The sequence below is a fragment of the Suncus etruscus genome, chromosome 7, assembly GCF_024139225.1.
Source record: "Suncus etruscus isolate mSunEtr1 chromosome 7, mSunEtr1.pri.cur, whole genome shotgun sequence".
Classification (NCBI taxonomy): domain Eukaryota; kingdom Metazoa; phylum Chordata; class Mammalia; order Eulipotyphla; family Soricidae; genus Suncus; species Suncus etruscus.
The window spans coordinates 71,201,270-71,318,612 of record NC_064854.1 but is presented as its reverse complement, the minus strand read 5'-3'; the positions used below and the strand labels follow the sequence as shown (position 1 = coordinate 71,318,612).

At 36.0% G+C, this 117,343-nt stretch overlaps 1 protein-coding gene and 2 non-coding genes across 3 annotated transcripts; 1 reads left to right on the top strand and 2 right to left on the bottom strand.

The window, feature by feature from the left end:
• Positions 1-8,647: 8,647 nt before the first annotated feature.
• On the bottom strand, positions 8,648-108,969 carry LMBRD1 (LMBR1 domain containing 1). Its single transcript, XM_049776870.1, has 16 exons — positions 108,736-108,969; positions 103,979-104,155; positions 92,541-92,601; positions 75,327-75,424; positions 73,865-73,932; positions 67,349-67,437; positions 66,039-66,112; positions 44,018-44,143; positions 41,740-41,892; positions 35,156-35,220; positions 34,215-34,317; positions 32,688-32,792; positions 30,416-30,565; positions 26,575-26,653; positions 11,263-11,354; positions 8,648-9,108 (listed from the first exon to the last, which is right to left on the bottom strand). The coding sequence occupies exons 1-16, from the start codon at positions 108,808-108,810 to the stop codon at positions 8,992-8,994; spliced, it is 1,632 nt and encodes a 543-aa protein (XP_049632827.1). The 5' UTR covers positions 108,811-108,969; the 3' UTR covers positions 8,648-8,991.
• LOC126015270 (U6 spliceosomal RNA) lies at positions 63,312-63,419 on the top strand. Its single transcript, XR_007498153.1, has one exon. It is a non-coding gene; the product is annotated as a U6 spliceosomal RNA (small nuclear RNA).
• LOC126014540 (U6 spliceosomal RNA) lies at positions 103,295-103,398 on the bottom strand. The gene has a single exon (XR_007497583.1). It is a non-coding gene; the product is annotated as a U6 spliceosomal RNA (small nuclear RNA).
• Positions 108,970-117,343: the final 8,374 nt, after the last annotated feature.

Sequence of the window (117,343 nt, the reverse complement as noted above, 5' to 3'; positions counted from 1 at the left end):
AGTCTTTGGTATCACATATGGTTCCTTCAGAACCACAAGGATTAATCTCTGAGGAGAGAGTCAGAAATAAACTGAGTATGTTGGGTGTAGTCCCCAAACAACAAACCAAAGAGCTAAAAGCCTTGAGTATTGTTGTGTATGTTGTATAACTAAAAAATCCTTTCATGGGGTACTGAGGCTACAGAAAGTAGCTTGTGAAATTCTCTGGAAATTTTTATAGAATCAAGTTACTGGTTCTAAAAATAATTTTATTTTATACTTAAACCTCTATGTTTCAGAAGTGTGGTTGAACAGTTGAAGATTTTCCAAAAATATTTAGTTGATGTGACTTTTATAAGAAAAAATTTATTTTTGATTAAAAACTTAGGAAAGATTTTAAAGTGGGAAAAAGTGATCTCCTACATCTGAACAGCCTAGATGAAGGTAAAATTTTACAACTGTACGATATAAAGTAATCAGTTGAAAGACAGCACTGATTGTGATTTAGAAAAGATGAGAAATCATTTTACTGAGTGGAAAAGTAGAGTCATGCTGGGAAATGTGTAGTCCATAGTTAACATTTCTTCTTTTCCTGTCAAATCAAAGGAAAGAGAAAGGTAGTTTTGAAACAGAGAATCAAAAAATCCTCTGAGGAAATTAGTTTAACAACTAACTAGTGAGCTTGATAACAGATAACAGTCAGTCACCATGTGGAGAAGGGCTCCTGAGGGACGTTCATCTCTGATAGCATGAAACTGTATTTTTACACAAAAAATTGATACCTGCAACACCATATATAAAAAAATTAGAGGCTCAGTTTTGAAAGCTTTGGGAAAAAACGAAGAATTAAGATTGAGAAAAATATAAAGCTAAATAAGTTAATTTTTTTTAAATGTGGTCACATATTTGCCCTACTTGAAATATATTAATTTTAATTGTAACTTTCAGAAAAATATTGAATGAAAAAGTTCCTTGGACAGAGACTACTTTTTCAAATTGTTTTTATTTTTAATTATGAGAACAAAGATGCAAAGAGGACAAGGTAAAGTTAAGTGGAAAGACAATCACCCATAAACAGAATTCTCAGTAGTCCCATTGCTGATATCTTAACTTTGAACTTTCAGCCAAAGAACATTAAGAAAAATAAAACAGAACCCATGTACATTTACACTGTCCCTCAAGTCCCAGATTGTAGTACATAATATTTCTTAGCAGCACACAAAGTAATCTAAAGCCATAAAACTTATGTAACTCCTTAAACATTGAAGACAAAGTACTTTTTTACATTTCCATGCACATGCATATTAGTTTAAGTTAACCTCAAAAGTTTAAGTGGGTTGTTTTTCTTAAAGATTAGAGTCAAAGGAGCACAGTAAAAACGCTGTTGGAGTGGCAGTTATTGTTTGCATAGGCCCATAAAAATATGAGGAACATGGAAAGGAAAATCCTTGGCCTAAATACAAGGAGACCCTACCCCTGAAGTTTCTTGGCATAAGACCAACTCTAGGCTCCAGGCAAACTAGTTTGTCCAATCTAGGTCATTGTCTGTAGTGCCAATACACTTTTATTTTTCACACAGTCTCTGTTGTTGGTATCATGTTTATGTATTAAAGATCCTGGAATCTAAATGCAGTCAGGATGGTGCAAAGTGTCCTCCCGTTTCATCTCACAATTAAAGAGCAATGCAGAGAACCCTGTCCTGTAAGCAGGTCGTTGTTGTCAAGTCTTCTGAATGTTAAGGGAAGTCTCTTTTGAGCAGGTCGATGTCAGAGCCATGGTAGTGTCTTCCCTGGTAGAGGATTGCTTCCAGGTGTTATTATAAAAAACCTTGGATGTTTTGTAGATAGCTTCCCTGGTTTGGGGGTGAATGGAGGATGCCCATTCTGACAGAGACCACTTTTATAGAGTCCATGTTCACTGTTTTATATTGTTTCCACTACTGTTCACAGTCAATTAAAAAAAATATCATTTAGTGAGCAAAGAAAGAAATGTGTTTTGGTTTAAACTATGCCTTTGGCAGATTTACCCATTTGAACTGTAGCACGGAATTCACCAAACTCAAAGGCATTTTTTTTTTAAATATCTTTAAACACCTTGATTACAAACATGAGTATGATTGGGTTTCAGTCATGTAAGGAACCCCCCACCCCTTCACCAGTGCAACATTACCATCACCAATGTCCTAAATCTCCCTCCTTCCCAGCCCACCCCCGCCTGTACACTAGACAGGCTTTCCACTTCCCTCGTTCATTCTCATTGTTAGGATAGTTCTCAATGTAGTTATTTCTCTAACTACACTCATGTCTCTTTGTGGTGAGCTTCATGAAGTGAGCTGGAACTTCCAGTGATTGGCACACATCACAAAGGATGAGAACAAGCAGTGTTGGCAGGGACGTGGAGAGAAAGGAACTCTATCCACTGCTGGTGGGAATGCCGCCTAGTCCAACCTTTATGGAAAGTGATACGAAGATTCCTCCAAAAACTGGAAACTGAGCTCCCATACAATCCAGCTATACACTCCTAGGGATATACCCTAGGAACACAAAAATACAAAAATCCCTTCCTTACACCTATATTCATTGCAGCACTATTTACCATAGCAAGACTCTGGAAACAACCAAGATGCCCTTCTACAGATGAATGTCTAAAGAAACTGTGGTACATATACACAATGGAGTATTATGCAGCCATCAGGAGAGATGAAGTCATAAATTTTCCCATACATGGTTGTACATGGATTCTATTATGCTGAGTGAAATAAGTCAGAGGTAGAAAGACACAGAATGGTCTCACTCATCTATGGGTTTTAAGAAAAATAAGACACTCTTGCAATAATTTTCAGAGGCATTCTTTATCTTTATTTAAATACCTTGATTATAAATGATTGTAGTCGGTTTTCAGTCATATAAAGAACACCCCCATTCACCAGTGAAACATTCCCACAACAATGTCCCAAATCTCCCTCCTCCCCACCCTACCCCCGCCTGTACTCTAGACAGGCTTTCCACTTCTCTCATTCATTCACATTGTTATGATAGTTCTCAGTATAGTTATTTCTCTAACTTCACTCACCACTCATTGTGGTAAGTGAGCTTCATGGCAAGAGCTGGACTTTCCAGCCCTCCTCTCTTTGTCTCTGAGAATTATTGCAAAAAATGTTTTATTTTTCTTAAAACCCAGAAATAAGTGAGACTATTCTGTATCTCTCTCTCCCTCTGATTTATTTCACTCAGCATAATAGTTTCCATGTACATCATATATAGAAAAATTTCATGACTTCATCTCTCCTGATGGCTGCATAATATTCCATTGTGTATATGTACCACAGAGTATTTCCTTGCTATTATCCTTATAATTGTAGCTGGTTACAAAATATGGGTGAAACATCCAAATTAATTTAGGTTCTAAATCCTGTGCATTTCGAAGGCTATAGATAATATCGTTTGAATATCTACTTTGTCCTGGGTGCAGTGAACCTGTCAATGAAATACTGATAGAAATTGGTTAGACTTACTTTATTATTATCATTGGTGTTTAATCATTCAATAAATTATTATATTCAGGCCAAGATATATTTTCTAGTAATAGATTAATCTATTATAGTTATGAGTTAGTAGTGGTTACTAGGGTGGATTAGTCTGAAGGAATTTCTTCATACCACAGATAAAAACAGAATAGCAAAGACGAAGCATTTTTCTAAATTCACCCAGTTTTTAAGCAACTCCGGTTGGATTTCAACCCAAATTTATTTTCTTTCTATATTTACCACATTGTGAATGAAGTTTATTGGAGGTATACAATAGAAGCTTGCATAGTAAACTGCAAATTCTAGCCTCTAAAATCACTGTAATGTTTCTTCAATTTTACTTTTTAAAATACTTTGCAATAATGGTATATGTATAATTTTCTTATTCACCACTAAAGAAAAGTTTTACAAGTATCATGTTGAAATTCACAATGTTCCCTTGAGGAATTGAAAAGAATTCTCTCCTCACCCTTTACATTAATCAGAAAAATACAAACCTAGAAGACAAATACTGAAAGCTTTTCAAAGTAACCTTGCAAGAAAGCAATGTGAAGGTAAAACACAATGGCTTGTGTATTACAATCAAGTCATCAAACTACAATGACTGCTTCTAAGCTTATATACCGTATTTGCCGGCATATAAGACGACCCTCCAACCCATAAAAAACTTCCTAAAAGTCTTAAAAGTAAGTTACTTATTAAAAATAAGAGGGGTGTGGATCACTCATCCCTGAAGCTGGAACAAGTTTCAGCATGCCGTATACCAGCATATAATATGACTCCCAACTTTTAGGAAGTTTTTCACGGGTTGAAGCAGGGGTCCTCAAACTTTTTAAACAGGGAGCCAGTTCACTGTCCCTCAGACCATTGGAGGGTCTGATTATAGTAAAAACAAAACTTATGAACGAATTCTTATGCACACTGCATATATCTTATTTTGCAATGAAGAAACAAAAGATACAAATACAATATGTGGCCCGCGGGCCAGTTTGAGGACCACTGGAAGGGTCGTCTTATACGCAGGCAAATACGGTAACTGGAATATTTTATCCTTGTGTTTTATTATTTAAAGTTCTAAAGCAGGGGTCTCAAACTCGCGGCCCGTGGGTCGTACAATTTGTGGCTCTGCCCTAGAGGAATCTTTTTTTGTTTTGTTTTGATTTAGTTGTTTGGGTCAGACCCCCAATATTCAAGGCTTACTATTGACTTTGCACTCAAGGATCACCCCGACTTTGCCTCCTGCGGCCCCCAGGTAAATTGAGTTTGAGACCCCTGTAAAGTATAATTTAAAGAAAATAAGATTTCTAAGTGGCAAAAATTAATACTGATAATTTACATACAAAAGGTTTTTTTTATCAGTCTTAAAACTATTTATTCCCAATGGTATTACATATTTTGAGCTTCCTAAATGCAATTAAAAGTTGAGGCATAGACTATTTCTAAAATATAAGACGTTTAGATTCCTGCTGATTAAAGTGAATTATCCAACTAAAAAACACCATATAAGTAACAATAGCTAATAAATATTAAATTTAATATAAAGTAGACACTTATACTAGATACTTTGTAATTTGGTGCCTAAAAATCAAAAGATTAGCATTACTATTTTTAAAACAATTATTGTAATTTAGGTAACATCATTACAATATTGCTAGCATTTATGCTTTAGATGTGTTGCAAGTCAACCCCTGAAGAGGTTGACTGATGGAGGGATGGAGGATGAGGTCTTTCCCCTCCAACTTGGATCACGCGTCTGCCACCCCATCCAGCCAACGGTTCTGAGGTGAAGCGGCAGGTAAAAGGCTAGCAAAGAGTCAGGCTTGTGAAAATTTAGCTTTATTCAGAGGACAAGACTAAAGCCCAAAACCTCAGCATCAGTTCCAGCCAAAAGCCTCTCGCCTTCCACAGACCCTTGTTTTTATCCCCCAGAATCATTTACTTCTGGTTCACCTCTTCACTTCTCCTGTCTCCCTAACATGTCCCTATGGTAATTTTAGTTTTTTAATTCAATGCTAAGATTTCTCATCCTTAGATACTGTATTTTCTTGTTTTGCTTTACCCTGTATTTTTCTTCCTGTGACTTATTTCACTTAACATGATATGCTTCAGTTTATTCATGTTGCAGAAAAATGCAAGATGTCATCTCATCTTTTAATTTTTTTTCATGTTTGGAAGATAAGTGCCCCAAAGTGGAATCACTGGATTATATAAAAGTTCTTTTCTAGCTTTTTTGAGAAGCTTTCATGTTGTCTTTTATAGAAGAACCAGACAAAAAGGGGGAATGAAAAAAAAAAAGAACGAGACAGCACATTCCCATCAACAGAGAATTTAGAGTTCCTTTTTAAACTACATCCCCAGTAACCTTTGTCTTTTAGATGTCATTCTTATTGCTATCAGGTGATCTCATCTGATATGTATTTCCTTGATAACAAGGTAGTACTTTTTTCATATGCCTATCGGCCATCTATATGTCCTCTTCAGGGAACTGTCTATTTCCTTTCCCCATTTTTGATGGGGTTATCAGTTAATACATTACTGAGTTTTTGGAATGCTTTATATAACTGGGATGTTAGCCTTTTACCTGATATAAAAACTATTTTTCTTCAGGGATGGGAGGTTGAGTCATATGCAGTGGTACTCAAAGACTACCATTGTCATTATTTGTGTTGAGGTCATACCTAGGAGTCCTCAAGAAGTCATTTGTGATGACAGAAAGCAAACTTGAGTATACTACAATGTAAGATAAGCATTGTAACTGCTGTTAACTATCTCTCTAATTCTACCCTATGAAAACTTAAATTTATTATAATTCCATTTGTTTCTGGATTATATATGCCAAGTGAGTCAATGAATTGAGTACATCCCTCTCAGGTCCTGGAGAGGTCTGCCTATGTTTTTCTCAATGTACTTTAGGATTTTGGTTTAATCCTGAGATCTTCAATCCCACTTTGAATTAATGCGAGTGGCTTAAGGTGTAGCTTTTCTATTCCCTTTTATATTTTTTTATACTTCTAGAAACCGATTATGAATAAGATTTCTAAGAAGAAAAAAAATATATATGGCCAGCAAATATATAAAGCTAACAGCTTGGCTTAATAACAATGAAAAACAAATTAAAACATTTCTAGAAGCAATAAAATATATTTCTAATATTTGAGATAAATGATAGTACTTCTAACCTTCTAGGCAGGAAAATAAATCTAGATTCTTAATCAAAAGGCAGATTATATATGGTTAAGCCATGAAAAAAGACATAAAGCTACTGATAAGTAAGTTCTGTCAACTGAAGGCTGCCCTCAAGTACAGAGTTATTTTAGATAACAGGGCCAAAACTGAAAAACAGATTTGTGTTCAGGGATTTGCAGATGAGACAAACAAGAGAGCAGAAAATCACCACCATATTTGGGGGTGGGGGTTGGACATGTGGTCCTGAAAACCAGGATCAAATAAAAAGATTCAAGCAGGGGTGAGGAGGAAGCAACTGAGGAGATAATACTAAAACTTAAATTTAAAATATAAAACAGTTGGATTCGCTAGTTTCTTTTCTTGATATGAAAAGTTTTCCTTTTCACTGTGTCTTCACAAGGCATTTTCATTATGCACAAATGTTCCAAATGTCTCTTCTCACAGAGATGCAAGATAAAACTGGATTTAAACCTAATGGACTATTTGACCATAATCATCTCTTTAAATACCATATTACGTAATCAGTTATATTCTCAGCTATTTGGGGGTAGGATTCCATAATAAATGTTTCAGAGGCACACAATTATGTAAGTTCATGATTTTAAGAATATAGAAGGGGATGGAGCCTAAGCGGTAGTTGCAAGGGGTAGGTCATTTGCCTTGTATGTGCTGACCCAGGATGGACAGCGGTTCAATTCCCCCACCATCCCTGTAGTCCCATATGGTCCCCCAAGTCAGGAGCAATTTTCTAGCGCATAGCCAGGAGTAACCCGAGTGTCACTGGGTGTAGCCCAAAAACCAAAACAACAACAACAACAACAAAGGAAGGTGAGGAAGTAGAAACCAACATGAACTAATTAAATCAGGTAAACACAGTGATAATAAATAAACAAATTTGTATTGGTACCATTTGTCCAGAATTATTAAATAAATAAAACAAAGAAGGAATCTTGGCATGTCTAGAAGGGAAGGTCAATATTTAACATGTTATAAGAAGATATTTCTAGTGACAAGTAACTTAAGGGCCAAGAGACAGTATAGTGATTAGGGACATGCCTGGCATGTTCTCGACCTGGGTTCCATTCCTGGCCGCACACTGTTCCCTGAGCATTGAGTATCACAGATAAGCCCTAATGGCTGGACATCTCCACTGTTCTGCCTGAGAAGCAGTATCTCATCCTTTAGGATTTAAGTTGAACCAGTAGTCCAGTTTTCCAAGAATCATTGATCCAGAGCTAGTGAGTATTGTCTGAAAGACCAATCAATCCCCCCCCCCCCACTAAAAGAAAATAACTTAAGTTTGAAAGTTAGGAAAGATAATGTAGATGAATGTATGAATGAAAGTATGTGAAATTATCAAGAAATGTAAAAAAGTTTATTAAAAATAAAATTATTGTGTAACATTCCCTATATCTTCATCCAATTATCAGTAAAAAAAATTCACTCTAAAGTTAAAACAAGAAACCATAGAACATATATTAGTAAAATTACATTTACAGGACTAGTCTTAAAGTATCCCTATTTATGCTAGAATACAAAATTTGAAGTTAGTTATAATAACAATATTTTAAATAGCGAAGATGTGGGAAAATTTTATAATACATTTCTGAACAACTTAATACATCTTGGATTGTCTGAGAGCACCAACTAATTTGGAATCTGTTCCTTAAATCTTTGTAGTTACACTAATAAAATGATGTAAAAAAGAAGTTGTCTGTAGGAATATTTATTTATTTATTTTGGATTTGGGCCACACTTGGTAACACTCAGGGGTTACTCCTGGCTATGCACTCAGATATTGCTCCTGGCTTAGGAGAATATTTATTAACACTATTGTGAATACTATTTTCAAGAATTTATCACTTATATAGTGACTACTGTGAAGTTTATCTAAATACAAATTATGAATATGATAAACAGCTACATTCATTATTAATTTCCACATAACTCCAGAAATGCGAAGTCACAGATATAAGTGATTTATTTGGCTTTTGGAAAGTAACAAAGAGATTATTAAGTTCCAAAGATTTTTAACACTATTATATATTAAAGGAAAAATGTCTACAAACATTCCCTCACAAGCTGGTAGTTTTATATTTACACAGTATTATTATAGCAATTTTAAGTGTTAACCTATGACAAATACTGTTAATTCTGAAAACATGAAAAATAGCTTTTTTTTTAATAGTCATGCTCTCTTGTTTGACGAAAGCTAGTTGTTTCATTCTAATGAAATTTAATACTTTAAAAATGCATAATAGATATTCAGTCTGCTTTAAAAAAAACTTTTAAGAAGGTGATCAGGTAGAATAGACAGAAGGCTCATCATCACTTAAATCTGACTCATCTTCATTTACTCCTTCAATGACTGATTTCTTTCCCTTACAGCAGGATACAATTAATCCAATCAAGAAGACCTGTAAATTAGATACACTGTAAGTTATTTCTTAAATGCAAGTAATATGTAAAGTAATAAACTTAAAACCCAATGGTATATTAGTGATAAATACAGCATGGTACTGGAATAGAGACAGACTTTCAGACCAGTGTCAAACAGAACATCTAAAGACAAAACCCCAAATATATGGTCGATTAATCTCTTTTTTTTTGGTTTTTGGGCCACACCCTGTGACGCTCAGGGGTTACTCCTGGCTATGTGCTCAGAAGTCGCTACTGGCTTGGGGGACCATATAGGACGCTGGGGGATCGAACTGCGGTCCATCCAAGGCTAGCGCAGGCAAGGCAGGCACCTTACCTATAGCACCACAGCCCGGCCCCATGATCGATTAATCTTTGACAAAGGAGCTGAGAACATAAAATGGAATAAAGACAGATAAAAATAAAAATAAATAAAAACAGATAATAGTTAATAAATGTTGTTGGAACAATTAGCTAATCGCATGTGGGGCCAGAGCAATAGTGTAGTGGTAGGGTGTTTGCCTTGCACACGGCTGATACAGGATGGACCTCAGTTTGATCCCCGGCATCCTCCAGGCCCGGAGCAATTTCTGAGAGCATAGCCAGGAGTAACACCTGAGCGTCACTGGGTGTGGCCTAAATACCGCCCCCCCCCAAAAGATAACCACATGTAAAAAATTAAAACTGGATTCATATCTCACACCTCACACAAAAGTCAATTCAAAGTGGATCAAAGACATTGAGATCAGACCTGAATCTATAAAGTACATTAAAGAAAACAAAGGCAAAATGCACCAAGACCTAGTCTTCACAGGAGTCAAAGATATGATGCCATTGACAAGGACTATAAAATAAAAACTGAATAAGTGGGATACAATGAATTTATTTATATTTTAAATGAATACATCAAACTAAAAAGTTTCTATATGGCAAGAGAACAACAGCTAAAACTATAAGACAGCTGACTGAGTGGGATGAAATATTTTCACTTAACACATCAAATAAAGGCTTGATATCTATGATATCAAAAGTACTCACAAAGGCTACCTGGTAAAATCTAAAAAAAACCCATTAAAAATGGGGAGAAGAAATATATATAAACTCTGAGGAAGATCAACAAGTGGCCAAGAGAAACATGAAAAAAATGCTCATCATCAGCTATCATTAAGGAAATCCAATGCAAGAGGACAAAGCAATATCATCTCGTAACTGTACAGTTAGCAGATATAAAAAAATATTGGAACAATGTGTATTAGTGGAGATGTGGTGAAAAAGGAACTCTCATCCCCTGCTGGTGGAAATTCTGCCTGGTCCAACTCCCATGGAAACAGTATGGAGGGTTCTCAGAAAACTGAGAAGCAAACTACCATATGACCCAGCAATCCTGCTTTTGGGTATCTTCCCCTGGATATAAAACATTCATTAAATGTTTAAGAATAACTAAGAGTTGGTATAATAACTAAGAGTTGGAATCAACCTAGATGTCCAACAAAAGATGAGTGGATCATGAAGATGTGTCACATATACACAATGAAATACTAATTGAGTATAAGGAAGGTGCTATCATGCAATTCACTGCAACATGAATAGAACTGGAAGATATTATGTCAAATAAAGTAGACCAAAAGAAGAATAAATACTTTGTATTTATCATTTATATGTGGTATTTAGAACAATTATGTGAAGAAATGAAATGGCTTAAATGGAGTTGTCAAGAACACTCTAGGCCTCAGAATACAGTGAGGAGAAGGAAAGTAAGTAGAGGAGGATAAAGACACATATGAAATGACAGAGAACAAGAGTTAAGGGGTCTTAGATGCATTGGTGGTGTTAAGAAAGGGTAGAACTAAATATTCAAGCCAGAGTCAACAACAATAAAATCATGAGACCCAAACTTTAGAACTAAACTTAAAAAGATGCCTGTTAAGATGGCAGGCTAGTGTTGAGTGGTGGTGGCATAGGATGGAGTCTAAAATACTGGTGGAGGGAGGTTTATACTGATAATGGGATTTGTCCTGAAACATTGTATGTCTACAAACTATGAATAACTTTTGTAAATCAGTTTGGTTTCAATAAAAATAAAACAATTGTATTACTTTGCTATAAATAGACTATACGAAAGATCAAATTATCCCTGGAATATGAACACTTACCACAAGGAAGGCCCAGTTGCCAAAATAGTATGCAGCACTAAAGAACCAAAACTTGTGAAGGAACAGGTATGTCCGGGTAACAGTGCATTGATCTATAAAAGCAAATTCAGGACTAGAGTGAAACAGAATAAGGTCTCTTTTAATAACCGTTAATATCATTTCTAATATTAATGTAATACCAACATCTAGTAGTGTATTAATATTAGACATCAATATTAATAGGTATCAATATAAATATATAATTAGTTATAATTGATTAATCTATGTGTATATTAACACATTTAATTAAGTGTATATTGTGTATATTAATATTGATGTCAATTAATATAGCATATCAATATATCTAACATATCTAATATATTGCATATCTAATATTATACCTAGTATTGACAGACCATTAATACTGTATCTATAGGTTCTTAATTAAAACAACCAACATTCTATAACCAGTAACTCTTAAAGACAGAAGTTTAAAAACAGAATTTAGGTAGGGCTGGGGAAATAGCAGAAAGGGCTGGATTGTCTGCTTTTACATGTAGGATGCCTGAACCCAATTGCTTTCCTAAGTGACCTCAGAGCAGTAATATTAGGGTTGCTAAATACTGCCAGGTATAGCCTTAAAACCAAAAATAGTATTTAGATCCTTCTACAGAATCTATTCTTTCAACTGCTTTCATGTTAAATTGCCAGTAGGGACCACACACAAAGAGGTGTTCTTTGGGGCTGGCAGCTACTCCAACAATGGTAGGCTGGCAGCGACTATTCACCCAGTGAAGTTGGGATGCTGTGAGGATTCCAGGGCTCAAACTTGACCTTGTGCTCTAGCATTTGAGCAATATCCTTGTTCCCAACTAACATTATAAATGAATCCTACCAATGTAAGCTCTTTTTCGAAAGCATTAAAAACAAAGGTAGTAATGGGTAGCAATTTATTGGAACTAGAACATTCATTTTATAATCCAGAGTGTCATGCCTAGAACAAAAATAACATTTTTTGATAAACATAAGAATAATCACGAGCAAAACAATCAGATATGGCTAGGATTAAGCTGTACTTTTTAAGAATTCAATTCTTAAAGTAGGGCCAAATTTTAAGGTTTTTCTGAACTTTCTTTTTTCAGGGCTGGGGGAGAATAAAGAAAGGGTTTGGGCCACATCTTTTGTTTCTCAAGGGCTACTCCTGTCTGTGCTCGAAGGCCCTTATATGGTGTTGAGGATTAAAGTAGGGTCATATTCATAATCCCTGTGTAGTACTGTCTCTCTGGACCCTGTTTAGAACGTTTTTGTTTTGGGGGGCCAGACCTGGCTCTGGAACTCATAATAATCCTGACTCTGTGCTCAGAGATCATTCCTAAAGGGATTCAGGGTGACCAAAGGAGGAACTGGAGACTGAATCTGGATTAGCAGAGTACAAGGCAAGTGCCCTACCTACCATTCTATAGAAATCTTAAGCATCTTAAATCTGGAGACTCAACACTTTTCTCAGTTTGTTAAGTTCACTGTTATTATTTCTTCCAATAGAAATTCTGCCCCCTTTTTTCTTATTCTGGAAGCTCAATAATGTGAATTTGCACATGGAACAATTTCCAGAATAGCATATAGGTTGGGACACAAAACAGTGTCAAAATATTAATAAAAATTTCTTTTACTATATACTTAGAACATATTGCAAAAAAAGAACAGACAAAACAATAACAGAATGCTGAGTAAATATTGGGCCAAAATGGAAATAAAGAGGAAGTCAAAATACTTCTAAAAAAAAACTCCCTCAAGAATGAAGGCCAGTAACAAGGAAATAGAAAAAGTAGTAGTGGGGCTGGAGAGATAGCTCAGCAGACCGAGTCTGCCTCGCACATAGCCAACCCCATGTTTGATCCTCAGCATTCCATAAGATTTTCTGATCCCCACTACAGGACCTGAGTGCAAAGCCAGGAAAAGCCCTCTGTACCCAAATTAGCCCAAAATGAAAAAAAGAAAAAGAAAAAGGTATACTACAACAGAAATTCATAGTAATGCAAGCTTACATCAAGACACAAGAAAAGTATCAATTTAACAGCAGATTAACCTAAAAGAAGTACAAAATAACAAATAAAACCTAAAGTTACTAAAATTAAGAAATTATATTTTAATGTACAATTAAAACTAGGATATAACAAGTAGACGTCAGAAAGATAATATAATCAATGAAACCAAGAGTTTTTTTTTAAATAAATGATAAAATAGATAAGCACTTTATTTAGGTTTACAAAGAAAGAGAAAACTTCATTAATATATAGGATCATAAATGATTTTTTGGGGGTCACACCCAGTAGCGCTTAGGGGTTACTCCTGGCTCTATGCTCAGAAATCACCCCTGGCAGGTATGGGGGACCATATGGGATGCCGGGATTCGAACCACCATCCTTCTGCATGAAAGGCAAACGCCTTACCTCCATGCTATCTCTCCGACCCCTTATAGGATTATAAATGAAAAGAAGTAGTAACAGACACATAAAAAATATAGACGATCATAAAAATCTCTACAAAAAAATTTTAGGCTACCAAGAAGAAATGATCAAATTCTCATAATCCTTCAACTTCCATTGCAATTCTATTTGTAAGCAATGCACTACAAAGAAGACAAAAATTCTTACAAAATATAAAGTGAATCCCCACCCTGAAGACTGGCCCATTATCTGAACTTGAGATGAGTATTCTCAACTTCCTCCCTCCCATCTCCTCAGAGAACCCCACATTCTTTCTCAAAAACATATCTTTCACTTTATTCTTCCTTATAATTCTCTAAGTTTATTTCAATGCAAAAAAACTATTTTACTTTACTTCACTAAATATAAACACATGCAAACATCCAAACAAAGTACTTTTGAATAAACAGAACAATTAGAATTAAAAACAAAACAAAGAATAGAGCAATTAAAGTGAAATCACAGCACAGGAAACTAAGATATCATACAAGAAATACCGAAGATACAAAAAAATGGGCAGATAATTTGCATTCACTAAAATAACAGAATACAAAATATAGAATATAATATAAAATATAGAAAATATATAGAATATAAAAATAAAAAGCATCTGGTCAAAGCATTATACATAAAGTTTACAACACATATCAAAATTCCAATAGTATTCTTTAAGGAAATAAAATAATGTTTCTAAATTCCTATGGAACCATGAAAGATCCTAGCAATCCTAACACAAAAGAACAGAACATTAAGTGCCCTGACTTTAAACTATACTCAGAGATATCAAACACAGTATGTACTGGACTCATGATCAAAATATAAATCAATGAAACAGAATTGAGAGCACAGAAATAATTCACCTATATATGAAGAATTTATTGAAGATAAGAGATAAAAATAATATAAGAAATTTTCTTCCACATATGACAGGAAAATTGGATATTGACATGCAGAAGAATGAAAATAGATTTTTACTATTTTACTTAAAAGTTAATTAACACTCGGGCTGGAGCAATACCACAGCAGTATGGCGTTTGTCTTGCTGACCCAGGACGGACCTAGGTTCGATCCCGGTAGTCCCATAAGGTACCCCAAGTCAGGAGCAATTACTCAGCGCGTAGCCAGGAGTATGAGTATCACTGGGTGTGGCCCCAAATCAAACAAACAAAAAAAGTTAATGCCTGATATTAGAGATAAATCCTAAAATGTATTTAAGAAAATAAAGGACAGACATTATGATATTGGTTTGTCTTCGGGGTTGCCTTTAGTGATTATGACACCAGTGGCAAAAGAAGCAAACAAAAACAATAAAACCAAAACTGTATTGAAGAACAATAGTATTATGTCAAAATATAAAGTTATAATTAAAATTATTTTATTAATTTTATTTTATTAATCTTATATACTAATTTTATATAATTAAAATTATTTTAGTAATAAGAGAAAATATAAAAAATAATAGGAGAAATATTAGGAGATAATATTAATACATCACAATATAGAAAGGAATATAATATATAAAATGTAATATTAAATTTTATATACATGTTTCATAATATATATCACAAAACTTAACAAGAAAACAAACTATCCCATCAAAAATGGGTTAGAAATCTGAACATATATGCTACAAAAGGAAATATCTAGATGACCAATAGACAGATTAAAGAATGGAGATAAAACTTATAAGGACAATGAAACATCACATCACAACTCTGAGAATGGCCTACATCCTAAAGACCAGAAATAAGTTTGAGAAATAGGAACTCTCATTCACTGCTGACAGAAACATGAATTGGTGCAGCTGATCAGTATGGGAAAATATCAAAGTATTACAAATGGATCTACATAAGATCCAACAATTTCACTCCACTATATGTATCTCAAGGACACAAAAACATTAATTTCAAAAGATCTAAGAATACCTATGTTCATTGCAGCAGTATATATATACTATAGTGAAATTACAGGAACAGTCCAAATGCACATAGACAGATGAATGGATACAAAAGTTTGTTTGTGTGTATGTTTGTGTGAGCATATGAATAACACTCAAAAATAAAAAACATGAAATCACTACAGGAACAGTCTAAGTGCCCACAGACAGATGAATGGATACAGAAGAGTGTGTGTAAATATTAATATTACTCAGACATAAAACAAAATCATTACAGGAACAGTCCAAGGTTTGTGTGTGTGTCCAAGGTGTGTGTATATATGTGTGTGTTGTAAATATTAATGATATTACTCAGACATAAAACACAAAATCATTACAGGAACAGTCCGAGACCCCAAAAACAAATGAATGGATACAAAGTGTGTATGTGTGTAGGAATATTACCCATATTACTCAGATATAAGAAAACATGAAAATTTTAGAACATTGATGGAACTAGAGGGAGTCATCGTAAGCAAAATTACAAGAGAATTATCAGATGACATATCATTCATATGTCATGTGCATAGAAGAAAAGCATAGAACTAGAAAAAAAGAAAGCCCACCAATGCATTCAGAGCACAGATCTGTTACTATTAGAGGGAGAAGAATTCAAATAACTGTAGTTTAGAGATATTTGTACTTTGTTGGTGGTTGTCATGTGATATCTACTTTAAATATATGAAATTTGGGACATTGGTGATGGGAATGTTGCACTGGTGATGGGTGGTGTTCTTTCCATGACTGAAACCCAAATACAATCATGTATGCAATCAAGGTGTTTAAATAAAATATATTTAAAAAATAAATATAAGAAATTATACTATAACACAGTCTTATAAATTATGTTACCTTTTTAAAAAAGCAAAATTCTGTACTGCAACACAACATACCACAAACAATATTCAACTTGATAAAGTGCCTGTACTCCAGATCCTGACAGTCTTGCTGTCAAAATATTTTTTGCTTATTTTTCCGACTTAGAGACATGTAAATCTATCTTTTGCTTATAAATAAGAATATCATTATATATTTTCACAGATTAGTTGGAAAAATCAAATATGTAGAAATCTCATGGAAAAAATATTTTCTTTTTCTTTTCTTTTCTTTTCTTTTCTTTTCTTTTTTTTTTTTTTTTTTTTTTTTTTTTGGGTCACTCGGGGGTTAGTCCTGGCTCTGTGCTCAGAAATCACTCCTGGCAGGTATGGGGTACTATACGGGATGCCGGGATTAGAGCCACCATCCATCCTGGATAGGTTGCGTGCAAGGCAAACACCTACTGCGGTGTTATCTCTCTAGGCCCCTTATTTTCTTTTTTCAAAGTATAAACAAAAGAACAGAATATTCTAGAGCTACTCGTGTGGTAGCAAGAATAAAAAAGTCATCTTATAATTTTGGAGTATGTCCAACATAATAAAAAAAAACAGTAAGGAAAACTGCTTGCACATTAGTATCATGACTATTTAGTATATAATATAAATAATATTATAATATATGATATCTATAAAATATAAATATAAATAATATATGATATAATATTATATGTAATAATATAATATATAATATATTACATAATAATAATATTACTCAGACATAAAACAAAATCATTACAGGAACAGTCCAAATATATATTATGTAATAATATATTATATATAATTATATATAATATGTAGTATATAATATGTTCATTGTTTTTCTGTGTCTAGAGTATATATATGTATATATATAGAATATCACTATTTTTCTGTGCCTAGAAAATATATATACAGTAGTTTTGGTGAATAAGAGGACCCTTCAACCCCTGAAAAACTTCCTAAAATCTTAAAAGTAAGTTACTTCTTAAAAGTAAGAGGGGGAAGGATCACTCATCCCTGAATCTAGAATAAGTTTCAGCATGCCATATACAGGCATATAAAATGACTCCCGACTTTTAGGAAGTTTTCATGGATTGAAGGGTCGTCTTTTTTTTTTTTTGTTTGTTTGTTTTTGTTTTTGGGCCACACCCGGTAACGGTCAGAGGTTACTCCTGGCTATGCGCTCAGAAGTTGCTCCTGGCTTGGGGGTCCATATGGGACACCGGGGGATCGAACCGCAGTCCGTCCAAGGCTAGCGCAGGCAAGGCAGGCACCTTACCTTTTGCGCCACCGCCCGGCCCTGAAGGGTCGTCTTATACGCCAGAAAATATGGTAGAGTATATATATATATATATATATATATATATATATATATATATATATATATATAGAGAGAGAGAGAGAGAGAGAGAGAGAGAGAGAGAGAGAGAGAGAGAGAGAGGGTATATAATATGTTCATTATTTTTCTGTGTCTAGAGTCAAAAGATACATAAATGCAATTGAGTTGGAAAGGAGACTTGGGACAAATAGGTCTTAGAGTCCTTCGGAGAGAGAGGCGTATACTGGTGATGGGTATGATGTTAAATTATGTGTGCAAGAACAAAATCTCAATTGACATTAAAAAATATCCACAAAATGAAGAGTGAAATTCAAATGAGTTAAATCAAGAATAATGATACACCACTAATCATAAAATATCTTTAAAATAATCTAAATGTTTCAAAAATGGGAAGAGAAGTATGCTAAAGTATATGTAACAAATGCCTCTTTACAATTATTTTCAAGAACAGTATCTTTCTTCCTTGGTAAAACTATTATATGGGCTTTACTGTACAAGTATATACTTTTTGTTGGTTTGTTTTTGGTCATGCCGTTTTGTTTTTAGCAGCACTTAGGTTACTCCTGGCTCTGCACTTAGAAATCACTCCTAGCAAGCTCAGGGGGCCATATGGGATGCAAGAGTCAAACCAGAGTCGGCCACAGGCAAGGCAAATGCCCTACCTGCTGTGCTATCACTCCGGCCCCTTTATACTTATTTTTAAATAATCACTGTCTTATAAATATTTCTAAAAAGCTTCAAATAAACACAACTTCAACTATCAATTTTCATGCTTAGGAATAACTTAGGAGTTCCTATTTGTCTAAATAAGAAGTTTCAGGGGCCGGGTGGTGGCGCTAAAGGTAAGGTGCCTGCCTTGCCTGCGCTAGCCTTGGACGGACCGCGGTTCGATCCCCCGGTGTCCCATATGGTCCCCCAAGCCAGGGGCAACTTCTGAGCGCATAGCCAGGAGTAACCCCTGAGCGTTACCAGGTGTGGCCCAAAAACCAAAAAAAAAAAAAAGAAGTTTCAGAAAATATCTTCTAATTTCCAAACATGATTAGAAGATAAGAGGCTAAGTGACAGAAATAAACAGAATAAAATCATTTACTCTCAGAGATGTAATAACACAATACTTAACTGGCTTATGCCCAATCAGTTATACTGTCCATGACAAAAATATGATGGGGCCAGAGCGGTGGTGCAAGTGGTAGGGCATTTGCCTGCACATGCTAACCGGTTCGATCCTCCGGTGTCCCATCTGGTTCCCCAAGTCAGGAGCGATTTCTGAGGGCATAGCCAGGGTAAGCCCTGAGCATCACTGGATGTGGCCCAAAAAGAAAAAAAAAATTTTTTTCTATTACATTATTTAACACACCTGTGATTTTCAAAAGTTTAGGATTTGACATAACCTTCTAAGAAATAATTTTGTGGGCTTATTTGCTATAGAAATATGGCTTTATATTACAAATAAAACATACACAGTGAGCATTTAACAGCTCTATAATTTTATTTTAGTATGTATATTTAAGGGTTTATGGCCACAGAAGACATTTGGTTAATAAGCCTCATATAAGTATTTTATATTAAACATAAACTATTACTTTATATGTGGAATTAAGTAATATTAATTAAACAGAGTGATAGAGGGATTCTCATTTCACCATATGCTATCTTCCAACTGTTCACAGAATCATAGTTATCTAGGAGAAAAATAAACACTCTTCTAAAGTCAAATGACTAAAAATTCTAAGTATTTTGAATTTAGTTTGAACTTCAAGCAAAGTTTAAAAAAGGTGACATTTTATTCAGGAACTGTGTTCTAAAGCTTCAGTGTTCAGGAGAATTCTGAGTTGTTATTAAAAGGGTATGTAAAAGTTCTAATTAAACTGAAGATTACATGCTAACAATGAGCAACTAAAAATAGGGATTCATTTAATTTTTTTATGGCATTAATTGTTTTCTGATGGTACTGCAGCCATTAAAAATATCTCCCTCGGGGGAGGGTGGAGGAAATTTCTCCCCTATGCATCCATAAACTATAGAGGCAGGGGCTGCACCCAGAAGATTCCACATGCCAGTTCTTCTGTTTCTCTTCAGCTGGTATGTTGGGGGCTCTGGGCAGGACAGCTAGCCATAGGAGTCCTAGGCTGACCACTTAGTCCAGGGGACTGAGATCCCCGACGCCAGAATGGTCTTCAGGGCCACGCCTGGTAAATCAGGCCCTGGGGGGAGGGTGGGGGAGAGAAATTCCTCCCCATATGCATCCACAAACTACAGAGGCAGGGGCTGCACCTAGAAGATTCCACATGCCAGTTCTGTTTCTCTTCAGCTGGTATGTAGGGGGCTCTGGGCAGTACAGCTAGCCATAGGCCCCCTGGGCTGACCACTTAGTCCAGGGGACTGAGATCCCCCCACGCCAGACTGGTCTTTAGGGCCACGCCTTATAAATCGGGCCCTGAGAGGGTGGGTGGGGAGAGAAATTCCACCCCTATGCATACTGGACCCCATTCAGAAGTTCTTTTCTTCCTAGTATTCATTTTCAAAAGCGCGGGGGCATAAATACGCCCGTGAGACATATATACTTTTTAACAACACCCAAAAATATTCTCAATTCTTGACATTTCTAGAAAAAAAAATTGAATTCCCTAGATTTGAAGGATAATATTCAAATAGGTCTCTAAAATCAGTGTATATGTAGACGTGACTTCCTATACAGTGGTCCTCTCTGTCTGCCAAGCCTAATCCATAAACAATTCATCTATACAATGTATATAGCCCCTCTGATATATTTTCCCTCCTCCACACCAGAGCCCCTTCTACTCCTTCATCTCCCAATCCGGATTCGTTATCTTCCCCTTAATTAACCCTCTTTACCCTCAGTTCTTTAATTTGTTAGGCACCAAGACCGACCTCTTGCCCCAACAGATTCTACCCTTCACACACCCCTACAAAGCTCATTATTACTCCAAAACTCTCTCACTCCCAACCATCAGTACCCCACATTTACCCATTTTTAACTTCAGTACTACAAAGTTCTAATCACACACCAAAGTCGTGCATTGGATTTAACAACCCCCAACTGTTTCAAAAGACATAAAATGGACACCTATGTCTTTTGAATATTTTATGTGTATTTTCTTTAAAAGCTATAACTCTTTCTAAATATTCTTTCACCGTGACGATTCTACCCAGTTTTTATCTTGTCTTTTCTTTGTGAGCTGTTCAATAAGGAATTTTGGTGGAAGAGTCCCTCAGTTTAATGCTTATTATTGAACCATGTCATCGGGATTGTTGGACTTGTTCTTACGGCCCCCACATGCGCCGATAACACCACGTGGCATTGTTCCTTGTTTGCATAGGCACATTAAAATGGGAAAATACTATACATACAAATAAGTTCTTATCTAATAGAAATTGGAACACACAAATCTCGTAGTGCAATGGGACCTTACACCCTGAACATTGATATAATGACCTGGCACAGGCCTCAGATGAATGGGCATCCTCCAATCACCCCTGAACCAGGGAAGCGATCTACGACAACACCTGGAAGCAATCCTCTACCAGGGAAGACCCTACCATGGCTCTGACATCGACCTGCTCAAAACAGACTTCTCTTAATACTCAGAAGACTTGACAACAACAACAACCTGCTTACAGGACAGGGTTCTCTGCATTGCCCTTTAATTGTGAGGTGAAACGAGAGGACGCTCTGCACCATCCTGGCTGCAATGTAGGATATGCAGATTCCAGGATCTTTAATACATAAACATGATACCAACAGAGACTGTGAAAAATAAAAGTGTATTGGCACTACAGACAATGAATGACCTGGATTGGACAAACTAGTTTGCCTGGAAACTAGAGTTGGTCTTATGCCAGGAAACTTCAGGGGTAGGGTCTCTATGTATTTAGGCCAAGGATTTTCCTTTCCATGTTCCTCATATTTTCGTGGGCCTATGCAAACAATAATTGCCACTCTAACAGCGTTTTTACTGTGCTTTTGTGACTCTAATCCTTAAGAAAAACAAGCCACTTAAACTACTGAGGTTAACTTAAACTACTATGCATGTGCATGGAAATGTAAAAAAGTACTTTGTCTTCAATGTTTAAGGAGTTACGTAAGTTTTATGGCTTTAGATTGCTTTGATTGCTAAGAAATATTATGTACTACAATCTGGGGACTTGAGGGACAAAGTAATTTTATGTGGGTTCTGTTTTATTTTTCTTAATGTTCTTTGGCTGAAAGTTCAAAGTTAAGATATCAGCAATGGGACTACTGAGAATTCTGTTTATGGGTGATTGTCCTTCCACTTAACTTTACCTTGTCCTCTTTCTTTGCATCTTTGTTCTCATAATTAAAAATAAAAAAATTAATAAAAATATTAAATTAGGAGCCAGAAAGATAGCATGGAGGTAAGGCGTTTGCCCTGCATGCAGAAGGTCAGTGGTTCAAATCCTGGAATCACATATGGTCCCCAGAGCCTGCCAGGAGTGATTTCTGAGTGTAGAGCCATGACTATCCCCTGAGCGCTGCCGGGTATGACCCAAAACTCAAAAAAAAAATTTCTAAATTAAAAAAGCCAAGCAGAGTATATAAGACACATAAATTCAATGCAGACCTTTGAATTAAATTATTAATGACTTCTCCACCTTTCACTTATCAAGCAGAAAAATAACAAAATGAACAATTAAACAGCAGCCACTCATTTAACATGAGTCTATTTTTGTCAATTCTAGTGTATGTTGATTATCACTATAGTTAACTGATAAAAAAGAACCTTTTGCTATAAAAATACTTAAAAAATGTAATGTCAATTTAACCACAATTAAGTCATCACACTGTACTTGATATCACTTTAGAAATATTATTAAACTATAAATCTAAACTATATTATTATTAAACTATAAATCTTAAACTATAAATCCTGAAAATATATACATTTACAGATGTTAAATTCACATGCCACAGAAACAAATTCTTAAGTATTTAATGACAAAACATTATCTTTTTCATTTAAAAAAGTAGCTTAAAGGTAGGTAAAAATATTAAATTATAGAAAGTCAAGATTTAGTTCTTCAGTCTGCTAGTTATACTGGTGGACTCTGGTGAATTAAGTTAAATTAACTTCTAAGTATCTTTTTTTTTTTTTTTTGGTTTTTGGACTACACCCAGTGGCACTCAGGAATTACTCCTGGCTCTGTACTCAGCAATCACCCCTGGCAGGCTTGGAAATCATCATTCACAATTAAACCCGGTCTGTTCTGGGTAGGCTGGTACAAAGGCAAACACCTTACCACTATGCTATATCTTTCTGGCTCCTAAGTATCTATTTCTTTTTTGATGTTGAGATAATGTCATTTCTGGTAGATAGAGATGGGTCAGATTGACCTTCTGAGGATTAAATTTAAGTAGAAATTTATGACAAAAAGAAAGAGTGGAAGGATCAATGTATTGGTATCAAAATAATAAGCAAGAACTTATAATAAAATAAGACATGCTATAAAATTACCTATAGTGGCCTTGTGTGGATTCCATAAAACTTACACCTAGGGGCCGGAGAGGTAGCATGGAGGTAAGGCATTTGCCTTTTATGCAAAAGGTCATTGGTTCCAATCCGGCATCCCATATGGTCTCCCAAGCCTGCCAGTTAGGATTTCTGAGTGTGGAGTCAGGAGTTAACCCTGAGCGCTGCTGGGTGTGACCCAAAAACCAAAAAAAAAAAAAAACCCCAAAAAACCCAACAACCTTACACCTAATTTTTATTACAATTTTATTATAACAAAAGTCATAATTTTATTATATTTTATTATAATTTATGTATAACTATATTTTTATTATATTATAATCTACTTATATTGTCTTAATTTAATTTTGTTTTGAAGCCACACCTGGTGACGTTAAGGGGTTACCCTGGCTATGAGCTCAGAAATAGCTCATAGTCCTGACTTGGAGGACCATATGAGATGCCTGGGGAATTGAACCTCGGTCTGTCCTAGGCTAGTGCATGTAAGGCAGATGCTCTACCACTTGTGCCATTGCTCCGGCCCCATTAATTTAATTTTTATCAACAAAAATTTAGAAACAAATTAGAACAACAGCAATTTAGAAAAAAATCACCCTAAAAACTACATTAAGAAACAGTCTAGATGTTAAGCAAAACCCAGGAAAAATGATCCTCTGCTTAACAATTTTCTGGTAATTAGCAACCTCTTTAGCAATGGACATAAAACATCAGGTTTTCTCACCTAGATTATACCAGCCAAAAAAAGATCAATAAAGTCCTCTTTTAGACTCAATGCCTACCCCCAAAAAAAGTGACAAAAAATTTGGGTTTCTGAACAGATTCCTCCCCTCTCAAGAAAATTCACTAACCCTGAGTCTTCAATGTTTTTAAATAGCAACATTTCCTAAGAAAAGTAATAAATTGTCCTTGAGAACATTATGTTAAGTGAAATAAGTCAAAGACGACAAACACTGTATGATTTCACTACTATGTGATTCTAAAACCAAGCTTATAGATGAAGAACAAACTGCCCCTTAAATGGGATAAAGAATAAGTTTAGGTCAAAAGACACAAAATTCTAGTCATACAACATACAAATCACGAAATGATAATATCCATAAGAAAATAGGTAACGTAAAAGTAAATACTTAGAAGTTAAAATATCCAACCATAACTTATAATTAATACTGAAATATTTAAAGGTGGTAAGATAAATCTTAAAAGTTCTCCGAGGGGCTGGAGAGACAGTACAAAGGAAAGGGAAATTGTCTTGCATACGGCCGACCCAGGTTCAACCCCCTGCATTCCTGTGTTATCAAGGAACCAAGAGGAATAATTCTTTTTTTTTTGTTTTTGTTTTTTGGCCACACCCATTTGATGCTCAGGATTACTCCTGGCTAAGCACCCAGAAATCGCCCTGGCTTGGGGGTACCATATGAGACGCCCGGGGATCGAACCGTAGTCTTTCCTTGGCTAGCGCTTGCAAGGCAGACACCTTACCTCTAGCGCCACCTCACTGGCCCCAGGAATAATTCTTAAGTGCAGAGCTCTGAACACTTTCTGAGCATCATGGGCATCAAAACAAAAAAAAACAACCAAAAGTTCTATTCACAGGAAAAAATCATACCCTTTCCCCGGTGATGATATTAATTAGATATACTGCAGTTATCACCTCATAATCTACACAAATATCAAATCTTTACATTAAACTCCGAAAACTAATGTTGCATCATTAAACATCAAATCAATAAAAGCTCAGAATGGGAAAAGAGCCATACGGGATACTTTTAAGTTCTGAAATATGGAACTCAACATATATTTTAAAATCTCCACTGAAAGTCATTTTCCTTCTCAGTTATTTTAAATATAATTTTAGGGTTTGGGGTTGGACAGTCACTGTCTAATCACATGGAGTCTAAGTTGGGACTACATGACATATGTTCAAAGTAGGAGATGCCCCTGTACTGTAAAATGTGTGAGCTCTTATCCCTAATAGATAAGAGCTTGTTTCTCTACGTAAAATTTCCCCTCTTTTAGTATGCCTTTCCTTTTCCCAAAAAAAAAAAAGGTGGGCCCGGAGAGACAGCACACCAGCGTTTGCCTTGCAAGCAGCCGATTCAGGACCAAAGGTGGTTAGTTCGAATCCTGGTGTCCCATATGGTCCCCCATGCCTGCCAGAAGCTATTTCTGAGCAGACAGCCAGGAGTAACCCCTGAGCATCGCTGGGTGTGGCCCAAAAACCAAAAAAAAAAAAAAAAAAAAAAAGGTGCTATCTTATATTGCTGGTGCATTTGGGGGTAAGTGTGTCAGGCTCCATCTTCTCTGGCCCTGGTTTTGACCTAAGCTTTAATTCCAGGCAAGACTTTTTCTTGTAGGTTTTTGTACCCAGCAAAACCAAAACACCAAAAAGGTGCAGTTAAGGAAGAGAAGTAAATAAAAACAGGACTATACATATATATATATGTGTATATATACATATGTATATATGATGCATATATATGCATATATACATATACATATGTATATGCATATAGATTAAAGGGAAAAATAAACAAAAATGAATTTAAAAAAGTAATTAAGGGAACCAAGTGTTACAGGAGACTACCTTGCATTTGGAGATAAACAGGTTAAGAGGTAGTATTATAAAGGTCTTAAACTTACAAAGAAAATATAGGCTTCCAATTGTCTTTTGGAATATTCTTGTGGGGGGTGGAAAAGACTCAAAGAGTTTTTGTTAAAATATACAGAGAATAATTAAATAGAATGAGCATGGAATATAATTACATGTTTTAATAGTTAACCATTATTTTAAAATCATTACCAAAATAAAATGTAGATGTATTAAAAGTTGTTCACTATCACAAACACTTTTGATCTCAATTCTAAAAACTATGTATTCTACCAACACTAGCTTTTCAAGAAAATTTTTCAAGAAAACTTTCAGTGATTGTAATTAGATTAATAACTGATAAATAACTACTTTGTGTTATTTCATGAATAACAGGTTTATAAAGTTCTTCATTCTAATGAAAATTATTTTATTACTCTCTTAAACAAGAGATACATTTGTTTTAGATACATTTAGATATTTTCTTACTGAAAGATCCTTTGCAACTATATTTTAAAATATACAGATAAAATTTAAACAATACATGTAGACGAAACATAAATGCAAACATTTTTAAAATAAAATGATATACTCTAAGGTAGCTGCTAAAAGTTGCTTTACCTTCTGGAGCATCAGCATCACACCTCTTTGACACAGAAGGAGTGGAATTACCTTTATGACCATCAAAGGTTATATTGCTCTAAATGATAAAACATGTGAATAGCATGTAAATATATGGACACTTTAAAACTTTTTATTTTATTTAAATATCATAGTTACAAGGTTGTTAATAATACAGTTTTTTTTTATAGTTGCAAAATAGTTCATGATTTTCACTTATCCCAATGTACAACACCCATGACCAGTGCACATTTCCCACCACCAATGTTCCAATTTTCCTCCAATCTCCCTCCTGCTTACCTCTGGAATAGAGATTTTTCTTTTCTTTTTCTCTCCTCTTCCCCTATCTTTTCCTCCCCTTTCAATCACCTCCCCTCTCCCTTCCCCACATTCCTCCCTCTCCCCTCCAGCTCTCCTTTCAGCACCTAGTTCTTGTCAAGCATAATCATTTTCAACTATAATTGTCATAATGGTCCTTTTTCTGCCTTAATTGCACTCCACCACTATTTGTGATTGGTCTTCCTGGCTCTTGTTTCTATTGCCTCTGGATATTTTTACCATACTTTAAAAATTTTAAATTTATTATCATATTTTTAATTTAATATATATTCCACAAATGATTGTAACTGTTTATCCTTCTCTCATAATCTCATTTTTCCTAACAGCTACATAATCACTGATTTATATGTATGCAATTGGGTAGCTTCCAGATTCTAGTTGTTATGAATAGTTCTGTAATGAACATACGAATGTAGAGGGTTTTTATGCATTATATTTTGGGCTCCTAGGGTTTATTGGTAGGAATAGTATTGCTGGGTCACGTGGAAGCTCAATTTCTAGTATTTTTGAGTAATATCCATAAATTTCCCCTAAACCATATATTTTATTAAAAAGTGAATACTTTCAACTTTATACTTTCCTGCTAAAACTATTTCTAGCTAATACATGGGAAGATATTTCTTATGCCAATTGAAATATAGGACTTCATAGTCCATCATGGAAAAAAAGTAGTGATTTTTATTTATGTTAAAGAATGATTTCCATTCAGTCACACACACAAAAAAAGAGTAAGGGGTGAGACACAGACAGTACAGTGAATAGGGCATTTGCTTTACACACAGTCCACCCAAGTTCAATTCCTGCATGATGGTCTCCCATGCCCTGCTAGCAGTGCTCCCTGAGCAGAGCCAGGAGTAAGCCCTGAGTGAGCACCACTGGGTATAATCTCTCTCATGCAAAAAAAAAAAAGTAAAATAGGGTGTTTAATTAACACAACTTACTGAACAGAAAGCATATAAGAACAGTAACAAAAGAAAAAGGGGAAAGAAGTGATAAATAACTTTTAATGATCTTGGCCAAGAACGCAGCTCAGCAATAGAGCATCAGCCTTGCTTGGGAGAACTTGGATTCAATCTGTAGCACCTCTGAGGGTAAACACAATATTCAATGGCTTTTTAATATTGTGAAACTCATATTCAGGCCATCTGTATATTCCATTACTATCTGTGCTGAATCCACCAATATTATTAGTTTTCAATGAACTATTAAATACCTAACAATATTATGAAATATTATAAAAAATACAAAACAAAACAAAAAAATCACTACTGAACAACAAATGTGTCAGAGAAGAAATCACAAGATCCTGAAAACAAATGAGAATGAATTATCAGAATTTGGGGACACAATAAGAGCAGTTTTAAAAAGAATGTGTATAACTTTGCAAGCATTCACCAGGAAGGTATAAAGGGCCTAAATATATAATTTAATGGCATAACTTAAAGAATTGGAAAATGACCAACAAAATGAGCTGAAAGCAGGCAGGAAAGAGGAAATAATAAAACTGACTACAGAAATTAATGAATTAGGCACCTGTCACAGGGGACATTATTCAAAGAAATAGATCAAACATTATTGAAATTCATATGAACAAAAGACCTGGAATAGCAAAAGCAATACTTGGGAAAAGAAAGATGGGAGGCAACACTTCCTTCAACTCTAATCTATACTAAAAGCAGTAGTTATTTAAACAGCATAGTACTAGAAATAAAGGCAGAACCTCAGATCAATGGAAGAGATCTGAATATTCTGAGATTGACTCTCAGGCATACTTTTAATTAAAGGGGAAAGAAAAACAAAGTAGACCAAGGAAAGCCTCTTCAATTAGTGTGATTGGGAAAAATGGTCAACCACATGCAAAAATGTGAATTCACACCTCTTTGGAACACCAGGTACAAAGGTCAAATCAAAATGGATTAAAGACCTTGACATCAGACTGAAACCATAAAGTTCATAGAGGAAAAATGTACGCAAAACACTTCTTGACACTGAAGCTAAAGGCCATCTACAGGATGAAACACTTGCCAAGCAGGAGGAAGCAAGATAAACAAAAGGGGATTATATTAAATTGAGAAGTTTCTGCACATCAATGTTGGCACAGATATGGGGAGAAAAGGACTTTTATTCACTGTTGGTGGGAATGATGACTGCTCCAGCCTTTTTAGAAAACAATATGGATACTCCAAAAAAAAAAAAAAAAGAAGAAATTGAGCTCCCATATTATTTAGTAATACCACTCCTAGCAATATATCCTAGAAATCCCAAAACATCACACAGAAAAAACCTTCTGCATTCCTATGTTCATCCCAGCACTATTTACAATAGCCAGAATCTGAAAACAACTCAGATGCAAGACAACATATGAATGGCTAAAGAAACTGTGGTTTATCTATCCAATAAAAAAGAAGTCATTAAATTTGCTTATACATGGATGGACATGGAGAATATTATGCTGATAGCAGAGTATGATAATCTCAATAATCTCATTCATTTCTCACTCGTACAGTGATCTCACTCATTTGTGAGATGTAAGAAAAATTAATGATAGTATGGTAATATCCAGAGACAATAGAGATGAGGGCTAGGAGAACCACATCATGGTAGGACAATTGCCACAAATAGTGGAAGCAGTGCAGTTATGTTAGAGAAGGATTGACCAGACAATGATAGTTGGAACTGATCATTCTGGACAATATGTGGAGGCTGAAAGGAGATAAAGTGATATGTATATATCCCTTCATTACAAAAGTACAAGCAGCGGTGTCTAAAATGAGGAAAAGGAAAAGTATGAGAAAGTGAGAAAAATAAAATGCATATGCAGAGGCAGGCAAGGGTGGGGAGGTAAACTGGTGTTCAGGATATTTGTACTGGTGAAGGATATTATACGTTCTATGACTAAAACTCAATCATGAACAATTTTGTAAGCAGTGTTTAAATAAAGAAAAATAAACAAAGTCTCAGAGGCTCAATGCCTCAACATCTCCTATAACGAGACAGATTCTATAACTATTATAATAAAATTATGTTTTTAACATTTTAATGTTAATTTTAACATATTTTAACTTGAGAATTATACACATAAAACCAGAATATAAACCCAATTTTAACAATAACAACTTAAATCTAACTAATTTCATAGTCTACCTTTATAAATTAAAGTTGTTTTCTTTAAAGATCACTATGTCTTTTTTAATAGAAAATTTTAGTAAAATGTTGAAGAGAAAGAAACTCTCCATATAGGAAGAAACTTAGTATAAAACAAAGTTTTTTTTTTATTTTTTTAGGGAGAAAGTTTGGGGCTTTACCTGGTGTTGCTAAGGAGTTCCTGCTAGCTTAAAGCTCTGGTTTTAATTCCTAGCTGTGTTTGGAAAACCACTGGTGACATACCAAACCAGTGTTTTCTGAATGCAAAGCAATATTCCAGCCTAAAGAGCTACCTTTCTGACCAAATGTTAAAATTGTTAAAATGTCAAAATAATTTTATCGTCAAATTTTAACTTACCTCTATTAAATAATTTTGACTTCCATACATAACATATTGAGGAGCAAGACTATAAATCATGTAGCTAGTATGAAGTACTATAAGCAGAAGTATCATGCAGAGAAATAAGAGTGCCTGGGGCCTGGTTCTACCTCTTCTGATTTTATATAACTAGAAAGAAAAAAAGAGTATCAATATTTCAATAACATATTTTTATTTATTTAGGGGCCACTCCTGGCTCTGTGCTCAGGAAACACCCCTGGCTTGGGAGACCATATAGAATGCCGGGGGATCAAACCACAGTCTGTCCTGGGTCAACAGCGTGCAAGGCAAACCCTTACCACTGCGCCATTGCTCCGACCCCAATAACATGTTTTATTTATAAGGCTCTAGATTTATTTGCATGCATGTTAGGTATAACAGTTAAGTCAGCTGTTTCTTTATTCAAATTGAACATGAAAAATTTTTAATCATTCCATAAAATTATAATGATAAAGTCAATTCTCTAAACCTTTATGCTTATCTCTAGGTCTTTTTATTATAATTATTTAATTGAAGTAACATTCATTTACACAATTGTATATTTTTATGGGTATAATTTAATGCATTTCCTAAATATATGTAACCATCACAAACACCACTAAAGTACCAATTTCTACCACGTGTCATATATGGACAAATAATCTATTATAAGCTTGACTTAAAAATAATATGCTACTGTCTATATCAGGGGTCTTCAAACTATAGCCACAAGCCACATATTGTATTTATTCTCATTTTGTTTCTTCACTTCTAAATAAGATATATGCAGTGTGCATAGAAATTTGTTCATAATTTTTGTTTTTACTATAATCTGGCCCTCCAACAGTCTGAAGGACAGTGAACTGGCCCCCTGTTTAAAAAGTTTGAGGACCCCTGGTCTATGTGGTCTGTTCCCAGAAATTAATCTTATTTTATTGCATAAGAATATTACACATTCAGAGGTAAGAATTCTTTATAACTAATTATATCTAAAGATTAAAGAGAATACATTTAAGCTATACATTTTAAAGATATATTTGAGGTTTTATAAATTTACTGCATAAGGACATGTGTTCAAAATAGTTTCTATGAAATGTCCATAATATCAACTATATTCTAATATATACTTAGTTTGTGATGATATATGATAATCTAGATATGTTCAAATGTGTATACAACTAAACGGACATTAAACATAATGCTACAAATACAAGAAACTGAGTGATTTGTTTCATTTTAATACCAGAACATACTTTTTTTAGCAACCAGGATGCCACCTCTCTGTTAATATAATACGATATATAGTAAAACAATTCTAATTGTCCATGGGACAACAGTGCAATAACCTAAAATAAACACTTTCATAGTTTCCTTCAATGCTAGTAGTAGTTTTCTGAAATACCAAACATAGAAAGAAAAACAGAAATTTGCTGGATACTTACAACTAAGTCTTGCTTTATTAGTACATATCTCATCCCTTTCCTAAACTCCTTTCTGTATAATTTGTAGAGATAAATAAACCTAATGGCCATACTAAAATCATTAATAAAATTTAAAAGGATTACAAAGATACTGTGATATTTTGAGATACTGAAGCAATACTACATTTAAAATTTTTCCATCACAAGAAGTCTTTCATTAGTTCAAGGCATTATTTAATTGGGTTTTCTTTTTTTTTACTCAGTTTGAAATTGTCTCTGCCTGATATTTAAAGATTCTTAACTTAAAATGAGTATGAATAAAACCCAACATAGGGAATATCACTCATATTTAATTAAGATGATGAAAATAACTTTTTCTCTAATCAAACAGCAATGGTTAACTCAAAATAGAAAGGGTCATATTTTCAACTCCAGTACATCTCTTTGCAGTGTAATATGTTTCCATGAAACTTGCATACTAAAACCTTTGATATATAACTTCTAGACCAGTATTTCTCTGTGACTGTTGATAACTAGGGATGAATGTCTTTTGTAAGTCAAGAGAGACTTCTTTACAAAATCCCTCTAAATACTAGCTAGTATCACCTTCTCATTAAAACCACAAAAATATGTCTCTAGACAGTGCAAAAATGTATATAGAGGAGATAAGATCATTACTGCTTAAGATAGACTAAAAAATTTTTATAGTTAACATAAAGTAAAACATTTACATTTCTATCACTTTAGTAATTAGATATTTAAAACATCTATATAAGAATCTAAGATTTAAATAGTAGAAATTATACATGAAATATGAAAAGTATCAGAAAAATATTATAAAGCATACTCACTCTAATCCAAAAGAACCATATGCCAATATTTCGAATCCCCGCCATTGAAGTAAAAATAAAGTACATGATAATAACAGTTATAAGAATATAATCAAGAGGAAAAACCTGAAAAAGATATAACTGCATTTAGTACATAAATAAGAGCTCTAGACATTATGAAATTAAGTGATATTTCATTGCCTATATTTAGCAAAACATGGCCCCCAAAAGTAAAAGTTTAGGCTCAGGGATAACTTAGAGGTAGAGTACCCACCTCACATGCATTAGGCCAGTAAGATCAAGAGTTCTATTTCTCAGGCTGGAGACAGTAAAACAGGTATGGCTCTTGCCTTGCCTGTCCTGTCTGATCTGAGCTCCCTTCTTCGCACACTTATGAAACCCTAGCACTGACAGGAATGATCCCTGAGCAGAGTGAGGAGGAAGCCCCACTGAAACACAGTTGGGTATAGCCCCAAAAGAAATAAAGCCAATCCTCCGGCATCATCCTACATGCTTGAGTAGAACTCCAGTAATTCTGTTTAGTGCCACAACAAAGGTGAAATTAGCAGTGAACTGCAATCAATGCAAACATTGTGTGTATAATAAGAAAAGTTTGTGAGCTCTGACAAGTATGCAACTAAAAGTGTTCAAGCAGTGCAACCAAATATGAAATCCTTAAGGAGCATCAAAACCAAGTATGTAAGCCCTACAACTAAGTGTATGTAATACGCTATGGGTACATCACAGAACAAACAACAAAGGGAAGAAAAAAATTAATTTAATGCAAGTATTTCTTGGAAAAGTTAACCTCAGGTTTATAATGTGTCCCTAATCAAGTTATGAACATAAATTCAATAACATATCAATATACAATTGTTGGAGTTACCAGTTTTCACCCTAATCAGGATATTTTTTCTTTGCATGTGCTTGTCCCACCTGGGTGGGAAGAACCTCTGGATTGGGGCCCTACTCCAAAGGGATCATCTCCACTCATGGGATCGTCCTCTTCTTCCTAATAAAGACCTCGGGTCAGAGAGACTGCCACAGTTTTGGTTACTCAGCTTTTCTATCTGTCTGCGGGTACCCTTTTGCCTGCTTGCAGTGAGCTTGTGGTAGAATTTCTTGAATCTATTTTATCTTCATAACCTATGTGGATTATTTCCTGTGTCAGCATTGCTTCTAGACCTGGTTCCCATATTACCCCAGATTGCAATATGAGGTTTCCTCTACATACAATATGTATGTTTAAAAAATATTAGGGTACAATAAGTATTAATAAGTACGTCAATATAACTTTAAAGGGTATGAGAATGGCTAAAATTTAAAAGAGCCGATTTTTGGGGCCTGAGAGTATAGTAGGTAGGGCACTTGCTTTCAAATAGCTGACGTGCATACAATCTCAGGCACCCCTTGTAGTTCCCTGAGCATTCCAGGAGTGACCCTTGATCATAGAGCCAGGAGTAAGCCTTGAGTACTATACTGGGTGTGGCCCAAACAATACAAAACAAAGCAAAGATAAATAAATATAAGTGCTAATTTTGTACTTACTGTTTGTAGTAATGGTAAAAGCATATTCAGTGGATTAGTCAGGTTAGCTCCAAAAATTATGAAGCCAGAATCTATGCCAGCTGAATGCAGAGCTTTATCCAAACTAAAAAAAAAGTTATAAAGTCTGATTTTAGTACCACATTTTCAGTTTATTTAAAAAGAATATTATAATATAAGCAAGAAAACTCAATTAAGTTAAAGAAAATCAGGGATAGTAAAATTAAACCTCATAGATCTTACAGATATACTCTGAAATAAAGACATACTATTTTATTTGCTTTGGGGCCATATTAGCAGTGTTTAGGAAAAATACCTGGCAATGCTTAAGGTACATGCATGGTGACAAACATTAAATTGTGTCAGTTGTATGTAAAGCAAGAGCCTTTCCTATTCTATTACCACTCCAGCCTACAAAACTGTCTTTTTTGTTTGTTTGTTTGTTTGTTTTGTTTTTTGTTTTCGGGTCACACCCGGCAGTGCTCAGGGGTTACTCCTGGCTCTATGTTCAGAAATCACTCCTGGCAAACTTGGGGGACAATATGGGATGCTGGGATTCGAACTACTGTCCTGCATGCAAGGCAAACGCCTACCTCCATGCTATCTCTCCGCCCCTGCGATACTGTCTATTATTAAAACATTAATGTTTAATAAAAATTTATAATTACTTTTAAAACACCTCAGGTAAAAATGATGAATAGACTTCTAGAGTTTCCTAAACTGGCTTATCCTTTTAAGGAAGCAATTCTCATATCTCTAATGTGGAAATCCAGCTTTTTAATTAAACAAATAGAAAATGCTGTACAGTTTTACCCAACGCTACTACAATTCCTTGCCAACTAGAAGCAGTTGTCCACTCTTGTGAAACACAAGGCTAACAGAATTCAGCATAAAAAATGTAAACATTATAGGAATGGTATAAATGCTTTAGAAAATATACTTACTTTGATAGGAAGAGAGAAATTACAAATAGCAATGCAACTAGGATAAAAAATATTCCCCAAATGATCTAAAAGAAAAAATAAATAGTTATGAATTGATATTCAAAGAATAAGAACATCATGGTCAGTTATGTGTTAAGCATAAGAGAAAGATCTAGCCAAAATGATCTAAAATATATTTTAATTTACTATATACTCCTAGGCATTTGTCAATTAAATTTTTATTCTGAGACTATTTGAGTTAGTATACTTATAAAGATAAGGCAATTAAAATTCCTCAATATCATGTAAACAAATGAAAAGTTTTGATAAGCCAAATAAAAGATTTAATCTTCAATTCCACTCAATTTAAGTCTCAAAGTTAACTGAAGTGCATTAAGACTAACAAACACAAAATTAAATTATATTAACTTGTTGTTATAAAGGGATCTTGGAATATCTTCAGTTAGAGTAATAAAATTTTCTAAGTATATATAAAAAGTATCACAATGTAGAAAATACTATGTAACTCATAATGTTCCTGAAATAGAGAATAACACTAAAGAGGTAAAATAAGAATTTGTAAAGAAATGTGTTAAATGATATACACATTCATTTTCCTATACATGTATGAACATGGAAACTATTATGCTGAGTGAAAGAACTCAGAGGGAAAGAGAGAAATACAGAATTATCTCACTCATCTATGGGTTTTAAGAAAAATAAAAAAACATTATTGTAATAATGACCAGAAATAATAGAGATGAAGGCTAGAAGGACGAGCTCATGATATGAAGCTCACCACAAAGAGAAGTGAGTGCAGTTAGAGAAATAATTACACTAACAACTACACGACAATGTTAATGAGTGAGAAAAGTAGAATGCCTATCTCAAATATAGGCAAGGGGTGCGAGAGGTGGGAGAGGGGGTATATTGGTGATGAGAACGTTGCACTGGTGAAGGGGGGTGTTCTTTATTGACTAAAACCCATCTACAATCATGTTTGTAACCATGGTGCTTAAATAAAAATATTATAAAAAATAGATATTTAAGCCAATAAAAATATAAAATAGGCTTAATAGCAAAAAATTTTACTGTGAACAAGTTTCCAAGAAATAAAATTTCAAAACAAAATAGATGAAACCTATCTATATTAGCAACTAGGCTCCTTTCTTCCCTGATTAAGTTCCCTTTGTTCCAAAGCCAAGTAGACGAAGGAGTAAATGAATCTAGTGGAAATAAAATATTTCCGAATAATCATAGATATCCTTGGGCTAGAATTGATAGAAATGAATAAAATAAGAAAGATTTCTCATCTTACTGAATATGATTACAGTATATTAAAAAAGTCTAAAAGGTTAGATCAGTAAAATAACAGATAACCCCATCAAGGCATAAAGACAAACTTTAAAGTACATTTTAATCCTGTACTCTACGGAATTCTTCATATCTGAATGTCTGCTTGAGGTTGGCAAGGTAAGATAAAAAAGACAATAATCATTCTTTGAAATAGATTTCACATATCAAGTCATTTATTTCTAAAATGTTTCATTGTTAAGTAAGTTTGGGTGACTTCTTTAAGCATAAAGCTGGCCATATTGGAGGAGAGGATGGGCCACATCCCTGCATGCTGAAGTCATGCTTGCTGACTCCAACACCCAGAATCATTGTTTCCCCAATGGCCCTGTCTCATCACTGACCCTCTACAATTCCTTTTGTGGACATCTATATGACCACACTTCAGATATGCTAGTGTGGGGGCTGATATCACTTGAGCATTTGGGAGAGTGAGGGTACCCTATCCATATTTCTTTCTTCCAGGAAGCCTGACAGTAACCTTGCCCACAATGCAGTCACCATGTTGGAATCGGGCCAGCTCCATAGACAGCAGCTAAGTACATGTCCCTTAGTTTCCAGGACATGCCCATATTACTATCAGTAATAGTGCCTTGAATTTTTGGACTTCAGTTGTTTGATGTTTCCTAAGGGAACAACCCAATTTAACATAATGGACAGCTAACAACAAGAGTTTACTAAACTTTCTGCCACTATATTCATGACTTCATTAGAGATAAAATATTTTTCACAAATGTGCTTATTACTGTATTTTTCTTCTTTTTTCTTCTCTTCCATTGAGTTTTTAATTTTTTTCAGTGATTTTGCTTTCACTTACCTGGAAACAAATGGATTATGATCAATTATGTCAAATATGTGACACATTTTCTTTAAATAAATAAATAAAATATTCAAACATACCAAGTGATACATTTTAGTACCAATTCAATTCTACAGAACTTTCAGAACAGTGAGTTCAGGAATATAGCTATAAGAGGTGTATATCTGCCATGCCCTGGGTCCTGAATTTGACCCCTAGCACTGCATGAACTCCCCAAAGCTGGACCTATGATAGCATCTGTCCATATTGTTGGGCTAGTCTTTTTTTGAGTATCTCTTGGGCTCCCTCCACCAAAATAAAAACAACAATTAAGCATTGCCAATGTATGATAAAAATTTTATTTTAATGCTTCTTCCCTTTAGAAAATTGGTTTCAGTTAGGTTTTCTTTCTTATATAGCTAAGGATTCACAGTGGATGGGCATAGACGTTTTACTAGTTTTTCCAGCTTTGATTCAAATATGCTAAAACCTTTTATTAAAGCCTGAATATACTAACAATGAATAATTTGAAAGAGATTAAGAAAATAGTCCATTATATAACATTAAAAAGTAAAATACTTAAAATAGGAAAGAAAACAATTGATACACTTCAAAATACTTGTTTAATTAAATGAAAGAAAACATGAAAAATGAAGACATTTGATATTCATGGACTAGTTAAAATGCCAATCCACTAAAATTGACCTAAAGTCAATGAACACTCTTTTATTCAGAAACATAAAAGAAACATTAAAATTCCTACAGAATGAGTACACCTCAAAAGTTACACGATCTTGAAAAAGAATCCCTATTACATATAACCAAAGCCCAACAAACAAACCTTTACATAATTGATCAAATAATTTTTGGTAAGGATAAATGAACATTCACTGGAAAGTAATTCAACAAATTGTATCATGGAAAGGATATTAATGTGTAAAAGAATATTTACAAGGGAGTCAGATCCTTTCCCTTCACCATATACAAATATTTATTCAAGAAAGATCAAAGACATAAATATAAGAACTAAAATATTAAATTCCTAAAAGAAAAATATAGGAAGAAATTTTAATGACATTATAATGTGCACAACAAAGGCATACTCAACACTCAACAGTAAAACTAAATTGCTTTTCATATAAATTAAAACATTTTTGTAACTCAAAGAACATAATAAATAAATAAAATATTACCCATAGAATCAAAAATAGTTGCAAATCATATAGCGGATTAATATTCACAATTTGGAAAACAGTCTTAACAGCATTACAAAACATAATAATTTTTCTTGGAGGTGGAACAGAGGAGTAGGCCACACCAATCAGTGCTCAGGGCTTACTCTTAGCTCTGTGCTCAGGAATTACAACTAGTACTACTGGGTAGACATATATGGTTCTAGGAATAAAACACAGGTCAACCATGTGCAAGACAAGAGCCCTACCTGCTGTATTATCCTTCGGCCCCTACAACTTAAATAATTCAAAAGGGACAGAGCATTTAATATTTGTATGAGGTATCACTTCAAAATAATTACACTTATTTTAAAAAATAACAAGATTGCCAGCACATGAAAAAACTATGATTTGTGCATCACTGACAGAAATGACACAGCTTTTGTCAAAAATAGTTCGTAGGTTTCTTATAAAATAAAGCAATTAAATACAACTCATTATATTTCTAAGTATCTGTGAGAAAGATTTGAAAACATACTTGTAAACCAATTATCACAGCAACATCATTTTTAGAAGCAAAAAGCTGAAAACGATCCAATTTTCACTAACAGATAAATGGACAATTAAAAAGTAGAAATTCTATATATCTATCTCTGAAATATGAATGATAAACACTGAATATAAATGCTCTAAATTAAATAAGTCAGAAAAGAGTAAAATCACATGGGATATTTAGAAAATTAAAATTCAGAAAACATAATAAAGGTCATTCGTGGAGATATTGGGTAGGGAAGATAATTTCAATCTAATGGAAGGAGTATTTTCTGTCTAAGATGACCAAAAAGTTCTAGAAATGGCTAGCAGTGATGGCACAGCAATCTGACTATACTAAATACTATTAAATTGTATCCTTATAAATAGCTAAAATAGATGTTTTATTACTTGTATTTAGCACAATATATGTTTTCTTGAAAACACAATAGAATAAATTTGTATTTTACTGAAGTATGAGTATGTAGTAAAAAATTTATCATTATAAAATCTCAAGTTGCATCGAAAAACAACACTACATACAGATACCTAAAGTCAATTAGTTAGAAAAGTTCAAAGTGTGCCTTTCTGTTAAGGGAAAGTTTTATGAAGCAGTTATAGTACCTCCATGCTTAGGACAAATTTCTGCACTCCATATAAACATGGTTTAAAAGAGGTATTTGAAAGAGTTGTTAACTTATTCTAATTGGATGCTTATTTTTATGTATCCATAACATAAAACTAATATTTTTTCTTAAGTTACAAGGAAGTATTTAAGAATCTTAAAATTCTATATGAAACTATAACAAAGCAATGTTTCTCAACTGTTTATATGAGACTATTGCATTTATGTATTACTTGTTTTCATTCCAATACCAAAAGATGTTATGGATAAGAAAACTGAGGTTTAGAGAGCTGGAGTAACAAGTATCTGCCTAATTGGTAGAAATGAACAATTATTCAAACCTAGAGATACTCTAAACTTTCAGGTTCCTGAAATGAAGTATGCATATTTTCTACCTTATGGCACGGTGAAATCACAAAACCAATATATATTTTAATGATGATCTATTCTTATGGACAACACAAAACAACTACAAATTAAGCCCAAATCCACTTTCTACCTTCATTTTGTCTAATGTTTTAACACCCTAATAATCATAGTTTTTGAATTACAACTTTTTTCATTCCTGTATACAAAATTATGGTGATGATTTATGCCAGCTATATGAGATACAAGAAACAAGAATCCCGTGGCATGTAGTAAAGCTATTTTTGTAGACTCAGGATCATTTTAAAATGCCTTAAAATTAATTTAACTTAGGTGCTTGAATATATGTATCTCTGCCAACAATTTAAGGGTGGCAAACAATGGAAAGAAAAGAAAAAATATTAATAGGGAGTAAAGAAAGAGAAAAAAAAAACCAATTATTTTTCCCTTCAGAGGATGCTGGTAAAAAAAACTATCCCACTTCTACAAATCCTGGGGTTCCTGGAGTGCACAGTCTTGTGACACTTCCAAATTCCACAATATTTGACGGTCCAGTAGGAGCACAGCAAAGCTAATTGGAAAGTAGCACAGCAGTAAACTAAGCTCAATAAGCAAAAATTACAATACAGAATGACAAGTCGCAACAAACAACTAAGTAAATTATCAATGACTTTAATCACCCCACTGTAAGATTTTTCAGAAACTGTCTTTTACTAAACTATATTTTGATAATTCCATTTAACATTTTTTTTTTAACCAGCCAATATAAGGTATTAATTTGTGCCCTACAGAGGGGGCAGATTTGGAGGGTGGGCAGGAAACTAGGACTACAGTAGAGGGAGTCTCATGGTGATGATGGGACTGGTACTGAAACACTGAATGCATGAAATAACTATTCCTTTTTTTTTTGGTTTTTGGGCCATACCCAGTGGCGCTCAAGGGTTACTCCTGTCTATGTGCTCAGAAATCACTCCTGGCTTGGGGAATCATATGGTTTGCTGGGGGATCAAACCATGATCCATCCTAGGCTAGCGCGAGCAAGGCAGATGTCTTAGGGCTTGTGCTACCACTCCTGCCCCGAAATAACTGTATTCTGAACAACTTTGTAAATAGTGTTTAAAGTTTTTAAGTATTTTTAAAAAATATAAAGCAAAAATACATAAGCAAACAAAACAATAATAAAAAGCAAAGTGCAGGTAGTACAGTGGTAGGGCGTTAGTTAGCCTTGCTTGTATGGCTGACCCAGAATGGACTCAGGTTTGATTCCCAGCATCCCATATTGTCCCCAAGACTGCCAGGAGAGATTTCTGCGTGCAGAGCAAGGAGTAACCCCTGTGCACTGTCAGGTGTGGCACAACCCACTACCCCCAAAAGCAGCAGCAAAGTGCAGACACTGAAAAAAAGACTACACTAAAGTATACTTTTATAAACATTAAATGAAAAAGTAAATTTTATTATTTTGTTATGCTCTGGAACCCTAATATGTATCCTAGAACTTCTATTAGTGGAAACACAAAAATTTACCAGATACACAATAGCTAATATATTATTTATATGTATATTAATTTAAATGTCTAAATAATTGCCATATTTGCATCGTACATGAATAAATGTAGAGAAGTTATTTATCTTGCCCAAGTTATGAACTAAAATCTGTGTTTGTAAAGGCACCACACTGGAAACCTCAAAAGAACTCAATTTATTAATTACTAATTTAAAATTGAAGAAAGCCAGCATAATTACTTTTAACTCCATTTACCTTCAGAGGACGCAAAGCACCACAAAATTTTGTCCAGCAGCTATTTTCAATGAATTCTAAGTGCCTGTCTCTCTTTTTAAGTGTCCGTAATCTGTCTTCAAATTGTTTTAAGGAACGTTTATCCCTTGCTGACAAAGGTCGACCATCTTTGCTCTGTGAATAAGATCAAAAAAAAGCTGCTTATTATTAAGACCTTAATAAGATACCTATCTGATTTTGTATCTCAAAAAACACAAGTTTTTTGTTTGGTTTGCTGCTTTTTGTTTTGGGGCCACTCCTGGTAGACAATGATGCAGGAGATAGGTCCCACATGCAAGTAAACACCCTACCACTGTGATATCACTTTGGCCCAGCACGTTTTTTTAACCCCTTTTATTTAAATGCCAGAGTTACAACGTTGTTCATTAAGTTTCAGTATTAGACTGTGTACACCCTTCCCACATTTCCCCTGCTCTGGGGGACATTTTACTGTTCTCTTCTCTCAGTTCCTCTCCCTTCTCCCAGTCCCTCTTTTTCCTCCCTCCCTCAATCCTTCCCCCTTTTAGAAACTGATTTGCACTACTGTTACAAAAGGCATAAGTACGTATCACTTTATCTCCCTTCAGGTTCAGCACTCAGTTCTAGTCTGAAGTAGACAACACAATTTTTTTAAGTTAGATGCTCTACAGACAAATTAACAAACTGAAGAAAACTGATGCCCTTTCCTATGGTCATCTCTTTTAACATGCATTTCTCATGCATGATGCACTTACACAATTGCTTATATAAAAATAAACTTATTGTTTTGTTCATAAAAGTTATAGATTCCATAAAGTTGCTGCACCTAACACTGACCAATTCTTTTACATGTACTCAAAGCTTCAGAATATAACTTGAAATAGTATTATATTAATTTATTTTATGAGGAAAAATAAGATTTATAGATAGGAAGGCTTCATTATTCCAAATATATTAAACAACTTTAAATCTGATGTATCAACCTTGCATTTCAGGGGAAAAAAACTAATCTAATAATAAATATTATGTTAGAATAAATTAGATTCTATTTGTTTTATAAAGCAAAATAGTTTTGTTGAGAGATGATACTAATTCTAAGGAGTATATAGAATTCTCCAAATAGAGAAAAAGAAAGAAGACCATAAGTAAATGAAATTGATGCCCTAAAGAAGGGCCCAAACAACTCCAGAAACGAGTTCTATAGGAGAGTTGCCCCTAGAGTTGGGCTGTGGCTGATCCAGAGTGTAGTGACTTCACACAGATTTTAAATTGCAAACACTAGATCCACTCTCTGGACCAAAGAATGAGCACTGGGGTGCTAAGAGTCCATTCCTGGGAAATAAATGGTCATGAATTTAAATCCTCAGTGTCATCTTAAGCAGTGTGATCATGGCAGATGTCTGAGATGTTCCCAGTGCTACAAGTCATTACTAAAGAACGTGATCTGAGAGAATATGAAACATGTATTATGAGTGGCATGACACGAAGGGAGAGGAACCTGGTGACCACTGTGTGAGCATCATAGCATCATTGCTTCAGGAGCAACAAAACTTGTATGTCTCAACTAAGACTGCTCATCCAAGCAAGTATATGAGCAAACAGTTCAAATAAAGTGAGCACCACAATTGAGTGTGCATGTGTAACAGTGCAACAGCAACACCCAGTTATCACAACTTAAAAAAATATGTGAGCACTATAGCCATCCATGCATGTGTAGTTACAACAACATCCACAGCAGAATCAATGTTGAAAGAAAAAATGGAGTGATGGAGACTAAAAATAACTGTTAGCTATTACCATTTTCTTAATTCACATATACTTTCATAAAAATAAATACCATTTTCTTATAATAGCATAAAATATATACTATCACGTGGTTTTTGTATCAGTATTGTTTAGTGGAACTCAGAAAAAACAGTGTTTTTCCTATGATTTGTAAACACTTATGTTATTTGATGGTAGAAAGAAAAGACTTTTATTATATTTTTAGAAGTACATTTTCTCAAACTGTGTCACCACATGTTAATATTTAGCTTATACAACAAGCACATAAACATGAACATAAATGATAGTAAAATCAAATGTCACACACAGAACAGTTATTTTGATAATGGGTAAACAGAACTTTTGTTTTGTAGTTGTTAGAATACTTGTTGGAATTTTTCACTACAGATGTCCTACAGTTCACAGAAGAAAAAATACATAAATCTTGTCAATAAATTCTAAGCACATCAGAAAGAGCTCAAAGACAAGGAAGTTTTGTATTAAATTTCCAACTCACTTTTGATTTAATTGTCTGGATATGCTGCTCCACTTCTTCAATATCTTCAGTGTTTTCTAAACGTTCATAAGCTGCACTTCTAGTACCTTTTATTAAATTTAAAGGTAGTGCTGACATTCCATAAGCCTAAAATAAAAACCAGAATGTTGTAATCATACTATTTTTCAAATAGACTATACAGAATATTCATATTATAATTCCCCTTTCAAGTAACTACAAAAAGAATAAGCAATTAAAGAGAGATAGCAATTAAAGGGAGATAGTCAATAAAGAACAAGATAAACGGGACTGAATAATGATTATATTGTGCCTTAATTCTTACTCCACATTTCTGACAAGCTATACATTTATATCTTTCTCAGATGAGGAAGCACCTATCCTTTAAAGGACAAGTTGCAAAACAGAATAATTTATTAAAGTAAAATAATGCACCTTCAGTGAAGGGGTACTGTAAATTTATAAAGATCAATTATAAAATTATTTTCTAATAATATATTTCCAAGTATATATAGTAAAACCAATTATTTTAATAAGCACATTATTTGATTAGCATACCAATAATGTACATATGTCATTTATCTGCAAATTTAAGTATTTATAATCAATATTTTATAAGTATGCCAATTTTTCCACAGTAATTTTTAACTATTAATTTGTATTAATAATCAAAAGTAATGAGCCAGAGATATTTCAATTTAGGTTCCATCCTTGGCATTCCAGATGGTTCCCACCCCCTCCAAGAACTACCAGAAATAATTATTGAATGTACAGCATTAAGAGTCACCCCTGAGCAATGCTGAGTATGACCCAAAAAATAAAAACAGAACTAAACAAGAGTAAAAAATGCTATTTTGTATTATCCAATTCCATATTAGCTAACTAACCAAAGTGATTTGGTTATTGTCACTATTACTAATAACAAATGCTACGTAGTCATAACTCATAAACATTATTGACCTTTTTAAAGGTCTTTTAAAGCAAATGTGACAAAAATGTGCTCCTAGTTACAGAAGATACAACTTCATTTTTCCAAGTTTTTGAAATTTTTTTTAAACAAAAAGCCAGACTACTTTATCATGAAGATAAGCAAAATTGAATTCAGACAGATTATAACAGAATCAAAACATGCTGTTTCTCAAGGTTAACTCCAATATCAGAGGTGATCCTACTTGTTCTCTCTAATGCTCCCTGTCTTCCTGATTATCAACTCCCAAGACAATCTCAAATAATTTTACTGTCAATTTTAATTACTTAAATATTCTTTGCTAAATCTCCATTAGCGATAGAATAATACTGATTAAACAATGATTTAAATTGTAAGAATAAACTTTGACATTCTTTAAATTGGAGAAAATATAAATAAAGAACATGATGAAAAGAAAGCATTAGTACTAGCTAGATTTCTTCTAGGAAATATAATTTGAGGATATTGTATTTGATTAGTTATAATTATTACCAAATTTGCAAATCTTGTATTTTTAAAGAAAGAACTGTTTCAAATCATGTATTTAAAATATTATTAAAACACAAATTAGGGCCGGGTAGGTGGCGCTGGAGGTAAGGTGTCTGCCTTGCAAGCGCTAGCCAAGGAAGGACCGCAGTTCGATCCCCCGGCATCCCATATGGTCCACCCAAGCCAGGGGCGATTTCTGAGCACATAGCCAGGAGTAACCCCTGAGCGTCAAACGGGTGTGGCCCAAAAACCAAAAAAAAAAAAAAAAAAAACAAAAAAAAAACACACAAATTAATCTTCTATGATGTCCTTATCAATAAAGAAGGAAGCTAAATGAAGTAAAAGTAATTTAGATATAGCAGAGTGATTTTCTAAATAACTGCATTCTTTTTTTTAATAACTCTATTCTTATCAATTTTATTAACATAAAAATCTTGATAAAACAGAGAAAAAGAAACTTAGCATTTCTTTAATGTTAACATCGAATTTTAAATCCTCTAAACACTGAAAATATAAAACAAAACATAAAAGCTCTATTGGAATTCCTTTTTTTTTAAAAAAATTTTATTTATTTTATTTATTTTTGGTTTTTGGGCCACACCTGATGCTCCTGGCTTGGGGAGGGGGGCATATGGGATACCAGGGATCTAACCAGGTCGGCCACGGGCAAGGCAAGTGCCCTATCACTTTGCTATCACTCTGGACCCTCATTAAATTTTATTTTTAATTGTGCATACATATACAAAAGTTTTAAAGGTATAACTCCATGCCATTACATTTTGCAACCGTGCCTATCACCAAAATAGCAAAACTTCTACATTATCTTTTCTAGACCCTCTCTCCAATTTGAAAACCCTCTCTCCTCTCCTCCACTCCTCTAGTAACCTGTTATCTCCCTTTGCTTTCATCAGTTCCCTTAGTTTCATATTCTACATTTCAAAGAGAATGACCCATTTGGTATTTGCCAAACTCCTTCTGACTTACTACTTCTCTTACCATGCTCCTCTTCAGTTCCACTCACCTTGTCACAAAAGGCAAGATTTGATTTTTTTTTCTAATGGCGATTAGTATTTTATAGGCATAATACATTTTTAATCTATTCATCTGTTGTTGAGCTGGTACTGTTTTCAAATGTTGACTATCATAATAAAAGTGCAGTAAGCACTGGTTCACACAAAATTTTCTATTAGTATATTTGTATTCTTCGGAGAGATAACAAGGAGCAGAACTGCTTACTTAAACAGAAAACCAATTATTTACATTTCTACCAATAGCATACAGTATGAGAACACCTATTTCTCCATGCCCCCACTAACATTTATTTCTGGCCTTATGTAATCAGACCATAAAGAAGTGTAGCAGATTATTCATTATCGTTTGGTTTATATTTCTAATAGTAAAATGCGATTTTTCTTTTTTTTTACCCAGCAGCCTCTAAAATGCTATTTTTCTGGGCCTATTGGGCACCTGTGTTTCTGGTTGTCTTCAGCAATGAAATGCCTGTTCATATTTTCCTCCCATTTTTGAATAGGGTTGTTTCCTTACTGCTGAGTGATCAAGGTTCCTCATGTAGTTAATACATTAATGATCAGAGGATTTATGTTCTCCATGTAATAGAATATTTTAATGATGTGTTCAATATACAGAAATTTTTCAATCTGATAATCCTAATATTTTTTGTTTATCCTGCAATAAAATCAAATCACTAACTGCATGATAGAAATCAGTATAATGCAGTGATTTCATGTTTCTTCACTGTATTTTATGGTTGCACATCTAATGCCCAAGTCTCAATTGACTTTGTTTTTTGTTTTTTATTTTTATTTTATTTTTTGGCCAAATTCTTTTTCTATATATATATTTTTTATTTAAACACCTTGATTACATACATGATTGTGTTCTTTGGGTTTCAGTCATGTAAAGAACACCACCCATCACCAGGGCAACATTCCCATCACCAATGTCCCAAATCTCCCTCCTTCCCACCCGACCCCCGCCTGTACTCAAAACAGACTTTCCATTTCCCTCATACATTCTCATTATTAAGACAGTTCAAAATGTAGTTATATCTCTAACTAAACTCATCACTCTTTGTGGTGAGCTTCCTGAGGTGAGCTGGAACTTCCAGCTCTTTTCTCTTTTGTGTCTGAAAGTTATTATTGCAAGAATGTCTTTCATTTTTCTTAAAACCCATAGATGAGTGAGACCATTCTGCATTTTCCTCTCTCTCTGACTTATTTCACTCAGCATAATAGTTTCCATACACATCCATGTATAGGAAAATTTCATGACTTCATCTCTCTTGACAGCTGCATAATATTCCATTGTGTATATGTACCACTGTTTCTTTAGCCATTCATCTGTTGAAGGGCATCTTGGTTGTTTCCAGAGTCTTGCTATGGTAAATAGTGCTGCAATGAATATAGGTGTAAGGAAGGGGGTTTTGTATTGTATTTTTGTGTTCCTAGGGTATATTCCTAGGAGTGGTATAGCTGGGTCCTATGGGAGCTCGATTTCCAGTTTCTGGAGGAATCTCCATATCGCTTTCCATAAAGGTTGAACTAGACAGCATTCCTACCAGCAGTGAATAAGAGTTCCTTTCTCTCCACATCCCTGCCAACACTGCTTATTCCCATTCTTTGTAATGTGTGCCAATCTCTGGGGCGTGAGGGGGTACCTCATAGTTCTTTTGATTTGCATCTCCCTGATGATTAGTGATATAGAGCATTTTTTCATGTGTCTTTTGGCCATTTGTATTTCTTCTTTGTCAAAGTGTCTGTCCATTTCTTCTCCCCATTTTTTGATGGGATTAGATGTTTTTTTCTTGTAAATTTCTGTCATTGCCTTGTATATTTTGGAGATTAGCCCCATGTCTGATGGGTATTGGGTGAATAGTTTCTCCCACTCGGTGGGTGGCTCTTGTATCCTGGGCACTATTTCCTTTGAAGTGCAGAAGCTTCTCAGTTTAATATATTCCCATCTGTTAATCTCTGCTTTCACTTGCTTGGAGAGTGCAGTTTCCTCCTTGAAGATGCCTGTAGTCTCAATGTCCTGGAGTGTTTTGCCTATGTGCTGTTCTATATATCTTATGTTTTCGGGTCTGATATCGAGGTCTTTAATCCATTTTGATTTTACCTTTATAAATGAAGTTAACTGGGGGTCTAAGTTCAATGTTTTGCAAGTGGCTAGCCAGTTGTGACAACACCACTTGTTGAAGAGGATTTCTTTGCTCCATTTAGGATTTCTTGCTCCTTTATCAAAAATTAGGTGATTGTATGTCTGGGGAACATGCTCTGAGTATTCAAGCCTATTCCACTAATCTGAGGGCCTGTCCTTATTCCAATACCATGCTGTTTTGATAACTATTCCTTTGTAGAAAAGTTTAAAGTTGGGGAAAGTAATTACTCCCAAGTTCTTTTCCCCAATGACTGCTTTAGCAATTCTAGGGTGTTTATTGTTCCAAATGAATTTCAAAAGTGCCTGATCCACTTCTTTGTAGAATTTCATGGGTATCTTTAGAGGGATCGCATTAAATTTGTACAATGCTTTTGGGACTATCGGCATTTTGATGATGTTAATCCGGCCAATCTATGAGCAGGGTATGTGTTTCCATTTCCGCATGTCCTCTCTTACTTCTTGGAGCAGAGTTTTATAGTTTTCTTTGTATAGGTCCTTCACATTTTTAGTCAAGTTGATTCCAAGATATTTGAGGTTGTCTGGCACTATTTTAAATGGAGTTTTCTAAATGTCCATTTATTCCTTATTACAATTGGTGTATAGAAAGGCCATTGATTTTTGTGTATTAATTTTGTAGCCTGCCACCTTGCTATATGAGTCTATTGTTTCTAGAAGCTTTTTGGTAGAGTCAACAGTTGTATTAAATATTTTGCTGGCCCTTCATTCGGTGCATATATGTTTAGGAGAGTTATTACTTCCTGCTCTACATACACCTTGATTAATATAAAATGTCCATCTTTGTCCCTTACAACCTTCCTGAGTATAAAGCTTGCATTATCTTAGTATGGCCACTCCAGCTTTTTTATGGGTGTTGTTTGCTTGGATAATTTTTCTCCAGCCTTTTACTTTGAGTCTATGTTTGTTCTGACTATTCAGGTGCGATTTTTGTAGGGAGCAGAAGATTGGATTGAGTTTTTTGATCCATTTAGCCACTCTGTGTCTCTTAACTGATGCATTTAGTCAACTGACTAAAACCTGGAATTTAATGCCATCTTTATATCGAAATATGGTGTGTCTTCTGGTTTGTCTTGTCTTAAATTAGGTCTTTAGTTTTTCTCTTAAGACTGGTTTTGTGTCTGTAAAGTTTCTGAGCTGCTTTTTGTCTGTGAAACCATGTATTTTTCCATCAAACCGGAAAGTGAGTTTTGCTGGGTACAGTATTCTAGGTGAAGCATTCATTTCATTAAGTCTTGTCACAATATCCCACCACTGCTTTCTGGCCTTGAGTGTTTCTGGTGACAGGTCTGCTGTAAATCTCAAGGATGCTCCCTTGAACAAAATTTCCCTTTTTGATCTTGCTGCTCTCAGAATTATGTCTCTATCTGTGGGATTCGTCATTGTGACAAGGATGCGTCTTGGGGTAATTTTTCTGGGGTCTCTTTTGGTTGGTACTCTTCGAGCATGCAGGATTTGATCACATATATTCTTTAGCTCTGGAAGTTTCTCTTTAATGATGTTCTTGACCGTTGATTCTTCCTGGAAATTTTCTTCCTGGGTCTCTGGGACTCCAATGATTCTTAAGTTGTTTCTGTTGAGCTTATCATATACTTCTATTTTTATCTGTTCCCATTCTTTGACTAATTTTTCCATTGTCTGTTCATTTGCTTTAAGTATTTTCCAATCTCTCCCGCTGTTTGGAGTTGTTATTTATCTCATCTTCCACAGCACCAAGTCTATTCTCAGCTTCTGATACCCTGTCCAAGAGCTTATCCAATTTGTCTTTCACTTTGTTTACTGACTTTTTCAGTCCTGTTAGTTGACATGTTATTTCAGTTTGGAGTTTTGTGATTTCTATCATCATATTTTCTTGGTTCTTATTAGTGTTCTGTTCAATTTGATCCATGGTTTCTTTGAGTTCGTTGAGCATCTTCCATATTGCTAGTCTAAAGTCCTTATCTGAGAGGTTGATTAGTTGGTTGGTCATTATCTGGTCATCAGAATTATCATCTTCATTCTCTATGTCTGATGCTGGCCTGTGTTGTTTCCCCATTGTCACACTTGTCTTGTGGGTTTTTCTACGTGTTGTGGTGGTATTCACTTGCTAAATGATACAGGCAGCCACACTCCTCTGTCTCCGCCCTTTCTGGATGGGTCAACTTGCCTCCAAGGGAGGGGAGTACTCCATGGATGAAGCCTCACACAGCATCAAATCTTGGGCCCGAGCACACAGCAGAGAAGACAGTCCGGAGAGAAATGCTCGACTTCAGTGATCCAGCACAGTTTTTAGTGTGATTTTTTTTTCTACTTGTTGCGATGGTGTTCTTTTCTTAGAAAAAGCGCACGGCTGCGTCGCGAAGTGTGCTCTGCTGGAGCCTCTTTTCGGCCCACTCCCAAAAGGTTCACACAACAGGAGAGTAGACATACACACACAGGCAGCACTCACAATTTTTCACAGTCGGGCCCCACTGGGCAGGCGTAGTTTCGTGGATTTTCCCAGCCTGATGTCACCAAAAGGGGACCTGGCTTCTGCAAAGTACTGCTTATAGCCGGTTTTCACATTATGGAGCAGTTCCTTGGCATTCCGTCCTAGAATTGGCCTCTGGGAGAGTGAGTTTTCTGGAGCCTCTTTTCGGCCCACTTCTAAGAGGGTCACGGAACAGGTCAGTAGACTGTTAGTTTTTATTTAGTATCTAAAAACTATGCGGCCCTCGCCGCATATCTTTTTTTTTCTTTATTTAAACATCTTGATTACATATATGATTGTGATTAGGTTTTGGCCATGCAAAGAACACCCCCATCATCAGTGCAACATTCCCACCACCAATGTCCTAAATCTCCCTCTATCCCACCCCACCCTCACCTGTACTCCAGACAGGCTTTCCAGTTCCCTCAGTCATGCACATGATTGTGGTAGTTCTCTGTGTATTTATTTCTATAACTGCATTCACCACGCTTTTTGGTGAGCTTCATGAAGTGAGCTGGAATTTCTAACCCTCCTCTCATTGTCTCTGAGGATTGTTGCAAAAATGACTTATTTTTCTTAAAGCCCATAGATGAGTGAGACTATTCTGCGTCTCTCTCTCTCTCCCACTGACTTACTTCACTCAGCATGACAGATTCCATGTACATCCATGTATAGAAAAATTTCATGACTTAATCTCTCCTGGCGGCTGCAGAATATTCCATTGTGTATATATACCACAGTTTCTTTAGCCATTCTTCTGATGAAGGGCATCTTGGTTGTTTCCAGAGCCTTGCTATTGTGAATAGTGCTGCAATAAATATAGGTGTGAGGAAGGGGTTTTTGTACTGTATTCTTGTGTTCTTGGGTTATATCCCTAGTAGTGGAATAGCTGGTCAAATGGGAGCTCAATTTCCAATTTTGGGAGGAATCTCCATATAGCTTTCCATAGAGGTTGGACTAGACATAATTGCCACAAGCAGTGGATAAGAGTTCCTTTCTCTCCACATTCCCCACCAGCACTGATTGTTCTCATTCTTTGTGATGTGCACCAATCTCTGTGATGTGAGGTGTTATCTCATAGCTGTTTTGATTTGCATCTCCTGATGATTAGTGATGAGGAGCATTTTTTCATGTGCCTCTTGGCCATTTGTATTTCTATTTATCAAAGTGTCTGTTCATTTCTTCTCTCCATTTTTTGATGGGATTAGATGTTTTTTTCTTGTAAAGTTCTGATAGTGCCCTGTATATTTTGGATATTAGCCCCTTATCTCACGGGTGTTGGGTGAATAGTTTCTCCCACTCAGCGGGTGACTCTGGTATCCTGGGCACTATTTCTTTTGAGGTGCAGAAGTTTCTCAGTTTAATGTATACCCATCTGTTGATCTTGTTTTCACTTGTTTGGTAAGTGCAGTTTCCTCCTTGAAGATGCCTTTAGTCTCAATGTTGTGGAGTGTTTTACCGATGTGGCGTTCTATATATCTTATGGTATCAGGTCTGATATCAAGGTCTTTAATACATTTGTATTTTACCTTCGTACATGATGTTATGTAGGGGTCTATGTTCGCTTTTTTGCAAGTGGCTAACCAGTTCTGCCAGTACTACTTGTTGAAGAGGCTTTTTTTTTGTTCCATTTAAGGTTTCTTGCTCTTTTGTCAAAAATTAGGTAATTGTATGCCTGGGGGACAATGTCTGAGAACTCAAGCCTATTCCATTGTCTGAGGATCTATCTTTATTCCAATACCATGTTGTTTTGATAACTATTGCTTTGTAGTACAGTTTAAAGTTGGGGAAAGTAATGCCTCCCATTTTCCTTTTCCCTAGGAGTGCTTTAGCTATTCGAGGGTGTTTATTGTTCCAGATGAACTTCATAAGTGTTTGATCCACTTCTTTGAAGCATGTCATGGGTATTTTTAAGGGGATTGCATTAAATCTGTATAATGCTTTGGGGAGTATTGCTATTTTAATGATGTTAATCCTGCCAATGCATGAGCAGGGTATGTGTTTCCATTTCCGTGTATCCTCTCTTATTTCTTGGAGCAGGGCTTTATAGTTTTCTTTGTATAGGTCCTTCACGTCTTTGGTCAAGTTGACACCAAGATATCTGAGTTTGTGTGGCACTATTGTGAATGGGACTGCCTTCTTGACTTCCTTCTCTTCCTTATCATTATTGGTGTATAAAAAGGCATTGATTTCTGTGTGTTAATTTTGTAGCCTGCCACCTTGCTATATGAGTCTATTGTTTTTAGAAGCTTTTTGGTAGCGTCTTTGGGGTTTTCTAAATAGAGTATCATGTCTTCTGCAAACAATGAGAGCTTGACTTCTTCCTTTCCTATCTGGATTCCCTTCATATCTTTTTCTTGCCTGATCGCTATAGCAAGAACTTCCAGTACTTAATTGGGTTTGAATTATTTTGTTAATATGGTGTGATCACATTCCAATATCATTCATTCTTTTACACGTGGAAATTCTATTTTCTAGCATAATTCATTCAAAAGATTGTTCTTCATTTTATGTTCTTGGTTCCTTCATCATCAATTAATAGTCCTTGCGGGAGCCACCATCAGTTGTTCCCCCTCACCTCCAAGCTGTAGCTCAGCTTGCCGCCAGTCCTTACATACAGTCAGTCTCCTGTCCTAATGCAAGTGCATCATCTGAGGACAGGACGTTTGGTCCCGATATCAACTTGAATTCTGCATTTTCCTACCATCACCATTGGTTCCCTCCACCCAAACTGTAGCCTTAGCCGCCACCTATCCTGACATCCAGTCATCTGTCCTCTCTCCCCAAGAGAAAGAGGAATTGTCCATGTGTAGTCATTCCAATTTATATCTAATATTTCTACGCAGAGAGGCCTTAGCACTTCTTCCCCTTAGACAATGAGAATCCATACAAATACTATTGAAGGAACTAAAGAACATGTTAGCAAACCACAGTAGCAGTTTTACACATGAGGAGAACTGTATAAATAAACTTGAAGATAAATTACAAGCCAGCACTGATAAAGACATCAAAAGAGAGAGGAAAGACAAAATTTTGGATGAAAATGTAAGGTACTTAATGAACAAAGGCAAAAGAATTAATCTCCAATGTGCAGGAATACCAGACGAGGAAGAAAATGGGAAAAGGTAAGAACAAGTAGTGAGAAAAATAACAGCAGAGAACTTCCCCAACTCTCTGGAAAGAGGCTTCTGTATAAATCCAAGAAGCAAAAAGTGTCAAACAAAATAGACCCTAACAGAACAACATCAAAACATATAGTAATCCAATGGCAATAAACAGAGAGTTTAAAGCAAGAGTGAGAAAACAATCCATAAGTATAAAAGAAAGAATATGAGAATCAAACCAGATCTCCTATCTGAAATGATCCAGGCAAGAAAAGGAGGAATGACATATTCAAATTACTGACTGAAATAAATTTTCAACCTAGAGACCACTACCCAGCAAAACTCTCATTTATATGGGCGGGAGGGATAACAACATTCTCAGGAAAAAAAGAACTTGTAACATTCACGATAACGAAACAGGACTCCAAATAAACTATTCTATTGGAACACCCTACTTTTTTTTACCCAAAAGAAGGTGTTCCTCTTTCCATTTCACCTATCTGTCTGACATGTAAAAGTCCACCTAGACTCAATTATTTTATAGGTACTTTAATCTCTCACTTGACCCTCCTCCCAGTTAGAATTTGAAATGGTAAATAAAGAGAGGTTTCAGTTTAAAGGGCCTGGAGACCATGACGTGAGAAGTCATGCAACTCTAGGATTTTCTTCCTCATAACTGTCTTAATCTATTAATTCACACAGCAATCCTGCTTTAGACCTGCTCATCAGGACTTGGAAATATGACGCATTGCGTATTTTCACATTACTCAAAGATCAATTATATAATCCAAATAAACAATTGTAAAAGCAACAGCCCTTAGCATAATGGCACAACAGCCTTTTCTGTCAACAGTTTTCTTAAAAGTCAATGGACTAATGTCTCCCATCAAAAGGGATAGAATAGTAGATTGGACCAAGAAAATAAATCCAGCCGTTTGCTCCTTGCAGGAAATGTACTTACAATCTCAGATTGACACAGGCTCAGAGATAGAAAACAATCATAAGCTACTGAAAAAAAAAAATGCTGGGACAGCTTATACATTCAGCCTCATGAAAGTACTTAGAGACAAGGATGGACACTACTTATTGATCAGGGGAACAACAGACCAAGAATTACTAACTCTGATCAACATATATGCACCATATGTAGAGTCAGCAAAATAGGTTAGGCACTTTGCTCACAAATCTAGAGAAAGACATGGCCAGAAATGTGATAGTAATGGTATTTTTCAACACGACACTCTCGCACTGTATAGATGCATTAGGCAGAACATTAGCAAAGACATAAGAGGCCTAAATGAGAAACTAGAAGAACTGGAACTAATGGATTTATACAGGGCCTTCATCCTCAAAAAGATGCATGTACTTTCTTTTCAAGTACACAAAGATCATTTTCTAGGTTAGATCACATTTTAGGACATAATTCTAACTTACGAAAGTTCACAATAAGATTATATCAAGCATCCTATGAGATCACAAGGCCACAGAGATCAAAATTGTAAAAATATGATGTGGAGAAAATCTAATACCTGGACACTAAAAAACATGCTGCTCATCATCAGCTAAATTAAAGAGGAAATTAAGGAAGAAATGAGATTCCTTGATAACAAAAAAAACAAATGACCTAAATTTATGGGACACAGCAAAAACAGTAATTAGGTGGAAATAAACAGCAATACAGGCCTACAGAAGGAAAGAAAAAGTTAAAATCAATAACCTAAAGGCATACCTTTAATATGCAGAAAACCAACAAAAAAGAAACCCAAACACAGCAGAAGAAGTAATAAAAACAGAGCAGAAATCAAAAGTACAGAAACAGAATAGAAAGAATTGATGAAACCAGGATTTAGTTTTATGAATGCATAAACAAGATAGACAAACTATTGACAAAACTCACAAGGAAAAAAGGGTTAAAAGATGCTCAAGGCCACAGAGCAAAGAGGAAGGCCTCATTCCTCTGGCTCCACCTTAGTGGGTGGGGTCAGTTTATCCGGTTTGGGCCCTGGAGATTATGTTCAATGGCGTTTTCTTGGCTATCATGTGCAGAAAAGCAGAAATGGAGCAAGGCAGCGGTTCTTTATAATGAACAACCATACTGTTAAGCTAGAGAACCTAGAAGAAATGGACAAATTTTTGGAAATATATTACCTCCCAAAACTGCATGAGGAGTAATTAGACCAATCACAAGAAAAGGAATTCAAACAGTAATTAAGAATCTCCCCAAGGTAAGACCAACAAGAGTGGAGTAAGTATTGGCCAGAGTAAGGATTAAAATAGTGCTTGGAATCAAATGCCCAGTAAATCAATCCAGACACAAAAGCAGCTGCCTTTCAGTTATGGACAGAGTTTGGGAAAAAAAAAACTTGGTCTGGCTCCATGGCTGCAAATTTCTTCCAGTCAAGGAGCTGCACTACAACATTTAATAACAGTACCATATAACAAAGTTCATGACAGGAAAACTATGCAGAACCCCATCACACTTTGTGACAGAAGATGCCAGTTCTGGAGATTGAACTAACACCTGCCACCTTTATAACATCGCACATCAGGACTTTAGAAAGAAAATATTACTTACGTTCAAAAACTTAAAGATACAATAGAACAGAAAGGCCAGAAGACTCAAGAAGATTTGAGAAAAGAAATAAAAAAATGTCAAATAAAAGTATCAGAGCTGCAAAACATAGTAGGTGATGAAAACTTCACTGGAAGACTCACCAGCAGAGTAACAGCCATTGAGGACAGAATCAGAGATGTAGAAGATAAGCTGCATAATAACGCATACAACAGAAGAAGCTGGAAAAAGCTCTTAAAGAAAGAAAACTAATGACAACAGAATTCTGGGAAAAACTCAATAAAAACAACATAAGAATCACAGTAGTCTCAGAGAACCAAGAAGAAAACCCAGATGAAGAATCAACAGTAAAAAAAAATCAATGCTGAGAAATTCCCAGAAGGAAAAAGAGCATCCACCCATATTCTGGGTGACCAGAAAAACAGCTAAAAGAGATTCAAAAAAAATGTAACAAGGCACATAATAGTCACAATGACAAAAACCACAGATAGGGATAGAATACTGAAAGCAGCATTGTCAAAAAGGGAAATTATTTATAAAGAAGCATTCTTAAGATTTACAGTAGATTTACCAGAAGCAACTCTCAAGGTTTGAAAGCAGTGGTAGAATATAATGACAAAACTCAGTGAAACAAAAGATTGCCAAGGATACTTCACTCAGACAGACTTTCATTCAGGTTACAATATACAGCTTCACAGATAAACAATAGCTTAGACATTTTACAAACTAAAAACCAACCATAAAAGAGCTGAAAGGTCTACTTAAGGGCAACCCAGATCCAACAAATACACCAACTTCTACAATAGGATTACACTTAATCCCATGACAATCATCTCTCTCAATGTCTTGGTAGGTGTGTATGTGTCTAGATGTGTGTGCATATATTATATATGTATATACACAAATGTATATATAAATATATAATATATAACATATATATTATATATAATAAAATATAATATATATTGTAATATATATAAAAATATAGGGTTCTCCATTCTAAAAGCTGAATACACATTTTTCTTCAATGTACCTGCGACATTCTCTAAGATAGACCACATGCTGGGCCACAAAATATACGTCCATAAAATCAAAGAGGATAGAAATTAAAACAACTACCTTTTCAGATCATTATGCACTGAAATTAGAAGTAAATTACAAACAGACACAGAGGAAAACTTTAACACCTGAAAATTAAACAGCTCACTTCTGAACAACCACAGTGGGTCAGAGATGAAATCAAAGAGGAACTTAAAAGATTCCTGGAAACACATGAGAATGAAGACATGAATTATCAGAATTTTCAGGAGACAGAAAAAGAGGTATAAAGGAAAATATATAGCTTTGTAAGTATTCATCATCATCAGATGAGGCTGTAGAAATAACCTAAAGGCACAGTTCAAAAATTTATTAAAAAAGATCAATAAAATGAACCAAAAATAGGCAAAGGAAGAAAATAATGAAGCTTAGAGCAAAAATTAATGAACTGGAAATCCAAAAACAAATTAAAGATCAATGAAACCAAGAGTTAGTTTTGTGAAAAAAATAAACGAATTCGATAAACCACTAATGAGACACACAAAGAGAGAAAACTTAATGAACCAAATTAGGAATAAAAATGAGGAGATTACTACAGATAAACCAAAATTCAAATGATAAGCAGAGATTACTTTGAGAAACTCTATGCCAGAAAACAAGAGAACTTAGAATAAATGGAAAAATTCTTAGACTCATAACTTCCCAAGGTTGAAACAAGATGATATGGTTTATCTGTACAAACCTGTCTTTATTGAGAAAATTATAATGGTAAACAAGTCTTCACAAAAACAAAAACCCACACCCAGATGGATTCAGTAATGAATTCTTTCAAATGTTTCAAGAGGACCTACTGCCAATCTTTGTAGGCTCTTCCAGGAAACTGAAGAAACAGAAACACTCCCAAATAGTTTATACAAAGCTATCACCCTAATACCAAAAGCAGACAGAGAAGCCACCAAAAAAAAAAAAAAAAAAACCAAAAAAACAGACCAATATGCTTGATGAACATAGATGCAAAGATCCTCAACAAAATCTGAGCAAATAGGATCCAGTGGCTCATAAATAAGGTCATATACCATGACCAAGTATGATTAACTGCAGAGATAAAGTATGGCTTAACATATTCAAGTGAATCAAAGTAATACAACTTAGTATTAAAAAAGAAAGAAAAATCATATGAACATATCTAGTGATGCGAGGAAGCTTTTGACAAGGTCCAACAAATATTCATGATAAAAACTTCAACGAGAGAAATTAAAAGAACTTTTCTCAGTATAGTCAAGGCTATATCCCACAAGCCAATGGCAAATATTTATTATACTTAAAGGGGAAAAACTAAAATCCTTTGCTTTAAGATCTGGTCCAAGACAATGTTCTCCCCTGTCACCACTTCTATTCAATATAGTACTGAAAGTACTTACTATAGCAATCAGGCAAGAAAGCGAGATCAAGGGTGTCCAGATAGAAAAAGTCAAGCTCTCATTGTTTTCAGATGAAATGATACTATATTTAGAAAATCCTAAAGATTACCAAAAAGCTTCTAGAAACAATAGATTTGTATAGGAGAGTGGCAGGCAACAAAATAAACACTCAAAAATCCAAGGTGTTTTTATATAAAAATAATGAAAGAAAAGAGACATTACACAAACAATCACATTCATAATTGTGCCTCAGAAAATCAATTACTTGGAGTCAACTTAGAAAAAAGGTGAAAAATCTATACAAAGAAAACTATAAAAGAGAACAGAAAGAAATGAAAATATATATCCTGTTCACGGACTGGGAGGATAAACAACACTGAAATGGCAATACTGCCCAAAGCATTGTATAGATTTAATGCAATTCTTCTAAGGATCCCATGACATTTCTTCAAAGTGGATCAAACACTCCTGAAATTCATTTATAGAACAACAAATGCCCACTTAAATCTACAGTGATACCTGGGGGGAAAACAATGAGAGGTATCACTTTTCCCAACTTTAATTTGTACTATAAAGCATTAGCCATTAAGCAGCATGGTATTGAAAGAAAGGCAGATCCTTAGATCAATGGAACAGAGTTGAGTATTCTGAGAATAACCCCAGATATATATAAAATCAATTAATCTTTGATTCAGGCACAAAAAATACAAGATGGAGCAAGTGGTGAAAATTGGTCAATAACATGCAAAAGGATGAACTCAGACCTCTATTTAACACCATGGGCAAAGATCAAATCAAAATGGATTAAAGACCTAGATATCAGACCTGAAACCATAAGGTACATAGAGGAAAACATAGGAATAACACTCCATAACATTGAGACTAAATGTATTGACAAACAGAAAACACCATTGTCCATGCAAATGGAAGCAGAAATCAACAAGTGAGATTTCATTAAACTGAAAAGCTTCTGCACATCAAAAGGAAATAGTGACTAGGATACAAAGGCCACCCATGGAATGGGAGAAACTATTTTCACCCAATATTCACCTGATAAAGGGTTAATATCTAAAATATACAAGGTACTGACAGAACTTAATAAGAAAAAAAATCTAATCACATCTAAAAATGGTGAGAAGCAATGAACAGACATTTCCTCAAAGAAATAAAGATATCTAAAAAGCACATGGAAATATGCTCTGCATAACTAATCACTAGGCAGATGCAAATCAAAACAGCAAGTATCATCTCACATCACAAAGAACATGAACAACCAGATCAGGTGTGGAGAAAGAGAATCTCATTCACTGCTGGTGGGAATGCCATCTAGTCTAGCCTTTTCAGAAAATAATATGGATATTCCTTAAAAAGCTGGAAATTGAGCTTATGGTCCAGCAATACCACTCCTAGATACAAAAAATTACTTTACAAAAACAACCTCTGCACTCCAATGTTCATCACAGCACTATTTACAATAACCCGAATCTAGAAGCAACTTAGGTACCCGATAAGAGAAGAGTGGCTAAAGAAACTGTGATATATCTATACAATACTACTCAACCCTTAGCAAAAATGAAGTTATGATTTTTGCTTATACATGGATGGACATGAGATTATTGTGATGAATGAATGTGTCAGAGGGAGAAGAATAAACACACTCATCTGTGGTATATAAGGAAAAATAAAAGTGTGGGAATGATAATCAAAGACAATAGAGATGAGAATTAGGAGAACCAGTCCATGGTGGGAAGCTTGTCACAAAGAGCAGAAACTGGAAGGCATCTCATTACTTACCTTGAAACTCTAGTACAAAACCATAATAGCCAAAACAGCATGGTATTGGAACAAAGAAAGACTTTCAGACCAATGGTAAGAATATCAAGTGACAAACACCCAATATGGTCAATTAATCTTTGACAAGGGAGCCAAGAGTTTCAAATGGAATAAAGACAGTCTCTTCCACAAATGACATTGGAACAATTGGATATTCATGTGTAAAAGAAATGAAAGACCGATCCATATCTCACACCTTACACAAAAGTCAATTCAATGTAAATCAAGACCTTGAGAGCAGACCTAAATCCGTCAAGTCTACTGAGAAAAACATAGGCAGAACTTAAACCTCAAGAAAGTCTTTGATGATTTAGGAAGCCATTGGCAAGGACTATAGAATCAAATATGAATGAATGGAACTACATCAAATTAAAATGTTTCTGTATGGCAAAAGAAATATGAGCTAAAATCAAAAGACAGCCGAGTTTGAGAAAATTTCTGCACTTAACACATCAGATAAAGAATTGATATCTACAATATGCAAAGTGATCACAATGTTACCTTCTCAGAACCTAAAAACCTCATCAAAAGAATGCAGTGAGGAAATGAACAAACACTTCTCTGAGGAAGACCAACAGATGGCCAAAAGGCACATGAACAAATGCTCATCATCACTTATCTTTAGGGAAATTCAAATCAAGACAACAATGAGGTATCATCTACGCCAATGATGATAGCACATATCAAAAAAGTTGGGAACAACGAAACAACTAACACAGTTAAATGTTGTGTTGGCTGGTGAGAATGCTGCCTCTATAGAAAACAGTAGAAGAAAATAGAAAACAGTAAACTCAGAATCAAACAACAATGAAATCATGAGACATCAACTTTAACTACCAAACTTAAATAGGTTCCTGTTATGCTGGCAAGCTGGAGTGGAGGGTGATGGCATGGCATGCACTATGAAACACTGGCGGAGGAGATTCATTTTGGTGATGGGATTAGTCCTTAAACATACATATCTAAAACCCAACTATGAATAATTTTGCACATCATGATGGTTTAAAATTTTTTAAAAAATTTTTAAATTTCATGTAGTCTCCAAATTTCTAACTAATCTTACTGAAGAATACATATTCTTTAAAGAATAATTTCAATTATTCTCATTACCCAGGATTGGGCAGATCTATGTTAATATACAACACTGTGCATTATAATTGAGTTTTTAGCACCTATATTTATAAGCCAAAGACTTTTCAGATATGTATACTTAAATTAAGACATGAAAGAGTTTGCTAATGATGTTAATAGGGTAAAGAGAGGTACTGGAGATGAAGAAACTGCTTCTTCTAAAGTCTGAATTGCTGGGTACATATTGAAGGATGTGAAATTAGAGTATTTTAAGAACAGAAAAATTAAAAGTACTAAGATAAGATTGATAGAGATCAGGTCAAGGTGGACTTTGAAAGCCTTTGACTTAAAAATAGACTAGGATTAATTTTTTTCTTTGTTGTAAAAACAATAGTTAACCAAGATTCTTTAAAAAGAGCCCTCGAATCACATAAATTTATTTTCCTATGTGGAATTCATATACTGAATGGAAGAGGTGAGCTGAATTTCTTAATCACTTAATTTGATTTAAGATAAAAATATGTTCCTCATAACATAAAAGATAAAAGCACAATTATCTCTTTGTAAAACTGAAAAAAAGCAACTAAATAATAGTATAATTTTTTCTGGTTACCTAGTTTTTGGCTTATTTATGAATTTCAATGATTTTAACTATATTTAGATACTACTTAATAATTTAGATTAATGTAACTTTGATATACACTTTGTATAAAATATTTAGTAAGATCTTAAAACAGAAAATCAAAATTGCTTACTACTGCCCTCTAGTGCATTATCAGAAAATCAGCAAGACTAAAGAAGCAAGTACAAATGCTTCTGGGTTTGTCTCCAACGTTAATTATTTCAACTTCCAAGAATAAATTACCATTTTTATTTTAAAATATGAAATGTTTGGAATGAACATAAATAAATTAAAAACATTTCTAATAAACCCTTTTACTACTTAATTTAGAACTGCCTGTTTTCCCTGAAAGTAAAAAAGATAACACTTTCTATGGGCACAAGACAAGTAACAACAAAATACAACAAAAACAGCTCAATTTTTATAAAGTAGGTATGTTACCAGTTTTGAAGAAATAGAAGACAAGAGTGAAGCCCTAGGAAAATTTCATTATTAATCTTCTGCTATCATAAAAAAATTTTTATTATAATCATGAACATGTGCTTGCTTCTGTAGCACATATACTAAAATTGGAATGATACAGAGAAGATTACCATGGTCCCTGTGCAACGATGACAAGCAAATTCAATGAAGCATTCCATATTTTAAGAAAAAATATGAACATGAACAGTCATTTAAAAAATAATTCAAGTAGACCCACAACCCAATCACGATTTTTAAAAGCTATCTTTCTAATATTTTCTTTATGAATGCAGAAGCACTCTTCTGCAATTTAAAAAGGGATTTCAATCTAAAAACTTCTTTCACAAATAATTTATAAAGAATAAGCACGACATCTTTTCCTTACCATGATAAATAAAATAAAGGTCCATCTTAAAATCACTGGCAGATTTAGTCAAATATATCCACTGTATATTCAAATATCTATTATATCTGAACATTATTTCTATTACATGAAAATCAGATCTTTGAAAGGTAAATTTTCAAAGACTATTGGGAATACTGCTTTATTTCTAGTTTTAAATTTATAGTGTGTTTATAATATTCTATTAGCTTATATATTAAAACAACTAGGGCTGTAGAGATAGCATGGAGGTAAGGCGTTTGCCTTGCATGCAGAAGGATGGAAATTCAAATCCCGACATCCCATATGGTCTTCCGAGACTGCCAGGAGCGATTTCTGAGCATAGAACCAGGAGTAACCCCTGAGCACTGTCATGTGTGACCCCCAGCCCCCAAAAAACAAAAAAACAAACAATAACAAAACAAAAAGCAACTGTACAATATAGGTAATATTATAAACAAGTCACACTCTAGAAAAAACTTTAACATTTACCAAGTGTGTGTGTACATATATGTGTATATGTATATATATATTTTAAAAGTTCAGTAGTTTCTGACTTCATAGCTACTTCAGTGTTCCCTATTGTAGGGTACCTATCTGAGACCCACCCATTTCTGGGAGGGGTCTTGGGAACCGGATAATAGGTGTGACCTTAGCTGCAAGACCCGGCCCATTCCTGGGAGGGGTCTTGGAATAGGTAGATAAACCTGGAAGCCAGGGGATTAAGGGTCTTTGCCTTTTGGCCCTGCTGGGCTCTCTGAGGAAGATGACTGAATTATAAGATGCAGGGCTACGAATGGCCGAATGCTTGAAAGGTTATGAGATAGGCCACACACCTGTGGTGGCCAGGGCATGAATAAAGATGATGCTTCCTAATGCCTGCATGTAAGTGAGTCTTGATTATGCCGATCACCTGGGCCTGGAACCCGCTGGCTAGATGGGGGTTGCTGAGCCACGTGGCCTGGGATGGCAGAAAGAAATCCTTCACCATCCATCGCCATCCAGCTCCATCGTTAATTATTTAATGCAAGACCCTATGACATAGTTTATATGAAAATACAACTAAACAATAATTTCCCACTAAGTGGCACCAAAATTTAAAACATATATGTATTTTTGTCTATATTTCATTCAAATTTTGTCTTCCTTTTCAATTTACAATAACCACAACAAAACAATACTTTATTCAACATTACCCTCCTAAAATTGAATGCTGCTATGTCAAACATGATACAATGACTAATCTTGGCAAAATTTAAATAATCAATCATTTCACAAATAATAATACAAATTTTAAAAAAATCATTCAACTGAAACATACATTACAAAAACTGTAGTTTCAATACTCAGTCTCAGATTCTGAACCAATACAGTAATTCTATATATTCAGGGTTAATAGCATCCTAAGTATCAACTTTCTGCTTGAGGTATTTTAATCCAGTTATATTAATTCTAAAACTCAAGAATACATACTAATATCCCTTCCCTGTTCCACCACCAAAAAATTGCTATTTTTCAAGCTTTTATGTAGCCAGAATTTTTGTACCCACTTATATGTTCATTAGAACTATCATGACCTGTCAATACTATAACATCTTCCTATATTAAAACAAATGTTCAGTTATTTTTAATACATTTTGAGTAGTATTACTGGTAATTATAATGGAAGGAACTAGAGTTTAAGTATTAGATTATACATAAAACATGCATGACTTTATAGTATGACTGACCAATAAAACATGTTCTCTTTACTCTTTCTTTTTTCACTTAAACTATAGTTAAGAAACAGTCTTCTACTGTTTTGAGCTCTGTTTTAAATTTATTACAATTTAAATGAGGTATAAATGTTCTGCATAACTCAGGATATTGATATAAAACATTTATTATTGGCTTTTCCTCTATAATGTAGATAAAATATTACAGAGATAAAATTAAAGACAATGCATTACTAAGATAAAACATATTGCTTCCTGGAGCCAAAGTAAAGGGGCTAAGGCACACACAAGGCACATTGAACCAGTGTTAGATCCCCAACACAGCAGGATCTACGGAGCATAAAAAGTGTCTTGAAATTTTGAGTTCAACTGTTTATACAATTAGTCGAAAATAGGTAAGAGTAGGACCGGAGAGCTAGCACAGTGGTAGGGCATTTGCCTTGCAAGTGGCCCACTCAGGACCAACAGTGGTTCAAATGTCTACATCCCATATGGTCCCCCGTGCCTGCCAGGTGCAATTTCTGAGCAGAGAGACAGGAGTAACTCCTCAGTGTCGCAGGGTGTGGCCCAAAAAACTAAAAATATAAATAAAATAAAAAAGATACTAAGAGTAATCCCTACGGACCATAAAGAATATTTAGGAAGGAAAAAGAATAGCTTCAAAAATGATTACTTAATTTTAATTAAATTATTACTATTACACTTACTGTGTAAGTTATAGCTGCCAACATTCCAATCAAGGTCAAAGAACTAATGGAAAATGACAATGCAGCTAAACCATCTGCAAAGGAAAAAAAATCTGTAAAAAGTGTACATGATGTTTATATATTTTTATTCAATAAATTAAAAATACTTTTTAATTTATGTATTCTAACAGCAAACCCAACATGTCCTTCAAATGGTAACTTCAGGAAGAAAAACATTTTCAAAGGGCTCTTCATAAATTCATTTCTAAAAGATTTTATAGACTAAGATTCTTTCACTCATCTCAGAATAAAATAGAGGCAATTACTATATATTGCTGACTCTTGACACTTCTAATTTTCTAATCTTGATACTTCCAATTTTGTTGTTTTTAATATTCAAGTGTCCAAATTCTAGTTTATTTCATTCTTTAAGTTGAAAATTAGTTACTCACTTGGTAGAATAAACATAAATTACATGCTATATTTCACAATTTATTTTAAAAAAAATACCAATGAATTAGAAACAAGAGCAACAAAAATAAACCTTCAGGCAATGACTAATGGCCCCATTGTAATATAACAATTTCCTTAAAAATTTTTTTTTTTTTTTTTTTTGGTTTTTGGGCCACATTCGGCAGTGCTCAGGGGTTACTCCTGGCTGTCTGCTCAGAAATAGCTCCTGGCAGGCACGGGGGACCATATGGGACACCAGGATTCGAACCAACCACCTTTGGTCCTGGATCGGCTGCTTGCAAGGCAAACGCCGCTGTGCTATCTCTCCGGGCCCTCCTTAAATATTTTTTAATAATTTCATAACCATTTTGGTATAATAATATAAACAATATAAAGTAAATTATTTCATGACTAGCAAGGGACAGACTTGAAGGGTGGTGGGAAATTGAGGACAATGATGAAAGCATCTTACAGTGATGGTGGCACTGGTATTGGAACACTGAATGCCAGAACAACTATTCTGAGCAACTTTATGAATCACAGTTTTTAATTAAATGATAAAAAAAATTTAATTAAAATATATACCAATATATCTAGCATATGTAAAACATTCTAATATCCTAAGTAAATCAAAGACCATTTAAGACTTACGAAAATATTTTAAAGTTAATTTCCTCAACACATAATAAGTAGCATTAGAAGTGAAGAGATAAACTACATAATAGCTACCAAGAGAATACTCCTAATTTATCAAGAAAATCTATAATCATAAGTTAATAAAATTATGAGATTAAGTTACTAACAATATTAAAAGCATCTCCACAAAAAGTCCTAACAGTCATAAGGTATGAGTTATTATGAATAGATTTAATACTTACGGCTACTTCCAAGCTCTTCAAACAGGAACTTCACTTTTTCCCACTCTGTAGTATTTTTGTTATTGGGAACATTCAAAGGAACAAAAGCACTACAAAGCAGAAAAAAAAAAACAACTAATAATTTAATAAATAATATAGAAAAGAAAATGGTTTGAAATTTAATTTTTTAAGCAACGGTCAACTTCCCTCTCCCCAAAATTAATAAATAAAATCTATATCATGCGCTAACTGTATCACAAGTTGAATACTGTATTACTGGAATAATTCTTTTGTATCTTATATGTATATTTTACATTTACAATTAAAAGAAATCTTGGGGCCGAAGTAGTAGCACAGTGGTAAGACGTTTGCCTTGCACACAGCTAATCCAGAAGGTTTCATTCCCCCAACCGACCCCCACATCCCATACGGTCCCCAGAGCCAGGAGAAATTTCTGATCACACAGCCAGGATAACCCCTGAGCGTCACCAGGTGTGGCCCCCCCCCTCCAAAAAAAAAACAAAAAAAATAAAATAGTAAGAAACCATTGGCTAGAGAGGTCACAGAACAAGAAAGCTTAATAGGGCCAGCTAGATAGTAAAGTATATAAGGCATTATCCTTGCACTTGGCAGATCTGAGTTCAATATCTGGCACCACATAAGGTCCTGCCGCACATACCATTCAGGAGTGAACCCTGAGTAGAGTCAGCCAGGTGTAGCCAAAAACCTCATAAAATATACACATGCATAAAAATAAGTATAAAATAAAATGTAAAAGGTTAACATTTTCAGTGGTAAATCAGAAAGAAACTATGAATATATCATAATATATATTATATATCACAATATATAATGTGTATAAATATGTATATAATCTATTAGAGAGCACCATTAACAAAATATCAGAAATATATAACTGGGACATATCAAACTAAAAAGCCCCCACACTTCTAAAGATAGGATAGCATAAATTATGTGCATAAATAAATAAAAGAAATGCCTCAGAATAAAAAATACTTGGATGTAATACTAATAATTTTTATTTCATTCTTTTTATTTTCATGCCTATCTTTAAGATTCTCTACAATAAACAATAATAAATATAGTTTCTGAGCTGGATATGTGATTCAATAGTAATGGCACGTGTTTTCCATAGTTGAACCTGAGTTCAATCTCCTGCAATGCAGAAATATATATATATATTTATTATTATTATATACATAATATATATTTATTATTAACATTCATCAAACAACAAGCTTGTTAAAACATGTTCCAGACACTTAAGACAGAAAGAAAATGGAAGGCATTCCTGGATGTCTGAATGGATGGATAGGTTGATAAGTAAGAAAGTAGACAAAATATAATAAACAGAAGAGTAAACACTGATTTTATAATCTAACCTTGATCAATTCTTAAAAAAAAAGGTAATCAAGGTAAAGAGCAAGAATTAGATTCCTCTACTCATATCATATACATAGTTTAATTCAAATGTTTTTTAAAAGCCTTGATTTTAAAGCTGAGTCTAGAAGTACAAAGAGAAATAGTCAAACCTCTTCATTATAACCTCAGAGAAATCTTTAATGAGATAGCCAACTAGCAAGGAAACTTAATAAACAAAAAGAAAATACATCAAACTAAAAAATTTGAACACTACAAAAGTTAGGACAGTGTAAATCAAAGCATATTCAAATGAATAGGAGAAAATATTTGTACAACATCTGCAAAAAGGCTAACATCATAAAGGACTCACAAAGTTCAATGACAAGAAAAACAGCTGTACAATATGGAGAGAAGCTGAACAGATATATTTCCAAAGACGGCATATAGCTGATCAACAAATTTATGAAAAAGTGCTCATCCTCACTGATTATCAGGAAAATGAAATTGAGAATCACCTCACACCAGTGAGTAGTCTATATCAAAAAATTAACAAATAGATGTAGAAACTCTCTTTTACTGTTGGTAAAGACAATCATCAGATTTAGCCTTTAAAAAATTAGATGGTGTCTTCTCAAAAAAAGTAAAAATAGAACTTTGATTCAATTATCTCACTGCTAGGTATCTCCCCCAAGAACAAAAACAAAGCAAATTCAAAAATATATATGTACACCTATATACAATGCAGTACTATTTACTATAGCTATGATCTGGAGACAATACAAATTCCAAAAATCAAATGAGAATAGTGTTGTATAAATGCATGTACATATGTACATACACATGTACAATATATATGGTCTCATAATACGTGACAAATGTGTACATACATATACAGTATACTACTCAACTTTAAAAAAAGAATAAATCTTTTTCATTCCAATCTGAATAAAACTGGAAGGTGTCACACTAAATCAGTAGTTCTCATAGGGAGGCAAGCAAGGTTCTGTAAAGGAGGGTATGTTTGACCTCAGCAAACACTGTCAGAACAAGCTAAGCCCTGTGTTTATGTCTCTGTATGTCTCTGGAGCTGAGAGTTGCTGTGTCCTGCTTCAACCCCCGCTTCGAAAAGCTATGCATTGCAAAACGTGCTCATTGTAGCCATTAATCCAGATATCACCTCTGATTAAAAAGTCAGCTCAAATTATTTTATATATTTTGGTTTTGCAGGTTAAAGTTTTTTTTAATAAAGATACGATTTACAGTTGCGTGTGTATATAGTCCCTCATACATTATCCCTCCTTCCCACCTTCAGAAACCTTCTATCCTTTCATCCCCCAATCTTGATCAGATATCCCTTCTTATTTAACCATCTTTACCCTCAGCAGTTCTTAACTCATTCTGTACTGAAACCAACCTCCTGCCCCAATAAGCCTCCACCCAGCTCACAAAGCAAAAGGACACCCTCTCAGCCCCACGTCTCTTGCCCTAGCAAGAAACTACATCCAATATTCCTGCTGACTCATGCCTTATGGCCCTTCTTCTCAGCCTCCTAATCATGGACTGTTGAATGCTACCAATCCAGTCCTAGAAGGGCCCCCAGCCAAAGGGCAGTACCTGATCCCTTATGGCTGTAAATCATTTCTCAAACTCAACAAGATCACAGTGTGATGAAAATGTACCCTAGATTTCACCCCATACACACAAAAATATCTCAAAAGACTTAATGGGGAAGCCTATATTTCCTTTATATGTTCAATAGCTCTATAATATTACTTCTTAGTCTCTTTATTCCCAAATGTAAGATAGCTTCTTACACCACTTTTTAATTTTTATTTTATTTTTATGTATTTATTCTATTTTATTTTTTTTTCTTTAACTTCACCTATTTTGGTTCTGCTGGTATTAAAAAAACTACACACAAAAAAAATGTCTTGCCGGGTTAAAAGCTCAGGTCAAAACCGGGGCACAGAGATAGTGTAGCCTGTCATTCACACCCCCAAATGCACCATTCCTTTTTGCAAAGGCATACTAAAAAAGGGGACATTTTATGCACAGAAACAAGCTCTTATCTATTAGGGATAAGAACTCATACATTTTATAATACAGGGGTGCCTCCCACCCTGAACATGTCATGTGCACCCAATTTAGACTCCATGTGATCAGACAGCAACCATCCAATTCTGAACCTTAGATCCCCCAGACATAGAACTGACAGTTTCCTGAAACAGCACCAGGAACCAAACTCCCCCTGGGGAATTCCTAATACTGCTCTGGGAGCAATTTGTGCTAGTTTTGACATGACATCCTGACAACAAGCAGGTTGCCCTATTTCATCACCTAATGGTAAAATGAAATCAGAAGATACGTCATCCTTTGAGCTGTGTAAAAACCAAGATCGCCAACTACAGAAGACTGACTTTGACAACCATGACTGGGCAGAACTTATCCTGGAATCAATAAGAAAGACTCTAACCTACACTTCAGCCTAGGATTTGTACAATAACCAAGATATCCAATCCCAGAAGTCTGACTCTGACAACCGTGACTGAGCATAACTTCTGGAACCATAATGAAAAACTCTATCCTAGGCTTCATCCTAGGATCTGTGCAAAAACCAAGACTACAAAATACAAAAGACTAATCACAACAGTGAAGGAACAGAATTTCTAGAACCAAAAAGTAAGACTCTATCCTAGGCTTCATCCTATGACCTCTGCAAATACCAAGATCTCCAGCTACAGAGCCCTGATTTTATCATCCACAACTAAGCGAAGTTTTCTGGCACCATAAATAGACCTTGAGGTGTGAAAATGAGCATGAGCATGAGCATGTATGGAGCCTGTAGTAATTCTCACAGCAGTATGCTTCAAGGGAGGAAAAACACTGTATTTCTAGGCCAAGGGAATTCTCTTTCTAATTTCCCCAATAATTTTACTGCCTATGCAAAAAAAAAAAAAAAAAAGAAGAAGAAGAAGAAGAAAGAAGCACAAAACCTTGCCACTCCAGCCCTCCTTCCTTTTTTTTTTGTTCTTATGATTATTATTTGTTGTTGTTTTTTTGTCACTGTTGTACTTTTTTCTAGTAGCTGATTTTGTTTTTTTTTTTGTTTTTTGTTTCTTTTGTTTGGTTTGGTATGTTTTTCTTCTTTTTTCCCTTTCTTCTTTTGAACTGATATTTATAGACAGATTCCTCCCAGTTTTTATTTTTTCTTTTCCTTTTTTCCCCAACAGAACCACATAACTTGAATCATCTTGTTCTGCCTCATAAATTGAAGAAAAATAAAAGGAAGGTACTAGGATCAGTCGTATGAACATTGAGTAGAAATAAAAAATGATCAGACTTAAAAACCAAACCCAAAGTCAATGACAACAGAATTGATACCCAATCTACAACAAGCTATACACAGAGGGGATCAGCTACACTAGCAGTCCAATATGGGATATATCCTAAGAACAGGGGTGGAGGGAGCACAACTCTAGTGGTGGGAATGACCCTGATTCAATGTCACTATGTACCTTTAATATTACTGTGAAAGATTCATAATCTACTTTGTTCACAATAAAAATAAAAATATATATACATATATATAATATATTCTGTAGTTCAATAATAGTAAATCACTAAAAATGTTCTTTCAATGTGTCTTCTTTTCTTATAATACTCCAGATGGGTAAATGAAAATACACTGAAAACAAACAAGCACATTCTGAAAATTTAACTATATAGTCTCTTTGCGGGAGGAGGACAATAACCAGCAATGCTCAGGGCAGACTCCTGGCTCTGTATTCAGGGAGCACTTCTGGTGTGCTTGAAGATAACATGTGGTGCTGAGGACAGAACTCAGGTCAGCTATGTGCAAGGCAATTTCCTGACACTGCACAGAGCCAAGCATCACATTCTATGTCCTCTGCATTGAATTAAGTTGGGTTACTCTCTATACTCCTTCTCTAGTTTTATTTACCAGTCTATATAATAATAACCAGAGTTACTAAACAATTTTAATCCTATAATAAGTTTTTTTTTCATTATAGTACAATTTTTAGTCCTGGGATATGACTCAGAAGTGTTTCATGTGTTGCATATGAAGAAAGAGTCAATCCCCATCACCACACACAAAAATGTCTCAAATTTATTTTATTTTCTGAAACCGAATTATGGTAAAAACTTTAAAAATTAGTATCTAGAATATGTTCTATCATAAAAAATAAAAGAATTAAGACCTACTTTAACAAGGATAAATATATTCCATTGATAATGGTGTGTTGCCTAAAGATAAAAATCTAAAGATAAATTAACAAAGGAACTCACTGAAAACGCATCAAAGGATGTAGTACTGGTGGGTAAAATTTGAAAAAAAAAAATACACAAATAAGAATTTTCATCAATATGTTCTTTACTAAAGAAGAAAACCTGGCAAATATCATAAATGTCCAAGTGGTCATCACTAAATAAAATCACCTAAATATATTAAATTTGCACATTGAATAAAATACAAATCACATTAAATATAATTAGACCTATGTAAAATTACAATTTAGAAAGTTGTACAGGTCAAGGGATATGAATGCATAAAAATACAAATAAAAATGTCAACAGAATGACAGAGACAATATGCTAGTTGTAATTATTTAGAGGTATATTATAAAAGACGATTCAGGGGCTGAAGACAGCAATTATGAGATACACACACACACACACACACACACACACACACACACACGTACGCACCTTTTAGAGCTGGGGCTTCCTGAGCATCTTTTAGAGGACCCAAAACACACACACACACACACACACACACACACACACACACACACTGGGGCTTCCTGAGCACCTTTTAGAGGACCCAACACACACACACAAACACACACACCCCACACACACACACACACACACACACACACTGGGGCTTCCTGAGCACCTTTTAGAGGACCCAACACACACACACAAACACACACACACCACACACACCACACACACACACACACACTCCTACCTTTTAGAGGAACCAACACACACACACACACACACACACAATGACTAGTTCCTTTTATATTTTGGTTCACTCCCCACCTTCTCCCAAAATTTTTACTCTGTCATTAATATTAACATGATAAAACACCATTTCTGGGGTAAAGGGTATGTAATTGGACTTACCCAACTAAAAGAAGAAGTGCACAAATCACAGCAAAACCCAAAGTATACTTGAATGCTGTTTTAATTTGCTAGATATCAAGAGAAAAAAAAAAAAGGATGCCATTTAGCAAGCCCTTTAAAATACACTTATTCACTTAGCAAATGTAATTTAATTCAACACTATAAGCTCTTTGTTCAAAGTATTAAAACTTATAAAAAAGCAATACACATTGAACATGTGGAGTATCTCTGCAAACTACACAAGATTTTACATTTTTTCAGTAATTAGAATTTCTGAAAAATAGCACCCCTAATGCATAATTAATTCTTCAGTGTAATCAGTAAATTTATTAGAATATTTATATATTCCCCCAAATAGGGAGCAAGCAGACTGTAAAATATTTTGTTTCTACGTACCAAAATGGGTTCTTGTTAAGTACTGTGATAATATATGCCTGTTATACATATACAATTTGTCTATTACATATATAGAAATACATGACACATGTGTTTAAACAGATAATATGCCAAGACTGCTCTACTCTATAAGTATCTTTTCTCTCCTGCTGATTATCTCTCAGAATTTTTTATAAAATTGTTGATATACTTAGGCTTCATCTTTACACAAGTACCTTAGAACTTTCAAACAAAATGCCCAGTTTTGACAAATATTTACCAATATAAAACTTCTTCTACACTCTGAAATTAGTATACAAATATGATTCTAAACCACCCATGGAATCTAGAGCAAGAAGTACCCAGAGTAGTGTATTTAAGACATACAGAAAAATTTACTTGCTAATATTTAAGACTTCTAAATAGCAACGCTAGTGACAGTGGTCTGTTCATTGGTTCATTCAACGTATGCTGCATTTGGGGATTAGTAAAATATTCAAGTTGTCTTTCTTTATGTCCTACAGTTTTGCAGTATGTGGGTCACGTATTTTATTAGATCATAAAATGCTCAGTAAGTACTGTCTCTAGCTACTTACACCCTCCAATAACAGAACTGAATAGCTGCGACAGAAACTATGTGTTCTGAAAGTTCTAAAATATTTCCTTTCTGGTCTTTTATAGAAAAACATCTGCCACTCTTATTCTACAATTTTAGTGAATTTCTACAAATCCTTTGAATTTACAGTTGCATAATACCTGAATATGCTAGTTTAAACTGGAATGCTTTTTAATTATAATACATATTCTAAACTTCTAAAGGTAGAAAAAATTCTTGTCTCAACTTTTGACTATTTGAAATACTTAGAATATATCACATAAAATACAATCACTTAAAATAATGTTACAGTTTCTTCTTAGTTATTTCAATATGGCTATAGGAAAATTTAACATTTCACATGTGGCTCACAATGTATTGAAATTAAACGACATTGTTCCAGAATAAACTTAAACAAGTCATACGGTTCCCTGAAAATGGAGGAAAGAATCATTTATTCTTAAATTGAGACCAAAAAATAAAAATACTTACAGTGCATTTATTGCTATCATCATCATCCTTTTCTTCAAAGTAGAAGTAAACAAAAGGGATCCAGAAGAAAACACAGAATAGTATAACAGAATATAAAGCTGTGGAAATAAATACTAAAATGAGCTCTAATAAAATTATATGTAAACAATGTATTTATACATAACTATATTTATGCATGCACATAAATATGTATATATAATTTGCTTCACACAGCAATTCATTCCCCCATCTGATTCCTTATATCAATAGCTGTTTATGCAAAAATTTGTGGGGGAAGTTTGGGCCACACTCATTGACGCTCAGGGGTTACTCCTGGCTATGCACTCAGGAATTGCTCCTGCCTTGGGGACCATATGGGAGGCCAGGGATCAAACCATGGTCTGTCCTAGGCTAGCACGGGCAAGGCAGACACCTTACCGCTTGCACCACCACTCCGGCCCCAGTTTATGTGAAATTTAAACCAGCCTTTTCTATTTCTAAAAAAAAAAAAAAAAAAATCTATCCCATAAGTATATTAAAAGGTACTTTTAATGATAATAGTCATACCAATTACCAATGAGTATAGTAGCACAGCAATTATTTGAGCTCTTACTATATATATAAACCATTGTGCTAAAAGCATTCTTTAAACCATCTTATTTAAAAACTCTAACATTATAATTTACAACTGTCCTTAAAATATGGAATAACTGAAATATCTAAGTACTAGAAGTTAGAGAAATTGCTAAAATTGATGTTTCCCTCTTGATACAAAATAACTTGCCCAATATAAATTTATGATACAAATTTTATAAAATTTGATATGGTGTTGAAAAATTGTACATGTGAAATGAAACTATAAATAATTCTTCAACTCAGAATAGCCCAATAAAAAATAAAAATTAATTTACAATGTGCTAAATAAAAAGTAATTTCATTTCTACCATATATCCAAAAAATCAGGCATACCTGGGACAGAATTTTGACTCACACTAAATACCATTAAAATTACAGATTTAAATAATCCACCAGAAACTAGAGAGATAGGACAGAGCTTAAGGTGCTTGTCACATATGCAGCATATCCCAATTCAATCTCTAGCACTGCTTATGGTATCTAGCTCAATATCAAAAATAATACCTGAGCAAGGAGCTCCTAAGCACAAGGTATGATCTACAACTATCCTTTTGCCCATAAAAGGGAATCCAATAAATTGCATAAAAAGATGTTAAATTAGCACAAGGAAGTGAGCTAAAAATCAAGTGAGAAAATCTGAGAAACTGACAAATGCAGAAAGGTATGGTTTCAGTCTCACTGTGTCACTTATCAATTTCATGGTCTTGTCCTTTAAAAAGCGAAACTGCCTAATGGTTACATCATAAACTGATATTTGTGCAATCAATGTTATTTATAACTGTATGTTTTCATCATGTTCCAAACTGTAGGATAACTATTCACTGTCTTACCAAACTTGGATAGACTTTCTCCAAATTTATTTTAAGTGACATATTAAAAAAATACTATGACATTGAACTTTATCTCTTAGCCAGAGAAATAGCATGGAGGTATGGTGTTTGCCTTGCATTCAGAAGGACAGTGGTTCAAATCCCGACATCCCATATGGTCCCGTGAGCTTGCCAGGAGCGATTTCTGAGTGTAGAGCCAGGAGTAACCCCTGAGTGCTGCCAGGTGTGACCTCCCACAAAAACAAACAAACAAACAAAAAACATGTATCTATCTCCAAAATATTAAAAATGTCCAGGCCGGAGCAGTGGCACAGCATAGGGCATTTGCCTTGCACATGGCTGACCTGGAACGGACCTCGGTTTGATCCCCTGGTGTCCCATATGTTTCCCCAAGCCAGGAGCAATTTCTGAGCACAGAGCCAGGAGTATTTCCTGAGCTTCATCAAGTGTGGCCCAAAAAACAAACAAAAAAAAGTCAGGCTAAATTCCTGAAAACAGAATTTGTTACCAGAAATGGAAAGACCCAAATATTAAATTTGAGTGTCCTAAACTACTAAATTACTGGAAACTTTGTCCTAGACATGAAGGTAACAGGCATCAAATTTTGCCACTAAATATGGCATCATCAGGAGGAATCACAGAATCAACTATGTTCAAGGTATCTTTTCTTTATCTTCACTGCATACGCGGGTCCCCATTCCCTTAAAAATCAAGATCAATCATTTGGAAAAATTTTTAACTGACGTTATTGCCTGTTCATTCAATGGAATAAGGCCAAAATTGCCAGGTTAAAAGAAATTAGTTCCTAACTAAATAAAATTACTATTTTAATATTTCCAGAAATACTTCCGTTTTTCTAATAAAAATAACAATATAGTGTTATAACTGAAAACAAATAGTCACAAAAAGTGAAAAGTGAAACCTTATGTAAAAGAAAAAAAACAACAAAAGAAAGCCAAAGTTAGTAGAAGTAAATATTGGAATTTATAGATTTACAATATGTATAAACAAAACAGAAAACAGAAATAGAACACAAAAGATTAATGAAACCAAGAGCTGAATCTTAGCATAATTAGAAAATACTGTTAAACCCTAAGCTAAGCTCATTAAAAAAAAGAGATAGAAATGAGAAGTTACAACATATACCAAAACAAATCAAAATAAAAGCACAACAAATAGGGCTGGGATTCACGGGACCTAAGGGACTTCAAACTCGTAAGGCATACAAGTGGCTCCTTACCCCGCCACCAGCCATTGCTGGGCGGAGGCTCGGTTCCTCCACTACCAGTAAGGTGGACAGGGAGCGAATCATTTCCCCACCCCCCAAGTCACCTTCAACCCAACTTTGCTGAAACAGCTGCCATCCTCTCGAAAGTCCATCCTTCCTCTGATCAGGAGAAATTAGTGGGATATGTACATGCACACTCTGGCTATAATCTTGCTGCCCTACAAACATTGCTGACACTTCAGTCTATAACCAGACAGTCCTACACAGGCGAGGCCCACTTAACTTCTGTCTCCCATAGAAAATATGGAGACTCAAAACCAAAAGAAAAAACTAACTAGACTGCAATATCTCTACCATACTTGGGTAAACTCAAGTACCTAGAATAAATAAACCCTAAAATAGACCATTAGGGAAATCTAAATCAAAGGAACAAAACAATGGGAACAATCTCTGGTGGCAAAGATGCAGTAAGAAAGGAATTCTCATGCACTGATAGTGGGAATGCTGCCTCGTCCAACTCTTATGGAAAACAGGATCAAAGGTTCGCAGTAAGCTCAAAATAGAGCTATCATATGACCCTGCAATCCCCCTTTTGGGTATCTATCCCCAGGACAGAAAAACACTCATCCAAAAGAATGTATTCACACTTTTGTTCATTGCAGCACTCAGTACAATAGCCAAGACTTGAAATCAACCTAGATGCCCAACAACAGATGAGTGGATCATGAAGATATGGTGCATATACACAATGGGATACTACATAGCAGAAAGAAACGATACAATCATTCAAGTTGCAGCAACATGGAAGAAACTAGAAAATATTATGTTAATGAAGTCAGAAGAAGGAGGATAAATACAGAATAAAATCACTAATATGTGCATTTAGAACAATTCCATGAAGAAACACAATGGTCTAAATGGTAGATACTCCAAACACTGTAGGTGCCAGGGTACAGTGAGAAGTGATCAAATCAAGTGGAAGAGAAACACAAGGCCTTTACTCTTTTATACCACAAAGAAACCTGCAACAACAGAAATAGCAGTTTAAACTGCACAGGTGTTCAATCCTCACACTACAAATGCCTATGATAATGTTCTAATATTTTTATCCACAGAATCATGTGCAGAACATGATTGGAAGCCAGAGACTCCCACTACAGTGCTTTCTATCAGTATGCTTAAATGCCTTAATATTATTAAAACAACTCTTCAACTTCTTTGTCCACAGAGGTTCTTGGAGATATAAACTGAACACCTAATTTTGCAATATGGTACTCTATCATATTAGACTCCATATACAGCGCTCATTATGACAATGTCTTGATAAGTACTTCAATTTACACATTTCCTTTTGATTATGTCCTTCTACTGTGAACTAAAACTTGTAACATTTGAGACCACTGAAATAGACAACTGCACACCAGAGAATTATACTATAGGACCCACTCAGTGAGTATGTTTTTGCAAATTAATATTATCCCTTTTCTTTGTTTTCCCTTTTTCGTTTTTTCCTTATCTAATTTCTTCTTGTACAATTCAAGACATGGTACCATTATATCAGAATGCCTATGTTGTCAGTTTCTATCCATGAAAGGAACCTCAGTGCACACAGTGGATGATAATACATAGGGTAGAATACTCTTAGTGCTCACTAATATATTGCATAGTACTCTAGTCATAAAAATTATGTTTTATCCTGAAATGCTCCATGCACAATCTAACCCTGCAAGCCTCATTTACCCAAGTTCACCCCTGCCATTGATGAAGTGCTAAGAAATTAGAAAACCTTTCCATTCCAAGGTACCAAGGGGATTTATTTGTTTGTATCATTATTTTTCTTTCCTAAGCGATTTTATTCCTTTTTTCTTTTTTAATTAATATTTTTATTTAAATACCTTTATTACAAACGTGATTGTGGTTGGGATTCAGCATGTAAAAAACACCCCCCCTTCACCAGTGCAGCAGTCCCATCCCCAATGTCCCAAATCTACCTCCTCTCCAACCCATGCCTGCCTGTACTCTAGACAGGCTCTCTACTTCCCTCATTCATTCACAATGTTATGATCAATGTACTTATTTCTCTAACTGCACTCATCACTCTCCATGGTGAGCTTCATGTAGTGAGAGGAAAGTTCCAGGATTCCTCTCTTTTGTCTCTGAAAATTATTTCAAAAATGTCTTTTGTTTTTCTTAAAACCCATAGATGAGTGAAACTATTCTGTGTCTATTTCTCTCCCTCTGACTTATTTCACTCAGCATAATAGATTTCATGTACAACAATGAATAAGTAAATTTCATGACTTCATCTCTCCTGACAGTGGCATGATATTCCATTGTATTTTTTATGCATGGTGTTTGCCTGCGAGTTTTCCCCATTGTCACACTTATAGTGTAATTTTTTCCTTCATGTTGTGGTGGAGTTCATTAGTTAGAAAGAGTGTGCGGCCTCAAACCAAAACGGTGTGGCCATGCTCTACTGGGGCCTCCAGGAGAGTTTTTTGGGGGTCTTTCCTACCCCTCTGAGGAGAGCTTCAGGAGACCAGAAAAGAGAAACATGCAAAGCCAACCCTTCAGTTTCTCCCAATGTTTATTTTTTCTTAATTCAATTATTTCTTAAGTGCCCTGACAGGTCAGACCTCCAACCATAACCTATGAATAGATTTCTATTTGTCTATAAAGTGGGCATGAGTTTGTATGCAGTGGACTCCTCTATGCTTGCCCAATCTATACTGTACACAAGTCATGCCTATATTGCATATAGCCCCTCTTACATACTATCTCTCCTCACCCCCTTCAGAACTTCTTCTATCCTCTCAAGCCCTCAATCCTGATCCATTATCTCTCCCTATTTAACCCTCAGTTCTTAACTCAATAGGAATCAAGACCAAAGCCCTTATACCAACAAGCAGCCATCCAGCTCCCAAAGTGAAAAGACATCCTCTCAGGACCACATTCCTTGCCTAGCAAGAAGCTGCAACCACCACTTCTGTTGACTCATTCTATGTGGCTCTTTTTCCTCACACGCGTGCACACGCACACACACATACACACACATACACACACACACACACACACACACACACACACACACACACACCATGAACCAGTGCATGCAACCAGGTTCAGCTCCAGAAGGACCCCAAACTTGAGAACACTACCCGACCCCCTATTGCTGTAGTGTAAACCATTTCTTAGTCTGATTAAGACCATGATGCAGAATGAAAAATTGCCATGAATTTCATTCCCGCCCGCCCAAGACTATCTCAAAAGACTTAATGGGGATATTTATATTTTCTATGTATGTTTAACTCTAACAATTATTCTTCTTAGTGTGTCTACTTACAAATGTAAAAGTAGCCTACTCCATCCCCCTCCATTTTTTTTCATTTTTACTCATTTATATATTTATTTTTCTTTGCTTGCTCTGGTTCTGCTGCATATTTTTTTTTGTTTTGTTTTTCAGGCCACATCCGTTTGATGCTCAGAGGTTACTCCTAGATAAGCGCTCAGAAATTTCCCCTGGCTTGGGCGGACCATATGGGATGCCAGGGGATCGAACCGCGGTCCTTCCTTGGCTAGCGCTTACGAGGCAGACACCTTACCTCTAGCACCACCTCGCCGGCCCCGGGTCTGCTGTATATTAATTAAAGAAGAAAAGTCTTGCTTGGAATGAAAGCTCAGGTCAAAACCAGGGCAAAGAAATTGTATAGTCTGACAGTTGTACACCCTAATGCACAACCAATAATATGACATCGTTCCTTTTTGCATAGGCACACTAAAATGGGGAAATAGTATGTATAGAAACAAGCTCTTACCTACTAAGAATAAGAACCCATAAAGTGGGGCCAGCGAGGTGGTGCTAGAGGTAAGGTATCTGCCTTGCAAGCGCTAGCCAAGGAAGGATCGACCCCTGAGCATCAAATGAGTGTGGCCTGAAAAACAAACAAACAAACAAACAAACAAAAAAAAAGAACCCATAAAGTACATAATACAGGGGAACCTCTCACCCTGAACATTTGTCATGGGAACTTGACTTAGAACTCACGTGATCACACATTGACCTCTAAATCCAAACCCACAAACTTAAAGCTGACATAGTTTCTCACAACAGCACCAGAAATTAAACTACACCCCCCCCCCCCCCCGCAGGAGTCTCTATTACCAACTTGCACCAGTGTGGACGCTTCTTCCCCTGTGTGAAGAGTTGAGAAATTCCCAAAAGAGATATTTTTAAAATTTATGCCATTGTATCAACATTACATTTTCTGTCATATTTGGCTATCTCTTCCTTGTAAAATCACAAGCCAAAATATGACCTCAATCGAATACATTTCTTCAATAATTACAGCACCAAAGATTACTTGAGAACCCCTTTCTGGATAATATTTAGCACCAAATCAAAGAAAATATTTTTTTTTTCTTTTTCAAATTATGTCCTTGCAGCCTCAGTTTCTGGTAATCAAAGGCGTAGTTAGAATGCAGATCATGGGCTATTGACTTTTCCCAGAAAATAGGAACTACACCTTAGTGGATTTAGCTCTTTCTTTCACTTGACCTCTAAAATAATAGAGCCCATCCCAGTGAAGATTGTGTTCCTAGTTTTTTTTTTTTTTTTTTTTTACTTCTGAATAATCCCTTATTTTGCACCTGAAATTAGTTGCTAGAGCTGCCTTGAGTTATGGCCTTCTCCTTTGTAACTCAGAATTCTTAAGGCTCACACCCATAGCTTAATTTATTGTTTACTGTTTAACTCTGCTTTCTAATTGTAAACCTTCTCAATACCTATAAGTGTCTTTATCCCTTATAAAAACTCCCTACTTAAAAATTAAACTTGTCGCATGCCTGCCAGATGTGTTGACCCACCATACTTGTGTGTGGTTTCATTATTTCATATTTCATATTCTGCCCAGCCGCTCGAGATCACACACTTTCCTCTCATGAAGACTATTTCCCCACTAGAGCTGCTGAGACGCAAGACACCTGCAGCATGCCAGGGTATGTTCATCGACATCCTGACGATGAGGAAATAGCAACAACTTGATCTAAAGGCAGATTCTGCCTCATCACCTAACGGTGAGATGAAATCAGAATACACTCCATCCTTTGTCTATGGCCATACCACCCTGAATTTATCCGATTTCATCTGATCTCGGAAGCTAAGCAGGGTCAGTCCTGGTTAGTACTTGAATAGGAGAAGATACTCCATCCTTTGATCTTTGTGAAAACCAAGATCACTAATTACAACAAGATCACTAATTACAGAAAATGCAACAACCAGGACTTAGAAGAACTTCTGGAACCATAAAGAAAGACTCTATCCTAGACTTTGTCCTAGGATCTGTGCAAAAACCAAGATTTATAATTACAGAAGACTGATTTTCACAACCACAATCCCCTTTCCTTTTTTTTTTTTTGTTTTGCTATGTTCAGTTTGCTTTTTATTTTCCTTTCGTCTTTTAAACTTATATTCATTGTTTCTTGACAGGGGCTCCTCCCACTTTATTTTCAACAGAACTATAGAACATGAATCATCATGCTCTGCCTCATAAATTAAGAAAACAAAGTGGACAGTAGGTACCAGGGGCAAGCAGTCCTAGGAATAGTGAGTGGAAATAAAAAATGATCAGTCCTAAATACCCAACCCAAAATCAATGACAATAGAAACAAAGAGACTCGAACTACAGCAAGCTACACCGAAAAGGGACCTGTTACACTAGCAGTCCAGGGGGATAAGGGTGGAGGTATGGGGCGGATGCTAGGAACAGGGGCGGAGGGAGGTCAACACTGGTGGTGGGAATTGCAATAATTTATTGTCCCTATGTACCTTAAACATAATTGTGAAAGATTGTAATTCACATTGGTCTCAATAAAAATAAAAAAATATACACAACAGATAAGACTAGTTTGAACAACTTTATGCCATCAAGGTGTAAGAGACAGAAAAAAGTTTAGAATAACAGAAGCTCTCAAAATTGCATCAGGAGGAAAGATAAAACATGACTAATTACAAACAAGAAAATTATAAAATGTCTCCACAGAACAAAAGTATAGGTCTGATGGTTTTACTAGTGAGTTCACTCAAGTTTGAAAAATAACCGTTACCCATTCTTCTTAAGAAGCTCATCCAAGAAGTTGAAAAGGTAATTAATTCAAACAATTTACTGTCCTAAAATAAAAGCAGTTGAAATATTTCAGAAAAAGGAAATCTCAGTTAAATATCCCTGATGAAAAAAAAAATAAAATAAAAATAAATCACAATGAACCACCCAAGTTCAACAATATATTACTAGAAAAATAGATTACCCTTTTAATATAAGGAAAGAATGATCTGAGATACAAAAGTGGCTCAAAAAATCTGACTCAATGTGCACTATGTCAACAAAAGGAAAGTAAAAATTATGATCATATCAATAATGCAGAGAAAAGCTTTTTCATTTACAATAAAAATTATCAGCATAGGGGCCGGCGAGGTGGCACTAGAGGTAAGGTGTCTGACTTACAAGCACTAGCCAAGAAAGGACCGTGGTTCGATCCCCCAGCGTCCTATATGGTCCCCCAAGCCAGGGGCAATTTCTGAGTGCTTAGCCAGGAGTAACCCCTGAGCATCAAACTGGTGTGGCCCAAAAAACCAAAAAAAAAAAAAAAAAAAAAATTGACAGCATAGGAATGTGAAAGAACATAATCCAACAAACAGTAAAAGACAATCTACAACAAACTTGCCCCTAATATTTTTTTTTTGAAAACTCTTAACAAGTCTTTCTAAACTTTAACTCATTATGGTTGATTTTAGTACTGTTTATATAGGAATTGATTTTTATGAATACAGGGGAAACTGGTATATTTTGATACAATTTATTGTTGGTGAGCTGTAGTTTCTTTTTTTATTATCTTTTATTTAAACACCGTGATTACAAACATGATTATAGTTTTATGATTACAATCATGTAAAGAACAACCCCCTTCACCAGTGCAACATTCCCACCACCAATTTCCCAGATCTCCCTCCTCCCCACCTGTACTCGAGACAGGCTTTCTACTTCCCTCATTCATTCACATTGTTATGATAGTTTTCAGTGTAGTCATCTCTCCAACTGCACTCATCACTCTATGTGATGAGATTCATGTCATGAGCTGCACCTACCAGCCCTCATCTCTCTTGTCTCTGAGATACTGTTAAAAATGTCTTTCATTTTCCTTAAAGCCCATAGATGAGTGAAACCATTCTGCATCTTAAATGATGAAAAACAAAAGTTTTATTCTCCCCTCTATTAGTCACCACAGTCTCAGAAGTTAGTCAGAGAAATTAAAACAGGAAAAGGAAATTCAAATCGGATTAAGTAAAATGAGCAAAGAGTTAAGAGTAGGACCTACCAGGTATGACCACCCAACCAAAATTTTTTGTACAGTTACAAAACCAATATACAAAAATCTGTTGCATTTCAATATGCAAATAACTGAAAGACAAACAAATCAAGAAATAACCCCATTTACATTGTGATCTAAAAGAATTAGTTCACTAGGAATAATGTTAATAAAAGATTTGAACATAAAATCTATAAATCACTGGTAAAAGAAATAATATTAGGAAATTAGAAACATCTTATACATGGATGAATGTGGAAAGCATTATGCTAACTGAAATGAGTCAGAGAAAAAGGAATAGACACAGAATAATCTCATTCACTTGTGCGACATAAGAAAAATAAAAGCATTGTAATAATATCCAGATACAATAGAGATGAAGGCCAGGAGGACCAGTGAATGGTAGGAAGCTTGCCACAAATAGTGAAGAGTGTTGTTATGGTAGAGTGTGGGGTAACTTTTATAAATAAAATCCATATTTCTGGCTCTAACAATAGCCTGACATTTCCAGAGATGGGCCCCTGGTAAGCTCACCCCGCCCTGCTTCCAGTTATTGCTTGCTGCCAAGTCCTGTGGCAGTCAGCAGGGGACCTATATCTAATGCAAACACCTGGTATTCAAAGAAATGACTTTGCATACTGACTATGGCTGAAACCCTATATAATGGCATGTAAAACCACCAATAAAAGGACTTTGCTGCCCAACAGCATATTCCCCAATTGAGTGAGTGAGTGTATTTGAAGTTGTGTCTCCTATTCCCCCAGTTTGCCCTCAAGCCAGGATGGGGTGACAGACAGAGGCTTCCCTTAAGGGAAAGCTCTCCTATGCTGCCTTTTGTGAGTCACAGGAACCTCTGTACAGGCAAAACAGATCTAACTTTTTTGTCTAGTGAGTCACAGAACTTGTTCAGAGGACAATGGGGCCAAAGGACTAGAGAGGGAGGGAGCTGAACCCTGCTGTTCTGGACCACAAGCAGCAGACTATTATTTCAATGATAGTTCGAAATGATTACTCTGGACAATAACTGAGTGTTGATCTGAGATAAAGTGACATGCTTGGTCTCCCCTTCATTAACAATAATGCAAACCACAGTGTCAAAAAGGAAGAGAGAGAAGTAAAATGCCTGCCCCAGAGACTTGGGCGGGGAGGGGTGAGTGGGTGGAGGGGAACTGAGGACACTAGTGGTATAAAATGTGCACTGGTGAAAGGTAGTGTATATTCTATGACTGAAACTCAACCATGAACAATTTTTCAAAAATGTCCAACCTACATATATAAACTAAGTAATCCCTATAATAATTCGAATAGAATTCTTCAGAGAAACAAGTAAACATTACTAAAATAAACAAGAGACCACACCCAAAGCAATACAAAGAAAAAGAAAGGAATGGGGGAGGAGGAGGGACACTGGTGGTGGGAATGTTGCACTAATGAAGAGGGGTATTCTGTTTATGACTGAACCCAACTACAAACATGCTTGTAACATGGTACTTAAATAAAGATTTATTAATTAAAAAAAAGAAAGGAATGATCATGTTCCCTAACTAAACTACAGAAATCAAAATTTGTAAGGTATCCCTCTCCCATTGCCCAAAGCTTTCTGTTGAAACATTAATGACACCTGATTATTGGGCCATTCCCAACCCTGGTGGGTGGGCATCTAGAGGATAAAGAAAAGGGTCTGGCTAGGGGAAGAAAGAAAAAAGAGGCAGAGAACCAGAGAAGCAGCATAGAAGAAGCTGCTTGGAATAAACTGAGCACAGCAATAAGCTGAGAATGCAAATGGCAGATTGGACCATAGAATAAACAGAGCTGTCTCTAATGGAACTTTAACTGGCTGCTTGCGATTATTTCCCCGCAGTTATCCTGCATCTTCAGACCCACCAGCCTAACTGGCTAAAGGTGCCAGTCCTGCGGGGCTGAAAAAGGCCTCACACAGACATGTGGACATTAGACATTATATTTTATTTTAAATCAACAAAAATTGTTTGGCATTATGGGGAAGAATAGCCACTCGAGTCAATGGAATATAATTCAAAACTGAGTAATAACCCCCCCAAAATATAAAAATTTAAATTATAACAAAGGATCCAAGAACCTAAAATAGATTTTTAAAAAGTCTTTTTGAGGACCAAAACAATAGTACAGTGGGGAAGGCATTTGCCTTGCATGTGCCAGACCCAAGTTGGATCCCTGGCATCCAGTATGGTCTCCCAAGCCTTCTACACATTATTTCTGAACACAGAGCCAGGAATAACCTGAGCACCACCAGGTGTGACCCCCCCCCCATTCTTTTTGATAAGTGGTGCAGGAAAAACTAGATAGTGACAAGTAAAAAAAAAATGAAACTTGACCCTGTGTCGTATACTAAGTTAACTAAAAAACAAAGTAAAGACTTAGATGCAGGGCCAAATCCATAAAATAATGCACCATAGAAAATATAGGCAAGAGACCAAGAGATAGCACAATGGTGTTTGCCTTGCAAGCAGCTGACTCAGGACCTAAGGTGGTTGGTTCGAGTTCCGGCGTCCCATATGGTCTCCCGTGCCTGCCAGGAGCTATTTCTGAGCAGTTAGCCAGGAGTAACCCCTGAGCACCACTGGGTGTGGCCCAAAAACAAAACAAACAAAAACAAACAAACAACAACAACAAAAAGAAAATATAGGCAAAATGGTCATTATATTGCTTCAATGTCCAAGGACAATGAACCCTAACAATCTAATCATAAACCTAAAGTTACCAAAAGGAATAGTAAGAAATAGTACAAAACAGCATATCAGTCGAGGGCAGAGTCTGGAAATATGGTACTCTACTAGAAAAGCATTTACCCCCAGGTAAATCAATGCTACACTTATACAAGGAAAAATAAAAACAGCAAGGCTTAGTAACAAGGCAAATAATAATTCTATAAGAATTATAATGCAAACTATCATGCTTATTTCTAACCTTAGTTATAGGTAACATATATATATATTTTTGGTAGAAATAGACTATACTGTATTAGACTATATATACTATGTTAACTTATCTCCAGCATTCTCTAAAATACAAAGAATCTACTGCTCAATTCATATTATGAAGAAAGAAGAATCTTGATACTCAAGTCTAGTATAAAAAAAAATTTAAGACTAGTCTCATCTCTTAGTCAATCTTTAAGAGAATTCTAAACAAGATTGCATCAAAGCAATTCAGTAACAGATTTAATAAGTCAAAACCAAAAACAAATACAAATTGAGTATTAGGATCAATCTGGGTTTAGAGATAAATTAGCTTAATAATAAGATATGAAGGGACTAAGGAGCTATAGTTCAAATAGTAGCACTACATGCCTACAGAAGCACTGTGGATAAGGCCTGGAGGCCCCTGAGCACTGTGGCACTATGAGGTACACTAATAGATAGTATATGGTTCTCAGCACTGCAGGGCCTAAGCAGCATCTAATCCTCAGGCTCTAGCATTGAATCCTGGTTGACTATCACTAGAAGAGACTCCCTAACACCTTAAGCACTGCGTGGAAACCATGCAACCCCCTCACCTCCACAAAGAATAAACTATGAACTTGAATGATTAAAAAAACTTCCATGTTTGATGCCAGAGAGATAGCTCACACGACTACAGTGCATGATTTGCAACCCCTACATTATAACCCAAGCACCAAAGGGCCACTTGTGTCCAAGTATCACTGGTGTGGTCAAAATACAAGTAACTAAATAAATGATTACCTCTAAAAAAAAAAAAAAAAACTACACACACACATTTAGGGCCACAATTACCTACTAATTCAGATATCTTTCTAGGGTTTCTAAAATATAGGAGTGAACCATTTCCAGTGGTACTCTGGAGTCCAGGTATGCCTTGTACCAAAGATAGGAACTGGGATCTGTGGGGTATAAAGCAAGCAACTTAACACCCGTACTATATATTTAGGGGAGGGGTGGCATGGCTGTGATCAGGACTTGTTCCTGGCACTGTGCTTAGGCATAAATACTGCTAGTCAAATAATTATAAGTAGTGCCAAGATTTAAACTAGTCATCTGAATACAAAGCAAATGCTTCACACACTGTATTATTGTTCCATCCTTAGCCCTATACGATTGACTTATATTCCCAACTTTTTTTTTTTTTAGTTTTTGGGCCACACCCGATGATGCTCAAGGGGTACTCCTGGCTATGAGCTCAGAAATCGATTCTGGTTTGGGGGACCATATGGGACTATGGGAATTGAATCCAGATCCATCCTGGGTCAGCCACGTGCAAGGCAAATATTTGCCCTATCGCTGCACTATTGCTCCGGCCCCTATATTCCCAACTTTGAAATATAATTTATATATTACACAATGAAAAATTTCTAGTGAATTTAATAATTATTTTTAGTGGATTTATAACCCTAGCTGGCTATTATCATTATCCATTTATAGATTATTTCCATCATTCTAAACAATTAACTTTGTGCCAATTTACAATTAACCTTCAATTTTTAGTTTGAGGTAACCATTGATCTGCAATTGTCTCTAGTGATTTGCTTTTTCTGGACATATATAAAAATTTATACTAGATGTAGTCCTTTGTATCTGGGTTCTTTCACTAAGAACAGCAATGGGGTTTCCTTTTTATCAAGGATCAAATAACAGATATTTTAAACCTTGCAAACTGATCTGTCAAAATACTCAACTTTATTGTTCATAGAATGAAAGTAGCCACAGACAAAAGATTTAGATTCTGTGCATGGCATGTGACATAATTTACCAGCTCCTGACTTAAACTGCTGAATAAGCATTCCATTTATAAATAGATGTTTTATTCAAATATTTACCACTTATTGGACATTTGGATTTATGCCAGTGTAGAGCTATTATTTCAAAAAAATAAAAAACATTGACATACATCTTTGTAAGTCATTATATTCTTTTATTTATTTGTTTGTTTGTTTATTTTGGCACATAAAACTAGAACTGCTGGGCCACCTAAGTACTTAAAAAATACTAATTGGGGCCGGAGCAATAGCACCTGGCCAACCCAGGACAGATCTTGATTCAATCCCTGGCATCCCATGTGATCTCCAAAATCAGGAGCGATTTCTGAGCACATAGCCAGGAGTAAACCCCTGAACGTCACAGGGTGTGGCCCAAAAAGCAAAAAAAAGAAAAAGAAAAAAATACTTATTAAGAGGGAAGCAGACAATACCTGGCAGTGTTCAGGGATCATTACTGAGTCTGTGCACAAGTAGCACTCTTGGCCGGGCTCTAGATACCATGTGTCGTGCCACTGAACAAACCCATGTCGGCTGCAAGCAAAGTAGCACCTTGCTCTCTGTACCTGCCCAAGCTTAAAAATTCTTTGTAATGGGGACCAAATGCAGCAGCTCTGGTGAGGTGCATGAGATGCCAGCATGCCAGAGACCAAACACTAATATGGAATTCTGCAGGACAAACCAGTCTTGTGTGGCCAGAGTACATAACCTAAGGCATTGGCTAGCCCCAGAGCCCAAAGAAATACCACAGTGTCCTATCAGGCATACATTCCAGGAAGCTTGTGAACTCCTTGAAACTTCACTAAACTTGAGGTGTTCCTGTGCTCCTTACGTAAAAATGGCATGTAAAGATTACCTCTGTAATGCAGGCTGTTCCATCCTGCTCTCTCTCCACCCCCTGTATAATTGTGCTTAAAAAGAGCCTGAATCGATCAATAAACCGGAGCCTTGACAAGCCTCGTGTTGCTTGGCCCCCTTCTTTCTCCCCATTCTCTTTTCAGGCTGGGACCCCTCTATACCCGCGAATAACCTGTCCTGCAGGCCAGGACACCAGCAGCTATAGTTCCAGGTTGTAATCAGGAGAAAAAGTCAAACCTAGGTTTTCTAATCCAGACCTTTACTCCTTTCCCCAGAAGGGCAGGGAAACTGAACAGACACTTATATCCTAATGGTCACTCTGCCCAGTTGACCTTCAAAGGATTAGACACTAAAGACATATCAAGTACAGTGGATAGGGTGCTTGCTTGATCTGTGGCCTACCAGATTCAATCCCCACACAATATGTTGTCTCACAAGCACTACAAGGAACACTCAATCCCTTCCAGGACTGTGCTTAATCCCGGAGCACAGGGCCAGAAGTAAGTCCTAGCACAGCTGACAATAGCAAAAATAAATAAAATAAAATATAAAAATAAACCTCCAAAACAAAAAGGGCACCAGTTATAAGGTGACTGGAAACCCCATTGCTGTTCTTAGTGAAAGAACCCAGATACAAAGGACTACATCTAGTATAAATTTTTATATATGTCCAGAAAAAGCAAATCACTAGAGACAATTGCAGATCAATGGTTACCTCAAACTAAAAATTGAAGGTTAATTGTAAATTGGCACAAAGTTAATTGTTTAGAATGATGGAAATAATCTATATTTTCTTGAGAGCCATGGAAAGCCTGACTCCAGATATCAGCCAAGTATAAAAGCCTGACATTCTGAGAACACTGACTTGCTTCTTTCTAGATGGGTCCTAAGTTTCTCTCACTAGAGTTTGTTTCATTCTTGCCTTAGAGAAATAAACCAGACACAGCTGGATTTCAAGGCCATAGCTCTGAAGGTTAATTCTTTTCACATAACAGTGCAAGAGACCACCAGCCATGGGAATTTTACCACTAATAGTTACATTCCTTTCTCTACATAGCACTTAAGCATTTTTATAAAATCACAAGTTAAATGTTTACTCAGTAATACAATTTTAGAAACATTTAAGTTGTATTATAATGCTTTTATAATCCAAGATTAGAAAAAAGGAAGAGGGGAAACAAGGGTCCACTCAGCCACAATCCGAGTAATAATGGCTCTACAGCAAATTAGATTACACTTGATACAAACTCTCCAGAGAGGGCTCTCTACTAGAATCATAATTTAGAGGAAAATTCTAGAAAACTGAGACCTAAATCAAAAGCACAAGTGAAAAAAAAGTCATAATAACAAAGGAAAAGATCTAAGATTTGACTGAATCACAATGGAATGCTAGTGAGTTTAAATAAAACCAAGTAAGGTAAAGATCTTTCAGAATTATGATAATAAATGTATCTGTATTCCTGGTGACGAAATCTGTCACCTAAAATGTGATCAAATTTAAGTTCATCTATAGCTTTATTCTACGTTTTGGGTGACAACTCAGAAAAATAAAAATTGATTAAAATACTTACTATAGTAGCCATATAATACTGTATCCTCAATCTGTCTGCTGACATTAGCATTAGCCCAGGCCTAGGATTAAAAAAAGGAAAGAGCAGATATATTAATGAAGCATCCATTTTCTTAATAATGTGAGCTTATCATAACTTAGACTCACTTAAAAACTTATCAATTCAACTACCGTATCTATTCAAGTATAACGTGTACCCATGTATAACACACACCCCTAATTTTCGATTAAACATTGGTATAAAATTTTGTTTCACACCAAGCATTTTAATTGACAAAAAAAGTTGTTGAACACGTGCGGCCATGATAAAAATCATTTATTGACAACGTAAACTGGTGTAAACACAATACCGAAATAAAATTACCAGTAACAATATTTATTTAAAATGCTTCCGAGTCAGATTCATCATCAGATACACTAAAGAGTTGTTCCCATTCTTTTCGAGTTAATTTTTCATCAGTGTCCCAATTGGCAGGAATATCTGTTTCTCCAGTTTCTTCGCTTTCTTCTGAGTCTGAATTTCACAGCAGGTCATCTTCTGTACTGTCCATTTGACTGCTGATGCCTGTCTTCAAAAAACTCTTGATGATCATTTCTTTTGGTATGTCTTCCCATGATATTTTAACCCAGGATGCCACGAGAGATAGGCCAGGTTTCTTGAAGGTTTTTTTTTTATTCACCGTCGCAGACAGTGCGCAGCTACAGCCCGGAAAAGGCGCAGTGTGAACTCACAATTCGCCTGCGCCCTCATTGGACTGGCTGCCACTGCCAAACCACCCAGCCCTCATTTATAACTCACACCCAAACTTTGATTTCTTTTTTTGGTAGAAAATTTTGAGCGTTGTACTCGAATAAATACGGTAGGTGCGGTCTGTGATTCAAAAAGTGAGAATCAGGATGGAGAGATAATAAGATATGGTGCTTGCCTTGCACACAGTGACAACCAGGTTTGATCCCTGCACCCTGGTCCACTGAGCCTGCCAGGGGTGATTCCTGAAGAAGAGACAAGGGTTGGAAGGACCAGTCATTGGTAAGATGTTTGCCACAATAGTGGAGTAGTGTAGTTAGGATATAGAATTATAATAACAATGACAGTTGAAACTTATCACTCTATATAAGGACTGGGTACAGAAAGGAGAAAAAGTGATCTGCATGGGAACCTCTTCATTAACAGTAATGCAAACCACTGTCAGAAAGGAAAAAAGGAAGAAAAGAGAGAGAAGTAAAATGTGTGTTCTAGAGGGGGACAGGGGAGAGGGCGGGAAGGAAAATGGGGACATTGGCGGTGGGAAATGGGCATTATTGAAGCGGGTGTACATCATATGACAGAAACTTAATCATGAACATCTTTGTAATGACAGTGTTTAAAGTAATTTAATTACTTAATTAAATTACTTTAATTAAAGAAAATAAAAAAAGGGGCCAGAACCATAGCACAGGGGTTGGGCATTTGCCTTGCACACAGAGGACCTGGGACGAACACAGGTTCAATCACTGGCATCCCATATGGTCCCCTGAGCCAGCCAGGACCAATTTCTGATCACAGAGCCAGGAATAACCTGAGTGCCGCCAGGTATGCCCCCCCCCCCAAAAAAAATTAAGATAAATATAGACCACTATAACTTGTAGAAAAAGGTAAAAGAATATAGGAAGGGGCTTGTGAGTCACCCAAAGTATTCTGGATTTTGTCCAAAGAACAGTAGTAAACAATGATAAATTTGTATTAGAAAATAACAAACAACTTTTATTTTAGTAAGAATTCGAGTATAACATGCATTTTAGTACTTAAAATAATCAGCATAAATTATTTATACAAGTAAAATAAATGTTTAAATGCTTAAATTACACACAAGTGTTTAAATTGCCAAACTTCAGAAACATTAAAGAATTTTATAAAGTGAAGCCAAACTGATACATAATGGTAACTTTTTGCTGAATATTCTAAATGTTCATCATACATAAAATTAAACCTGGAGCGTCTAAATGACTGATCACTTTTATTAAGTAGCAAGGATCTAACTAATCCAGGTAAGTCTTCTACAAACACATTAAGAGCTCAAGTCAGACTCCTGGGAAAATTTCAGCATTTAATTTTGTTTAGTTTGGGGGCCTCACTTGGCAGTGATCAGAACTCACTCCTGGAGGAAATTTAGGAACCAAATGAGGTGCTAGGGATGTGACCTGAGTTAGACACATAAAATGAATGAGCCTTACCTAATCTGTACTATCTCTTTGGTCCCAAATATAAAATAAAAAGTCTAAAATAGTTTTATAAAAATAAATCACTCCTTTAAAAATAAATAAACAAATACTGATGTGACCGGAGTGGTGGCAGAGTGGTAAGGCATCTGCCTTGCTGGTGCTAGCCTAGGACGGACCACAGTTGGATCCCAGGCATCCCATATGGTCCCCCAAGCCAGGAGCGATTTCCGAGCACATAATCAGGAGTAATCCCTGAGCATCATGGGTGTGGCCCAAAAACAAACAAAAAAAATAAATCTCTGACACAAAATGCACAATAAAATAGTATTTCTCTAATAGCAATAATCAAAGCCATAGAAACCAAAGAAGACTAAATTAGATTTTTAAGCATCTAAATAAATGCAGTTAAATATTGTCACCTGAAAATATTAAATACCAAACATTCCCTAATTAATCTGTATAAGTTCACACACACCCAGACTTGTCCATATCTATTTCTATATATGTGGACAGATATAGATGCCAATCAAAACCTCAATATTCTATGAGGTAGAGCATGTTTACATACTGATTCCTAGTGTCATCTAAAAGAAAAGAGAGGCAAAAAAGGCAGGAAATTTTCAAAGCACAAAATTTTATCTAATTGTGCCCTTTACCAATAAAATAATCATAAATAAGTTATTACAGTAGCCATTACTTAAATAAATGGAAAATTAAATAGTTTTGAGCAGGTTGCCTAACAACTATCTACCTATCCCAAATGAGACCTCTCCACCACTCAGTATGGAATGTTATCTAATTGCAATTACACATGAGATCAAGGAGTCCAAAGTCTCTCTGTTCAGCAATTGGAATATCCTAGCACCTCTTGAGTAGCTGTATTATGAACTGATACAACTTGGTTTAGTAGTAACCTACTTGCAAGCTATTCTCTCCTATATAACTAGAAAACAAAAAGAGAAAGTACTTCTATATATAAAAAAAATTCTACCTCTAGGAAAGCTCACCACTTTGCAGAATATCCTGTAAAAAACAACCTCAGACTAATATTCATTGCTTTTTTTCCCCCAAAAAAGCATATAATCCAATAATACTCACTCTTGAGCTACTTACAGAATTAAAAACTGGGACCACAGATAAGGATTCAAGTCAGTAGAGCAAATTCTTAGCATGCTCTCGTCCTGTTTATGGCACTGCAGAATTCTTTAAATACTGTTAGGTTCTGCACTCCAAGACTTACACCTCAAAAAAAAATCTTTGATAATAGGATGCCAATGGCAAGAGTCATAGAATCAAATCTACATAAATGCGACTACATCAAACTTAAAAGTTTCTGTATGGCAAAAGAAACACAGGCTAAAATTAAAAGAAAACTAACTGATTGGGAAAAAAAATTTTCACACAACACATCAGATAAAAGTTTGATATCTAGGATATACAAACACAAAGGTTAGCTCCAAAAATAAATAAATAAATAAACTAACAAAAAGTGAGGAGAAGAAATGAACAGACATTTCTCTAAATACCAAATGATAGCCAACAAACAAATGAAAACATGTCCATCATCACTTATCACTAGGGGAATCTAAATCAAGACAATAATATGGTACCATCTTATACCAGTGAGGATGGCACATATCAAAAACAATGGGGACAATCTCTGTTGGTGTGAATGTGATAAAAAGGAACTCTCATATCCATTGCTGATAGTAATGCTGTCTGTTCAACTCCTGTGGAAAACAGTATGGAGGGTTCTCAGTAAACTCAAAATTGAGCTACCTTATGACCCAGTGATCCCTCTCTTGGGATAAAAAGGATAGAAAGACATTTATCCAAAAGTTTGTATACACACCACTATTCATAGCAGCAATCAGTATAATTGCTAAGACTTGGAATCAACCTAGATGTCCGACAACAGATGAGGGAATCATAAAGATGTGGTACAAATAAACAATGGAATACTACACAATTGTAAGAAATGATACAATCGTGCAATTTGCAGCAACATGGATAGAACTAGAAAATATTATGTTAAACAAAGTAAGCCAGAAGAAGAAGATACAGAATGATATCACTTATTGGTGGTATTTAGAATAATTCCATGGAGAAACATAATAGACTAAATGGTAAATAGCCTGAACATCATAACTGCCAGGTTATAGTGAGGAGAAGGAAACAAATCAACTTGAAGAGGAGAAACACAAAGCCTTGACTCTCTTTTATACTACAAAGAAACCTGCAACAACAGAATCAGCTGTTGATCAGATGTCAACAGAATGTTGACAGATGAACAGGTGTCCAATCAACTTCTCACCATAAAGGCCTATAATAATGTTCTAATGATTTTATCCACAGAAACAGGTGCTGAATACATTTGGAAGCTAGAGAATCCCACTGAGGTGCTCACTATCAGTATGCCTTAGTGCCTTTTTTTTTCTTTTTGGGTCACACCCTGGTGATGCTCAGGAGTGACTCCTGGCCCTGTGCTCAGAAATCGACTCTGGCAGGCTCATGGGACCATAGGGATGCTGAGATTCAACCACTGTTGGTCCTGAATCAACTACTTGCAAGGCAAACACCCTACTGCTATGCTATCTCTCTGGCCCTGCTTAAATTTTTTTAATTTTTTTTGTTTGCTTGTTTGTTTTAGGGGCAACACCTTGTAACACTCAGGGGTTACCCTTGGCTATGCGATCAGAAATCATTCCTGGCTTGGCTTGGGGGACCAGAAGGGACGCCAGGGGATTGAACCAAAGTCCATCCTAGGCTAGCGCGGGCAAGGCAGACACCTTCAGGCTTGCGTCACTGCTCCGGCCCCCACAGTGGTTCTTGCAGATATGGGTTGACACCCTAACTTCACAAGTTAGTGCTCTATCATATTAAACTCCAAATACAGTGCTCAATAGGACAATGTCTTGACAAAATATTCCAAATTATCCATTTCTCTTCTGATTATATCTGCAACTAGCACATATGCTTAGACCCACAGAGACCACTGAAATAGGCAAATGCACACTAGACTTTTGTTACACCCATTCATCAGGTACAGTTTTGCAAATTACTATTTCTTTTTTTTTTTATTTTGTTTGGTTTGGTTTTGGTTTTTGGGTCACACCCAGCAGCACTCAGAGGTTCCCCTGGCTCTACGCTCAGAAATCACTCCTGGCAGGCTCGGGGGACCACACGGGATGCTGGGTTTCGAACCACCGACCTTCTGCATGCAAGGCAAATACCTTACTTCCATGCTATCTCTCCGGCCCCACTATTAAGTTTTTTCCTTTCTTTTCTTTCTCAACTCAATGTCATAATGTACAAGGTCCTTTTTAGAGAATGTATCCTGAACCAGAAACTGCAAAGGGTATTTTAAAGACAAAGAAAAAAAAAGTTGTTTCTAAGTGTCTTTAATTTGGTGCTAAAATTTTCCAGGTAAAGGGAAATTTAATCAAGTATCTATTTGCCTGTAATATACACAGCAGAAGAAAGAACAATTAGATGTTAGTTGTGAACAAAGCATTATGTCAGTACCATAACACAAATTTCAAAAATATCTCTAAGGAATTGACCAGTCATCCACACAGGGAAGAGGCTTCCCAGAAGGCCTTCTGGTGAAATATTCCTTGGGAGTATTCAAAACAGCAATCTGCACTAAGAATAGAGTATATCAGTGGACTTTCTGTCTGTCCTCCTTTTAGAAAAATAGAAATTCCTATTAATGGCACAACAGTTACTCCTGGCTCTGTGCTCAAAAATAGTGTCTGGCATGCTCAGGGGACCACATGGAATGCCAGGGATTGAAGCCGGGCCTGTCAGTGTTAGCTGCATGCACAGCAAATGCCCATCACTGTTATCACTCCAGCACTTTTTTTAAAAGAACATTTCGGAAGGATACAAATTTAATAGAAAAACAATGTGGACAGCCTTCCATGTCCACTCATCCGCCAGCTCCATAGACTCATTTTATTTTCAAGAGATTTAAACCAATCAGTAAAAAATCATGGGCACACCAACCTCACAGCTGAGAACAGGACATTCTTGGGAGAAGGAAGCAGAAAACTACCCAGTTTACCAAAGCTTCAGCAGTTGTACCCACAACCCACAACTGCAGTCACAACAATGGACCAACTGTGGTTTATAAGAGTATTATGCATTATGCCACAGAAAGGCAGAAAAACAGAGAACACACATAGAGCAGAATATACCCAATGGCCTTTCTCTGGTTCAGAATCCAGGGCAACCAACTCAGGTTCCTTTTGTTAGTTCTGGCTCTGCTCTCAAGAACTACTTCTAGAGGTACTGAGGACCTTATGGGATGCTGAGGATCCAACCGCATAAGCCATATGCAAAGCAAATGCCCTACCTGCTGTGCTCTGACTCCAGTCTACTATTTATTGCCAACCTTTTTGTTTGTTATTTTGGTTTTGGTCACAGCCAGCAACTCTCAAGGATTATACCTGGTCTACACTCAGTAATTACTCCTAGTGGTGCTTAGGGGACCATAAAGGTTGCTAGGGATCATAGCCAGGTCAGGCACATGAAAGGCAAATGCCTTACCCACTGCATTATCATTCCAGTCTCAATTTTTATTTTTATTTTTGCAAGCCCAACCTGTTCACCTGTTCAAGGTGATAACACCTGCAATGCTCCTTCTGCTCTCAAAACAATCCAAGAAATAGCACTGAGTGCCAGAATAACAGTATAGTGGGTTTAACATCTGCCTTGCATGCTGCCAAATCTGATATCCCATATGGTCCACCAATCTTGTCAGGAGTGATACCTGAGCACCGATCCAGGAGTAATTCATAAATACAGCAGGATGTGCCTCTGCCCCCCACACACACACAAAAAGAGAGATAGGATAAAACCTAGATGGTGAACCTATGGCATGCATGCCAGAGGTGGCAGGCACGCGGGAAGGGGTCCGCAATTAAAATATGCAGCGCAGCAGGAAGCGAGTGTGCTTTGCAGCTCACTTGGCAACAGGGCCGAACTGGCCATTGGGAGGACCGGGCATTGTGAATTAGTTTGGGCACTCAGGCTCAAAAGGTTAGCCATCACTGGGATAAGGGTTAAAGTGCATACCTTGCATGCAGCCAACCTGGTTCAATCCCTAGCACCACAAACAGTCCATTGAGCACAAACCCAAGAATAACCCCTGAACAGTACTGTGTATGACTCCAAGGTTAAAAAAAGAAAACGAAAAAAATTCTTTCTCCCACACAACTGATTGCTAGAATAAAACATATTTTACTAACTTTCAAATCATAGAATACTTCATCATCACAAATAAAAATACCTCTCTAGGACTGGAGCAGTGGCGCAAGCAGTAGGGAATTTGCCTTGCACACGCTGACCTAGGACAGACTGCATTTCGATCCATCGGCGTCCTATATGGTTTTCCAAGCCAGAAGTGATTTCTGAGAGAATAGCCAGGAGTAATCCCCAAGAATCATGGGGCGTGGCCCAAAAACCTCCAATAAAAAATGTCTCTCTACACCCTATACATTCTGCTCTCCTAAAGGTCAAAACTTGAAAAGCTGTAAGCATTAGCAACTGGTAATTTCTAATCTCGCTGTTTACACTTTACTAGGTTTTGCTTCAGTTTTCGCTTTTATTGGGATCATTAAACCTATAAAGTCAGAAAATCTAAAAAAATTTTCCACCAAAAGAAAGAGGAAAGAGGAAGGGAAGAAGGGGAGGGAAGGAAAAGCAAAAACAAAAAATGCTTTAAGATACTGAAATATTGCTTTAAAGTATCAAATTACAGAGAAAAATAATACTTTATGTAAGTTTTCATTTAAATGAAAACAGAAGTAAACAAATGTTAACTATATATCACTTAAGAATACTATCATTAAAATGAGAAAGAATTTTTGTTTTAATGAAGACAAAAGAATCTTAAGAATTCTTCCCTTCCAATTATTGGCATCATATTTCAAGTGACTACTGTTTTTATAGGTAAACTTGCTTCTGTAGGTAGGTTAATTCAAATGGTCTTCCATAAATTCACCCTGCTTGTCCTATCTCCAACCTCAGGTGAACAGTCTGAATCAGGGTCATGCATAAACTAATCCAAACAAGGCTGAGGTGAAACACCGTCTGGCAGTCTTCTACCTCATATGGAAAGCCAGCTGCCTGCCGAACTGACATTTTTATTAAGTACAGAGACCACCCTGGGTGGGGCAGTAAGGATAGATAGCTCAGGATATCCTGAGCCAGTCCCACCCAGGTTTACAAGGAAGACAATCTCTGTTTTGGGGTAAATGCAAGTTGTAAACAAACATACAAAGGAACCAGGGATGATCTTTGTTTTAGTAAAATAAGATGTAATCTAACAGCCTTCCTCTAGTAACAGATTTTGGTTTTGTTTCTGTTTTTTGGGGGGCCACAACCAGTGATGCTCAAGGCCTTATTGCTGCACCACCACTGCAAAGATCTCACAGATTTTAAAACAAAGAGGACAAAATGTGGCACAGTAAATCACATAGCTTTGCACATGTAAGGCCCTGAGTTTACCTGTTACCAAAAAGGGGAAAAAAAGAAAAGAAAAAACTCTAATACCAAAATACTACAGATTTAAGTTTGATCTTAAAACAAGTACATAATCTAAGAGGATAACTAGAAGTTCACGAGAAACTAAATTTTTTCAAATTTTGTGAGCATGTAAAAATACATGCCCACTGTTATCATATACATGTAAAATCACTTTACTTTTTCCTTTCATCTTTTGTGAGATAATTAGCACAAATGCCATTAATTATGTCAACCCTGACCCTCAGGTTATTTATGTTAAACTCTGGATAATAAAAGTGGCAGGGAAGCAAACAGAAAAAAAGCTTGGCTGATTCACTAAGATCCAAGAAGGCAGCTCAACATCCCTGGCTAAAAAAAATGCACTTTTAACTCTGACTTCTTGTGTGAAACTGCAATCTGAAACCCCACAGAATTATAGCCACAGCCCACAAAATATAAGTATTCTAACTTAAACACTCTTCTATTCAGATAAATATAATAATCATAGTACTCATAATGCTACTTCTCTATATGTAAAGATTTGTGTTTGTCTGTCTGAACCTTGTTTTTATGCCTTTTAAAATCACGATTAATGCTTACCTACTTCACAGGAGAATTAGCAAAATACCTTCGTAAAAGGGATTTAAAGTATGTAAAATACTAAGGGCAGAGTATGATACATAGTTAAGTATTCAACAAATGTTCCTTTACTATCTTCATACAATTTCACACATATTAAGAATTCCATTGGGCCCGGAGAGATAGCACAGCAGCATTTGCCTTGCAAGCAGCCGATCCAGGACCAAAGGTGGTTGGTTTGAATCCCGGTGTCCCATATGGTCCCCCATGCCTGCCAGGAGCTATTTCTGAGCAGACAGCCAGGAGTAGCCCCTGAGCACCGCCGGGTGTGGCCCAAAAACCAAAAAAAAAAAAAAAAAAAATTCCATTAATGCATGCAAAATAAACATATTACCAATATATTTAAAGCTAACTATAAGAATATTCTCAAATTATTTATGCCCACTTGACCCAATTCAGGACCTTATTTGAAACCTCACATTACTGAGATAAATGACAGAATTTTATTCAAAGTTTTAAGTACCTACTATGAATTGCACACTGGAGAAACAAGAACAACAAACAGCTCTTCCCTAATTGGAACTTTGCTAATAATAAATCTAAAATTCATTTCTATAAACAAACACTAACTCATAAATCTTCAAGTCCAATAGCTTAATTTTAAACAAGAGGCACTGGAGCTATGAACCTGACTTTAGTGATAGATAATGCCTAGCATGTAAGAAGCTTTAGGTTTCATCCCTAGTACCAGATGACCTAAATATTAAATATTAACACAAATAAAATTAAGTAAATAAAAATAAGAAACCTAAAGTCCAGAAAAGTTACATTTGGTCAAATATCTATGTTAGACAGTTAAGAGTCACACAAACTCAGATTATATACATCCCATTTATGTGTATTTTTCCCCTGCTGTATCATATTAACTGAAAATACTAAATATGATATAAATTAAAATTCTATCTGTGGGGGCCAATGAGGTGGCGCTAGAGGTAAGTGTCTGCCTTGCAAGCGCTAGCCAAGGAAGGACTGCGGTTCGATCCCCTGACATCCCATTTGGTCCCCGCAAGCCAGGGGCAATTTCTGAGTGCTTAGCCAGGAGTAACCCCTGAGCATCAAACGGGTGTGGCCTGAAAAACAAAAACAAACAAACAAACAAAAATTCTATCTGTGGTTAACAAAATATCTTATTTTGGTTTTGTTTTGGAACCACATCCAGTCATGCTCAGAGGTTACTTCTGGCTCTGCATTCAGGAACTAAATCTTGAATATAATCCTGGCAGGATTCAGGGGATCATATGGTATGGCAGGTATCGAATTAAGGTTGGTTGAATGCAAAATAGGTGCCCAATTCGTTGTATTATTTCTCTCTGGCCCTTAACCAAAGCTCTTCTAAGTAAATTATTTATTTATTAAATTAATGAAAATCAGGTAAAACTGGAAAAAATAACCTATTGAAGGTACAAAAATAAAATGTATGGTGATTAGTACATTCATCATCCTTGCACAGAGGCCATGCTAATTTTCTCTATATTGTTCCAAATTTCAGAAATATGTGCTAATAACATTATTGCTAATAATAAACTAAGTCAGAAATCTTTAAGTCCAATAGCTTAATTTTAAACAAGAGGCACTGGAGGAGGAGCAAGCACTGGGGATTAGTACATTCAGATTAATAAGCAGTATTTAACATATCTGGAGAAATGTCAGATTAATAGCCATATCAACGAAGAGTCTGTTTCTACTTTATGTGTTAACTGTCATATACTCAATCTCTTTGTTCATTTCCATTCTCTTCCTAAGAAACAAAACAAAGATGACATATAATAAACTTAGCTACCTAGCCAAAGAATTAGACAGTACAGTAGTTAAAGAGCATACCTTACCTGCAACTGAACAGACTTAATCCCTAGCACCATACATCACTGGTATATCAAAAGGGATAGCCCTACAGGTTGCTAGGCATAGTACAGAACAAGCAGATGGTCCACAAAGTATCTTGAATTTGAACCATGGGTCAGTCAGCCAACAATTTCCAAGAGGAATCCTTGTTCCTCCTGAACACTATTTAGGAATCACCACCCCCAAAAAATTACAAAACTTTTAAAAGAAAAAATATCATATAATATGACAATAATCAATAATTACCTTAAATGTACCATTTTGATTTTTCATGTAAGACACCAAAAAAATATCCACTGGTAGAAGTGCTGATGTAATAAGTGCAATAGCCAAAGAAAAAATTGCTGTTATGGTGGAGACAACTTCACTTTCCCGCTGACTTTGGTATTTACGAACATAAATCCAGCAGAATGCCAAAATAGCCTGAAATGACATATAAGAAATATTCTGTTACTGTTCTGCAGGTATCCTTTGAAACCAACTATAATATGGATTTCAAAAAGAAAGGTTGAGGAGAGAGAAAAAGAAAAAAGAAAGTAAAGATCGAATATCTCAAGAAGCCACCATTCCTGTAACTTTAAGAATTTTTAGTTTGTTTCAAAACCTTTTTCATAAATTCAATAAACATACACACAAATAAATATTATTAATAACACTGTAGTTTGTAGTTTCCAGATAATGTTCACCAAATATAGTATAAACATTGATTTCAACATATCCTAACTACAAATTAGTTGAATACTTTTCTAATATAGATCTGTATCTGTCCAATCTAAACTAGTTGTTCTCTCCTATATTTATTATTGAAGTACAGGATTGATACAACTTGAAATTTAACTTCTACACATCATGACAGTTCAAGAGTAAGTTGCATTCAGCTAAAGATTAACTACCAATAATCATTAGGTAACTGACATATTAAAATTCAAATTTTATATAGAATTAAAGAAACACAAACACTAGAAATGATACATGTGCATTGTGAGGAACTTTCAAGTAGAAATAAGTTGACATTTTGAATAATCTTTAGGCATTTTTGTTAGCGTATATCTTCTTACTATACACTATGACTTTATTTTCTGATCATCAGGAAGATGATCTTACGTGAGATTGCAACTGCTCTAGGAATTACATTTTGAGAACCTCTGTGTAGTAGACTGCACAGATATTATTAAATCAGACACTGCCAATTTTGGCTGTGTTCAAATTTATGGAAATGCTTTTTAAATACAGAAAGCAGATCCCCAAATAAGATCATTTAGTACTGGTCAGTATTTTTCCTTATCAGTATCATAATGAAATAACAATACTACTGTCCTGACATGGAAATGCTTTTTAAATACAGAAAGCAGATCCCCAAATAAGATCATTTAGTACTGGTCAGTATTTTTCCTTATCAGTATCATAATGAAATAACAATACTACTGTCCTGACATGTAACCTGATTCTTTTGTGAATGATTCCCAGCATTTCTTCAATATGAAGTACTCTGACCCTTTCTCGGGACTGGTAAATTGAAATGACACTAATTGTCAAAATAAACAAAAGGAAACTATCTTTTCAAGAAAAGGCAACTGACCATATGCATCCTCAATGATAAAAGCCAAGCTTTCAAGTAAAAACTGAAAATTTGGAAAATTTGACAATTTCTCAAATCTTATTTATCAAACTTTTCTTCTGACAAAATCAGTGGTGATACTAAAGAATGTCAAACTTTCAAGTAAAAACTAAAACTTTGGAAAAATCCAACTATTTGACAATTTCTCAGATCTTATTTCTCAAACTTCCTCCTGGTAAAATCAGTGGTGATACTAATGAGTGTGTTACTTTGGTGATGTGATAAAATGTATCATATTGGGGAGATTTACAGTACTCAGGAAACCAGCATTTTCTTTTTTTTTTTAATATAATTTTTATTTTGATCATAGTGTCTTACATATTGTTGACAATAACATTTTAGGTACATATTTACATAAAATCAGGGGGGATTCCCATCCCCAAATTGCCCTCCCTACCCCTCCATTTTTGTCCTACCTCCCATTTCCTCTTTCCTCACCCCCAGGGCGGCTAGAATATGTGGTCCCCTCTGTATCCAACCCACTACTTAGTAGTCTTGCACCTGTTTGGTCTTGATGCCTCCCTTATCTCCCCCTCTAACTGTAGGCAGGACTAGCTAGTAGTTCAAGTTGCGTGGTTTTGCCTGAAAAGGAGGAGATAAATAAACTGGGGTAAGAGTCTAATACTCCTAAAATGGGTGGAATCCTTCTAGAGGCTCTCATCATCAATTTGGGAGATGAAGGAGAGAAAGAAGGTGAAACACTCCACCAGTACCAAAAAAAGTGTCAATTATCCAGTGAGGACTCCAGCTATATCGATAAGCACCACAAAAAACAGACAAAAAACAAAGCAAAACAAACAAACAAAAAACAAAACAAAAACAAACAAACAAACCAAAAGCACGCCATGGTCTTGAAATAAGAAACATGGCATAGCACATAACGAAGGAAAAGAAAAGAATAGAAAAAAAATAAGTATAATTGGGGACAACGATTTCAATAATCACACCCAAACAGAAAAATTGACCAAAATAGATAGGTAAATAAAAATAATAATAACAATAATAAATGAAGGTAAAAGATATATATATGTATATATATACAGCATTTTCTAAAAGGAGCAATGAATGTATTATGAAACCATGTATGAGCGGGGCTGGAGCCTTAGCACAGTGGGGAGGACATTTGCCTTGGACACAGCTGACACAGGTTAGATCCCTGGCAACCCATATAGTCTCCCAGCACTGCCAGGAGTGATTTCTGAGTGCAGAGCCAGAACAAGGAGTAATCCTGAGCTCCAACAGGTGTGGCCCAAAAATAACAAGGACAAATATATAACCTATATGTTGTAGGGGTGCTGAAGAGATAGTGAAGGGTAAAGGTAAAGTCAGCCCTGGTTTGATTCCCAGCATCACCAAATTTTCCTCTCCAGTCCCTCACCCCCACCACCCATTCCACCATATTGCTAGGTGGGGTTCTGAGAGCCCTGAGAAGCAAAAGAATGCAGAGATAATCTCCTGCACCTTTGAATGGCTAAGAGGATGTAGAATCCCTTGGCATGACCCACAACTCCTTAGTATCGCTTGGGGCACAGACACACAAAAACTTGGCATGACCACCCAGAACTCCATATCGCTTGGGACATATACGAGTGCACGCAAACAGGAAAATCCATTTAAAGTATAGTATATAACAAGGAATTTAATATGAAGACAAAAAAAAACTCATTGATAAATTTTAGGTTCCATATTGCAAGTAACAGTGAAGATTCTATCTTAGTTTGGATCTGACATCAAAAAGCATCCAAAATTATCTTAAGCAGTGCTTTCCAAGTATGTCAACAGTCTTCCCGTCCCAGATTCTGAAATGAGGTTGGTGGAGGGAAGGAGAGGTAATAATAACTTAGGTGCACTAAAGGGGGCTTTCCAACAATTATCACTGAAAAATTATCTTCACATATTTCAAAGCAATTTAACACATCTCAAAAGATTGAATATAGAATCATATAACAATCTTCTAATGAAAAAACCTAAACACTCACCCTTGGTCTGCTTTCTAGTCTAACGTCCAGTCTCAAGTTATTACATTCCTTCTCTTTTGATTTTACTACAATATAGCCAATCAAATTAGTAACCTTAACTGTGTTCCTTTCTTTTTGTTCCTCTATTTAAAGGCTACCACAATTCCACTTTCTCCCAACATTATTTTCTATTCTCACCTCTTAATAAAATTAATTTTGGTTTCCAGTACTTAAAATATGGATTCTATAAACTTTATGTATGGCCCTTTATTCTTCAAAAACAAATGGAATTGGCCTAGAAAAATTAGGATCACTCCAAAGACAGGACTGGATAGCTTTGGAGATTTGAGTCAAACTTCAATGTTACCATTCTCTACCAGCATGTTCCAAAGTTAAGGAAATATTATCTTCTAGGAGAAAGAACATACTTTCCTTTGTTTATAATTGACCTATTATAAAATTCTGGTTTAGCCTCAGATCTATATGCAATTTAAGTGCCACCACTCTCCAATCCCAAAGGACCCTGGCTCCCCATCTCTCCCAATATCCTATCCTTCTCTGGGATCACCTTAAATCTAAGAATCAATTTTGTGTTGAACTCTTCCTATACTTTAATAATTCCTATTTCACATATAAATAAAACCATCCCATAACTTCCAGTTTTTCTTTCACTTCCTTATTTCACTTAGCATAATCCCTTCCAGGCCTACCATTTTACATTTTACCCCACAGGTCCATTTCAGCTTTTCTTAAGTAGCCACTTCTTTTATTACTCTGCTCTGAAAACGAACAAATTGCATCTATCTGTAGTGACCTAAGTAAACATCAAGTAATTTTGGATTCCCGAACTGAGGGAGATTCAGAAATCTTTGTTTGCTTTCGTGATGCCAAAAAATTCCCATTGGGACAGGAAGAAATGGGATGCAATGACAAGAGTTGGGGGTGAGGGGAGCAAATAAGGAAACGAACTCATAAATAAACCTAAGGATTGTAAGATGGTCTAGGGAACTTGAAAAAAAAAGGCGGCCAGGTTTTGCTCTCAAACAAACAGGCAAAGGAGGCACCGGAGAAGGGACAGGTAAAAGAATCCCCTGACGAGTGAGGTTGAGCCATAGAAGACTGGAGGGAGAAAGAAACCTGGACCAGTGGGCGTCCGCTGGCCCTGCCACCACCAAAGCCGGCCAGGCGGGTGTCCTCCGCCTACGAGGCCCCAGGAGCAGCGCAGGCTCGCGGGCTAAACACCCCGCAGCTCCACTCCCCCAAGGTCAGTCCCTGCCCGAACCCAGCCACCCGCTCACCCGCGCCGACCCCCTGGCCCGGGAGCACCGGAAGGAGCCTCCCGCAGACAGGCGAGGACGGGGCGGAGCGAGGAGCGTCTCCCACCGTCTCCCCTACCCAGGGAAACCTCGTCCAAGCGCCTCCCCTACCAGCAGTAAAAGGCCGAATATGCACCAGCCGATCACCAGATCCGCCGAAGCCGCGCCAGCAGCCGCGGCCGCCATCTTCGCTTCCGGCCCCACACGCAGCGCGAAGGGGGAAGGGAACTGGAGGGAGGGGGGAAGAGGCGAGCGAGTGGGACGCGCCGGCCGCGCACCCTAAAGGTTAAAGGGCCGACGGGCGGAGCTAATGGTTGCCTAGGAGATGGGCCGCCGGCGTCGCCAGGCGCAGGACCTTCTGGGTAGTACGGACGTGCCCGGACGCCGTGACGTCATTTCCGGTCTCGTCTCGCGTGGAGACCCTGCGTCGCGTCGTCTCTCAGCCACCCGGGCCTCATCGGGATCTGGGATGCGGCCTCCACTGGAGAGGCCACCTCGATCGCTGAGGAACCTGGGGGGAATCTATTTCTCAGTTCCAAGGCGTCCTCACTTCTTTCGGGAAGGAAGTTTGTCCTTACTAGACAAGGCCAAATGGGCCATGGAATGAGCAGAACGACTGTGGACTGCTAGAAAGAAGGAGGATTGATGGGGAAGAAAAGGCTTACCAGTTTGTTGACCGATGGCACACTTAGTGATTGGGACCTCGCTTCCCAGGTCGCTGCATATCTTCAGGTTAAGGCCTTCTATATAAAATCTGTGCAGGCCTGTGGTTTTTTTCCACACTCACTTTACACCTCATCTTTGGGTTTGTAAACATGACCATAGTGATGTTGCACCCCCTGTGATAATTCTGCAGTGGCCAAACAAATACTGCAATACCTCCTGAGTGGAGCCGAAAGAATTCCTGGTATAACTGTGTCTAAGTGACCTGTGAAGAATGAAGTAAACTAATACAACACAGAACAACTGCAACAAACTCCATTTTATTATGCGATGAAAAGGTATTCCATATGTTCCCTACTAAACAGACTTCAGGCTGAAATCCTGCAGTGAGAGAAGTGTCCCTAACAAGACAGAATCAAGAAGCGAAATTTGAATTGTGATGTGTATCTGCAAATGTTTCACAGAAATATGTCTATTATATATAGGCAGTCGCTTAAATTTCAGCTTTAAATCATTTCATTGTACTATTCCATATCTTCTCGCTAAATTCTCCTGATGATCTGGCTTGGAAGAAAGGTCTAATTACCATAGGTCATTTTTCTTTCACTTGATTTAAATCCACACTTAGAAAACGATAGTACCCAACTAGAAAAACAATGTAGTGAGTAGGGTCGTTGCTTTAATGCAGTGAACACGACTTTGATTCTCATTATCCACACAGTCCCCTGAGCAACGCAGAGCCAGGAATAAGCCTAGATCACTACTGGATGTCACCCAGAAACCAAAATAAATAAAGTACACACACCAAAAGTATTTGGAAGTGAGTCTCTGCGAATGCAGCATTCTAACACTACCATCAAAATAATCAGACCTTTTTGGATCTCTAGAGAGGACGATTTTCAGCCTCAACTACAGTTAAGTACAGTTCATTAAATTGACCTGAACCAAGAACCTTACCATAAGGTGATATGAGATATTCTTTACTAGATTCACATCCCACCCAAAGATTCCCCACACATATGCCAGTTTTAAGGTTAAAGATGTTGATTCGTAGACCAATTTTCAGAAAAATCTCTTCAATCTATCATTGCCCCACTCCATTTATAGAAATTTTATGACTCGAAATCTAAGATTTATAGAATAAATTTCTACACTCTGTGTGTGTGTGTGTGTTGTTGTTGTTGTTGTTGTTGTTTTAGGGACATTCCTAGCAAAGCTTAGGTGACTTGCCTCAGAGCTCAGGATTCACTTCTAGTGGACTCAGGATTGTATAGGATGCTAAGGATTGAATCAGATCAGGAACAAGCAACACAAGTTCCCTTCTCTGTAGTATCATTGCAGATTTTCTTTTTTAAATTCTGCCTGTAAAGGAAAGAGGCAGAATATGAAATACTATATTCTTCTCTATCACTTAAAATTTTATTGAAATTTGAGCTGGATTGGTGGTGCAAGCGATAGGGCATTTGCCTTGCAGGCACTAACCTAAGACAGAGCAACCATGGTTCAATCCCCCGGCATCCCATATGGTCCCCCAAGTCAGAAGCAATTTCTGAGCGCATAGCCAGGAGTTAACCCTTCAGCATCACTGGGTGTGGCCCAAAAAGCAAAAAAATTAACAAATGTATGGGAAATTTGAGTTATACTAAACTGAACTCAGTATAAAGTTTTTTTTCTTTAAATTGTTTTTATTAAAATATTATCTTTAAGAACTTTGCTCACAAACATAATTACAGTTGGGTTCAGTCACAAAAAAGAACACCCCTCTTCACCAGTGTAACATTCCCATCACCTATGTCCCCAATTAAGTAGTTCTTTATTTACCCAGAAAGCTACAAGGTTGACACACTTCACTGTAGAATTTGTAATGTTCTCTTGTGGGCTTCAGGAGTGTTACTTTACTATCAAATTTTAAAGCATCCTGACATTTGCATACTCAAAACATTTGAATAAGTTTAAAAAGAGATGATAGAATTTTGCAATTGGTTTCCCTTTAATCTGAAAGGAATTTCAATTATTGTCTTGCATACAGGAGCTGTGTTATGGGCCAATTCTATTTTATATTTCAGTTCTTCTATAAAATTAAGTTTGCTTATTCTTTTATAAGGTAGCATCCTTCCCCCCAAACTTTATTCATGGGCAGTCTTTATTAAACAATTAGGAACCATTTTAACAGTGAGTCTTCAGATTATATTTAAATATATTTTAACAGTACTTGACAGTCTTATTGTGTTTTATGTGGCATATATAATAGAACTTCAGAGCATAATGACTTTTTTAAAGGCCTAGCAGAAGGTTTAATAAGCTTTTCTTCTTCTTCTTCTTCTTCTTCTTCTTCTTCTTCTTCTTCTTCTTCTTCTTCTTCTTCTTCTTCTTCTTCTTCTTCTCTCTCACTCTCTCTTTTTTTAAGGATAGGAGTTAAAGAAATACAGTAAAAATGATGTTAGAGTGGCAACTATTGTTTGCATAGGCCCAGAAAAATATGGGAGACATGGAAAGGAAAAGCCTTGGTCTAAATACAAGGAGACCTAACCCCTAAAGTTTTCTGGCATAAGACCAACTCTAGGCTCCAGGCATACTAGGTTGCCCAACCCAAGTTATTGTCTGTAATGCCAATAAACATTTTATTTCTGTATAGTCTCTGTTGTTGGTGTCAGGTTTCTGTAGTTAAAGATCCTGTGCATATCCTACATCGAAGTCAGGATGATGTGGAGTATCCTCTAGTTCCACCTCACAATTAGAAGACAATGCGGAGAGCCCTGCCCTAAAAGCAGGTTGTTGTTGTTGTTGATAATTCTTCTGGGTGTTAAAGGAGCCCTCTTTGGAGTAGGTTGATGTCAGGGCAGTGGTAGGGTCTTCCCTGATAGAGGATTGCTTCCAGGTAATGTTATTGACAACCGTGGTTGTTTCAAAGATGGATTCCCTGGTTCAGTGGTAAATGGACAATGCCTGTTCTTCTGTGGTCTGAGTCAGGTCATTATGACAATGTTCAGGGTGTAAGGTCCCACTGCATTACAAGATATGTGTGTGCCTATCTCTATTAGGTAAAAACTTGTTTTTATGTATAGTATTTTCTAATTTTAATGTGCCTATGCAAATGAGGAACAATGCCACGTAGCATTATTGGTGCATAAGGAGGCCGCTGGAACAAGTCCAACAATCCCTGTAATTTGGTTTTAACATAAGCTCTGAACTGAGGGACTCTTCTATCAGAATTTCTTATTGAACAGATCACAAAGAGAAGAACAGGCAAAACATTTGAGAAAATTGTCACTGTATAAGTGAATATTCAGTAAGAGTTATAGCTGTTAAGGGAATACATATAAGATATTCAAAAGATATATATGTGCCCCTTTTATGTCTTTTAAAGAGTTGGGGGGAGGTGGTAATTCAGTGCACAACTTCAGTCTGTGATTTGGCTTGTGTGGTCTGATAACCAGATGATGATAGTCCCATATCAGGAAAAATCCTTGAGCCGTGTCTTCTCAGAAACCAAGTCTCTTAGCAAGCAAAGGTCCACAATGAAGGAAGGAGGAGTAAAGAGGGCCTTTCAGAGTAGATCAATAGCAACAATGTATTGGGATCTTCTCAGGCCAACACTTAGGGTGTTGTTTGGCAGCTGGCTTTGTGTGGGGATAATGATCTGCTTATGAGGAGCCAGGAACGGAAGGTAAATGGGTTAAATGTGGGGTAATAATGTTTGGGAGTGAGGGGGTAAAGACTAGAAATGAGTTTGTATAGTGGTGGGCAAGGGCAGAATATAAGATGCACATTCTGTGTATGCAAAAGATACATCAACCATAGGAAATCCTATTAATTTATATTATACGCACAGGGTATAACTAGCGCCCCCACGAGGTTTTGAAAATGAGTCTGGTGAGAAAAAAAGTTGCAAATGACAGCCCCCAGCCCTAACCCCTGGACATGCACCCAGGCTGACCCTAGAGTCTGGGAGGAAGAAGAGGGAGATGACTGGGAGCCTCCCTGGCCTCCTAGCATCCCTAAGCTAGGGAGAAGGCCTTCAGCCTGGGGCTTCCCCAAACCCCATGCCAGTGAAAGTTAGCCTCCAGAACAGAAAAGGATTTAGTATAGAACCAAAAGCCAGAAATTCTCCCTCCTCCTCCTCACCTTCTCCCCTCCTTTCTGGTACTGGGTGGGGTTGGGAAGGGCTGGGGACCCCTTTAGAGTCCTCCTGGCACCCACCTTTCTGGCCCCCTGGGCAGGAACTCAGGATGACCCTGAAGTCTGGGAGGAAGAAGACGGGAGATGGCTGGGAGCCTCCCTGGCTGCCCAATACACTCTAAGCTAGGGAGAAGGCCTTCAGCCTGGGAGTTCCCCAAACCCCATGTTGGCAAAAGCTAGCCTCCAGAAGGGAAAAGGATTTGGCATAGCTAAAGTCCTTATTACTTCCAACATTTTTGTCATATTGGGAATTTGCTTTATTTTTCAGTCTAGAAAAGCCATATAAACTGATGTTGCCAAAGGAATATCTAGTTAAAATATTATCTTGAGTCAGAAAAAATGGGAGAGAAAGGAATGAAAAAGTTAGGTCTAAGGAGGTAGAGATATACATAATCAATGTACTTTTTTAATTTCAGGATGTACTATACATCTAATAGCTATGCAAGAACAGGACACATTGTCCTTAAGGATATTCTTGAATATGAAGATGATTACATATCAAATTTATTTAAAAATCATGAAAATCTGGACAGAAAGATAGCACAGTGGGTAGCATGTTTGCCTTGAATGCGGCCAACTCGGGTTTGTTCCCTGACATCCTTTGTGGTCCTCTAAGTATTGCAGGAGCTATTTCTGAGCACAGAGCCAGGAGTAAATCCTAGGCACTGCTGTGTGTGGCACCAAAACAAAATTAAATAAATAAATAAATAATGTACCATAATGTGAATTATAAAATTAATTCACATTTCAACATTTCTGCATTATAAGTTTTAATGGATACCTTTTATATACTTTTCCTAATAGCACACACATTACTATATGAACTAGTGATATATATTAGTTTCCTTCTTAAGATTTCACTTCTAAGAAAGAATTAATGGTCAAGACATGTTAAAATTTGACTTAATGTCTCCAAATGGTTTTCATAGTCTACTTCTAAACCTATCATATATGTAATTTATAGTATAAAAATAAAGTGTCCTATAAAACTCAAACACATGGTAATGTTAAGTAAGTTAATAATATGGGTAGGCATTGCACTTAAAGTAGATATTAAGGGCCAAGAATATGACTCAAGTGGAAAAGCCTTAAGTTCAATTTCTGGCACCAATCTGCTTCCCAAGCATGCAAATTTGACCTTCTATCACCCCAGTTCTTCTACTCCAGCCTTACATTGCTTGACCCAGGATTTCTGTGAATGGTCCCTGATCCTCTAAGTACTTTTGGAAGTGTCCCAAGTAAAAAATAAGATTTTTAAAAGTATGAGTCAAAAAAATATTCCACAGTAACATTTTTTTGTTGTTTCTTTTGGGGGGGCCACACCCAGTGATGCTCAGGGGTTACTCCAGGCTATTCGCTCAGAAATCACTCTTGGCTTGGGGAACCATATGGTATGTAGGAGGATCAAACCTTGTTCTGTCCTAGTCTAGTACCAGCCAGGCAGATGCCTTACCGCTCCACACCACTGCTCTGGCCGCTTACAGTAACAATTTTAACAATGATTTTAAATTTTTGTGACAAAATTTTATTGTGTAGAAACAATAAAATTGTTTTCTCCTAAACATACTCTGTTTCCCCCAAAATAAGACAGTGTCTTATTTAATATAATATCCAAAGATAAACTAAGTCTTTTTTTTTATGCTTGGCTTGTTTTATTTTTTCAAATAAATGTCATAGAATCCACGGGAGCTTAGCAACATCTGGCCTGTTGATTTTTTACATTTTTCCCAAAGACAAAATTCTATTTTCAAAATCTCTGACCCTAGGGCCTTTTCCTCTCAGAATACTTGGGGTCCATCTAAAATTCTGCTTTCAATGCAGTCAAGAGCACACTCATTTCACAGCACCTTTCCCTGCTCATGAAGATCCTAAAGGTGACTGATGGACCAAGCCCCATGAGAGGGAAACTAGGACCGTATGGGCCTGTACTAATGGGCCATGCATGGAGTATGACTAATGCCAACTAAGTGCTCTGTATCAAAAGTTCCACAAGTTCAACATTTCTTAGGTCAGAAGATTAGCTGTAGATTCATGCAAGGGATTCATGAGGAAATTCAAGGGATTCAGAAAGAAACTCCCAACTGAGCACACCTTTCTCTAGTGCTGACTATTTCCATGTACAGACTAGGGTTCCTACTGCAGCTCATCCACAGAGTCCAAAGTTTCAGTGCTCCGGGAAACCCATACCCAGAGACAAAAATGCAATACAAACATCAGGTGTCATTCATAGTGAGGTGAGCACCCTGCCCAGAGTCCCCAGAGTCTGTGTGCAAGTGGCTTTTTTGCTCAGGCCCAACTCTCCTGCCTCCAGGACCACACATGCCAGGACGCCTTTATCTGCATGGGAAGAAAGCTCAGGTATTTAGAACAGTGGCTGACAAGCATTTCCTGGTCGACCTTCAGACTTTCCAGTCTTAAATCTTTCTAAGTTTCTCCCAGTGGAATTTTCTTTTTCCCTGCCTGGGGTATTGAGAAATGCTTAAGCATACCTGGATCAGGGAAAAACACCTCAGATAAGAGGGACTAAAGGGAAGCAGTAGGATATTTTGGGGAGAGTCTAAGTTGATCATTCATGCTGCTATTTTAATTAAAGTCTCAGAGAAATAATACTTTGGGGAGGGGAGATTTACAGTGAAGAAGCCCCTGCTCTATATTACTCTCAGGGTTCTTATTTAAGTTAAGTATGATATGGTTCATTTCTGAGAGATCTTTTTTGTCTTTACCCAGGAATGATGTCATTGTATGTACAACTTGTACATATTGTCCTATAGAGAAAATTTAGATGAGAAAAAACTCTTTGGTTTGTTTAGGAAGAGAGGAGGTCACATCTGGTGGTGCTCAGATTTTATTTCTGGCTTTGTACTTAGGATCAGTCCTGTAGGACCTTAGAAGACCATATGAGGTTCTAGGGATCAAACCAGGAATGACTGCATTTTGCCCTCCAGCCTTTCTCTTCAGCCCTGAGAAAAAATTTATTTTAGCTTTATTGCTATTGCATTTTCTTTTTTCGGAAATGCTCATTAAAATTTCAAACTAGTTTTATTTTCTCTTTCTCATATGAAACGAAACAGTACAAATATCAGCTAAATACATACCAACACTTATAGAAAGTGAAAAACATCGTATCAGGGGATGGAGCAATAGTATTGCTGGTAAAAGGCTTATCTTGCATGTGGATGACCCAGGTTCAATCCAAGGGACCCCATATAGTCCCCCAAAGACCCATTGGGAGTAATTCCTGAGAACTGAATGGGGAATAGCTAAAAAAAAAATACAACAAATTTTTTTATTTGTTTATAAGTTAACAAGCATTTTCCCCCCTTTATTCACCTGGATGTTTCAAAAGCTGCTCTGTTTTTTGTTTTTTTTTTTGGTTTTTGGGCCACACCCGGCAGTGCTCAGGGGTTGTTCCTGGCTGTCTGCTCAGAAATAGCTCCTGGCAGGCACAGGGGACCATATGGGACACCGGGATTCGAACCAATCACCTTTGGTCCTGGTTTGGCTGCTTGCAAGGCAAACGCCGCTGTGCTATCTCTCCGGGCCCCTGCTCTGTATTTTTTATATAAAAAAATCTTCACCAGTGCAACATTCCCATCACCAATGTCCCAAGTGTCCCTCCTCCCCAACCCACACCAACCTGTATTTTAGACAGGCTTTCTACTTCCCTCATTCAGTCATATTTTGTTATGATGGTTCTCAGTGTAATTATTTCTGTGACTGCACCCATCTCTGTGGTGAGCTTCATGTCATGAGTTGGACCTTCCAGTCCTCCTCTATTTTGTCTCTGAGAATCATTACACAAATATCTTTTATTTTCCTCAAAACTCATAGATGAGTGAGACCATTATGTGTTTATCTCTCTTCCTCTGACTTATTT

What these genes read in the sequence shown, in the direction of transcription:
- LMBRD1 (XM_049776870.1), bottom strand. Translation starts at nt 108,810, where the DNA reads ATGGCGGCCGCGGCTGCTGGCGCGGCTTCGGCGGATCTGGTGATCGGC. An exon ending in GTCAAAATTATTTAATAGAG is followed by an intron (nt 26,654 to 30,415) that starts GTAAGTTAAAAT and finishes TTTATCATTTAG; the next exon opens with AGCAATATAACCTTTGATGG. An exon ending in GCAACTGGGCCTTCCTTGTG is followed by an intron (nt 9,109 to 11,262) that starts GTAAGTGTTCAT and finishes TCTAATTTACAG; the next exon opens with GTCTTCTTGATTGGATTAAT.